The sequence below is a fragment of the Calypte anna genome, chromosome 7 (genome assembly GCF_003957555.1).
Source record: "Calypte anna isolate BGI_N300 chromosome 7, bCalAnn1_v1.p, whole genome shotgun sequence".
NCBI lineage: Eukaryota > Metazoa > Chordata > Aves > Apodiformes > Trochilidae > Calypte > Calypte anna.
This window is the reverse complement of record NC_044253.1, coordinates 15,720,597-15,842,492: the sequence shown is the minus strand read 5'-3', so window position 1 is coordinate 15,842,492 and position 121,896 is coordinate 15,720,597. Positions and strand designations below refer to the sequence as shown.

The window sequence follows — 121,896 nt, the reverse complement described above, 5'->3', positions numbered from 1 at the left end:
TGTTCACAGGGGGCAGGCGGATGAACTGGGGGTTGCCGGGCTCTGAGCTTTGTGTGCGGGGAGGAAGAGAAGGAGGAGGGGGAGCGTGGCGGAGCTGGCTCCCACCCAAGCACTGCAGGACATGGGCGGGCACGGTGCTCCCTGCCTGGCTGCCAGCGCGCAGGCGACGCTGGGGGACCGGAGTCGGGGGGAGGGGGGGAACAGGGCCCGGTGGGACCTCAGACCCCCAGCCCGTCGGCGCACGTCCCCGTGCCCTCCACCGGGCAACTCCCGGGCACTGCCCGGGCACTGGAGCTTGTTGCATCCGGGGGGGCAGGGCTGGGTTTGGTCGTCCCCCCGGAGCGTGCCCTGGGCAGGGGCAACCCCCCTGCAACCCCCCCGGCTGGGTGAACCCCGGGCAGGGGCACCATGACCCGGCTGAGCTGGTGCTTTGCCACCTTGGTTCGCTGGTGGAAGTCCTTGGTGTCCTGCCTCCTGCCCCTCCGCACCGCCCGCCCCCAGGAGGTAAGCCTGCACTGCCGGGCACGGCATTAGGGTTAAGGTCTGCAGGGGGGGTCCGGAATTAAGGCGGGCTTCGGGGTGCAGGGAGAAAGGGGTACGGGCTGGCACTGGCTCTACCTGCTGCAGGCTGTTGGGGGTTAAACTGTACATATGCATGCAGAAGTGCCGGGCATGCCCTTTGTCCCTTCTGGTGTGTGTGTGTGTCCAGCATGGCATTGTGACCGCCCCCCTCCTCCCCCCCCCCACGCTCTCCCCCTGTAACCACCTTCCCCGAGCCCCTGCAGTGCCTGGCTGGAGGGGATCTGCTGGGATTGATCTGCTGGGATCTGGTGAACAGCGTTTCATGTGAAGGGTTCTGCTGGGATACCTGTATCCTTACAGAGTGAGTGAAGAGGCAAAGGGTGTCCCTGTGTTCTTACAGCACCCACAATGGGGGGACTCCTGTACCCATAAAGCATCCAGTATAAGAGATCCCTGTGCCCAGAAAGTGCCCAGTGTGGAGGATCCCTGTGCCTGTAAGCTCCTGGCACTTGCGAGCTCTGTTCCCATAAAGTGCTTTGTCTGTGTGGGATCCCTGTGCCCAAAAATGTGCCTGGCATGAGACCCCCCTGACTTCCAGTACCCGTGATGGGTTATCCCTGTACCCATCATCTCCTGGTGTGTGTGGGATCACTGTGCCAAATGATTGCCCTGCACAGGGGATCCTTGTGCCCACACAATGCCTGACATGAGGGACCTGTCCTGGCCGTGACCGGGAAACTGAGGCAAGGAGAGGGGAGGTTGGTAGAGGGCATGAGACTCCCTCTGTGCCACCCTCATTTGGTTCCTTAACCTTTGGAAAGCTGTCTTGTGCCCGGTGGGGTGACATGAGCCACTCTGGCTGCACCGAGGCAGCGAAGCAGGTGCCAAAGCCACTGTCAGGCAGCGCCTGGGGGAGTGCCACTGCAGGGTGGTGACAGGACAGTATGTGCCAGGGGCAGGGACCCAGAGGAGAGAGGTCCTTGACTGCTTGGGGACCCCAGCGTGTACATGGGACGCAGGACTGTGAGCTACAGGGGTGTGGGCAGATGCTCAGGGTGGGTGGCACTGTTTTGGGGTGGTGGTTGTGTGGTCGTCCCTGTGGATACATCCCGGTGCCCTTGTGTCCATGCTGTAGGTGTCAGAACGACTCAAGGGGTGTGTAACACACGTGTGCTCGTGCATGTGCATGTGTATGTGCATGTGCATGAGTGGGCATATAAGACTGGGATGAAATGCTGCTTCCATGAGTGTTGGTCCACAGCAGCTCTGTGAGGTGTGTGTCCCTGCATGGGTGTGTGACCTTAGCTCATGAGTGGGTGCTGGATATAGTAGGAGTGGGGCTTTACATTGGTATGAACTGTTAGAGGGGTGTCCTCAAGCCCTTCCCGTGCTCAGATGGACATCCATGCACAGAGGTGCCCACCTGCCATGCATGACAATGGTCAGGATATGTACGTGATGTCTGTGTGCGCCCCATGCATCCAAATGCAGTGCAGGCACAGGTCTCCTGGGAGGGGACATGGGGGAACTGGGGACGTGGTGACCACGGAAGGAAGGATGCACAGGACTCCTGCCAAAGCTCGGTCTTTGCATGCCTGCACTTGTGGTACCTGGGGAGGGTGTTTGTGTCCCTGGGCTAAGTGCCCCTGTCTGTAACCTCCCTGCTGAGAGAACGAGCCCTAAATGACGCCGTGGCCACCCGTCCCCCTTGCGTGACCCTTGTCCCTGCCCTTCTGAGGGGCCTGGGCTTGTCAAGGGAGTGAATGGGAGGGGGTGATTTATAGGGAGGGGTGGGGATAGCCCTCTCCTCTGGGGCTTTCATTTGTGAGCAGTAACGAGGCTGATTAATGGGGGCTGTAATGGCGGTGTGTGCATGGACAGGCACTCCCTGCTTGCTCAGTGATGTGAGCAAGATAATCCCCCTCACCCCGTTCCCTCCACCCCTGGGACCTGAGTGGCATGGGGGTGTAGGAGGTGCTGTCCCTATCTGTCGCCTGTCCCTGCTGGCACAGCTCCACACGGGCCAAGTAGGCACGCAGGAGCGATAGGGTAGCAGGTGGTGGGATAGGGTAGAGGACGGTGGGACAGCACAGCACTTTGGGAGAGTCAAAAGCCATCTCAGCGTTTGGGAAGGGCAGCCTTCCCTTTCTTTACCCCCCCTCCCCCTTGCCACCCTCCCCGGCCTCTCTGGGCTGCCAGCTGTATGCAGTGTACAGACGGGAAACTGAGGCACGGGAAGGAGGAGTGCACTACAGTGCCCATGGCCCCAACATGCCTGCGGCCCCTTGCCAGCCGTGGTTCATCCTGCCACAGTGTCCTAGCCTCTGGCGTGTCTCCCCACCCTGACTCACACCCTCATGGTCACGGCCCGCTGAGCACAAGTTTCCAGGATGGATCCAGTCAGCGCTGGCGGTGAGAGGGGGTGAGGGGACAGGACTGTGTTCCGCCCGGCCAAGGCCCCCAGGAGGGGATAGGGCACCCTGTGCCAAATCCATCCTCGTCAGAGCTGTGAGCTGCCAAGCTACTCTCCGTCCCATCTGGAGGTTGTCTCCCCTCGCTGAGGCCCCACAGCTTGGCGCACGGATGTCCGCCGATCCCTCCCTGTATCCCATCCCAGGACCACCCAGGGGACACAGCTGGGGATGGGAGGAGGGGACACCCCCGCCGCAGCACCCGCTGGAGGCCGAAGGAGGGATGGGGGTGAGGTGGGTGGCGGGTGCCCCCCGGCTCAGTTGAAGGAAATGGATACCAAATGTGTATGGGGGTCGAGGGGGAACGGGAAAAGCAGAGCCCCACTGTGGGTCCCCCAAGGTCACAGCCCCTCTGCTGGGGTTGAGGGGTACTGGTCACCGCTGGGTTCACCTCACCTCGGCCGGGGTGCCGGTGGGCGCTGTGAGGGTCGTGTGTGTGTGCGTGTGTGGGGGGAGGTGGCTTTGCCGTCCCCCTTCTCTCTCTGGCTGGAGGGGCGTTGTGGGCCCGGGGCGGGGCGGACGGGCGGAGCGAGGGGGCCTGGGGGGCTCAGCTGGCCGCGGGGCCGCGCCGCGGGCAGCATGACCGGGTTCTGCCTCTCCTGCCTGCTCTGGGTACGGCCCGCAACGGGGGGCACCGGGGGGGAGCGGGACAGCAGCGCGGTGGGGCCCGGCAGTGGAGTGTGGGAGAGGGGCTGGTCCCAGCAGCGGGCGGTGGATGGGGCTGGATTCTGGGGCGGGGGGGCCGGGAGGGATCGGGCCGGGCTGAGTAGGAGCGGAGACAACCGGCGGTGCTGGACCAGCACCGGGTCCGACTCTGGGGGAACTGGGACCGAGTGGAGCCCGACAGGGACGGCCGGACAGCGGGGCGGGTGTGGGGGCACTGGACCGGGAGCAGGGCTGGGAGGAGCCCCAGGGAGCTGGGGAGAGGAGCGGGAGAGCAGCAGAGGTGGGCAGTGGTCTCGGGGGTGCACGAAGGGGGGACCGGGATGGGATGCGGGACAGGAACGCTGGAGTGGTGTGTGTGTGTGTGTGTGTGCGTGCCTATGAAAGGGGTGTGGGGTTGGGGATGGGGAGAATGGGGGTCTGATCCTTCATAACACCCCCACAACACCCATCCAGTGGCACTGGCAAGGGGCCCCTACCATTGCCTGGGTTAAGGCTCTGCAGCCCCACTGGAGAGGAGAGAAACTGGGCAGACTGGGTACATGCAGTTTGTGCTGGGGTTTGGAGATTTATGCCCCCCAACCCACCATCCCCAAGGTGAGCTGTGCCCCAGGGTTCAGTGGGGTGAAAAGTGCTGGGTTGGAACCAGGCCAAAGGGCCAGACTCAGGTGTCTAGTGGCCCCTACCAACCCCCACTTTGCATCTTCAGAAAAAATGGTTGTCCCAGTTCCCCCCCGCTCTGCACCTCTCTGCAGTGCTGGGCAATGAACCCAGGCCTCCCAGCTCCTCCTGATTAATCTGGCATCTCTCCCCAGTGTCTTTTCCAGTCCAGGACACCTGGGTCCCCTTCCAGCCTCCTTGGGTCTGTGTGATGGGCGGGCAATGGCCAGAAATACTCATGACCCTCCTCCCAACCTGCCTGCATTGTGTGTGGGCTGGCTCCTGGAGGTGTATACCCACGGGTGGGTACCTGAATGGCAACACTAAGAGGTCCCCCAGCCCCACAGTGTATCCCCCTAGTAGTTCCTGGTCATGGGGGCAGGGAGGCTAACTGGTATCCTGCCAGTATGGAGCTAGGAGAGGGTTGTTTTGTGGGATGGGCTGATTCCCTGGCCTGCTGGGTGGCACTGGATGGATGGGCAGACTGCCTCCCGTAGCAGCTCCCGGAAGTGTGAGCATAAAGCTAAGCACTGGGTCTTCAGTCCCCCAGCACTGGGATGGAGCTGGCAATGGGACAAGCAGAGGGGACTCTGAGGGGTGGGAACGGGGAGAGCAGCTCTTTCCCTAGCGAGGATAATTACTGTTAATGAAGCAGGCCCATGCTGATGTGTGAGGCCAGGGTAGGGTCGGGGGTATGTGCAAGGGAGATGCATCAGCATCCCTGGGCATCTTGTCCGGGTCCCTGGGAGCAGGGGGTAAGGCCTCTTCCCGGGGCACCCCACAGCAAAGATACTGCTTTGCATATGCAAACAAGCTCATGGCATCGTCAGGCCTTGTTGTCACCCAGCAACTGCAGTATGGGAGCCCCAGGCCTGGGGGAGCTTTTCCCACGGCTACTGGATGGGTGACAACATACTTGTACACATGCATGTACTCTGATCCATGTGTGCCCTGGTCCCTTGCAGGGATGACACAAGCACCACGGACTTCTGAGGGACCAGCGAGTGGTCCTGTGGGAGCAGATACTCAGAGAAGAAGGGCTTGCACCTGCATGTACAGACCCGTGAGAGTGTGCCCACAATTGCACACGGGGACATGGAAATCTGCCCACATGTCTGCTGCTGCTGTGGCATGCATATGCATGCAGAGCACTAACATGTGTGCTGTGTGTAGCACACGCAGCACCCTCACATCCCCAGAGGTGTTTGCACACGCGCGCAGGCACGCAGTGCATGCATGTGGCCCTTTTGCCTACCCACGCGTGCACTGGGGAATCTGAGGCAGGGAGTTTTTGGAGTGGCTTATGTGGTACCCCAACACTTTGTTAACCTGCCCCCCCCAAGCTCTGGCTCAGTGCCCAGGCCAGAGGAGAGAAGGGCATTCAGGAGAGGGGGGGCTGCTGGGCCTCTGCTTAATCTCATTAGTTTTGGCATGAAAAGGCGGATTTACAGGGGCTCACGTCTTCATCTGGCAGAGGGTGGGTGGGCAGGGCTGGCATGCTGCCAGGGGGTGTTCCCCCCCCCAAACAGCTGAGGGGGAGGAGTTGGGGTGTATGCTGGCTGCCCACAGCTGTGCTAGGAGCCCCCCTTGCGCTGCTCTTAGCCCCTGTGTGTGAGTGCACACATGCTCTTGCACATTCACACCCTGCCACCTGCACATGCGTGGATCCATCCTGCATTTACACTTTTGGCATGAACCTCTCCGTTGCCATGAGCTGTGCCAGGCAGGGTGGGCATGGCCACACACACTAGGTGGCACAGCACACCCTATGGAGCCCTGTGGGACATCCCAGCACATGCTGCCTGGCGAGCACCCTGAAACACAACATGATGCTGAGATACCCCTCTGCACGGGTACCCTTCTGGAAGCACCTGCATGTACCCGTGTCTGTGCACATACATACATGTGTATTCACACACACACTGGCAAACATGGTGGAGTATGCACCTGTTTATATATGTGTGCTTGCATGTGTTCGTGCATACACAAATTTGCATAGGTGCACACGAGCACATGCATGCCGTCCTATGTGATTGTGCCTGCACACGCGTGTTCAGTGACACTTGTGCACAGGGACATGTGTGCTCTGGGAACATACGCGCGTGGGGGCGCACAAGTGCACGCCCCTGGGGACGCACGCACACATGCACGCACACACACACACGCACTCTCACTCCGCTGCTGCTCACACACAGTGTGCAGACGTGCAAGCAGCTCCTGCGTGTGCACGGTCTCTACACGGGCGCGTACACGCACATGCGAGAGCGCGCACCCCTCCCGCACCCACCACCAGGGGGCGCCGGAGACTACTTAAAGGGGCCGCGGGGATGGCGGGGGTGGGTGAGTGTGGGGGTGTTCACTGCTTCCCCCTCCCCTCCCCTCCCCTCCCCTCCCTCCCCTCCCCTCCCCTCCCATCTCTCCCCTCCTTCCTCCTATTCCCCCCCTCCCCCCTCTCCCCCCTTCCCCCCTTTCCCCCACCCCTCGCCCCCCGCCCCCCGCCGTCCCATTATCCCTGCCCACCCTTCACACCGTGCCCAGGGCTCCCCGGCCCCGTGTTTTGGGATGTGGGACACACACCTGGGTGGAAGGAGGATGGAGGATGACCCCCTGCCCAGAGGGAAATTGAGGCAGGAAAGGGTTGAGTGCCCAGATCTCTGTGTCACCTCATTCCCACTGATGAAACCTCGTGTCCCTTCAGCCCCAGGACCTGGAAGCCCCCCCGGGACACACCTTCAAGATGACGAGCTTCAAGAAGGTGAAGGCGTGTGGCATCTGCCGGCAGGCCATCACGCGCCAGGGCAGCACCTGCCGAGGTGAGCTGGGGATTCAGGCACATGTGTGCACACATGTGTAAGTCTGTGCCACATGTGTGTGTGCTCACAGCCTCTGCCACGCCTGTTGGGATGCAGGCATTGCCACGGCCCCTTGCACGTGTGCTGTGCTGGCGAGCCCTGTGCGAGGAATGCGGGCGGAAAGACTGCTGGCCATGGGAACAATGTGGCTTCCTGCACCACAGGAAGCAACCCCAAGGGGACACAGGGCTTGGGCGGGGACCCTCATGTCCCCTGGGGGTGGGACATGTGGTTTTGCAGGGTGTTCTGGCCCCTCGTGTCTCTTGGCAATGGGACAGCTTTACAGGGTGTCTTGAGCCTGCATGTGACCTGGAGATGGGATGTGGCTTTGCTGGGATGCCGGGGTGGCATGATGATGCTCTGTGGTGGTGCCCTTTCTAAGTGTGTGACCTTAGCAGTAGCAAAGATACTCTTGCACTGACTCTGCAGATGTACTGTCCTCCGCAGGGGTGTGGGCATGAGTGTGCAACAGCAGCGTGCAGGCAGGTGGGGGCACAGACACTGGCAGCACCCCCACACTGCTGTTGTACACGCTGGTGCAGGTGTGAGGCCTCGTGAGACATGTTGGTGGATGGCCTCACTTCACACTGTTCATCACTGGGGTTTGCATGTGTGCCTGGTGGCACTAGGTGGGAAACGGCTTGTGTGTGTGGATGTGGATGAGTGCTGCATGCATGTGTGTGTAAAAAGCATGGGCACCCAGGTGTATGTGGAGGTGTCCCTGCAGCCTGTGCCTGGTGCCCAAGGTGCTCTGTGATCTGCCGTGTGGGTTGTCACTCCCTGTCCTGCCCTGTATGTAGGGTGCCCACCGCCTACCTGATGGCAGTGCCCCCTTTCCTGCCCCACTAACCATCTCTCCCCTCTCTCCTGCAGGCTGCAAGCTCTCCTGCCACACCAAGTGCCAAGCCAAGGTAAGGCTGGTATCCGGAGGCATGGCTGTCCCTGCCCAGAGGGGCACCGGGACTTGGAGGGGGGATACCATTGTCCATGCCGGCTGACCCCACCGGAAGGGCACCCGGATGGGCTGGTGGCTGTGGGCTGCTCATGGTAGCACTGGTGTCACTGGTTTGTTTCGGGGTGCAGCCCTGCTCAAGGTGAGGCTGTCAAGGGATCTCTGGCCTGGTGCCTGAAGCAGGGTGCCCTGCTTGTGGGTGCCATGCGCTGCTGGCAGCAGGCTGGCAGGCTTAGCACTTCTGCCTGTACCCTGTGCCGCTGGGGGCGGATCTGGCTGGGAGGAAAGAGCTGAGCCGAGGATGCCCGCTGGTGATGTCCGTCTCACCAGTTGCCATGCTGGTGGAGGGGGATCCTGCAGCAACTGAGGATCTCCGGGGAGCTAGAGGTGGGCACAGTGCCCGCTGCTTCGCTGCTGGGGCATGGGAGGTTGCATGTTCCTGAATCCCTGGGGAAGCTCATGTGCCAGGTGGCTCAGGGGCTGGCATCTCGGGCGGGAAGAGGCTGGCGCACCCCAGGCAGGACGCGTAGGCTGGGACGTGCCTGTGCCTGTGCCCGACTGGGCAGGGAAGGAGAGGAAGGGCCCAGGGGGCAATGCCAGGGGCTGGGCACGCGTCGGGCTGTGCATGGTGCTGCAGTGTGGGTGGTGGCGCGGGGCAGGTGCTGGGAGCAGCCCTGGAACCGAGCCCCAGCTGAGGTGTCAGAGGAGTGGGGGCTGTGGGTGCACCGTGGGGACATGCCTGGCACTCTGGGTGCTCAGCGGACGGGGCAGAGGTGGCCAGGAGGCTTGGTGGGGCTGTGCCACCCTGGGGACCTTGTGCCAGCCTAGGACCCTGTGCCACCCCAGTGACCATCTGCATCCTCAGGGACCCCGTGCCACCCTGAGGAACCCTATGCTCTCTTTGGGACTCTCTGCCATCCTAGGACCCTGCCAGCCTTGGGACCATATGCCTAAGACACCTGGGGTCTGAGGCCAGAGGAGGTGGCTTTGGCTTGATACTGGGGTGTCATGAGAGACAAAGGGGGCATGGAGAGACGGGATGCCCGCAGTATGGTAGACAGTGGTGGGGAGTATCTGCCAGTAGTTTCCAAGCAGGAAGGAGTGTCGGGAAGCATGTGTGTGTGTGTGTGTGTCCGTGTGTCCATGCGTGTGCTCCCAGTGGGAATTCTCTGATGTCTGACATGGGATTGTGCACCAATAGAGAGGGATCACACCAGGGTCTCAGCATCTGGGTATCCTGTGCACAGGAACAGCCTCGTGGCTTGCTCCCGTGGCTGGCTGCATTTCATTAGCCCCGTCACCCTTCCCACGCTCGCTGGAAGCTGCAGCCCCCTCAGTGGGGCCAGCTAGCCAAGGGCTGTGCTGCTGGGGGGATGCGTGCATGGGGCCATGGCCAGGGGCCTTCTGCAGAACTCCTTTGGGCCAGCGCCGAGGGAGGGGCTCCTCCGGGCCAGGCAAGCGGCCAGCTGACTCACACGCCGGCTTGTTATTGCAGGGTCTCTGGGGAGAGAGCATGTGGGGAGGGGGCTTGGCACAGAGAAAAAATGGCCTCTTGTCTACCTGAAGCCCCTCACATTTAACCCCTGCCCCCCCAGTAAACTTTGGAGTGGGAAGTTGGTCTCACCCACAAATTCCTGGCAGCTGTACCCCCGGAACTCTTCCTTCTCCTGCTCTGAAGATACTGCTGAGTTCCTGGTGTCCCCCTCTCTGTTGATTTCTGGCCTTGGATGGTGTCCCACCATGCTATTGGCAACATCTTCCCCTCGGTCCCCATCTATACTCCCTTGGGACCTGCTCTGGCACCTTGCTCTACTCTCCCGGCTGCCCCTCAGCACAGTTGGCTCCCAGACAGCCACCTCCTGGCCCAGAGGGGGAACCCCCAGTTAAAAACCACAAATGGAGTGGATATAGCGAGAGGAGGGGGAGAAGAGAGAGATAGGGGTGTGGGTAGAGGCGCTGGTGGGATGTGACTGGTTGTTCTGGAGGTGATGAGTGTGGGATGCCAGGGATTATTGTGGGTGTGATGAGGATATGGAGGAGGCAGGGAGGTTTTGGGGTGCTGGTGAGTGCTGTGTCCTCGAGGAGTCAGTGAGAGGTCAGAACTGTGCCAGGGCAGGCAGGATCTGTGCCTTGGCAGTGACCTGCACCCCTCTAGTTCCCCCATGACTAAGGGACAGTTCATGGGACAGCAGTGGGACCTGTGGCCTGTGGTGGCAGTGATGCTGGCGGGGTGCCCAGTGCCTGTGGGTGGCTCTGGCAGGGGCCAGGGCAGCCACACACACATCAGCTGGGAAGCACAGTGCTGTTCCCATGCCCATGTAAGGCCCTTCTTGAGCCCAGCCCCTCCACCCAGGGATTTTTCCTTGCTTAGCAAACCTCCCTCCCAGGGGGACAGACGGATAGATGGACACTGTTGTGTATCTGACCCCCCCAGCCTGTCCCCTTCCTCTCTTCCCACACTGATACTTCATGACTGAAGAAGGAGGGGGTGTAGCTTCCTTTGAAAAGTAGGGAAACTGAGTCTTGAAACCCTGCCCAAGGCAGTGGGAGGTGCGGGACACAGCATGGTGTGCAGTGCTTTTCATGGCAGTGGTCAGGCATGGGTGAGCCCTTGTCTTGGCACAGACAAGACCTGGTGGTGACACTGCCCTCCAGCTGGGATGGAAGGATGGGCCCAAGGGAGCTCTGGACAGAGGGGTCATGCAGATGTCTCCCAAGTCATGGAGCAAGGGAGGTGCTGGGTCTGTCCGTGTACCCTGTCAGTGTATGTGGGATGCAATCCCTCCAACCAGAACTGGATTTTGCCATGGTGCTGCTTGGAGAGACTTAGAAAAGATGGAGAATGATGCTTCTCCATGTGGCAGAAGCTCTCCCAGTGATGGCAGGTTTGGCTGAGGTTGGGGAGAGCTGTGGTGTTTGGCTGCTGAATTGTCTGGCGATTGCTGGCGGGCAGTTCTGGGAAGCATTGGCTTTGCTAGCCCCCAGGCCTGGCAGGGCTCCAGCCTCTCCTGCTCGTACCATGCCACACTAGGACCCACAGGTCTTGAGGGAGTAGGTGTCCTGGGCTGGGCCGAGCGGAGAAACTGAGGCATGGCACATGGCATGGGGCTGAGGCATCTGGGGGTTGCCTTGTCTCCTGGCATCTCCCCCCAGGGAGCTGACAGCCGGTGCTGGAGCCTGCTGGGCTGTGTGTGTGAGTGCATGTGTGTGCCCGAACATGACTGTACTTGCATGATTGTGTGTGCACACATGTGCATGATGACATATGCACACATGTGTGCATGAACCTGTGGGGCAATGCACGTGCATGCAAAAAACATCCATCTGTGTGCATGAATGTGCTTGTACACACGCGGGTGCTCACAGGCATGTGCTGCCAGCTTGGTGCCATCCATTCCCGCTGGCCTCACTCCAGGTCTGGCTTGTTTTTCAAGTGCCCCCCTGTGATGAGATGCCGGGGGGGAATGCTTTGTCCATCATTAAACCAGGGGCTGGAGCAGGGCCAGGGCTGGTCAGTGAGGCACGTCCTGGCCAGAGCAATCGCTCCCTGTGCCCATGGCACTGATGGGCCCATGGCAAGGGGGGGGATGCAGTGGGACTCGTGCTGGGGTGCACAGTGCTGGCAAAGGGGACATACGTCAGGTGCTGGGGAACCCCTTGCCTTCAAAGCAAGTCAGGGCAAGGAGGGGAAACTGAGCAGGGTGTGGTTTGGACCTTTTCTGAGCAGGCTGGCTTAACTCATGGTGATGAGTACCCCATAGCTGTGCCATGGCTGGGGGCTGCAAGCTGTGCTGCGGTGCCTGTGGCTGTGACAGGCATGGTGGCTGCAAGGAAGGTACATCTGTGTCCCAGCAGCAGTGGGCTTATGCTAGGGGACATGTGGCTGTCTCTGTCCCCGCTCATTTCCCCAGCCACTCTACCCTGCTGCCTCCTCCCTGCACAGCAGAGGGGGTGACGTGCCTGTCACATGGGGAGCTGCCTGTCCTGTCCCTCACCTCGATAACGCATCAGGAGCCACCTCCTCAGTGTTTCGGGACAGCTAATTAGCAACACCCCTGGTCTCCACAACAGCGCAGACAGTGGAGGGGGGAGGAATGCCACAGGAATGTGTCCTTGGCCCTGGCGCAGGCCCAGACAGGGTGCAGGACTGGGGGGCTGCCGGGGGTCAACCCTGCCCCGGTGCCGTGCCAGGTCATGTTTGCGCAGTGGGTCCTGGAGGGAGTTCTGGGCTTTATTTCCTCCCTCTTTCCTTTTTCTCCTTCTTTACGTCACCACCCAAATATTCAGTCTCTCTCAGCTCTGGGGAGGGGGGGGTGGGGGTGTTGGCTTGGCTGCTCTGAGGAGCTGGGGCCCTTCTCTGCACCCTCCGGGTGCTGCTGGGCTGTGGAGAGCAAGCAGGGAAGCAAGGATGCTGAGATTGCCCACATTTGCTGCACTGGTGAGCCCTGGGTGGGGCTGGCCTCAGAGGTGTTAGCTGAGGCAGTGGGGATCACCAGTCTCCCTCCTTGGGGGTTTCCAGGGCTGCATCCAGCCCCCCAGTGCCCTGCAGGAGTGGCAGTCAGGATCCCAGGACAGGGGCTCCTGTGGCAGGTCTCTGCCATGTTTCCCGTTTTTTTAATCCCTCCTCAGACCACTTTGCATCCCCCATGACCACTCCTCCTGGGACCCACTCTGGGAAGGGTGCTGAGTCCCCAGGGACCCCCAGAACCATCTGAAAGGTGGCACCAAACCCAAAACAGCTGAAAGGTTGGACTCAAGAAGGGTCTCTACAGATCCTGCAATGGGACTTCCATCTCCCTGCATGCTTTCACCTCTGGAGGTGATCCCTTTTGGTGCCTGTTCCCTGGGTTCCCCTTTTTCCCCGTGGATACGAGGTGGTGATGCTCAAGGGTGCTTATTTTAGGTCTCAGAGGTGGTGGTTCAGATGGGGGCTGGTTTCCTTGGAGGTGCTGGGGGAACTCTGTGGGATGCAGGGACCACCTGAGACACTTGGCTGACTGCTGAAGCCACTCCCAGCAGTGCTTGGACCCTCACGGCTCTGTGAAGTGGCTGGAGTTCAGGAATATTGTCTCTGGTGTTGTCCTGCAAAGGGGACACGTCATTTCCCTAGAGGACAGCTCCCGTCACCTACCCAGGGACGGGGACGTGCGTTCAGTGCCCTTTGCTCATCCACTTGCTTCCATCCCACTTAGCTGCTGACAGTTTCCCATCTGGCCCCTGCTCTTCCGCTGTTGGTGTTTCCCAAGGCCCAGGAGCTGTCCTGGGGATGCCTCTGGAGGAGCCATGGCTGGGGGGAGCTATGTGAGGATCTGTGCCAAGTCAAGCTGGGGTCCATGTCCCGCTCCTCTGGTGCAGGGCATTCATTGCCCCTCTATCCCAGCTGCAGTATTCCCCCCTTTTGGGATGCTTGGTTTTTGGGGCCTGTGATGTTAGTGGGTCTTGTTTGTGGATGCCAGTACATCCTGGTGGCAGGGTTTTCCCCAGAGCAGTGGTTACTGGGGTCTGGCCCTGTGCCCTTGGGTGCTGGGGAGGGCAGCAGGGCTGATGCTTGTTAGGGAGAGGTGAGAGGAGGTGTCTCCCAAGAATTCTGGGGTCCAGTGCTTTGTCCTTGGCAGCTGGAAGAATCTTCTGGTGCCTATTGGTGCTCCCATACCACAGCACCATCTGGCTTCCAGGGAAACTGAGGCATGGAGCAGAACTCCGGTGGAACTGCTGGAGTGGGGTTGCACTCACAAGGGAGATGCATCTTGTGGGAGTCTTGGAAGAGGGCAGAGGCAGAGCCCATCACCACCAACCACTCCCTGGTGACCTCTGGGAGGGGGTTGTCCCCGGGGTCTTGTCCCATGCCGGCAGAGCCAGCCCTAGCCTTTTGGCTGAGCCTGCAGTGTGAGGACGGAAATGCAAACAGGAACGGGGAGGCGTTGGGCGAGAAAATGTCAACAGCACTGGGCCGGGTGCCTGGCTCACTGCCTCCCCAGCCGGCTTGCTGCTCTGTGGGACACAGTGCTTGGTGGGCTCTCTGCTGCTAGGGGCTTCCCCCCTTCACTCCTGGGTCTCCCAGCACAGAGCACTCACTTGTGCAAGGCTGGGGCTGGGTCACCTCAGGGGTGGCTGGGGAGAACAGGGCTCCATCCATCCATTGCCACAGAGCCCCTGAGGAGGAAGGGAGATAGGAGGAAGGCAAAGGGGATGTTGGACACACCCCAGGTTCGGGACAGGCGAGTGGGGATTGGCATGGCTCTACGTGCCAAGGGACACAACCAGGGCTTTTCCAGCAGATTGGCTTTTATTTTTAATTGGAGGAGTGCGATGGTAATCTTCACATCCCCCCAAAACCAGGAGTGCAGGATACCCAAAGGACATTATTTGGTCCCCTAGTCCTGTGAGCAGAAATAGGGAACCCAGTCATGCCAGGGGGTGCCAGGCAGAAAGGGCCCCAAGCAGGGCCTCACACCCCTGTCCCTGCCACCCCCCCCCCCCGCCAAGGACACAGGGACGCCGGTGGCGTCACGCAAGGTGATAAGGCCCCGACCCCGCTGCGCCCCTCCACCCTCTGTGGCCCATCGGCACGGGGTCCGAGGGGCTTTGCAGGGGGAGGTGGGGAGATGTATTTTTTTGGGGTAGGGGGTGTCCTGCCCACTTGCCAGCACCCGTCGCCCAGGGCCAGCTGCCCGAGCTGGGCTCCCCGTTGCCTTTAAGGGCGTTTTGGGGGGAGGCGAGGGGAGCGGAGCGGGGCTGGACTTGGAGCGCGCCGTGCAGCTGCGGAGAGAGGGAAAAGTAGAAGAAAGAAGGAGAAGGAACGAGAGGAGGGAGGGGAGTGGTGGAAAAAGCCGCTCGGGCCCCCCTTCCTCCCCAGAGCCGGGGCTGGCACCCCGAGCTCCCCAGCCCCCGGCTGCTCCGCGGAGTGGAGGGAAGCAGGGGATCGGTGGGACCCCCCTGCGCCCCTCCATCGCCAGGGTCCCGCTTGCGGGGAGCGAAACCCTTCGGTCTCTCCCCCTCCTTCCCTCCCCTCCCTCCTCCCTCCCTCCTTCCTTCCTTCCTTCTCCAGGCTTGGCCCGGGGAGGGAGGGGGGCTCTGCCTGCAGTCTGCCTTCACGCCTGCCCGCCCGGGCGACGCCGGGCTCCCGCCTGTTCCCCCACCCCCCCCACCCCCGGCTACTCCGGCCGCCCCCGGCCGCCCCGCGCGCCCCCCGGGCCAGGTGAGGCTGCGCTGCCGTCCCTTTCGGATGTAGGCAGGCGAGATCCCGGATGGATTTCGGTAGCGTCATGAACCAGGTACGGGTGGGCGGCGGGGGCACGGGGGTCTCCAGCCCCCTCCCCCCCCGGCCCGGGGAGAGGGGATTGTGCGCTGCGGGAGGTGGCATCTCTTCAGGGGGAGGGGGCTAGTCGTGACATCCGACCAGTGATAGGGTGGTGCGTGGCTGGGGGGTTGCCGCCCCCCCGTGTTGGGGGGTCCCCAGTTCGTCCCCAGGAGTGGTCTCGGGGATCAGGGGAAGCTGGAAGGAGCAATGCAGTGTTCGCAGGGAGGAGAATTTGGGGAGGGGGTGAGGGCCGGCTGGGAGCTATGAGCTGCTCGGAGGGGCCGTGTCCCCCGTACCCACCTCGGCAAGACGACCTGCAGTCTGCCCCGGCTGGGGATACAGAGGAGCTGAGGTTTGCGTCCCCTTCGAAGTGCGTAGGGACCCGTCCCTGGAGACCAAGGACTGCGCGGGAAAGCGGGGTCCTCCACCGGCACCCCGCTCTCGCCCCACGGCCGCGAGGGGGACGATGCCGGGCGGGTGCCTGTCACCCCGGGGTGGGGGACACGGGAGGGACAGCCCCAGTCCAGGAGTCCATGGCAGCCTAGGGGTTAACCCCCCTCTCCGGTGTCGCCGCAGAACCGTCAATGGTTAAACACCGGGTTAATGAGTGGCGAGGAGCCCGGCTGCCCCGGCGGGTGCCAGGCCCCCCCCTACGCTCCCCCCTCTCCCGCCGAGCAGGGACCCCCGGCCCTCCGGCGCCGTCAGGCCCGCAGAGGGTTAAACCCGGCAGGGCAGGTCCCGGCGCAGATGTTTTTGGGCTGTGCTCCTGGGAGAGGAAACGGCCGAGCGAGGCATCAGCCTCTTGGTTTTAAGGGGAAAACAAGAAAAGAAAAGAACTGCTGCGTTCCTGGGGCGCCTGATCTCGCTTGGCATCGTGGTCAGCCCCCGGTGTGGGTGGTGGGGGGCAGCTGACAGGGACAGGGGGTGGCAGTGGCTGAACCCCGGGGTCTTCATGGAATGTGCTGGGGGGTGACATCTGCTGCGAAAAGAGTTTGGGAGTTTGCATCGAAGCAGGCACTCCTTGTCCCTACAGCATGGTGGCACTGGGAGGGCAGTGTGTCCTGCCTGGAGTCTAAAGCCATCCCAGGGGGTGACACCTCTGAGGAAAGTGAGTGGGGTGAAAATTAGCCCCCAGCCCACTCCATCTCTAATGAAACCTCTGTTGGCCGTCCTGCTGGTCCGTTTCAGGAAGGGCAGGGCTTGTGACAACTTGTGGGGCTGCTGCTCCCCCAAAGCAGGGCACTGTACATTGGGGCTGTGACTCTCTTTATTGCCTTCTTTAGGGGTTCCAAGCCAATGGGTCCATTTGCACCCTGACTTGTTTTCAGGGTCTGGTGGAGCAGAGCTGTGCCCTGCCCTGGGATGCTCTTCTGCTTGCTGTGTCAGCATCCCGTGCCTGGCCTCGTGCAGCCCCTCCCTGGGGAACCCTGTCATGGTGCTGGCTGCCCCTAATTACCCAGATGGAGGACATCAGTTTTGGGGGTGCTTCTCAGCAGTTCACTGCAGGATATTTAGCTCTAACTCATGGGGTGGAGACACAGCGCTGATCCCCATCTCCATCTGCTCTTGACTTTCCCCCAAGAGGTGAACCCCTGGGCTTAGTGCTTGGGGGCACAGACTCCCTGGGACAGATGTGGCCCGTTTGGGCACCTTGACCCCTTGAGGTAGTGCACAGCGTCATGGGCACTTCTAGGTGCCACTGATGCCATGGGGCAGCTCAAAGCCTGCATTGGAGTTTCTATGATGGGTCTTGCCTGGTGCTCCACCAGCATGGCTGACCCACGGGGTAGATGAGATCCATGGGGCAGGGACCCACACAGTGCCTATGATAGGGCACAGACAGCCTGTTAATGCGCCCACATGCTGGCCAGTCCTAAGTGAGTGCTCTGAGCAATCCCATGTCAGAATCCATTTGTTGTCCAGTTCCATGTGCGTATCTGTTCGCTCACCAGTCTTATGCTGGAATCCCTGCTCTGGCCAATCCTGCTTGAGAATCACTGCTCTTGACCAATCCTGTATGAGAATCTCTACTCTAACCAATCCCATGTCAGAATCCATGTATCAACCAATCCCCTGTGAGAATTTTTGCACTAATACCACGTAAGAATCCATACACTGACCAATCCTATGTGAGAATCCAGTGGTTGACCAATGCCATGTAAGAACCTGAGCATGAACCAATCCTGCTGTAGCCCCCAGCAGTAAGCTGTATCCCAGCCAGTCCCACTGATGGCTGCTCCCAGCCAGTGTCTGCTGTGGGAGCTGCTCCCATGCCAATCCCTGTAGCTGGTTTGGGGCTGGGGAGGTTGATGAGAAGCCAGGGGGACCACCATGTCCTCCACTGGAACAGGCTGGGTGTAGGGTGATAGATGCCCTCATGCCCTTGGGGCAGGCTGAGGGGCAGTGATCCCCACATTCTCCTTTGGAGCTAGCGGGAGGGGAGGTGGGGCCGTGACCCCCATGTCCTCCTTTGGGGCAGGCTGGTAAGGGGTGTGACCCCATGCCCTTCACTGGGGCAGACTATGGGCACTGTGGTGAAGGGTGTCCCTGCAGTGGGGTGGCAGCACCTATGGGTAGATGCTGGCAGCTGAGCATGGCTCGAGCTGTGGGTCTGGTGCCAGACAGGCTCTGGCCCACAGGGCCAGATCCAGACCTGCTGCCTGCAGATGTTGCCTTTTTAGGCACTGGAGCACAGCACATCCCTGCTTGTGGCCAGCCCTGTGCTGAGCCAGTGTCTGCTGGAGGGGCAGGGCCAACCCCTGTCCTGGGCATGCAGAGGCACCTCTATTCCCCTCCTGACCCCAAAAAACCCGTTTTCTCCACCAGCAGGCCTGGGGATGCTACCTTCTCCCCCTTCCCGTAGTTGGCACTTGTCAGTCCTGGGGCTGATTGCTCAAACCACCCCAGAGCTGCGACCTGCCCTTATTTGGGTTCAAACCAGGGCTATTTTGGTGCTGCTGCCTCCATCACAACCCCTTAGAGCTTCCTCGTGCATTGCCTCCCTTGTCCCATGTCCCCATGCTGGGAACAACCAGGGGCTACTGGGAGCTGTCAGCCTTCCAGCCATGTTGTGGGTCTCCGGGTGCGACTGGTGGCTCCTGGGGCCACTGTGTGGTGGAACAGCTGGTGTCCCATGGTATCTCAGCCTCGATCTGCAGGGCTGGGTACACCTAGTGACCTCTCTCCTGGCCCTGCTGTCTCCTTCCTGGTGGGGATGGTCTATGGGGCAACTCCCTGGGGATGTACCAGGGGATAGAGAGGCAACTGGGTTCATCCCGGCCTGGGGGGTGTCCTGGTATGGTGGTGGCTCTTTCCTGTGCTGAATCCTCCACAGGTACCAGCAGCAGGAGTGATGCAGAAGCAAGGCTGCAGCAAGGACTCAGCCCTGGCACGGGGCACATAGGGGACAGCATGGTGACAGTCCCTGGCCCAGCTGGAGGGTGGGCCGGGGATGCTCAGAGAGAAGCCTGGGAGCGGCAAGACCTCTGTGCCCCTGCATCAGCCCAGCCTGACTCACCCCAGTCCGCCAGCCAAGCCGCTCCCTGGCCCTTCGGCATAGCTGCTGGTTACCAGTGTCTGAGAGGAGGAACCCCAAAAAGAGCAGAGCCCCTGAATGCTGGCTGGGGCAGAGAGGGGCTGCATGGTGCCAGGGTGCTGCCCGATCCCCTGGCCCCCTGTGCCAGGGGGGTGAAACTCTGCATGGCTGGGCAGGGTGGAGCTGGGGCGAGGAGGGAGCGGGTGCAAATGGAAACATGCCGTCCTCCTGCCGGGGACTTGTTGCATAAACATGAGATTTTGCCAGAGCTGTGAGAAATGCAAGGGCAGGAGCAGGCAGCACGTGGTGTGGGCAGGGGGGACCTGACCCCTGTGCAGGGCAGAGGTGTGGAGGGGCAATCTCTGAGTCTGGACCCTATAGTCTTGTGTGGCTGGTAGGACAGAAGGATGCTGCTGGCAGACCCATCAGGAAGGGGGGAACAGGGTTGCTGTAGAGCGGAAATCCTTCCCTGACATCCCCAATTTGGAGTTCCCAAACTGTCCTCTTAAAGTGCCTGATGTGAGGTGCCAGAGGCAGGGCTCCTGCTCTGCCTCACACCACAGCTAAGAGGGGGTTTGGCAGATCTTGGTGGCTGCAGCAGGGTTGGAGGGATTGGTGAGGAGGAAAAGGGCTCTGCAGCCCTTTACTGTCCCTGGGACCTCCCTCTTGCCTGGGGAAGGGTCTTGGGTAGAGCAGAGGGCTGTGGGGTGCGTGGGTAGGTGATGTGCAGCCCCGCTGAGATGTGAATGGCACAAAGCTTAGATGACCTTGCTAGGGAGGAACAGGTCCCCTGGGGGTGATGTGGGACCACATGAGGTTCCCCACAAGGTGGCGTGGGCTGAACTTGTGTCAGAGCCACCCCAGTCTTACCCTGTGGGATGCTGATCCAGCCACCGAGTCATCATCTTCCTTGGCAGCTGCATTTCCAGCCTGCTGAGTGATTTGGGCAGGGGACCCCCTTCCTGAGGGCTGGAAGGAGTAGGATGCATTACTCCTCTCTTTCAGGATCCACATCCCTTCTGAGTAGGGGGCCCACAAGGTTTGTGCCTGCCTGATGCTGACTTGCTGTGTGTGGGGTCCAGGATGCTGGGGGATCCTTTTTGACAGCGCATCTCCGGCTCCAACCACACCAGCTGGGCTTGCTTGTTGGGTCTGTGTGCCTGGCTGAGGGAAGTGGCTCTGGTGTGCCAGGATCCATGCAAGGACCAGAGAGGCTGGTGCTGTGGCTGCTCCTGGCATCGCAAGGGTCAGCACTGGCCCGGATATCAGCTAGCTAGGGAATGTTTATCGGAGCTCCTGGGGAAGAGAAAAACAAAAACCAACACCCAGAGGAAGGGATATGCGTCAGAGATGGGCCTGAATCTCCTACCGACAGCCGGGTGGGCCATGTCACTGGCTGCGGGCCAGCACTTGCCCTCTTCAGCAGCCAGTCTGAGGGGAACCCCTGTGCTTCTCAGTCCACTCTGTGCCCAGTGCTGCACTGACCTAGCCTGCTGCTGAATCACAAGGCCCCTCCATGGAGGTTTGTGTCCTCTCAGCCCTGCTGGCACACTGTGGGCTGGCGCTACAACTTGCAGGGATGCTATAGAAGGAGTAGGACCCGGTGATGCCCCTGGGCACCTCTGTGGCTGCAAGGGTTATTTTGCTGTGGGAGGAGGAGGGAGAGGAAGGGTTTGGGAGGAAGGGAGATGTGAATGGTGGCTGCAGCATGGAGAAGGCTCTAGGGTGTCCCATTACTGGGTATGTGGTGAATGTCTGCGTCCCTCCAACCTCACTCAGTGCTTGTGAAGTGTATGCTGAGGTCCCAGCAGGGATCTGGTGTGCAGGGGCTGGTGCCTGAGTTGCAGCTGTTGGGATTTTATGGAGGAAGGCTCCCATGGGCTCCTTTGCCCTGGGGCAGTGTGGCCAGGGGCTGCCATGGTTTTGCTGACCAGGTGTTTACTTCTGGGCTTGGACATTTTGATGGTATTGAGTTTCTCTAGGTATGGTGACAGCTGACTATGAGTGAGCCATCCCATCACTGCTCTCCAGGGGATGACTGCAGGGTGTGCCCAACACTTTATGAGACATCAGAATGTCCCCACCACTCGTGACCATGGGGCCTTTTTCGCTGAGAAACCAATTTTGCTGATTGGCAAAATCCGGGTCTCGAGGCAGCAGCTCGGGGGATGTGGCTGCTGGGAGGGATGGGGCTGCGACCTGGGGGGCCGGGCGGGCGGGGGGCGGTGGGGGCTGGCGGGGTGGGCGGCAGCCCCGCTGCGCCTCGTTCCTCACATTCCTGGGCAGGGCTGCTGGGCGGCGGGGTCGCGGCGGCGGGGGCCAGGCAGCAGGAATGCAAACACCGTTTGGGGGGAAGAAGAAAGGCCGCTGTGTCTGCTGCAGCAAGACGAAACCCTGACCAGGGGTGTGCAGGTCCCGTCGCCTTTCCTACACCTCCCTGTACCGGGGAATGCAGGGGTCCCTGGGGACTGAGGTGGTCCTGGGGATTGCCGTGGTCCTGTGAGGGGTGGTGCTCTCACCGGTCCCGTGGGGCAGCAGGGATGCTTCTGCACCCCTGGGCCAGGAGCTCCACTTCCTTAGGAAGTGGTCTGTTGCCTAGGGCAGGGTCTTCCCTCTTCTCCTTGAACCTGGGTCATGTTTGAGCCAAACTTGAGAGGGGCAGGAGCTAAGAACAGCATGACATTCCTGCAGCCCTCATAAAACTGCCTTTCTGGGATGAGAGAGTGCCTGGGTTGGTATCTTCTGTGGATGGGAGGAGCTGTGTAGGATGAGCACAAGCCCATATTAGACATCAGAGAATCCGCTAGGGTAGGGAATTAAAACCACGGGCACCCCATTTTTCTCCCTTTCCCAGATGAAGCAGCATTTGTAGCCTGCTAAGCACTGATAACAGGAGGGGAAGGCACAGACCATACCTGTCTGTGGGACCAGCATGTCCCGTGGTGTGGGAGCTGTACCTCTTCCTCCATCACCAGCCTGTGGAACTGGAGCTGGCTGGGGGTCGGGGACCCTTGGTTGAGTATCGCCGTGGGGGAAGCACAGCGGTGTGCGGGGCATGGTGCGGGGTACGGCACGGCCCTCGCCGGCCCCGTCCGCGGCAGCTCGCTGCCGGAGAACATTCCAGGGAGGCTGGCGTGGGGCCAGGGCCGCGGGGCAGGGAAAGGGGCCTTTTATGGAAGCGTTTCTGCATTAGAATAAAATCATAATAATAATGTGCAGGGGAAGGGAGCGGGAGGATGAACCTCTGAAGAAAACAGAGAGGCGGGATGGGAACAAACAAGCTGGCGGCTGGGGAGGGGAAAGGCGCTGGGCATCACTCTGTGGGGGTGGTGATGGGGTACTTTGACTGGGGTGTTTGGGGCAAATCCTGCTTTTATGGCCAAGGGCAGGGTGTCCTTGTCCTGATTTGGTGGGGGACCATCCCCTGAGTGATGTTTGGCACGTGTGCTCGATGCAGGGACAGGGAAGGGGGTGGCTGGATGGGGGTCACTGCTCCCAGGGATATGCAGGGGATTCAGAGAACACAAGGTGTAACGAATCACACCCTCCAGCTACCGGCGGCATCTCCGAGCACACGCAGGGCTACAGTGGCTGTTCCCACTGCCCCCGGCACTGACAAACAAGGCACTGCCGCTCCCACCCTGGCTTGCCGCTGCTTCCCGGCGGACTGTGGTGCACGCAAAACCCAAGGTTAATTGTCAGTAATTGCCGCTGGTAATTAAGGTAACAATAGCCGGGCTGTTCAGCTGGCTGCAGGAGCGCTCACGAGGCTGGGATGGGGTTTGTTCCAGGAGCTACTTTTGGCATCAGGCAGTCGCCTCTTGCGCTGCCATGTCCAGCATGCCCACGTGGAGCTGGGGCTGCCCGGTTCGCCTGTCTGAGGACAAATGGCACCACCACCATGGCCCCGAGCCTGCTCCTGTCACCTGGGAATCCAACCATGGCTTTGGAACGCTGCCTATATGCCTGCACGGGGTGACTGGGCTGTTGGTGTCCCCATCTGCCCCTTGGGCAGGTGCTGAGTTTGCTGGCCTGGGGGGATGCTCTGCAGCCTGGTCCCTTCCCACACCTCATGCTCAGGGTTGGTCTAATCCGGGCCCTTTTTCTGCTTCCTTGCAGGCTGTGACCCCCTGCTCCCCTGCTGCCAACTATGAGCTGGTAAGTGAACCCCGCCGGCACAAGCTGTGGGTGGCAGGAAGGGCTCTAGGGAAGCTGGCTGGTATGAAACCCCCTCTTCTGCATTGGGTGTGGGGCTTTCTCTGCCTGGAGGCTTCAGGGCACCCCTAAAGCCATAGTGGTCCTATGCTGGGAGTAATGTCCCTCCGCTCCTCCATTTTAGTGCTGTGTCCTGCAGTGGTGATGGCTGCAGGTCATCCCATGTCTGAGCAGCACGGGTTGGGGAAGCCCAGCCATCATGAGACTCCTGGAGCCAGCAATTTTTGGGGAAGAGGGGTGTGTCAGTTTCTTGGGGGACGACAGGCAGATGGGACGTGACTGGCCTTGGCTCTGGGGTCCCCTGGCGCCGAAGGTGTCCCCTCCCTGGCTGGAGCTGGGGCGGTTTCTTGCATGCCTGGAGATGGCTCTACCAGATGTGCCTTTGGCTCAGGGCGCCCAAGGCCGTACGTTGTGTCCCTTGTTATTGTCACCCATTTCTTTTGTCCCTCCTGGGGACCTTTAATGAGCAGCTGGGGCAGGGGCTACACAAAGCCCTTCCCACCCACCCTTTTATCTCTTGACACAAGGAAAACAGCTGTGCATCCCATCTCTGGACACTCAGTTGGTGTGGGGATGCTGGGCACCCGTGCTCCCTTGCCATCCTGCTCCAGGCTATGGCAGGGCTCTGAGCATGGCAGGGCACCAGTGAGGAGAGCACTGTGAGCAGGAGCATGCCTGGGGCAGAGCTTTGGGAAGCATGGCATGGCAGTGCCCACCAGGCAGCATCTTGCTGGCAGAACAGCCCCCCTGTCCATTCGCCAGCCTGGCTGTGCCCGTGGCAGTGGGCAGAATGGGCATGTGGTGGTGGAGAGGCTGGCATTGCCAGGGGCTGGGGCGGCCGCCCTTCCTTCTTGCTCCGGACATGTGCCAAGGCTTGCTGGGGCAGGCGCCAGTGAGAGGAGGCCCTGGCGGGGTTTCAGCTCTGGGCTTGGCAGCCTGGCAGTGCTGGGGTGGCCGTGCCTCATGAGGGGCCTTGGGCTGGGCACCCTATAGTTGAGCAGAGGTCTTGCCTGAAAAGTGGGTTTAGGGGATAGTCCTCTGCAAGCACACATGGGAGCCCCAGCAAGGGGATAGGGTGGGAGCAGAGCGTGCTGCCCACCTTGGGGCCCCGGAATGGTTATCTGCCCCAGGTTTAATCTCTGCCTGCACCCCCCACCCCTGCCAGCCTCCTTGGGCACTTATCACTAGCAAAAACGTTGGCTTTGAGCTGGGACCGTTATTGCGGCTTGGGGAGGAAATTGAAAGGAGTTTGCCCCATCCCGTGGAAGTGGCAGCCCTGACCCTGCTGCCAGGACCAGAGCAGTCTGGTCTCAGGGGTTCTGTTGGTCCCAAGACCTCCATGAGCCACCCAGCTGGGTTCCTTTGCCGTGCCACCCACAGGCACCCCAACCAGCTGTCCCCAGATAGAGCAGTCTGCCTCCTGCTCCCTTTATTTGGAATCCAGACATTCTCCTCTGCCCCAGGAAGATAATTCCTGCCCCCCAGCCCCATGTCAAAGCTCTGCATGGACTCCAGTGGCACGTCACCCAATTTGCCCCTTTTTTTGAGTATGTTGGCCCCCTGCTCTGCTCCTGCTGGGGTCCTTCACCAGCTCTGTGGGGCTGGGTTTATCTTGGGGTGCTGTGCCTGTCTGTGGCCTGGGGCCAGGCTGGGTGTGGGACCATGCCGAGCTCACCCCATTATGGCGAGACTTCCTGGCTATGGGATCTGTCCATGCATGATCTGGATGGGATCCCAGAGGTGTGGGGGGCACTGGGTACCCACCATGGAGAGTGCCCAGGGTTTGGCTGAGCTCTTTCCATCCCTGACAGTGGCCCAGTGCAGCGGGTGGCTGCCAGGAGGCAGAATGTCAGCATCCTTGGTACTGGAGCATTGCCCCAGCTCTGTATTTGTGTTTCGAGGGATTCTCAGCCTTTAGGAAGAGCAGACACGTTCTTGGGCAGGGAAGGAAACAGGACCGTGGCGTGTTTCCTAGGAAGAGCTAGAAATAGCCTGGGGGAACTTTTGACCCCAGCCCCTGCTCTGTGTGCTTGTCTCTCTTTCAATCTCTCTCTCCTTCTCTCTTGCTTGACTTTTGCTCACCCTCCCCTTCTTCCTGCCTGACTGCAGCTGTCCCCGGGGGAGAGCATCACGAAGCAGGTAGATGCCTTGGTAAGTACTACCAGCCATGGCAGCTGGTCTCTGTCTTGAGACTTTTCAGAGGGTTGCTTGTGCCTCTTCCATTGCCACAAACACACCCCACAACCAAAATCCATCAGCCTGGGATGTTCGCATGGTCTCTCAATATCCCTGGTAGTCTCCAGCTCCCCCTCCCTGCCAGCCAAGGTGATGACTGCCATGCCAAAAGCCAAGTCAGATGCCAAGGGTTGGTGGCAGAGGTGGTGGTGGAACCCAGCATGGGGGGGGGGGGAAGGATTTTTGCCATAAATCTAGCTTTCCTGTTCCAGAGCTGGGGATATGTTATTTAATCTGTGGACATGAAATTGCTAAGATAGTGTAGACAAATGCACTGCCAAAGTCAACGCGGACGGCTTCCCCCTGCCCGCAGCCAGCTTGCTGGCCTCCCTGTACACCAGGGCTGGGACCCAAGGGATGGAGGCAGACATAAAAGCCTTCCTCACCTGAGAGCTGTCTTTGACCTGTCTGTTTGGTTGTCCAGGACATGTTTCCAACCCCTCTCCAAACTGTCTAAAAAGCATCTGGAGCTAGAAAAATCCATCAGGACAGTCAGGAGCCCACTTTGCCAGCTTTGCTCTCTTGTTTGGGAAGTTTCCTGATATTTCTGCAGCCTTTCTCATGCCTCTGATCACCCTTTCCAAGCAGAGGGGACCTGCAGGTTTTGGATGCTGCCCAGAGCTTTGGGACATGCTGAGCCAGCCTGGGACTGTGAGGTGGATGCTCAGTGGGGCTGGCAGGGGACTCTTCAAATTAATGTGGGTGGGACCAACCTGTCCTGTGCTGGGCTGGACTGGGACATACTGGCTTGGCCAGGGTCTCTGCTCCAGAGGAGACCTTTGCAGGGTCTCTCAGCCCAGCGGTGGGCAGCAGTGTTTAGTAAAGCGAGTGCTGGCTCCTATCAGCTGATCTTGGGCAGTCTTCCCCAGGCAGAGTCAGGGGGTCTCCTGCTGGGGTGGGGGATGCTGGAGAGCCCTGGCCACAGGCACCCACTCCCCTGGCCAGGAGGGTGCTTGGAGCAGAGTCACCATGCCATGGAAATCGATAGACAAGGGTCTTGCCATGGTCAGGGTATGGAGAGAGAGAGAGACTGTCATTCATGCCTTGCTCGTCCTCCTGTGCCTCAGTTTCCCCAGCTGGAAGAGGAGGGTGAGTGCTAGTTTTCCCATGTCAGCTCATCTGATAGGAAGTGCTGCAGTTTGCAAGGCTGCTGTGGCTGGGTGGGGTGGCACGGGCTGATGGGGCTCCCCTGGATGGTGGGTATGGGGACCCCAGACATTTCCTGCTATGAAGGCTATCCCGGCCCAGTCACCAGTGGATCATGCAGGGACAAGTCACCTCTCAGGTTAAGGCTTGCTCCACGCACCTCGACTCTGCTCAGGGAAGATTTTACCTCTCTATGTGATGTTTTAACTTCTTTCCCCCCAGCAATACCAGGGGATTTCTGGGGTGAGCAGAAATTTCGGGCACCCTTGGGGGTAGATTTTCGCTCCTGTCCTTGTTACCTCTGTGTGCTTGAACAGGGCTTCTGCCTCCCAGAGTGTCTTCCAGCAAGGAAGGGAAGCCTGGCGGGCTGCTGAGCCCAGCTCTTGCTCTGCTGGGCAGCCTGACCTTGAAAGGGGAACATGAAGCCGATGGAGGGTGACGCTTGGCTGCCTGCGGGAGCAGCCCTGGGACTGTGCTGGGTGACAGAGTGTGAGAGGCGCTGGGGAAACCTCTCCCACCTTGTCGCCTTCAACTGTGCAAGTGGCGGGATGCTGCAGCCCCAAGGAGGGTGACAGCAGGTCCCACAGTACCAGGAACAAAAGGAGCATCCCAGGAGCTGGCTGTGGGATGCATCTCTTGTTCATGGATCCTTCTGGAGGCTTGGGATGTTCAGCCTGCGTGAGATGAGTCTTTAAATGACTCCTGCTTGTTAGCTAGAGATACTAAAACTAATGAGGTGTGAGTGTGTTTTTTCATAGCGGTTTTTTTTGGAAACCCTGCTTTGTTTTTCGGCTGAGGTCACGAAGTCACCGAGCAAACCGGCTGCAGATGAAATTCTTGAGGCCAGAGAACATGCATAAATAGAAGTTTCCTGCTCTGAGAGCTCAAACATTTCCTCCCAGCATTCGGCTCCGCAGAGCTGGGGCCAAAGCAAACCATCGTGCCTGGCTGGCTCCTCCTGGCAGCTCCGCTGCTGCTCGGGCAGCCAACCTGCCCCTGCTCTGGGCAGGGCCAAAGCCTCTCTGTCCTGCCAAGAGTGTGCCCAGAGCCTGGCTCAGACTGGAGGGACTCATGACATGCCTGAGACTGTCCCACCACCTGCAGTGTTCTCTTCAGAGGTCCTCTGAGACCCTGAGCCAAGGCACTGGCCCTGCACTGCCCGTGGTGGCTGGTCCCAGCCACACGGGGGTTGTGAGAGCTGGGGTTTGCTGGTGGTTGTGGGGGGGGGGGCAGTGGTGCCATGGAGGTGTTTAGTGTCACCACTAAATCTCATCAGTGGGATTTGGAGATAGTGATATTTTGGGGGTGCTACTGTGCACGGCGCAGTGTGGTGGGGATGGGATGCTCCAGCAGCACCATCGCACCTGGCTCTAGCATGAACCCTGTGCTGGCTGTGTGCTGGGTCAGGGCAGTAACTCATTTTCCTCTGATTCTTTAGGATGCCACAAAATCCCCCAGGAGTGTGCAGTCACGCCGCAAAATGTCCAGGTAGATGCCTCAGTTTACCTTTTGTGTGAACATGTCTGTCGTGCCTGAAACCACAACCCTTTCTCAAACACTTTGGTTCTCCAGGAGTGTTGCAGCTGGGAGATGCTCCCCATGGGGAAGACATGGTGGTTATGACCCACCATCCCCAACCTGGGGTCTCCAAGACACATCAGTAGGTCTGGGAGGAGGGGAATGACTGCGGTCAGCCCTCCCGCTGCATCCTCACATGTCACAGCCCATCTTGCTTAACCCCAGGAGCTATGCAGAGTGGGTACATCTCACCGTGTCCCCTCCCCATGCCATGTCCTGACAGTGGTCCCTTCTCTCACCCAGGAGCATGAGCCTGACAGCAGCCATGGAGAACAGCTGTGAGCTGGACCTGGTGTACATCACGGAGCGGATCATTGCCGTCTCCTACCCCAGCACGGCTGAGGAGCAGAGCTTCTGCAGCAACCTCCGCGAGGTGGCCCACATGCTGAAGTCCAAGCATGGGGACAACTATGTGGTGAGGAGCATGGCTGGGTCTAGGATGGGGAAAGGTCTGGAGTGCTTGGGCCCTGGGGATGGGGTGCTGTACGATCTGGGATGATGCATCCTCACCTCCAGCTGGCTCAGCTCTGGGGAGAGGGCCTTTTGCACCAATGTGTGGATTTTTGCCTAACATGAAGCTTTCCAGTCCTTTTTGGACTCTGTGGGAGTTTTTAGCCATTGCATGTGGCAAGGCATTACTGGGATTAATATTTGCTGGGAAACCTCTCATGGGTAGCTTTGGGGAAGTTTTGTGGTGAGGAGGAGGTGAAGGTTGGCAGTGATCCAGGAAGGTGCCCCCTCACTCTGTCTTTCTTCTTCCCTGAAGCTTTTCAACCTCTCTGAGCGGAGACACGATGTCAGCAAACTTCACCCCAAGGTGAGTCACAGCTGTGAGGAGCAGAGGAACTTGGGGCAGGGCTGTTTGGTGCTGGCTCCCTTCTACAATCTGTTTGGCAGGAAAAGCCACCCGTTCTATCCCACTTATCTGGTTGTGGAGAAGAGAGTGGGAAAGCCCAGAGGAAATCACCAGGGCTTATCAGTTAGTTTGTGGGGTCAGCATAAACTCTCCCCCCATCTTCAACCCAAACCTGACTGTTGGGGCCTTTTGGTGACCTCTCTAAGGCATCATCTCCATCCCTGTGACTGTGGTGGTGCCCTGGACAGCTGAGCTGGGTGACCCAGAGAGGGGCTGAGATCTGGCACCCTGGTGGGCCCCATAAGGGCAGGGGTCTGTGCAGTGGACTGCAGTGGTGCCCTAGGCTTTACGTGGCTAGTGACTGTGGAGGTGGTGGAGCCTGGCATGGATGTGACCCCTGGCTGTCCCTGCTTTCCCACCCAGGTGTTGGATTTTGGGTGGCCTGATCTGCATACCCCAGCGCTGGAGAAAATCTGCAGCATTTGCAAAGCCATGGACACGTGGTTGAATGCGGCAGCACACAATGTGGTGGTGTTGCACAACAAGGTGGGCTGGACCATCTCCCTGGGTGCACACTCACAGGAGTTTTGGGACTGCAGGGACGTCACTGAGCAGCCTCAAAGGCTCAGGGATGCAGGGAATGTGGTGGTTTCTGGCTTGGGCTGTGGGTAGGTGTTAGTGTGTGTGTGCATTGATGTATGTCTGTAGGGGTTGGGGTGTGCGTATAGGTCTGTGCATATGTCTATGCATAAGCACTGGACTGTGCTTGACTGTGTGCAGGGTGGCTGTGCCCGGGTGCTTGCAGGCGCTGCTGTCCCCATGACACCCCCCTTTTGCTATGTGCCCATAGGGGAACCGCGGCCGGCTGGGGGTGGTGGTGGCTGCCTACATGCACTACAGCAACATCTCGGCCAGGTGAGAGGGACACATGGTCCTGGGAGGGAGCTGGGACCCACTGTCAATCTCCATCCTGGCAGTGCTGGGGTGCTGTTGCCAATAGTTTCATTTGATCTCATCTGCCCTTTTGTTCCCACAGCGCTGACCAGGCACTGGACAGGTTTGCTATGAAACGTTTCTATGAGGACAAGGTGGTGCCAGTGGGTCAGCCATCCCAGAAGAGGTGGGTCCCAGCATCTTGTGTTCATGGCCAGAGTGGTTGGGTGCAGAGAAGCAAAGGGAGATGCTCTGTTGTGGGCCCTGCCCCTGAATTGCCTGTCTACCCTCCAGGTACATTCATTACTTCAGTGGGCTCCTCTCTGGCAGCATTAAGATGAACAACAAGCCCCTCTTCCTCCACCACGTCATCATGCACGGCATCCCCAACTTTGAGTCGAAAGGTGGTAGGTATCTCCATGCCACCCTTGAGTTCGGCTGCCATGCACACACCACCACACCATGCTGCATGACCAGGCTTTCTTCCCCAGGGATATTTTCCTTGATTTCCTTGGCAATTTGGATTTCCCTTTCCCTCTCTGTGACTGCTCACTGTAGCAGGGCACTCCCCTTTTCCCCCAGAGATGCCTTTGGGAGGTGCCCCCCCCGGGGCAGAGCTCCCGAGGCACTAACACCAGCTGTGGGGTGATGAGCATTTTCCGATGACTTTTTGGAGCGTAGTACCAGATTGGGATGCAGTACCACTCCTGGTGCCAGTACCCAGAAGCTGTCAGTCACTCAGAGACCATTGTCTCACCTCCATCCCAAGCCAAGCATTTGCTCCAGGTCCTACAGGACACAAACTGGGCTAGAGGAGCTTTCTTCCTTTCCCACCCCACCTAGAGCATCCCTTTCTGCTCATCCCAGATGTTGCCCATGGCTGGAGCGCGCCAGCTGGGGTGGGGAGTGGCTGTTTTCCTTGGCTCCCTCCCTGTTTGGATTTCTCCTCTGTGACTAATCCCTGCCCTGGCCCCTCCGCCCTCCCGGCTAACAGCAGCATGCCTTCTCTCCCCGCCTTGATGTCTTCCAGGTTGTCGGCCCTTCCTGAAAATCTACCAGGCCATGCAGCCCGTCTACACCTCGGGGATCTAGTAACTATCTCCTTACCATGGAGCTGGGGGTTTCCCTCCCCTCCAGCGTGGGTGGGCTTGGCAAGTGGGGGGAGATGGAGAGGGTCAAGACCAAGTCCCCAGCGTTCCCAGTGCCCTGTGCTTAGTCTGAGGTCCAGGGAACAAAAAAAAAAAAAAAAAGCTCCCCTTTTCCTCGAGGTGGTCACTGGCTATACTGGGCTATACTGGGCCCTTCTGCTGGGCAGGATGTAGTGACTCGACGTATCAGCAGAGGGAGCCCGGGGCTGCGTAGAGCCTGGGGCTGGGTGTCTCCGGAGGGAGCAGGCACAGTGATGGGGACACCAAGCCTTCCCTAGGGAATGGAGGCGTTTCTCCTCTCCTTGCCCAAAGATCTTCTCCTCCTGTCTGGAATCATCCTAAAAGCTCTGTTTCTTTCCCAAATACTTTCCGCCCATTTTAAGCTCCCCACGGTTTACCCAGATACCATTTTCTGATGCTGCTCCCAGAGCAGGTGCTGGTAAAACAGGAGCTGATTTCTCCAGCCACTTTGTTGTTCTGCTGGGGCCTGGGACCCTCCCTGGAGGGAGCAGAGGCCCTCACCTCAGGGCTGTTCCCAGCTCACCCCCCTGAATCAGGATCTCCCTTCCCTTCAGCCGGGCGTCCCCATTAGCTGAGATTTACTGCCACCCAAGCCTACCCTTTCAGCTTTTAATAGACTGTTTATGGGATTCTGGTAATAAACTCCAGGTTTATCTTGCCTGTGAAATCCAACTCCCTTCTTCCCTCATCCCCTACTGCTGACGCCATCACCCAGAGTCAGCCCCCCTGTGCCCAGAGAGGAGAGGGAGTGCTTCTGCCAGGGAAACTGAGGCAGGGAGGGGACTGTTCTCCAAGACCTCTCCCTCCATGTCCCATTCTCTCTTTGACGCAAGGGAGCAGGGTTGACAGCCTTGGTAGCCCAGCCCCAGCAGCCAGACCCTCCTACCTGGGATTTTCAGTTTCTCCTTCCTGTGTGCCTCTCCCTCAGACTAGATGCCCTTTGGGGTGGGGGATAAGACCCTCCTTGGTTACCTGCAGGGCCAGTTCCATGCTTTGCACCTTTCCTGGATGGGTTTGGGTGGAATCAGCTGGTGGAGGTGGTGCTGGGAGCTCTGAGGGGCCTCTGCACTGCAGCTCATATCCTCCTGCCATCCCTCTCTGCAGCAACGTGCAAGGAGACAGCCAGACAGGCATCTGCATCACCATTGAGCCTGGCTTGCTCCTCAAGGGTGATATTTTGGTAAGGAGCCTTGATTCAACTCCCCATGCGGGGAGCAGCTGGGAGAGAGCGAGGTGGTCCTTGTGCCTTAGGACTGCCTGGTTCCCTCTTGCCCCTCCCCAGGGGCTGACAGATGGGTTTTGCACCCCTCTGCAGCTGAAATGTTACCACAAGAAGTTTCGCAGCCCGACCCGTGATGTGATTTTCCGTGTGCAGTTCCACACGTGCGCTGTGCATGACCTTGACGTTGTCTTTGGCAAGGAGGACCTTGATGAGGCCTTCAGAGGTAACCGCCTCAGCACCTCCCCACCCAAACTTGCTTCTCCTCCCTCCCCTCTGATGCCATTCCTAGCACTGGGACATCTGGGAACTCACCCCAAGTCCACACTGATGAAACAGAGCACACCTGCTCCATTCATGCATCCCATTGGTTGGGACATACTTCCCCGAGGGATATACGGGTATCCCTTACTAGCTCTCATCCTTGTGCTGGCTGGGGTGGGCACCCTGCTCTCAAGGCATGTTTGGGGAGGCTTTCTGGGTGCTTTTGGAGGGATGAATTGAGATGGTCCCTTTGTTCTGCTCTCTCCTTCCCAGATGACCGCTTCCCTGAGTATGGAAAGGTGGAGTTTGTGTTCTCCTACGGCCCTGAGAAGATCCAAGGTATGGATGGCTCACCACTGCAGGGGTTTGGAGCTGGATGCTGACTCCTCTGCTGCTCCACAGCTCTATTCCCTCCTCTCTCCCCATGACTTCCCTCCCCTCTCCCCATGACTTCCCTCCCCTCTCCCCATGACTTCCCTCGCGTCCTATTTGCAGTTCTTTTGTCACCAGTCTGGGATAAGGGGTCCAGGCAGTGATGCCAATCTGGGAATACCCATGGGTGCTCGATCACCTTCTTGTCTCTTCTCCAGGAGGCTGCTTGGGGACAGAGGACCCCCCACCCAAAAAGTCCCAACCTAGACACACTTGCTGTCAGTCCATCTAGAAAATCCCAAAAGCCCCAGCTGGCCTTGTGTACCTTTTTTGTGTACCTTTTGTGTGTCTTGATGTACCACCTCCCATGCCTATCCATTCCTCTCAGTGTCCCAGTTCCTACATGACTCTCTTTGCCTTGTCCTATGCCCTGTTTTCATTGGCTGTGTTTTCCCTCTGTCTCTTCCCTCCATCTCACCACATGGGCTCCACTGTCACACCAGCTGACTGTCCCACCTCTTCCCAGGTATGGAGCACCTGGAGAATGGGCCCAGCGTCTCCGTGGACTACAACACATCTGACCCTCTCATCCGGTGGGATTCCTATGAGAACTTCAACATCCAGCGTGAGGAGAGCGTGGAAGGCACCTGGACTGAGCCTCCCCTGCCCAGCAAGCATTTGGAGAAAGGTTAGAGTCATGGGATGGTCGGTGGCCAAAGTGTTCCCATGGGAATTCTTATTACACTGGAGAAGGGCACACTGCTGGGCAGCAGAACTGGGGGCAGGTGGCTGCTGCTGGAGGAACATGTTCATGGGGTGGAAGAGGAAGATCTTGTGGACTTTCCCTCCTGCCAACAGTACCAGAGAGCTCACATTCTTTTTCTGACACTTTTGCTCCCAAAGCCCAGTTTGAACAGAATAGAATCCAGCCCTTTTTCATACCCCAGAGCTTTCATACCCCAAGTCTTTCAGGAGCAGGACCTAATGGGGCAGCCACTAGGTCTCCCAGCTCCTTGTGGTGGAACATAGCTTTATCTCAGTTTCCTTTGAGGGATGAGGACACCTCACTGCCCCTGGAGGGTCCACACCATGGTTTGAAGGTAGGAAAAGCCCCTTGAGCACCTGTCTGGATATGGCTAGTTGACCACCCTCACCAGTTTGTCAGGAAGAGGCAGTACTTTTGGGCCCCCGACCTGGCAGTGAAGCCACCTGTGGCTGAGCAGATGCCTGAGCTTTCCTGGCCTGATCTGATCAGGCATCCCCAGACTGGGGACAGCTGCAGTCCCCAGTGTCTCTAAAGGTCACTGGCTGCTCTGAGTAGGAGCTGTGAGCAGCCAGGCTTGCTGGGCAGGGTGGGGACTCTGGGTGCCCAGGCCAGCAAGGAGGTCCTTGGCTGTGGTGGGGCCACTCTGGGGCTGTAGCCGGGGCTGCTGCAGGGACCTGGCACTGGCACCTGCCTTGGCACAGGGCGGTATAGGGCAACTCGTGACACATGGGCTCAACTATATGGTGGGGAGTTGGGGGCTGTGGGTTCAGCCTGAAGGGCTGTCCCCACCAGAAGCTCAGACTGTGGCTCTGCCCCTTCCCCGAGGTGCAGGACTGGCTGGCAGCCCCTTCCTGCCTGCAGACCCCTGAGAACCTTGGTGCACCTGTGTTTCCCCTCTCCCATGGAGCACAGCCCCAGCACTCCCAGCCCCACGCAGGGCTGCAGAGGTACCCCAGGGCTCCTCCCTGTCCCCTCCCAGAGGTCTGAGCTACTGTTAGGGCTGTGGAAGTCCCTCCATGTGCCAGCTGGGAGAGTGGTGATGAGGAACAAGGGCACCTTTGCAATCAGTTTTGGGATGAGCTGACACTGCCGGAGAATGAAGCTGGAGGCAGGAGTCTGCCCTCCAACTCGTGTCAGCACAAGCAGCTGCAGGCAGCCCATCTATGGGGGTCTCCCTGTGACCGCCCCGTGGGGCACCTTGAGCAGCAGCGGGAAGAGCCAGAGTTGGGCTTGGGGTTCTCCCATCTTCCTCCTTTTCTGTCAGCACTTTCACTCTTCTCCAGGGGGTGGGGGACCCCGGTGCCCAACTGTGCGAGGGGGGTCCCTGTTTATGGTTGTTCTTGCCTTATTTGGTCAGGGAATTGCACGCCACATTTTTGGCACCACCAGGCGCGAACGAGCGGCGGCTGGGGGCGGGGGGGTAGGGTGGGGGGTGTGAGGCTGGCACAGGGACCCAAGCTGGGGTGGGATCAGCCGCCACTCCTTGTCCCTGACACTGCCTGTCCCCGCGGCTCGGCGGAGGCTCCCCGCAGACTGACACCACAGCCCGGGCTAACGGGATCAGGATCGCCGGCCAACCGGTGGGTCCACCCCCGCACCGCGTCTCTGCCAGCCACAGCCGCCTTTGGTGGGGGTGGATGTCCTTTCTCCGGTGGCTTTGGGTCCGTGTGGGGCACCCATCTGGGTCTGGGGGGTGGCTGACAGGGTGGGGGTAACCCTGTGGGATCCTGAAGGCAGAGGGGCAGGGTGGATGGCTGGGGATCCACCAGGGGGTTGTCCTGATGTTACCCTCACCTTCCCCGTGCTTATCTGTGGGGCTGTGGGGAGAGGGAAGCTGAGTCACAGCAGAGTTATTGGCGGACCAAGTTCTCCCAGGGCAGGGCGCATGAGAGTGGGGTCTGAACTCCTCAATTTTGCCCCTTGGCCAGGAAGGAGTGCAGCTGGGTGTGGGGAAGCAGGGTCTACTCATTGAACCACTCCATGACACAGACTGGCCCCATCAGTGAGCTCACCCTCCCGCCTTACCCAAGTAGTATCCTTGCTGTCCAAGGTGTATGGGCTGCTCCATGGTCCTTGGTGAAAGTGGGGTGTGCTAGGATACCCCTGTGGACCCATCCTACAGCCTGTCATCCATCTTCACATGACATGGGGGCAAGCGAGCAGTGTCCCCAAATGGCTAATGGTTTTGCCAGTTTCCTTCCTCATCCTCTAAGGGGCTTTGTGGTCAGTGCTGGTTGTGTGATGGTTTCCCATTGTGGTCCCCATAGTCATCAGTTGGCTGAGAGTGTTTGGAGGCTGAAGGATGGTAATGGGGTGCTTCTTTCCATGGCTGTTTTTGGGGTTCAGATGTACCCTATCCTGGGTGGATGAAGGATGGTTTGCCAGCACCATGGTGGCTCTTAGGGGGACAAGCTGACTTCAGGGAGGCAGGTGGAGACATGCAGATCTGTGCCACTTCTTGTTTTGCAGCTGTTTGGAGAATCGCTAAAGAGAAAATTCAGGGGTACCTCAGAAGCAGGTGGGCAAAGCTGGGTGGGGAAAATATATGGCCCAGTTTGCTTTTGCTGAGGAAACCAGTGCTGATGGAGAATGAGGTGCTGGGGCTACATGGAGCTTGTGGAGGGATTGTCCCCAGGGTCTGCATGTATGACCAAGATTGGGAAGACACTGGGCTCTGCCACCCTGAAGTGATGGGATACAGTACAGAAGAGCTGAGTATGTGTCCCCTCTATCAGTTGTTCCTTGGACTGGACCCACCAGCTCATTTCTTGGCACCCAGCATCCAGCCTTCCTGTCTGTCTCCTATCCCCATACCTTCCACATCCCTGGCCCTGCCCACCCCCCATTTTTACCTGGTCCTGGCCAAGTCCAACATCTGCAGGAGACTTGTTAAATTCCCATCTGAGTCATGCTTCTGGTGTGGGGCTCGCTTGCAGCTCAGTCCTGTCCAGCAGGGCAGAGCTGGCCAGGGTGGGGAGCAGGATGAGCATCCCACCTCTCCCAGGATGCGTGGCAAAGGCTGGGTAGTCCCAGAGCCTCTCATAATGAGCTGGATGCCCAACCTGCACCTTTCTGTGGGGCAGCTAGATGTGGTTGCTGTCATCCATTGGTCCCCTCAGGAGGGTGGGCAACTCGTGGGGCATATCTTCCCTAGTGGGCTCAAATTCTGCCCCACATGTCAAGGACTGAGGCTGCCCAGGAGGCTGAGTTGGGATGTGCAGAGGAGGGAGCCAAACGGGCCAGGTCAGAGCTGTTAAAGCCATCGATGGAGCTGCTGGCGGGCTGCTGTGCTCCCCCCGTGGCTGGATGCATCGCCTGGCTGGGCTGTGCAGGGAGGGGAGCAAGATCTGAGCTGCTCTTCTTGCCTCCGCCAGCTGACTAAAGCTGAAGGAATCCACTTCCCCCTCCCCATCACGCCCCTCTCTGCCGGCTCTCTGCTCCGGCCTCCACAAGGTAAGGGCTAAGTGGGGTGAGTGTTTTGGGGGGGCAGTGAAGAGCTGGCTGGGATGGATGGGGATCTTCGGGGAGCGTCTCCCCTTTGCTTCTGGTTATTCCCTGTGGGAGGAATGCTGGAGCATCCACAGGCTTGGCTAGACATCTTGGCTGGAGCGTGGCTGCTCCCAGGGCAGGGTCTGTCCTCTGACCTGGTATTTGGGGATGTCATGTGGGGGGGTGATGGGGTTTGGCCCCACTGGGACTGGAAATCAGGCAGGGGTGGAATTCAGGGAGAGAGGGATGAGCTCAGCCACTTCTCTTCCTCCTTTAAACCATCCTTTAAGTCCAAATGTGCCAGATTTTGTGTCTGGGGCTGGGGCTGGGGCTGTTGCGAGGCAGTTGGGCTGGAGCAGGGAGCCATTGACCTGCTCTCCTGTAAGCTGCTTGCAGCTGTACAGCCAGGGCAAAAAATAAAAGGCAGAGAGGCAAGCAAACCTTGGTGGTTTTGGGAGGATGCTGTCTTGGGATGTGCCACTATTTCAGAGCAAGCAGGGCTGTGAGTCAGGGGGCTGGCTGGAAACACTGCTCTCATCCCCTGCCATCATCTGCGGGAGTGGGAAATGCATGATTTTGGGGATTAGGGTGGGGGTAGCCTCATGTTTTGCTGAGTATGTTGGATCACTTGCGGAGCGGAGGCTTGACTAGGGGTTCAAGCAGGGGTACAAACATGGAGGGGGCTCGCTGTCACCTGAACTAGTGAATTGTCAGCACCATCCCAGTGTGAATATAGCATGGGATGGAGCAGTGTGGTCACAGAGGGCTCTGGGATGGACAGGATCCATGCTGTGCCTCCTTGCCACTAGGCAGGGCAGCAGCATGTGTCATCCTCAAACCAGTGCTGGTGGTTTGGTGCAAGCCGGGCAGAGAAAGGGGGTTGTGAAAACAGGTCGATTTTGGCAGAGAAAATGGTTAGTGGCTTGGCTGTGGCAGGTTTCCATTTCTCTTTGACTTCATATTTATTTAAAAACGGAGAAGCTCAAGTCTCCAGCAAAATGTTTGAGTTTGCAGCCTCAGCTGGGTTACAGCATCACGTGTGGCCTGAAAAGACATTTCCACTCCGAATGTGTCACTGTATTTTGGGGACAGGTGTGACGCTGGGCAGGGATGGGGGTCTCAAACTGGAGGGTGTCATCCAACAGGGTGATGCTCCCAATGCGGGGAGGACAGCAGACTGTCCAGCTGTCTGTCCGTCGTGCCTAGGAAACAGTTAACACGTCGCAGCCCTGCCTATGAAGGAAGTAGTTAATATTCATAGCTAGGAGCTGTCTGTCCGGCTGTCCTCCCTCCGGAGACTCCCACCCTTCCCGCACCGCACCTCGCTGGGGTTAATCAGGGCTGGAGCTTAGGTTTGGGCGGCCCCCAGCTGCCTTCCCCTCCCGCTGTCCTGGTCCCTGTGTGGTCCGGGGTGGAGGGGAGCACAACCGCACCTCCTCCTTTCCAACCCACCTCCTGCCTCCGCCGCCTTCCTCTCCTCCATCCTCCCCTCCGGCGCTCCATCTCCTGGGGGTGCTCCGTATCCGAGCTCTTCTGGCACCCTGCTGCTGTCAGGGTGCCCCTCTCGCTGGCCCCTCAGGACACAGTGCTGGGGAGAGAGTAGCTCCCTTGGCGAAAGGGAAAGCAAAGCCGAAGGGACAAACGCCAACTAAAGCCAGCCCCGGGCTGTCGGCTCCTGTCCTGGACAGACATACGGAGCCGGCTGCAGACACCGTTCGAGTTGCCACTACGCCAGGTCCCCCTGGAAGGCTCTGGTGCTAGAAGGAGCAAAGGAAAGGGATTTTGCGACCCGCTCCTTCTCATCACCTGGGATCTTTTCCTCCCCATCCCGTTTGGTAAGTCCTGACTTTGCTTTTCTTTGAGCCGGATGGGATGGGGGGAAGGGCTGGGAAGCGGGTAGGAAATTCATGGCTGTAGTGACCCATGGCTCAGGGGATGGGGTTACTTGTTGCCATCATACAGGATGATACCAGAGATGGGGGACTGAGCTCTTCCCCATGTGACTCAGTGTGTATCCTTCATTCTGTGAGGGGCTCTGGGACACCAGGATCTTCCTTGCTGGCTCCAGAGATATTTCAGGGCTAGGGCTCTTCAGGCTGGCAGGGAGCAGAGGCAATGGGTGTGATGCTGCTGGGGGCAGGATTAGGGCAGACATGGTGGTCCCGCTGCCTTATCCTCTACACTGGTGCAGAGGCCCAGGATTTGTGCTGGTGCATGATGCTGAATGGTGCATCCCACTGGGCCTGAGGTGGGTGGCTGGGACTTGGGGATGCAAGCTGACCCCTCATCCCATTGTCATGCGTGCCTGGACCAGTTTTTCTCCTAGGCTGAGTTTCAGAGTGCTGGGGTGGCAAGAGGAAGGGCATTGCCCCACTGTAGCAGTGAGCCTGACAGCAGGGTAGGACCAGGCTGAACTCGGTGCTTCCCCCAGCCACCTCAGTACAACTGGAACAAACAGAGCTGGAGCAAAGCTGCATCTGGGGCTGAGCCCTGGGCAAACCCAGCCCACGCTGGGATGACACAGCCTGCCAGGCTGGAGCTGCTCTCACCTTCAGGGACCAAATATGACCTTGCTGGGATCTGCACATGCTTTGCAAATGGGCACCTGGGAGTCTGCTGCTTTGGGAATGGCTGCTTCAGCAAAGGCAGCCTGTCCCTCTTTCCCCAAATTGTCTTCAGGGGATTTTATTCAACTTAGATGACAAGTGATGGATGGCTATGTGAGCAAAAGCATGTCCCAAAGGGGTGGGTCTGGAAATGATGGGGAGTAGCAGGATTTGTGGGGATGAGAACATGTTGGGCAATCAAGTATGGAGCAGAGCACCTGTGGGATGAGGCCCTTGCTGATGATGGAGGTATCGCAGCCCCTTCCTTGCTTGCTGTCCTGGTACTGCTCTTGGGGTGGAGGCCACCAGAACTCCCATGTCCCTGCCTGTCCATTGGGTCAAGGGGAGGTGGGATGGGGTGCTGAAGAGCAGCGTTGTGAAATGCATCATACCCCATCCTTACCCCATTTTCGAGATGTTTCTCCCAGCCGTGGGACACTGCCCAGCCCACAGTCTAATTAAAGCCTTCCCTAGCTATTTTTTCACTTGGAGCCACGTGCTTTCATTTATATTTATTTATTCCCTTTTCCTTTCTATTCCCCTGCCCTATTTATCCCAGCCCCCACCCTGGCTCTTGCTGTCTTTGCTGCGACTGGCCAGTACCCATTGCTGCCTTCAGACAGGAGGGCTGGGCAACTGCCCGGATCCAGGCAATGTCTCGCCCTCTCTGGCGTTGACGCTGCCCCTGGACATATTGCTTTTTCCTTTCCCTTTCCATGGGAAGGTATTCCCTCCCTCTCTCCCCCTTTGCCCCCAAATGTGAGCGTTGCTGAGTCAAAACGCTGTCAGTTCCTGGCTACATCGTCTAGATTGAAGGAGCTTTGAGACTCCAGGAGAAGTCGTGGACCTCATCCTCAGCCCTTCTTGTGCTGTATGCCCAGAGAGGACCTTACTGCATGGTCCTGTGGCAGCTTCAAAACATGGGGGGAATCTAGGGCTCAGTCACCTCCTTGGCATACTGCTGGTGGGGATTCAAGAGTGGAAAGTCGGCGAGGAGAGAGCCCTGACCTGGTAGGACACATGCTGGGTGTTACTGCCTCCCTTCACTTTATGGCAAGGAGGATCAGCAGTGTGGGAGCTGCAGGGGAGTGGGCGCAGCGGCATGGGACTGGTTAAGCTGTCCTGAGGTTGGCTTTCGGAAGTGTTTTGCTCACAGATAGGAACGCTCTGATTTCACACTATCGCGCTAGGGCCGTCTTCCGTGCCTGAGTCAGCCGTCTGGCCCCTTGCCAGGGAAGAGTCATTTTTTCCTCCAAAAGAAAGTGTTTAATGCTGCTCGCAGGCCCTTCCAGGAAACCTCGTCGGGGAGCTGGAAAAACAAGAGTCCGCAGCCCAGACAGTGCTGTGAATGCTCTGGTGGTGGGGAGACACGGCTTCGGGGCTGTCCCCATTGTTGTCTTGGTGACTGGAGCCCCTCTGTGCTCCCAAAATCTAGCTGACCCATTTGTAAAAGTTTAAAAGGATGTAGCAGATTGTAGTATTGGGGCTGCTGGGGGTGGTGGGAGTTGGGAGGCTTGGAGCTGGGGTGCAAGGTTGCTGGTGGTGATGCTGCCATGCTGTGGTTTCCCCCCGGCCTCCTGGGGCTTTGCAGTGGATCTGGCTGCTTGCACCAGCCTCAATTTGTGGGTTCAAGGCACTCAGTCTCTTCCTGGGGAGGAGATGCTGCATGTTTGGGGTTAGGCAGAGGCACTGCCTGTGGGGGAGCTTTGAGGCAGCGTCTGTCAGTGAGGAAAGGTTCAGGGCAGATCCACCTGGGCTGAGAGAGAAAAGGGGAAGGAAAGAAAGAAAAGGTGGGAGTCTGTTGGTAGCCAGGGAAGAAAATGTCAAGGATGGGTGGCGGGCTGGATCTGTGCATCATCTGGGAGGAGAGTGGGCAGGGAGGGGGAAGGTGGGACTGTGCTTCAGCTGTCCTTCACTCGTGGGCTGAGAACATCCATCCAGCTGGAAACATGCAGAGCTACAAGGCCAGATCCTGACCACCTCCGCCTGTCCTCTTATGGCCTGTGGTGCATCTCCCCCACCCTCCCTGTTTGCCTTCCCAGTGCCACCCCTTTGAGTCTGACTGAGCCCTGCTGAGTGGTGATGAAATGCCTGCTGACTGTGCGTGGGCAGCCCTGACCCTCACCAGTTATTAAGGGGAATTACCAGTAATGATGCATGGATCTGGGAGGGGGGGATTTCGATGGATCCCAGCGGAGCAGTCAGTGCTTGCAGGGCAGGGCAGGACAGCATGTGGAACGGGGGAGCATGAGGGCACGGGGCTGGGGCGGGTCTGTCTCCGGTGTCTCTGCACGGTGGCGCCCATGAGATTGTGGAGGGTGCTGAGGAGATGGCGATGCTGGTCTTTAAACATTCCGGCGGCTCGGAAGAGATCGAAACCACCGGCTAATGGGACCCATTAGCTCCGTGCAGAGAGCCAGCAATTGATCTGGGGTCTCGTGTTCGTTTCTCCCCCTGCAGAGGTTGGGCATACGCAAGGGCCCCTGGACGGGAGCCTCTACGCTAAAGTGAAGAAGAAAGACTCCCTCCACGGCAGCACTGGTGCTGTCAACGCTGCCCGCCTCCCGCTCTCAGCAGCGCCCAACCACGTCGAGCACACGCTCTCGGTGAGCAGCGACTCAGGCAACTCTACTGCCTCCACCAAGACTGACCGGACTGATGAGCCGGGGGTGCCCGGGGCACCCAGTGGCCAGGCGGTGCTGAGCCCTGAGGAGAAGCGGGAGCTGGATCGTCTCCTTGTCGGCTTTGGCTTGGAGAGTGTGCCCCCCATGCACAACCACGTGCCTGGCCCTGTGCCGGTGCGCCTGCCTGCCATGCCGGGCCGCCATGTGGTGCCAGCTCAGGTGCATGTCAATGGGAACGCTGCTGCGTTGGTGGCTGAGCGGGAGACGGATATCTTGGATGATGAGCTGCCCAACCAGGATGGGCACAGTGTGGGCAGCCTAGGCACGCTCTCCTCCTTGGATGGCACCACCACTGCCAGCGAGGCTGGCTACCAGGAGGCCCCTCAGGTGGGCAGCCTCTCCTCCCTGCCCAATGGCCCCTCGAGCTGCAATGGGGCTGAGAAGCTGCTGAAGGATAGGCTGTATGATGGCGAGTTGCTCTCCAATGGCAGCTACCCCTACAACAACCAGAATGCCCTGATGGGCCACCATCTCCGTGACCCAATGCCTGCCTTGCGGCCTTCAGCATCTGCTCAGGACCAGCTGGCTGGCTACCCACAGCGCCCACCAGGATCCCACGCCCCGGGCTGGCTCCAGCCTCAGCCACTGCCTGGCTCCCAGCCCTACCTGTATGGCTATGATCCCCCTGGTGCCTACCGCTCCCGGTCCTTCCCAGCGGTGGACACAGCCAAGTATGACCCGACTGCAGCACTGCCCCAGGCTCCAGCTCGCAGCACCAGCAGCCGGGAGGCTGTGCAGAGGGGCTTGAATTCCTGGCAGCAGCAAGGAGGCAGCCGGCCACCTTCCCGGCTTCAGGAGGGTGGCATGGAGAGCCAGAGCCCCAGTGTCTCCAGCTGCAGCCCGCAGCCCAGCCCACTGCAGACGGTGCCCCCGCACAGCCACAGCATGCCCGAATTTCCCCGGGCACCCTCCCGACGTGAGATTGAGCAGTCCATCGAAGCGCTCGATGTCCTCATGCTGGATCTCGCACCTGCTGTCCACAAATCTCAGAGTGTGCCTGCCACCTCTTGCCAGGACAAGCCAGCGGGACCCGTGCTCTCCTCCATCTCGGCCCAGCCCATCGCTGGTCTCTATGCCCGGCCAGCTCCACAAGTGGTCCAGCCAAGGTCCTTTGGCACTTCCATAAGCCCCGTGGTCTCCGAGCCCCGGGGCAAAGGCTATTCTCCTGGGGAGTTGAACTATGGGGTGCATGAGTACCGGGAAACCTATTCGCCTTACAGCTACCAGCCAGCACCAGTGCCAGAGCCGAGGAGCTGCAGCCATGCCCCAGCTGGAGCGCCAATGGGCAGCCTCCCACTCAGCACCTCCTACAGCCCAGTGGGGTCTCAGCAGCTCCTCACGTCTTCCCCGCCTTCCCCCACCATCCCGCCACAAACTCAGATGCCCCCCAAGGGACCGGACAGCTATGAAGACCTATCGAGGTCCACAGAAGAGCCCTTGAATCTGGAGGGCCTGGTGGCCCAGAGGGTGGCAGGTAGGACGCTTTGATTCCTTGGGGGGAAGGGGGTGACTGCATGTCCTGAGAAGCTGGAGCCTATGGGGGTGGTGCATGGTGGAGCCAGGGATGGGAGATGCAGCATCTCCTCATCCGTGCTGAACCCAGGGCCTGCCATAGGGGCATGCCAGGCAGGGGGACAGCTTGTGCCCCTCTCCTCCGCTGAAACCTTGCAGCTCGCCGTCTGAAGCAGTGTCTGCCAGAGGTCTGCCCATCTTCACCCCTTTGGGCTGGTCTCTCCCCTGTGGCAGGGCCCCTGGGGTCCTGGGGAGATTTCTCCCTTTCAGGGAGAATATGGCCAAGTTTGGGAAGATGTTTTCAGCTCTGGCTGAGGGTGTTCTGCCTGGACTCCACCTTGGACATGATGCTTTCCTTGCTTGGACTGTAATCTGGTGTAAGGTCCCACTTGTATTTAGTATAGATGGGTTTCTCTCTGATTTCAGTCCCTGCTTCTCCACCAGCATGCTGGACGGTGCTCAGGCCTCCTCCCTGGTGCTTGGACATCTTATTGGGGCAGCTAGGTACAGGCTGACAGTAGCCTTTCTACCTTGGTGGCCCAGCCAGCTTGGCTCTGAGTAGCTTGAAGCTTGGCCTTGGGCTGATGGTCAGAGGAAGGCATTTCCCAGCCCTGCCAGAGGGATTTGGTGTGATGCTTGGCTGGGTGCAGCACTGAGCATTGGTGCTGTGGCTGCTTGAAGGCATTTTCTCTGTGCCTCAGGAGGGAAACCGAGGGGAGACCACATTCTCTGACTCCCTGCCCTCATTTTGGCTCTGGCTTGGGGGCTCTGGGGATCCAGACGGTCCCAGCCCCTGGGGAAAGAGGTGCCATGGCCCTGTGGGAGCTCGGTGCTCTCCCTTCCCACTGCTTCAGCTGTGGTTGTTGAATTGTGGAGTGACGTTTGGGGCTGTGGCCAGGCTGGGGGCCAGCTCATGATGCTTGGGCTTGGCAGCTCTGTTCCTTCCATCTCTGCTCTCAGTCCAGAAACTCGATCGGCATTAGCAGGAGAGAGAAAAGGCTTGGCTGGAAAAATCCAACAGCACCAACCTCCCAGGCACAGGGGCTGAGTCCAGGGTGCAGCATCAGGGTGAAGGACAAATGGGGTGGTAGCAGTGGGGAGGGGATGCGTGGGTGGCAGAGATGTTGGGGCAGTTTGCATCCATCCAAACTTGGTGGTCCAGGCCAGATCCGCAGAGGGACCCAGGGCTTGTGCAAAGGGTTGAAACAAACCCAAGGACACATGGATTCCCAAACCACTCTGTGTATCTGGACCAAATACTATAAGGAAGAGATACTCCCCATCTATGGAGGGAAAAAATGAGGTGGAAAAGAGGAAAGCCCTCAGGAGAGGAGTAACAGTTGTTGCAGTTGGCAGGAAATGGATGTTTGATGGTGTCAAACAAAAAAATCTATCTGCCTTAACCCTGCTGTCAGGTCCTCAAGACTGGGCTGGGGTCACTCATCCCTCTGCAGCCATTGGGCTTCCGGGGGAGGAGAGGCAGCCCTGGGACCATCCCCAGCCTGTGGCCACCTGTCCCCACTGGAGCCTGGCCGTCTGTGCTGAGGCAAGGACAGCATGGGCAAGCGCCTGACCTCTGGCAGGAACAAGGTGTCCCAAAGCCAGTATGAGAGGGAATGGCCGATGGGGACGCTGGGACATGGGTGAGTTTGTTTACATTCCCTACTGCTATAAATTGCCTGTGTGTCCCAGCACAGCCATGAGGAGCATCTCACACCTCCTCCATGCCCAGTGGGAAAGCACTCCTGTTCCTGCTTCCCACTGGTGATGGAAGGGAAGAGGTGGGACAGAGATGCATTGGCATGCCTCCCCAGAGAGAGGAGCTGGTCCTGCCACCCTTCACATTCCCCTCATCTCCTAGCAAGGTATCTGAGGTCATCCTTTCTTGTCCCAGCCCTGTACATCCCATGATGGAGGGAACCTGAACAGTGCCATCGCCAAGGGGATGGTGATGGACCTTTCGCGGTCTTGCACTGGGGCACATGTGGCTGCAACCCATCACTGATTACCCATGTAGATTTAAGTAGTTCCTGGAGCCAGGCAATTTGGGTGAATGGTAAGCAGTTGCAAGCAGGGTCTGAGCTCCCTTGAACCTCAGGTGACCCAAGGCTCATCTGTTGGAGCCCAACTAATATTTTCTCTTGTTTTCTCTCTCTCTGTCTCTTTCCCTAATGTATCTCGTGACATTTGTCCTGTCTACCTTTTTTGCTCCCTATGGGGGACCATGTCTGTCCCTGTCACTTCCCACCCTTCTTGCACCCCCTGTCCTGGTATGCTGGCAGAGTACAACGCCAAGCTCAGGGAACTCAACAAGAGCATCAAAGTCCCCCGTCCTCCTCTGAACCAGCAACGGTCCTTCTCCGGTTTGTTCATTCCTCCTCCCTCCTTCCTTGTCCCCCAGCCTTCCCCACCCATCCTTCTCTTTCCCTCTCCATTCTTCCTTCTCATCCTTCCTTTTTTCATTTTCCCTTCCTCTCTCTCCTCTCTCCTCCCTCCTCCCTCCTTCCCCCTTATCCCTCCTTCCTCTCCTATCCCTGCATGCTGAGTGGTCTGTGTGTTGCATGGATGTGGGATGAAGGGGGGCTCAGGAGGCCCTCCCCATGCAGGTTTGATCTCCTTTCTCATCAGGGTGGTGCTCAGGTCCTCCTCGACCTCCTCTGTTGATGGGGAAGACACCATCCCTGGTTACAGACTCCCCTGCCCAGGCTTGGTTTTGCATTTCATCCAAGGCTGGCATTGCTCTCTGGTGAGGTTTCATTGCTGGGCCAGATCTGGACCCTTGCTCCAGCCCCTCTGAGTTTGCTTTGGCCATGGTTCACCCCGTGGGGAGGCAAAGGCTGGGTTGCAACTCCACAGACCCAAAGGGGACACTTTCTGGCCTGGCAGGCTCTCACCTGCCTCAATACAGGTGTTTCCCAAACGGGTCTGCAGGCAGGGAGCGGGGGGAAAAAGGACCCCTGGCTGTGCTCTTTTTTGGGTGAAACATGGGTGGCCACATTGATGAGGTACCCCAGTGGGAGAGGAGCAGTATATGTATCTGTACTCAGTGCGACAGAGCGAGTTCATCTCTGGTGGAGAGCAGTACAGAGGAATGTCTGCTGCTGTTCCTTATGCAGGGAGGGAGCAAGCGTGCATCTTTCTTTACCTGGATATTGTGTGTCCTTGTCTGGCTTTACTACTGGGTGCTGCATCCTGAGAGGGCCACTGATGCTGCTTTACCCGCTCATATCTACCATGGGGGCATCACCCAGCTCTTGCCTGGCAGGAGCTTAAGCATCTCATGCCCTGAAAGCAGCTACCTCCTGATTTGGCCCAGAAACATGGCTTCCCAGACACAAAACCACCTGGATTGAAATCCTCCTTGATTCCTTCTCCCCTGGGTGTTGTGCTTCTGACCTTCCCCAGCTCTCGAGCTGTGTATAGTCAAAGGGCAGGACTTTGTTGAGAGAGGGTTTCTGCCAGGTTAGGAAGGCAAATGAGCAGCAGAAGGGGTGTCAGTGCCAGAGGTAATGCGAGGCAAGGGTGGGAAGTGAGGTACAGGCTGTTCTCCCTTCCAGTTGTGATGGGGAACCCCAATTCCTGTAGCTGGGCAGGGCATCCTTGGGGAACTGGTGGCAGAGCCATGTCGGCCATGTCTAAGGGAGGCTGTACCTCTGCTGAGGGGGCACAGTGAACAGGGGAAAGGAGAGTTTGTTTTTCAAGTGTAGTTTCCAGCCCATAAATCACCCAGGGGGTCGAGGGAGCTGTGTTCAGAGGCTGGGTTTCCTCCAGGCTTTGCTCCGGGCTGCCTGTTAAGTTTCCCACTGCCAGCTCCCAAACAATGAGTCCCTTTTTTCCCCTCTCCTCCCTCCTCTCCCTGTGGCCCCGGCTGCTTACCACGTCTGGGGAGTTTACCAGCCAAAGCTTGGTGAGCTCCTGGGTGTCCCGATGGGCTAGATCTATCACCCTGCAGCTGGGTGACACCCAGCATGTGATGGAGTGGGGGTCCCATGCTGCAGATGTGCACTGACACCTGGGCTCCAGTGAGCTGCAGACTGTCCCTCCCAAATGAAAACTGCAAATCAAGGCAGGTGTACGTGACTCAAAGAGCCTGGTCTTTGCCTCTCTCTGCAGTGTTCAGTCAATTCAGCTTACTTTGGGGTAGGCCAAGGGAATGCTTGTGGTGATGGATGGTCTCGCAATCTGCAGGACACCCTGCTAAGCAGAGGGGAGGAAAAAAACACAGAGGTTTGCTTTATTTCCCCCCTGCCCTTTCACCATTTTGTTCCTCCTTATTCTTGCAGTTCAGGGCTCCATTCCCTTAAAGTGGGGAGCAGGGAAAAAGATACAGGGCAACCCTATAAAATGCTGCCCCGTGGCCACAGCTTCCCAGAAAACCTCTCTGTCCCCCTGTCCCCACCGTGGGCCTTTTTAATGGCTGTCCCCCGTGGCAGTGAGCACCTGCAGAAGGGATTGGGGAGTTGTGTTTCAAAGCTGTTCTTAGTGGAATTTTCCAGGACGCCTCCGCCGCTGGAGCCAGCCCCGTTGGCTCGCGTCCCCAGCCTCGCAGCGCGGCTGCCTCTCCACCCCCCCGGCTCTCAGAGCCGTGATTTTATTGTTGTTGCCATTCACTGGGCTGATTATTTAGAAATGCACCCAGGCCATTTCCCTCCCTCTCTCCCAGCCCTGTCCTGGGGGCTGAGCTCTGGTGTGGGGTGCCCGAGTGGTGCAGAGGGGAGGTCAGCAGGCGCGAGGCGTTGGTCCCATGCGGAGCCCCAGGGAGCGAGGGGAAGCAGCTGATGGCTGGTTTTCCTCCACCAGCCCGTGGGAAAGGAGTTGGTGTTTGAAAAGTGCATTTCCTGAAGAGTGATGCTGGCCTTTTTCTCTTTTCCTTTTTTCTTTATTTCCACGCCTCCCTCTGCCTCCCCTCCATCTTTCCCTCCCATGTGCTGGGCCAGGGCGAGCATGAGGACTCCTGGGCTCTGTGGGAAAGGTGGAGGGGATGGACCTGTCACCTGTGCTGGTGGGGCTGAGATCGGGGGTCACCCTGCTGCCATGAGGGTCCCAGGGAGAAGCAGGAGTCCTGCGGGGCTCTGAGCTGCATCCAATGATGCTCTAAGCGGTTCTTCTGCACCAAACCCAGCACCATCAGCTCTGAGCCATAATTAACCTCCTCATCAGGATGGATCGGGTGGAGTTTGGGCTCCACTGGGTGCCTCATGGAGGGACTGCACCCCTCATCCCAGTGCCATAGCCTCCCCTGCCCTGCCCTGGCTTTGCTCCTATTCTTGGGCTTTCTCCTAGCCTGTGAGGATTACCATTGGGATCCACCTGGAGCCCAACAGCCTGGAGAAACCCATTCTTCTTCGGTGACTTGCTCCCTTCTTTCCCCAGGGTCTTACTGCTCTTTGGAATTGCCCCAGGGTGTGGGCACCAGTGGCTTGTGGTGCTGGAGTCTAGGAAGGAAGTTTGGGGAGGAGACAGAGAGGAGATGCTGAGCTCTGCTTTTAGGAAGGCTTTGTGCTAGGGGTAGGAAATGAGCAGTGGTTTGTTGGAGTTCCCTGCAACATCTTTCTGTTGGGAGTCCTTCCTCCAGACCCAGTGCTTCTTCTACCTTGGGGACTCACAAAAATGTTTTTTTCCCATTGCTGTGGTTAAAGCTGTATGGGCATGTCAGAGCAGGGATGTTCCTGAACATGGCCACTCCAGTGCTGACCCCTTCCAAGTGTGATGCTGTGAGGAGGTGCCAGTCCTTGCCAGCTTCAAAGGGTGGGGGCAGGCAGTGTCCCCTTCTGGCTGTTGGGGCTTGGCATCCTATGAGCTTGCTGGTCTGCTCATAGGATGTTCATGCCTCTTGCACCCACTGCTAGGGGATGCTGTCCCTGAGCCTAGAATTCTAGGTGCTTGAGACAATCCTAGAATAATTTGTTAAGGTTGGAATATGTCTCTAAGATGATCGGATCCAGGAGAGCTCATGCAGCAAGCCAGCCACTAGCCACAACCCTGCCTTGCATCTTTGCTTGGCCCAGGGCTATCACTGTGGGGTGTATCTGCTCCAGCTCAAAACTGACCATAATGGTCTGGGGGTTAGATGCAGGTGAGTGCTGAAGCATCCATCTCTGCTGGGCAGAACCCCTTCTGAGGCACATGGTCTGAGGGAGACCTCTCAGATCAGCCCCTGTGTGTCTCTTGCTGCTCCCCATCTTAGCTGGTGCCTCCTTACCCATTTCCCACTCTGTGCTTGCACTACAGGAGTACAGTCCCGGGAGAAGCCCCTGGAGGAGAGTGCTGTCCCTGCCCACAAGCAGACCCCCAGTGACAGCCATTATGAGAAGAGCTCACCAGAGCCCAGCTCGCCCCGGAGCCCCACTGTCCTCTCACCTGAGGTTGTCAGCACCATCGCAGCCAACCCTGGAGGAAGGCCCAAAGAGGTGTGTTGGGCCTCAAAGGAGTGCTGGAGTGGCTGGTGGGCTGCAACCACCTCCAGGGAGGGAGGGGACTTCGAGAAGGTTATGGAACTTTCAAAATCTGCAGCATCCTCCTGGAGGGTTGGGGGTCAATGATGCTTTTTGGTGGTGGTGATGATGGTTAGCAGGGAAGAGGTGAAAACCTTCCCTTTGCCCTCTCTACTCGCTTCTTGGGATGTGCTGGACGTGTGTATGCCCAATGTAGGTGTGGGACTGACCCTTTCTCCTGCTCTCTCCCAGCCTCACCTCCACAGCTACAAGGAAGCCTTTGAAGAGATGGAGGGTGCCTCCCCCACTAGCCCACCCTCCAGCGGCGGTGAGATTTCTCCCCCCACCCCAGCTTTCCCTGTCTCGCCACAAACCCCTTACTCCAACTCCTGTAAGTGTTACGACTCTGGGAGGTGGAGGGGCTCGTTGGGTGGCTCTTGGAAAACCAGAAATTTGCCAAGGGTCAGCTCCAAGCTCCAGACACTTAACCACCATGTTAATCACTCTTCCTCTTCATTCTTCTCTCTCCTCTGCATCCCAGCACTCCATTCTTCCATCAGCGTCCCATGCTCAGCACCCTCCTGTTGCCTTTTTCCCCCCCTTTATGCAGTGGGGCATTTCTTGGATGGGATCCCAAGGCAGGATAAGGAGAGAGGCATGGTCCAAAATACAGCATCCTTTCATCCTGTCCTAGTCTTGTATCTCCCCATGTTTTCTACTGGCATGGCAAAGAGGGCAGTGAGGCTGTGATAGCAGGCAAGCTAGGGGGAAGGCAAGGAGTACTTCAGACCAGGAAGAGCACCAGGAAGACCCTTGCAAGTCTGCCACTTCTTGCTTGCTGTTTCTAGGCCAGGAAGGGGATCAGGCTGGGAGCTCCCAGCCCTTTGCATGCAGGCTGTCTCTTCTTCACTGGCACAGCATGTCTTCTTTCTGACTAAATCCAACTGTGCAGTCATGGTGGTTTTGTGTGGACTGGGTTTGTGTGACCATCTTGAGCAATGAACCCCAATGAGCAGCCTTATGTTGGCACAGCACAACTCAGGCTGGACCAGTGCCATGGAGCAGCCAGTCAGCTGGGAAACCAATCAAAAGGACAACAGCCTCCCCTCTACTCCCTCAGATCACTTTTGTAGGCTGGATGCTGAGGCATGCTATAGTGTTGGGGCTGGTTGGGCTTGGCTCAGACCCCTCTGATGCCATGTCTTGGTCAAACTGGGGCCACTTGCCCTCTGTAGCTCAGCCTGTAGGGCTGGAGGCTGCTAACTCCTAAGTTGTTGCTGTTCCTCCCCTGCAATCCACTGGCTTTTGAGCCCTCCCTTATGGGATGCAGTGGCTGGGTTCTGGGAGCATCCCTGGGGCATTTGGCAGCTTGGAAATGGCCCTGTTGTTCCAGGGACCAGAGAACTTGGCCCCAGGGCAGCAGCTCCTTGGCAGCAGGACAGTGCCTCGATTTTGGGGGATGAGTCACTTGCAGAGGTGACAGGAACAGGCTGGGGACGTGGCTCAGAGGCAGTGCTTCTTATCCAAAGCCAGCTGGGGAGGCCTGGGAAGTTTGAAGCTGCAGCTTTCAGGCTTTGCCTAAGTGTCCCCCCGAGGGAAATGCAGGAGAGATTCCTCTTCATGGGGAGACTGCGGGCCCAGGGGAATTTCTGGCCCTGGGAGGACCTCAAGGTTTGTCAGACAACAGAGATGTGAGCTAGCATCGCAGTTTGTGGCAGACCAGATTGGGAAAAATGAACGCCTACCAGGGAAGACCCTGCCCTCTCGGTTTCCCAGGGACTCAGCTGCTCCAGCCACAGGCTGCCAGGGCACCTGGCCTCAGGATGAGGGTCTGGCTTTCCTCTGGACCACTCACCACCCACCACCTCCCAGCCTCACCGTAGGTCCCGTGTCACCAGCTGGGGATGCTCATGCTGATGAAGGACCTCTGGTCCCTCATCCTGGAGATGTGGAAGAGGGAGACCTCTGGGAGATGCAGCATCAGGGAGGTGCAGCATCAGAGAGATGGGTCAAACATGGGGCAGGAGTGGAGAGGAGGTGCAGCATGGCCTGGGGAGGTTCACCCTGCCCTGTGAAGCCCTACCCTGTGAAACCCTGCCACCCTGCACTGCTGGTGCATCCATACCATAGCCATATATACATATGCAGGTCCTCCTGGTATGTATGTATGGGCACAGGGGTGCAGACCTCGTGTGCTTTGCTGACCCTCAGGAAACATTTTCTGTGTGAACATACTCACCCATCTGTTGAGCTGGTCTGGAAGGTGGGGGTGGGTTTTGGTAGTCCCACTGCCCCTTCTGTGGGTGCGATGAGCTGCTCTGGGGCAGCCTGGTGGGGAGGTGGGGATCTGCAGAGGTGGGATTAAGCTTTGACAGTGCTGGGATGGGGGGCGGATGCACAGGGGCAATGAAAGAGGCTTCATGCCTATGGTGAGAGCATTCCCTTGTAGAGGTGCTGCTGGGGTTTAGCCTTGCCCTAGTGAGATTTGCCCCCTTTCTCTGTTCTACCAGTCCTGCCATGGGACAGACTGCTCTTTCCCAGGCACCTCCTGCCCTGTGTGCATTCCCAAATTGAGAGGTTGCCCTTCTTTGGGGTGCTGCTTCACACAAGGGCTCTTCCTAGCAGCCTCTGATTGCAGCTGGTGGTGGTGATGGTTTATGGGGGCTCTGGGCCCCTGGGCAGCAACAGCTTCAGCCTTCCGAAGCTTCCCCTCCCACCCCTCTTGATTTATACTCTTGTGTTCCCTGTGCCAACAGTGCGTTCTCCCCCTGGCCTGGCCAAGACTCCACTCTCAGCACTGGGGCTGAAACCCCACAATCCGGCTGAGATCCTGCTGCATCCAGTGGGAGGTGAGAGTGGGCATGGGGGTTGTTGGTTCTTTTAGGGGGGAGGTGTCCATGAGGGTAGTCCTGGAAGGCTCCCCTGGCTGGAGAAGGCTCTTCTGCCTCCCTTTTGGGGCCAGGTAGCCCTGGGGACCTTGTCACCTCCCATGCAGATTCTGGGACTGTGTGAGGGTGGCAGACGTGTGCTGAGGGGCTCAGCCCAGCAGGGGCTCTGGTGGTGGAGGCTGGAAATCCCTGGGGTCTTGCCTCCTCCCTAGCCCCTTACTCCTCCCTCCCTTTCCCCCTCCCCTTTACCTCTTCTCCCCAGCACAGCTGGAAAACGTTTGTTCTCCAGGAGCCAAGCCTGTCAGCCAGAACAGTATCCAGAGCTCTCTCCATCCTGGAGAGAGGTCTCTGGGTGAAAAGGCCTCACTGTCCTGGGGAACATGTACCAGAGCAGTCTGCCAAGCCAGACCTTGCTGCTCCCTAGCATTCAACACCCCTTCCTGGGTCATTTCAGGACTGAGTGTAACCTCCTCAAAACCCAGCTGTGCCTGGGGGGCTCAGCTTGGCTGACCCCACCCAATAAGATCCTTCTTGCTCTGCCCCTAAGGGTGAGCTGATGCTTTTTTGCTGGAGCAGCCCTTTATGGTGTCTCCCCTCTGTTCCCTCCTCCCCACCTGAAACCACCTCCTTGGGGTTTGGACATCATATCTGGGATGCCCAGGTAGGCCCTGGGAGTGGTCCAGTTTGGGGTCCAGCATCAGGGATGTGTGAGGCTCTCCTTTGTGCTCTTTGGGCCTCTCTCTGGGTAAGACAAAGCCGCTTAACTCAGATTTCTCTTTCTTTCTGTCTTGCACCTCCCTTGCTCCTCTCCCTGCTCCTATTGCTCCCCTGTCCCTCCATCTTTCAGAGCTAGAAGGGGAGGCAGGTGGTGCCTCTGAAGAAGGTAAGAAAACCTTTTCTTTGTCTCTCTCTTCCCTGCATATCCCTGCTGCTGACATCCTTGCTCAGAGCAGTCTCTGGCTGTCTGCGCCAGCAGCTTTCCCTTGCCCTGGTCCCCAGGGATGTAGGAGCCTGGGTCTTGCTGGTGCTGCTCCTTTTGAGGCAGGGAACATTGTGCCTTGTATTGTGGCAGGGTTCCCCTATGTGCAAATTGGATCTGAAGTCTGTCACGTCGGGTGGCGATCATCCATGGGAGCTGAGTTCTTTGTTGGTACATGGCATCCTTACTGGTGGCATGCCAGGGATGCTGGCACACTGCAGCCACCTTCAGATGAGTCTGATGGGGGGCTGGGAGCAGAAGCTCTGGTTTTGAGCTCCTGCCCTCTCCTTCTGGCTTCGCCACTGCTGTTTGGAGCAAAAATAAACCAAAGTGCAGCACAAAAGGTCACCAAGCACAGAGGCCACCACCACATCCTACACCAGCCAGCTGGTTCCCTAAATTCCCCTGCACCTCTGCCATCCCTGGGCTGTGCCTCTCCTAGGATGCTGAGAACTCAGCTGAGCTTGGAGGTGGCTTTGCTGATTTTGGGGACACTTTTTACAAGGGGACTGGCACATCTTCCAAGGGGTGGAGGCTTTGGGAGGAGCTGTAATTCCCCAGAGTCCTGCCTGCTATCTAACAGTTGTTTGGCAGTTTTGCTTTCTTCTTTAATGAAACTATGGGCCCCCAGGACTGGGATGGGGAGCTATGTGTTCAGGATGTGTTTTAGGGAGAGGTTGTCTCTTTTTAGTGAGTTTGTGACACTTTCTGTGGCCCCAGGAGCCGTCAGCATTTCTGCCCTGGAGTTCCTCAAAACCTGAATGTTGTGTAATGCTGGAGAAAGTTTTTACTTGACAAAGATGTTCTGCTTCCACAGCTGATTTTTCAGCTGTGCCTGAAGTCTGGTGAGCCTGTGCTGCCTGGGCTGAGTGGCCACTGCCAGCCTCTTGCCCTGCTTTTGTTTTTCTTCTTGGATAATATGATCATTATTTGAGGGTAAGACAGTCTGCAGTCCTGAGCAGGGATGTGTGTTCTGGCTTAACCAAAGTTTGATTTAACACCCTCTGCACCCTCTGAGGAACCTTTAAAACAGTTGCAGTGCTGGGGTTTCTGTCTGCAGCACAGTCCTGCTCAGATTCCGAATTCTCGAGCAACTGCCCACCCCTTGGTGACTCAGGGCCTTTCTATTCTCCCACTGTCTTCCTGTCTCTGGAGCCTCTTCCAGCTTTTCCAAGAGCACAATAGGAGGCAATATCTGATTTTTTCAACCTAAAAAATCCTGTCTGAAACTTTCCATTTATTATTTTTTCTTCCTGTCGTTTTTTTCCCATGTTGAACCAAACGACTCAAACATGTGCCCAGGGTCACACAGCTTGCTGTGGCACACTTTGCTAGCACGTGAACTCCCTGGTGGGCTGTCCCCCCTCCCTGAACTCCTGGCTCCTGCCTTGTTTCAGCCCCCACCTTTGCAGGAGGGGCTGGCATTTTTGCAGCCGTTTGGTCTTAACCTCTGGCAGGCTGACTCATATGTACTGTCTGGCTAATTTTAGTCTGGAGTGGGGAGCTGGAGGAGAAAAGTGAGTAGCTGCAAAATTAATTTAATTACCTAAGCGGGGGATGAGTTTTTTGCAGCTGCCCTGGGCGTCCCCCTGGGCAGTGCATTCACTGTCCCTGTCACTTGTGTCAGAATCCATGTGTCTTGCCTTGGATGCTGGTACCCATCCTGTGTTGAGGTCCTTGGTCAGGTTTTGGCTCAGAACTTTCCTGGGGTGGTTGAGGAAGGCTGGGGCAGGGAGGTCAGCCTGAGGGATGGACAGCTTCTCCCCTGTCTTCAGGTGGACAGGGCACAGAGGCACTGGTGAGGAAGGAGGGTACCCGAGAGTCTTTTTCCTTGCAACACCCTGATCAGGCACCGAATGTGGGGTTGTGCATTGGTGCTGCTGACTGTGAGTGGGCCTGCTTGCCGGTGGGCTGAGCTGGAGCCCAGCTGTTATGACTAATAATAATAATGTTTGTCATGCTAATTACTACTGCAGAGCTGCCTCGGGCATGGCTGACCTAGAGCCGGGGGACCTGCAAGGTTGCTGGGCCCTTAGCATTTGACGCCAGCGTGTCTCGTTTAGGATGCTGTTCCCCAGCACAGAGGCAGTTGGCGGGAACGTGCCAGCCGAGGTGTGACACGGCTGCAGCTGCACGGGGGGGACAGGTCTGAAGCTGCAGCCCCTTCATCTGGCACGGCTTGTGGCATTCAGGCATTGGAATGGGCTGCCCACTGAAGTAGTGGATTCTCCGTCCCTGGAGATATTTAATAAGAGACTGGATGTGGCACTTAGTGCCATAGTCTAGCAACCGCAACGGTGGTTCAAGGGTTGGACTCGATGATCTCTGAGGTCCCTTCCAACCCAGCCAATTCTATGATTCTATGATTCTATGGTGCTGGGAGCTGTGGGGACTGTCACAGCGATAGGCACCAGCCAGAATGGAACAGGAGGCAGAGGAAAAAGTGAGGAGGGAGGGCTCGGTCTGATGGCTGCTGTGGCTGGTGACAACCAGCCCTGCCCACTACTCCTGGCACGGGACAGCTCGGCTGCTCCACAGGAAAATTGCTTTTCTTGGTCATGCTCATGGGCTCTGGTTTTAAGCTGGGCTGGGAGCGAGAGTGTTGGATACTGCAGTGGAAACAGTTGGATGTGCTTTCTGTTCTGCTCCTGAAGACAGCTGGCAGAGGTGGGCTGTGTGGGGCAGGGACCGATGGGCATCGTCATCTACCCTGCATGAGTCAGCGCAGGCTGGGCAGAGTCACTACCTCTATTTTTGGGGCTGAGGATGAGCAGGGAGCACGACGTGTGCTGTGTGGCATCTTGGGCGGGGAGGGACACTGACTCAGAGCAGGGTGGAGGGGCTGTGGCCCTGGCTTGGGAGAGGAGCGTGGTCCCACATGCTCTGGTTCCCTTGGAGAAAGGGGTGGGCACAGCCCCCCTCCCTGTGCCCTGGCTGGGATCTTCAGCATTCATTGCATCAACCTGAACACCCACATGAGCCAGAAGGGTTTTTGCACAGTCACTGGGGAGAGAAGGATGGGGGGAAATGTGCAGCTGGCTCCTTCACTGGCTGAAACAAGGATACTGGGAGGGCCATAGCCCCCTTCCCCATGGGCTCATCCATTTCCCCTTCTCTTTTGCTGCAGAGCCCAGGAGCTATGTCGAGTCAGTGGCTCGCACGGCCACAACAGGCAGGGGAGGGACCCTGCCTGCCACCCAGCCTGAGGGACGAGAGGTGCCTGCCAGGAATGGCACCTTTGCCAACTCCTTCACTGCTCCCAGCCCCATCTCCACCAGCAGTCCCATTCACAGTGTTGACGGGTAAGGCAGTGGGTGTAGGTCCCTGCCCCTGCCCTGGTTGGGCCAGGGCTGAACCTTGCCTGGTGTGCACAGGCTTGGCCTTAGTTTAAAATTGCCTTTGCAAGGGCCCCCATATTCCCATGCAGAATTTGGGGGTCCTGGCTAATCATGTGGCTCACTGCCCTCAGTGTACAAAGCTGGGTCACTGGTGGTCACTGGTTCTGGGCAGCATCTCACTGGGAACCTGGCCTCTGGGGGTGGAGGAAGGGGTCTGTGCTAACCTCTAGCCCTGGGTTGGGCTGAGTGTTGGTGTGCTGTGGTGTGATGGAGCCATTGTCCCTGTCCTCTCCCCACCCTGCCCATGGCACGTCCTGCAACAGCTTGCCTGGCAAGGCTGGCAGGGAGGAATGAACTGGGCATTTTGCTGGAGGAGGAGCTGGAAAAAGTCTCCATCTCCCAGAAAGTCATATTTTGAGAGGGAATTAGAATGAATTGGGCAACTAAAGCTGCCTCCAGTTGCTTTCATGCAGCTGACAGGACCCATCCCACCATTGCTTCTGAGCAACTGAGCAGCTGGCTGGTGCCATGTCTCAGTTTCCCTGAGCACCAGTCACAGGAGGGTGCCAGCTAACAGCAGGAATGAAGGATGGACCTCAGTCCTCCTTCTCTTCTCTCCTCAGGGCCTCTCTCCACAGCTACCCATCAGAGGGCAGCTCCCACAGCACGGTTACACCTCCCCACAACGCGTCAGAGCCTGTCTACCAGTCACCTGTTGGCTCACAGATGCCCTCTGCTCACAGCAGCTACCAAAACTCATCTCCATCGTCCTTTGCAATGGTCCAGGGTGGGGTCCCGAGCTCAATATACACCAGCCCCGACTATCCTGATGGCCGAGCCTGCCTCCAGCCAGATCCCCAAGCTCGGCCACAGCCACAGGTCAATATGGTGGGAGTCCAAGTCCTGCCAGGTAGCCCTCGCACCCTGCACCGGACAGTGGCTACCAACACGCCCCCCAGCCCCGGCTTTGGGCGCAGAGCTGTCAACGCCAGCATGAGCGGTGCTCCTGGCAGCCCTGGGCTGGCCCGGCATGCTGTGGTGACCCATGGCAACCTGGTGGTCCCACCAGGGAGTCCCAGCCTGGCCAGACATCAAGCCATGGTGGCTGTCCCCCCAGGAAGCCCCCTGTACGGCTACCCCAGCCCGGAGGAGAGACACCAGACGCTGTCTCGTCAGAGCAGCTCCTCTGGCTACCAACCTCCCTCCACACCGTCCTTCCCTGTCTCTCCGGCATACTACCCCGGCACCAGCACGCCGCACTCCTCCTCTCCGGACTCAGCTGCCTACCAGCAGGGCAGCCCCACGCCGCAGCCCGCGCTGCCTGAGAAGCGGCGGATATCGGCCGGGGATCGCTCCAACAGCCTGCCCAACTATGCCACCATCAACGGCAAGGCGTCCTCGCCCCTCTCCAGTGGCATGTCCAGCCCTAGTGGTGGGAGCACCGTCACCTTCTCCCACACTCTGCCGGACTTCTCCAAGTTCTCCATGCCAGGTAAGAGATGCGCTCAGAGGTCCTCACGTCTCCCTGCCCTGCCCAGGGCTCTCCCTTCCTCCTCCTTGCTGGCCAGCGGGGAAGGGGTTTGCATCTGTGTCCTGATTTATCCCTCCTGTCCATCCGCAATCCAGCGGCACTGCCGGGGCTTGGGCCATTTCCTGCACTTTCTGGTGATTCCAAACAGGAAACGCGACTCGGCATTACTGGGATAAACAGCATCCAGAGTTGTGTACAGGGAGATCAAAGCACCCGGAGGCAGCCTGTCTCTGCCGTGGGGATGCGCTGACCTCCCAGCCCTGTTCCTGGCCTCTTCCTTTCAAATGGCATGCTGTGCCCTGGGTGCTGCCACGCCTGGAACCGCTTTCCATGTCTCTTGTTATGGGACACCTCGGTGACGTCAAGATTGGACTGATAGGATGAGGGGAATAAAGCTGTGGGGTAGTGGTGGCTCCGACTGCCAGGCCAGTTTCAGTGCTGAGCAGGCAGCCCTTTGTGGGCACGTTGGCGCCTACCCTGGCCCCATGACACTCTGTGGCTGGGGCAATCTCCCAGTGGGGAAGTGCAAGCAATAAAACTCCATAACAGCAAGTGGGCTGGGGAGGGAGCGAGCCCCTCGCCTCTCTGAAGGTGACCAGATTGCAGAGGGCTGATAACGTCTCCAGCAGAGATGCTATCTGGCCTGCCGGGTTGTTTGCTCAGTTGTTTTTGGAAAGCAGGTGGCTGGAAAATTTTCCTGAGCAAAATGATGGCTTCATGGCTGGAGAACTGGCTCCCACCGGGGCTGTATCACTGATGGGTGCCAAACAAGGCAAGGTTGGGCTGGGGCCTGCATTTCTGAGGGCAGGTTGACCTGTCCAGTTCCTCTTCATGGAGCAACCAAATTGTGAACATCAGAGAGCACTGAAAGTCTCAGAGCATCTCCCCATCACCTCCTGGGCTATCTCTTTTCTCCAGCAGTTTCCATATCACCTGGCCCTTTTAAATTATGAATTTCCATTCTGTCTGCCCGTGTGGCAAGGAGGCTCATCCCACACACAGTCCTCCAAGGGCTCTTGTCTCTGGGTTTAGCTTTAGATGCCTAACAGCCCCCTAAGTTTCAGGTGATGATTATCATCCTACCTGGGTATTGAGAACTGGATTGAGGTTAGGCAATATGTTGGGGCTGCGAAGAGGTGGAGGTGTTAATGCTTTAGCTGGATTTACTAAAAACTCTTGTGGAGTTTTAGATGCATCTTCTTCTAACTTTTTTTGTATTCTTCTCCTTCCTTCCTTGCAGACATCAGCCCTGAGACTCGTGCCAATGTCAAGTTTGTTCAGGACACTTCCAAATACTGGTACAAACCAGACATCTCCAGGGAGCAGGGTGGGTATATGGCATGGGGCAAAGTTCCTGGTCAAGTGAGCTCATGTTGGGAGTATAGGGGGTTCTGGGATCACAGGGTTTAGCAAGGATTTTCCTTAGGGGCTGGATTAGGAGTGATGGTGGATTGCACATGCTCAAACTAGGGCAGAGAGAGGCTAAAGCCTAGTTCAGCTGCAGGCCTGCATGTTGTGGGCTCCCTTGATGGAGGAGCACTGGTCCCCACAGTGTGCAGTGGATCTATGGAGTGCAAAGCACCCAGATCTTGAGAGAGCTCGAGAGTCTTGCAGACATGGCTAAAATAAGAGGGTAAAACAAGGAGAGGTCAAGGTGCCTTCAGGGCCAAGGTCCTAGCATTTGGCCCCTGATCTCTGCCTGGGACGCCCCATCCTACACCTGCAGGTTTTGGAGGTCTACTTGAATTTCACTGTGCCATCTCTGAGGTCTGCTGTTCTCTCCTACAGCCATTGCACTGCTGAAGGACAGGGAGCCAGGAGCTTTCATCATCCGAGACAGCCACTCCTTCCGGGGAGCCTACGGCCTCGCCATGAAAGTCGCTTCTCCGCCTCCCACGGTCATGCAGCAGAACAAGAAAGGTATTGTGTGCCCTTCTCCATCCCACGCTGAGATACTTTGCATCTTTCATCCAGGGCAAGCAGGCAGCTGGGTCTGCCGAACCAGTTGTGCTCTTGGGTATGTGCTGATGTGGCAGGATCTCTCCTTCCCAGGGCACTGGACACCACTGGCACTGAGTGCTGAACTGCAGAAGGCTCAGGGGCATCTGCTTTTTGGGCATTGGCATAGCAAAACAGGCACAGCCTTCCCAGCCCACCAGCACCACAGGAGAGCCTGGCTCGGGGCTTTGCAAGGGCCCCTTTGCAGAGGGTGTGCAAAGTGGCAGGGACCCCTCTCTCGAGCTGGGGCACTGGTTTCCACTTAGGACTGGGAGGAGGAGCGGGGTGGCTCTGATGTAAAGCATCTTGTCTCTTCCCAGGAGACATCACCAATGAGCTGGTGAGGCACTTCCTTATCGAGACCAGCCCACGGGGTGTGAAACTAAAAGGATGTCCCAACGAGCCCAATTTTGGTGAGTGCCCCCAGTGTGCTTCCCACATGCAGGTTTGGGTTGGAAGAGCTTTGCCTTTGTTTCACTATCAAAGTGGACTATATGGAAAAGCCCCCACCTCTGTTACTGCCTCTTGTCCCCGCATAACTGACTCCTCTGGGCATTTGGAGCCTCTGGGGTCATGCACACTCACATGTGCATTCGAATGTGCACCTATGCGCAGGAGCACATATGCACCTTCCTGCACACGTGTAGGACAAATGATGCTGCTGCTGACGGGGTGGTGGGTAAGGGGGTCCCTTATTCCAGTTATACCCCGGCTAATGTGCTCTGAGGTGCTGCACAAGGACCTCTGCCCCATTCATTGTTCCCGAGCTGGCCCTGGCATCTCTGCCTCCTCCCTGAGCCCTCTGTTGGCATGGTGGTTTCAGCAAGTGCCATGAGTGGCATTAGGACCACAGTGAAGAAACCCACCCAAAAGCCTGTTCAATCTCCACCTGGTGTAACAATGGCCTAACATTGGGAATATACATGTCCCCTGCCCTGCACTGACCATCTCACCTCTCTCCCCAGGCTGCCTCTCCGCTCTGGTGTACCAGCACTCCATCATGCCTTTGGCCCTGCCGTGCAAACTGGTCATTCCTGACCGAGGTAAGAGCTAGGACCAGAAGGGAATGCATCTACCCCTACAGCCTGCCTGGGACAGGGTAGGTTGCCAAGCAGGGAGCAGCAGTAACACTCCATCTCTTCTAGATCCCATGGAGGAAAAGAAAGATACTGTGTCATCCACCAACTCAGCCACAGACCTCCTTAAACAGGGTGCAGGTGAGTAGAGAGGGGCTGCCTTGGGATGAGTGTGGCCTGGGGCAGTGGCTCACCCTGCTCACCCTGTGCCTGCTGTCTTCTGTTCCAGCCTGCAATGTCCTTTTCATCAATTCGGTGGAGATGGAGTCGCTGACGGGCCCCCAGGCCATTGCAAAAGCTGTTGGTGAGACGCTGGTGGCTGACCCCACACCAACTGCTACCATTGTCCACTTCAAAGTCTCTGCACAAGGCATCACCTTAACGGACAACCAGAGGAAGTAAGATCCCCTGTGGCCATGTATCTGGCTTCCCAAAGCCAGCAGGGCTGTGATCCAGGGAGTCTGTTGGTGAAGGACATCCCTGGGGTGGTGTGAGCCTTGTTGTGAGCAAGGCTGGGCTTTGTCTTTGACTCATAAAGCATCTTAGGGAGAGGTATGGGAATGTCCTCTGTGATGGTGGGGCTGGGCTGTGATGGGGCAGACTCTGGGGCTTCCTGGCCCTGATGATCCCTGTCTTGTGTTTCAGATTGTTCTTCCGACGCCACTACCCCCTCAACACTGTCACCTTCTGTGACCTGGACCCACAGGAACGAAAGTGAGTGCCCTGACCCAGGGGAAGCACATATCCCCTGCCTTTTCCCCTCACCTAGGCTCATGGGCTGCTTAGAGCAGGGTCTTTGCTTGCTCTGTCCCTTTTGCTCCCACAAAGGGCTGGGATGAAAGGTCCCCTTGGATATTGTGGGGCAACACCATCTTCTCCTGGTGAATTCTTGTTATCTCCAAGCATCTTCATGATAGGGGAGAGGCATGTCAGGCTTTTTCCTGTAGAGCCAAGCCTGTACAAAGCCAGGCTGGCCCTCCAGCATTGATGTGGTGATCTCCATCATGGCCCTGTCTCTTTGTGGGGTGCAGATGGCACCATCCCTTACATCTTTTCCCCTTGCAGGTGGACTAAAACTGATGGCAGTGGCCCAGCCAAGTAAGTACTTTCTGTGACCGATTCCTCCTAGCTGCTGTTGGGGTCACTCCTCCTTGTATGGAAGCATTGGCTGAGAGATGCCCTATGTAGGGCAGTGTGAACTGGACTCAGCTCCTCATTGCAGGAGCATGAGATCATAATCCTGGGCACTCAGTAAGCATCTTTCACCCCCAAATTCCTGGTGAGAGCAGGCATAACCCTTACTGAACTGGTCTTAGTGGAAACTGTCCCAGTGGAGTCAGCGGGAGCCACCTCATGGAGCACAGCCTGGGGTTATGCTGATGGCGTGTGAGCCACCGGCTGGCTCTTCCCTTTCCTCCTGTCCTGACCCACAGGAGTGCAGAGCTGCCAGCTGAGCCCATTTCCAGGGGCCAATTCCCACTAATTTTAGCCATTGTGTTAGCGCAGGGTTTTTTATTAGGATGTCCAGCTGCTGGGATATTTCCCCTCTCTAATTAGAAATGCTATGGCCTAGGCCTGTCTCACATTCTGTTCCCCCATATTTATAACTTGAGTTTGCATGTTAGAATTAAAAAAAAAAAAAAAAAAAGGGAGGGGGTACACATTTTATTTGTCAGGGGAGAGACAGACAGGAATAGCTACATGGTCTCACTCAGCTCTTTGTGTCCCCACATAGCCTTCTTCTCATGGAGGGTCTATATTCCAAGGCAATGCTGTGTTCATCTGGAAGGTCTCTTCTAAGGGAGGGTGGCAAGAGATGAGGGGTTTGGCCAAGAGATGATAGAAATGCAGTGCTGGCCTTCAGAGAAACTGGAGCAAAGAGAAGAGTAGATGAGTCTTTATGCAGGCTGGTTTGGGATATCTCCCTCTGTGTTGTGTGAGGTGGATGGTAAAGAAGGGAAAGACAATGCTGGAATGGAGTGGTGGGGTTCCTTGGGTTAAGCAATACTGGCAAACCTCACTGGGACTCTTGCCTTCTTCCCACCCAGACTCTTCGGCTTCGTGGCCAGGAAGCAAGGGAGCACCACAGACAACATCTGCCACCTCTTTGCCGAGCTGGACCCAGACCAGCCAGCTGCAGCCATTGTCAACTTTGTCTCCAAGGTCATGCTTGGCTCAGGCCAGAAAAGATGAGCCAGCACTTGCGGGTGATCCTTGAATTTTGGAGAAGGACTTGGAGCTGATCCGAGAAGGAGTGTGAGGAAGTGCATTGTGGGAGAGGGAAGTGAATCGGGGGGGAAAGGGTTGGAATTTTGGAGGAAAACAGCAAACAACAAAAAAACCCCAACCAAGCACCTAAAAACTGAACACAAGCCAAACACACACATAGAGAGGAACCAAAACCACGCACCTACATATGAAAGCCCCAAACTTACGCCAGACAGGATGCATTCCCAGTGAAGGGAAGGTGACCAAAATGAAGGCAGCAGCATGAAGTGTGTTCCCAGCTTTTGGTATGATGGTCCTGAGTGGTGACATCCGCTCGGGATGGCATGTGGGACCATGACTGGTGTTTCCCATCTGGAAAAAAAGTGAGAACTGGCAAAACTCATGGAAGAAGCTCCATCCCAGCAGCTCCTTCAGTGAACTTCTACTACATGTTTGATACAGCCTGAAGAAGATAATGTGGGCTGAGTCTGCAGGACACCTGAGGAGATGCCCTCGGAAACCTTCCCTTGCCTGGCTGTAGCAGACAGTCCTCACTGGCCCCCATGCTTCTAAAACCTGCCGGCTGTCTGGTGACCTGGGGGTGTTGGTCGTGAGCCCTCCCCAGGAAGTTCAGCCATGGGCTGATCTCTGTTGCTGACCCTTGGTTCATCGGTTGTTTCGGGTGAGCTGCTGTGAGTCCACCTGGAGAGGGTGTCATGGCATTTTCTCACCTCCCCAGGGGTGCTTCTGCCCTCCAGCCCATGGGGAAGTGTGGGGGGCTCCTGCTGCCCTGTGCTTGGGAAGGCAGACACTCCCTGGGAGTTTCCTGGGAGAATGCAGAAAGTTGCATCTTCTCTTGTCTTCCCCTTTTCCCTCCCATCACTAGTCCTCTTTGACAATTTTATCCTACAGCCTGTTACATGTTCTCTTAACACACACACAAAAACCAAAACAGACAAGATAGAAAAACATTGTAATAATAATAATAATAATTATAATAATAGCGGATGCTGGCACAGGTGGGTTCCCTGTGCAAAGCAGCAGACCCGTGGCTACCCCTGTCTCGCTCTCTGGAGACACGCAAGCGGTTTTTGAATTGCATGGACGTTCAAGTTGCACGAAAGGCAAATGACTACAAGTAACTCAGGCGCTTTTTTCTCCATTTAGTTTGGAGGCCACGTTAAAGAAAAAGAGGGGAAAAAAAACCACCAAGAAACCAAAAAAATCCCAATGAGACTAGAAAAGGACCTGCAATCGCTGGGCAACCTTGGTTTGGTGGGGAGGTGGTCCTCTGAGAGCCACTCTGCTCGGCATGCACGTACCCCCCAAACTAGCTAGCTGGAGGCTCACATCTCCCCAAATGCACCATAGTTTTGCAGTGGCTTTGGTGCTATTTTTTCTCTTTGCTTCAGGGGGTAAGGAGGGCCAGCTCTGGGGCCAGAGGGGCAAAGGGTCCCCGTGCCACAAAGGCAAGGGGAGATGGTAGCTGTGGGGGCAGCATACAGAGGTCCCAGCCCTCCAGTACCAGGGGAGGCAGAGGAAGCTTTGGTCACATATGCAGGTTTGTGGGGGTAAAATGGTCATTGCTGAGCCCTCTGCTGCAAATATCTTTCTGAGAGCCTTCTGGGAGAAGTTTTCAGTGTAAAGTGGCCCAGATAGTTTATTTGGGGCAAAATTTAGAAACAATGCTGCAGCTGCCCCTGCCCCCTCCTTGAACAGCTCACCTCCCTTGGACCGCCTTTGCCTTGATAACTATAATATATATATATATATATATACGAGCTATACTGATGAAATACTGTAAGCTAACAAAATTTTCAGGAGGAAAAAAAGGTTGAATTTACACTCTGAAAATATTTATTTTTTGCCATAGTGCTTTCTGCGCATCGTATCTCCCTCATTATATCAGCCCTGCCCACCTCCCCTCTTCCCGTGCCCCAGGGAAACACCTGCACGTTAAAAGAAAATCCAGAGCAACGAAAAATATGGATGGGGAAGAGGCGCGGGGGTCCCCCTGTGTTGGGGTGGCGTGCATGTGACCAGTGTGTGTGTGTGTGTGGGGGGGGGGGGGGGTGGGGGAGAGAGCGAGCGAGTGGTGTGGGTGCCTGGAGGCTGAACTCATGTACTGAAGTGAGCAAGAAAGGATTCAGAGCGAGGAGCTGGTTGTGAGATGGCGGTGGGATGGAGAGTTCTGGGGAGGGGTGTGGGGGGCTTTCCTGCCCCCCCAGTCCCCAGCTCCCCAGCTGCAGAGACCTTTTCATTTTTTATTTTTCCAAAAAATGATTCCCTCCTTCTGCGAAATTCAAGCGAGATGAGAGATGATCTCACCCGTAATCTTCTCTATCGTTCAACGATTAGAGAAGACACCGTGTTTATAGATATATAAAGATATATTTTTGAAAGTCTCTATTTTTCAGACTTGGTTTTCTCACTGCTAAGAAAAGAGATGATAATAATGTAATTTTATTTTAATCTGCTGCCTTGGAAACTGGTGCTTGAAACTCCCATTCCTCTTTTTCTCCCCATACAAACCAAGCAGATGTAAGCACCCCAGAGATGTCGCGCAGAAGCTGACCCCAGCAGATACCTGCCAATAGCATCACAGCTGCTTTGGGCCCTGGGCCGCTCACGGCTTACCCACTAACCCACTAGCTGAAGGTTTAGACCATATCCAAATCTTGAACACTAACAAAGTTGTCCAATTATTATATTATTGTTTTTAACACAAAGCTTAATCACTTTCCAATGATGTAGCTGGGTGTTTGTCAGCTCTCTTTAAAGGCACTTTTTTTCCCCTTTTATCTTCTAAGTTACATTTTTAGGTGTGACCCTTTCTGTCCCCAGTAGACTGTCAGCTGATGTTGAGGATCACCCAGCTCCTGGGGCTGGCAGGGACCCAGTGTTGATATTTTTTTTCCTTACAAAGGGACAGAAAAGACTCTTTGTTTTTTTTCCTTTGGTTTTTAAATGCAGTCATGGTATTTGAGATTCAAGCTTGCGCGAGTTAAGCCCAGCATATGTTTTGTTGTAATCACACTGCCATTGTCAGCAGCTGGATGATATCTCTCTCTCTCTCTCACACGAACACACACACACATCCCTCCTTCCTGCACAAAGAACTGCATATATTCTTGCCAAAGATACCCTTAAAAACGCACTTTTCCCCTCGTATATGTTTTGTTTTTCTTTTTTTTTTTTTGCGTGTGTAAATTTATTGTACGTGCCTTTTTGGTGTCAGTTTATTCTTTGGAGAAGCCCCTTCCCACCCGTCCTCCCTTTGCTGTCCATGCTGCTGTCTATTGGGAAATGCTCCCTGGGGAGGTTGTTTGCTGCCTGTTCCAAATGGTAGCACCTGCAACATACAATTTATGGGATTTCTGTTCAATGAGGCTGCCTTTGGCTCTGCTCCCCCAGGAGGTTTTCTGGGGATGATTTGTGTCATAATCTGCTGATGGGATGCACTCATCATCTTTGCCAGCCCCCTGTTGTCAGTGGAGATGGGGGCTTGTGGATTTAATCAGATAAATTAAATAAAATTTGGGGTTGTTCTGGATGCAAAATTTGCTGTCTGCCTCCTGGACAAACCACACGTGGAAAACAAACTAGGTAGGGATAAAAACCCAACCCAGCCTCCGGGCATCAGTTTCCTAGCGAGTTCAACCGCCTGAACCGAATAGCAAAGTAAATCCCCACCCAGCAGGTTGGGTGGGTAAAGAAACCAGTTGCCCCAAAAACCCCAGACAGCAGCGTCAACAAAAGGCAACCTTTCCCGTTGGAGCAGGCAGGAGGATCAGACAGCAAAGGAGCCCGCAGGGGCTTGTTTCACTTCGTTCGTTTGTTTTGCAAATTGTGAGGTTGGTTTGGGGTTGCTCATTTTTTTTTTCTTTTCCTTAAAAAGAGGGGGGAAAAAAAAAAGGAAGCAACCCAACATTTCTGTTGGCGGATTCTGTGCCGCCGTGTTATGCGTGGGGGTTTTTTTTGGTTGTTGTCTCTGTTACTTTGGAAGCGTTACAGATTTATTTGCTAATCAGTGTTAATGAACAGTTTCAAACTTTTAGACTTGCCCATTTCTGTGTATTTATATAGATGGAAAAAAAAACGTTATATTTTGTATCTTTGTGCCCATAATGTTGTTGCGCGTGTAAGGATGACTTCGGTCACACCATGTCTCTGTGTGAATGTGACTCCGCTGTTGTCTTCCCGTTGTACAGATGTTGGATTCTATGCAGTTCATTGTATGGCTTTATAAAGTGGTAAAAACAAAAAAATCAGTTATATAAAATATACTGTTGCTTGGAATGCCAGCTTGGTGTCTGGATTGCTGGAAATGTATCTTGAAATTTAAGGGAGCGCAGGAATAAATGCTCTGTTCTTTTTGCACAGGAGAAAAAAAACCAACCCTAAACCCCAGCGGGTGCTGTGTTTTCTCTGGGCTGTCATTCCTTCTGTTCCTCGACGGCAGATTGGGGCCCCCGGACAGACGCCGGGCGGTGGGCGTGGGAAGCAGGAGGGGTTGTGCTGCTGCTTGTCAGCCTCTAGCCTCAGCTTGTGTTCACCAGATGCTGGCTAACCAGGCAGCCCCCAAACTTCCTACATGGCTTCAGCTCCAGCTCAGGCTTTTGTTTACCAGGAGGCATTTCCCTGGCTTGCTCTGCAGGCGCTGTGTGCTCTTCAAATCCTGCTGCTTTCCCCCAAGTTTCCTTTAGGTACTGCCTGTCCAGCCCTGGACATTCTCTTTGAGTCTGTCTTGCATATGGAATTAGGTTGGAATGATGATGGTATGGGGTCTTTTGCATTAGTGACGGTCTGCTGCCATTAGACCCCACTCCTTGTCCCTTTCAGAGCCATCCTGCTCCCCTGTGCCCAGCAAAGCTCCTCCCAAAGTCTCATGCCTGGCTTTTCCAGCATTTGCTGAGCAATTCCCAGCATCTGTCAGAGCCCTCAGCCCTCGGCTCTCTGGCTCTGCTCCTTCCCCTCCTCGCTGAGTTGGTGGCCAAGACCCAGCCCCCGGGATGGACTGAGTTTAATTATACAAGAAATATCAGCCAGAGCAGAGGCAGTTTCTCTGGCGCCAGAACTGCTGCAGCTCAGAGGCTCAGAGCTTCTCCTGGGACCCGGCAGCACTAAAAATACCTCCTGCCTTTCTCTAAAATAGCTGCAGGGCTAGGAGCAGATTGAGGGGGCTGCTTGTGTGGGGACCCCGTGCTGTGAGGCTTGTGCTGGGATGTAAAGGCAAAAGGGGTAAAGAAAGAAAGGGAGGAGATGAGATGGTTTCTGACCCTCCCCCCAAAGTATCAGTGGGACTGTGGGCGGGCACCCAAGTGAAGGGTCCTCTGAGCCAGGCTGCACCATGGTACCTCAGGAGGTACCTGGCATCTGCTAGCTTTGGCCTCAGCTGTCCCCTACCTACCCACCAGAAAGATGGGACCTGCAGCCTCCTCTCCCAGTTTGACATGGTAGGGATAGTATTGTCCTGCCATCTGCTCTTGGTTTTGCTCCTTCCCTGGTTCTAGCTGGAATGATCACCCTGGGAGGTGCCAGCCATTTGCTTGCTCCTAATGCTTATGAGTGGCTGGGGTGGCTGGGGTGGCTGGTGCTGTGTCCCCTAGGCAGGAAGGAGAGGCTGTGAGTGCCTGGCGAGGTGGAACGGACAGACAATTTGTTGTGAGCCATAAACTGCTGTGCATTTCTGACCCCCCGCCCCTTTTCTGCAGTTAATTCCCCATTTCCTTTCCAAAATTCCTATGGAGCTTCTGGTTTGTGTTTTTCCTCGACATTTGCTTATCTGCCACTTGCTTCCCGTCACTGGCTCTCACAGTTCAGGCTTTCCAGGGTCTTCCTTTTTGCAGCTTGCTGCTGTCTCCAGGCCAGGCTGGTGGCTCTGGTGTGACCATAATTAAAGACAGGTCCCACCAGCTCTGTAACAGGACACCTTGCCTCCATTGCCTCTCCCCCTGCCTACAGAGTCCCCACTTCCAGGTGCTCAAATGATCCATTTTTTTCTAATTTCAGCCCCTGCTCTGGAGACTCAAGGCCACCCATGGAGTGTTTTTTGCAGAGCTGTGAAAGCTGCTGAAGTTTCTTTCTCCTCTCTGTTTTCTGCTCCAGGTGGGCATGGTTGGACAAAGAAGCACCAGAAAACCCTGGGTTGGGGCTGGGACACCAGGTGTTTACTGAGAGCAAATATTCTTAGCTGGGCTCTGTAACAAATGTACTCGGAACTCCAAGCAACCTTTATGTAACAGATTTTAAAAACAGCAAGCCCAGGCCTGGGACTCACAAAGTTACTGGGTTGTGGGGTGCTGCTAGAAGATAAAAGCTGGCTCGAAAACCATGCCTTGAGTCCAGGGGTGAGACCCAGCATGAAGAGGGTTCCAGGAAGAAACCTGGCTGGTAGGTCTGGTCCTCCCATCATTTTCCATGGACTAAGCTAGAAATAGCCCTCAGATCTAGAGTGCAACTGCGGTCATGGTGGCAGAGATGGGTCACTCCCATCTTCCTTTGCTTTTTCTCTTTTCCAGGCTTCTCAGAGGTACTGGGGTCCCATCAGAAGTTCTCACCTACACCCTATTCAGCAAAATGTGTCCTCTGTCCTACTGCAACCACTGCTGTCAGACCAACCCAGCCTTGTCCTCTCTCCCAGTCTGAGCCTGCCTTCACCCCATTGCCACACAAGAGAGGGATTTGTCCACGTGGAGCTGGGCCTGACTGGTTCTGCATCACTGTGTGCCAAGCATTCCCAGACCAGTCCAGGTTCTGCAGAGTTATGGCCAGGAAGGGAACTGGGACCTGAAGTGAACCTGAACAACAATATCTGTGTGTTGAGGTCACTTGTGTGCCAGGTTTGATCAATCACCTCTCCGGGCTGGGCGGTGTGCTGGGCAGAGTGCACAAAATACCACACGTGGATGAAGGTGGGCAACATAAGCTTTCACATGTGGGAACAGCAGTGCTTCCCTGCAGGCTCCAAATGCTGCCATGGTGCACAGAATGCTGCTGCTGAGTTACCTCATCCCTGAGCTGCTTGGACATTGCTATGCAATGGTGACACCCTGAGCCATTGGTGGAAGCACAAGGGCCCCTTGCCCAAGTGCCTGGGACTCCTGTCAACACGCAGACTGAGGCAGTGCAGCACCAAACTGGGAACTTTAAAGAAGAAAAGATGGGTCAGTCAGCCTCCCTCACCCCTGTAGCCCACCTGGAGCTCTCTGTATTCCCCTGGGCCAGACCCTCAACCCTTCCCTTGGAAGGGACCAAGTTGTAAGGGACACAATGTTTGACTCCTGCCTTCCAACCCAGCAGGTCCTGGGGAAGCTCAGGTCACCCGGTGGTGACAAAAGCCACCCCAAAAATGGCTCTTGAGGCTTCAACATCATGTCAGGGGGATGCTACTGCTTGGAAAAGGGCATGAATGTGCAGCCTGTAGTGCAGGAGTTACTCACTCTCCATGGGAGTGGTGGACAGGAAAAGGAAACAGAAGGGGATTTGGGTTAAATAGTGAATAGAGAGGGACATTGTGATACTCTAAAATGGTTTACCTGAAGAAGGAGTGGAGTGGAAATGCTGGAGGTATGTGAAGGCAGGGAGGAGAGGCTGGGCGTGCCCCTCTTCAGAGCAGAGTGATGCATAGGAGGTCCCTGTTTTCCCTTGGAGAAGGGCTATGAGTATGAATGGGCTGTCCTGCCTTGTGAGGTTCTGGCTCCATCTACAGGGTTATGCCTCCAAGTGATGGAGGCCTAGGACTGATGCACACCCAAAGCAGACTGGGCAGGGGGTGATGCTTCCTCTTCTGCAGCCAGTTTCTCCTGTGGCTCCTCTCCCACATCACATCTCTGAGTTGTGCTCTGGCTGCTTGGCAATGGATGGACGAGCTCAGTCAGGCTTGCATATCCCTGTGAAAAAGCGGTGGGATGCAGGACTGGAGTGCAGTAGGGGGACCTGAGCTGGATGCAGAGTGATCCCAGCACTGCTTGTCCCAGACTCACGTGCTCTGCATGGCCTCTGCCAGGGCCTGGCTGCCTTTAGCACAAGAACAGCCCCAAGATGCTCCTGTGCAGGCCTTCAGCGCCAGCAGCTCTTTCTGCCCCCATGACTGTACCATGCAGGCTTGGGTCCCATGGGACCTAAATCAGGGAGCAGCCTCAATCAAAAGCCCAGGTGAATAAAAGCAGAGTGAGCCACATCTCTTCTCTCTGGTTAGTTGAGGCTCACCATGTCACTGCTCTTTCTTGGATGACCCATCCACCAGCAATTTAAGGCAGGTGTGAAGTAGTGACAAGGGTCCAGACTGTCCCAACATGATACGGTCAGGCTAAAGAAAGCAATGTGAGTTAGAGAAGGGATGTGAAGCACCTTGTCCTCAACCTGTGTGCCCTAATGCAGGACAAGGGGGCTCTTCTAATATCCTCAGTGGTCTTTCATTTCCCACCTTGTTCATGCTTTGACATGTGTCTGCTTCAACAACAACATATATGGCCTCCAGCTGGCTGTACCCACATGTCCTTGTGGTGGGATAACCTGACTGGAACTGGCTGCTGCATCCCCACATCTTGATGGTCTCAAAGTGATTCACAGTCTCCTACCTCTTGGCTGCCACCCCATGTTTTCACTGTCCCATTCACCTCCAGTGAAAACCAAGCCTTCCCCACAAGCCACCCTGTGCTTCGGGCATCAGTATGTCCTGATGGCAACTGTCCCAGCAGAAAATTCCCAGTCAATGGCAGGGAGGAAAGTGTTTGGCCCCCATGGGGCTCATTCTTTTGGACTTTAGGCTTCCTGCTCTCCATGTCTCTGACTGCCATACTGAAGGTACAGAAGGATTTGTCTCTGTCCCAGTGATACTGGGACAGTGGTGTGAGCTGTGTCCTTTCTGGTGGCTTTCTGGTGGTGACAATGGGTATACAGCTCAGCTTTCCTATCTGAGTCAGGATAATATACATGTGAAATTTGAAATGGTGTCAAGAGAGCTGTGACAGTCTTCTGAGAGGGCAAGTGTGAGATACCCACATTATATTCACATGAGTGTGCATTAATATAGAAATATAATAGAAATCCCCTTCTGATCTCTTTCCTCTCACACCTCCTTAAATCCAAGCTTCAGTGCTAACCACTATGTATCTCCACCCTCTTAGGAAGGAAGGAAGGAAGGAAGGAAGGAAGGAAGGAAGGAAGGAAGGAAGGAAGGAAGGAAGGAAGGAAGGAAGGAAGGAAGGAAGGAAGGAAGGAGGAAGAAGGAAGGAAGGAAGGGAGGAAGGAAGGGAGGAAGGAAGGGAGGAAGGAGGGAGGAAGGAAGGGAGGAAGGAAGGAGGGAAGGAGGAGGAAGGAAGGAAGGAAGGAAGGAAGGAAGGAAGGAAGGAAGGAAGGAAGGAAGGAAGGAAGGAAGGAAGGAAGGAAGGAAGGAAGGAAGGAAGGAAGGAAGGAAGGAAGGAAGGAAGGAAGGAAGGAAGGGAGGAAGGAAGGGAGGAAGGAAGGGAGGAAGGAAGGAAGGAAGGAAGGAAGGAAGGAAGGAAGGAAGGAAGGAAGGAAGGAAGGAAGGAAGGAAGGAAGGAAGGAAGGAAGGAAGGAAGGAAGGAAGGAAGGAAAAAGGAAAAAGGAAAAAAGGAAAAAAGGAAAAAAGGAAAAAGAGAGAGAAAGAAAAGAAGGGAGGAATGCAATATTTGCAGGCTCATTGTTTTAACAACTGGATAGAACAAGCCACCAGTGAGTTTGTGGTGTGACTGTGCAGAGCTCCCTTGCCAGATGAGCTGGACTCTAATGAAAACCGCATGTGGGAGAGGAGGTTGCTTGAATCAAAGCAGAGTGCAGCAGCAGCAACACTGGCCCTGGTGTAGCAGAGCACTGCTGGGATGTGCTGCAGTCCCTCAAGAGGACCAAGGAAGAGAGGGGAAGAGCTGAAGCACCTCACTGTCTTGTCTGCCTGTGGATGAGTGTGTCATTCTATGTGAGAATGATCTGTTTTAACAGGAGATGCTTTTCAAACACCTTTGACTCTACTGAGATCTCAGTTTTTCCGGTGATGCCAGGTATCTCTGCTGAGCCACCCTTGCCTGTTCTTCCAGCTGGGAGATTAGCAGGGAGAAACCACTCATCCACCAGCCTTGGGGTAATCTTGAAAGCCTTCTACTCATGTGGCATCCCCCTCCTTCCTTCCCTGTGCTGGAATTTTGCAAGTGCACTAGGATGAGAAGAGCAAAAACCAGGGGTGGTAGTTGATGGTTGTAGTGACATCCACTACATATAGTGGATATATGTCTTTTCCCTTTGAGATGGTTTGGATTGAGCCAGTATCCCAGGACAACATTACAGGTCTGGTCCCTCTAGGGCTTTACTGTGGTGTTCAGATGACCTCTGGGAGATTACACCATGGTTTATGTGCATGGAGAAGTTTCCAGAATGACTTTGCCATCATCTGCTGCCTTAGGAACATTCAGGTTTCTTGGACACTTATGCCCATGATCATCCCAGCTGAAATCTCTCCTTCCACTTACACTAGAAAGTCAGGTTCATTCCCACCAGCTTTTCCTTATGCTCCTTAGTCCCCCATGGACTCCTGTGCTCACTCAAAACGTGAAGGAAAAAGGGGGTCCCTGCTGACAATTTGTCTTAACACTGTGTTCAGATACCTTTTCATGCATGTCCCCAGATCTTGTTTCTGGCACGCTGGGAAAGACACTTCTGTTGCTCCTGAGATAGATGGTGCTTGGGGGCCACTGGGATCGTCTGCAGTTGAAAGGAGAGAGAAGTTGTTTGTGGAGGCAGAAGTCTCCCTTGGAGCACCGGAAAGGTTTGTAGGACATGCCTGGGACATGTGGAACAGCCAAGCTGACATTTTGGCAAAGTGCCACTCAGTAATACGTGAGGAGAAGCAGGAACCCACGCCAAAGTCCTATTTAAAGCAGCCCCCCTTGAACTCTTTGATATGGATAGCTCTGGGGATAGGGTTTCGCACATCTTTATAGCTCACACTTCCATGTGAGAGAAAACTCAGCCTTGCTCAGGCAGGCTGCTATCTGCCTGGGCTTGCTGGGCTGTGAGCAGTGCCTGCCTTTCATTCCCAAGGGCGCCCAACTCCAGGTTCAGCCCAGCGCAAAGGGAGACCCGAGCTACTATCCAGTGGGGAGGAACTGCTTCTCTGTGATCTCTCCCACGGCCTGGTGTTCATTCCCGGCTTTCCTCCACTGGAAAACATGGAGACACCTCCCTTGTGGACACTTCAGAAACTGCTGCACGAGAGGGAGTCACCATGGACCTAACCATATCCCACCGGTCTCACAAGCCCCCTCTCAGGGCAGCATTTTGCTGGCCCATCTCTGCTCTCGCCCTCAACCTCGTTGTCCTGGTTTGACAGGACCAGATACACACCGCCTGCACTCTCACAGCCCCGGTTCCGCCCGAGCCCCGCCGGTACCGGGGGGACAGCGGGGCCTGTGGCGAGGGGAGGGAGGGTCAGGTGACCCGGATGGACCAATCACAGCGCTCATGACCAGGGCTCTTAGCACAAAATGGCGCCGTAGAGAGCCCTCCTCTGGGCTTTGGGCTTTATTTATCATTGCTCCTGCTGCTTCTGCATCTCGTTTCCTCACCGAATAATGTTGCTCATTGAGACAGTCACCTCCTGCCTTCCCAAGCAGCACTGCCTCGGCTGCTCTAAGGCTGCTGTGTCTGTCACTGGGACCCTGGGCTGGGACACTCCTATCTGCTGCCGAGTCCAGGTTGGGTCGGTGAGCAACCAACTGAGGAATGTGGGTCCCATGTTTACATATTTGCATAGACTTGTAATTCACCATCATTATTATTTCATTAAACCTACAATAGTATTTCCCCCCGCCTTGAAGTCTCTCGCCTTTACTCCTCCGTTTGTCTTTCCCTGGGAGGATAGTGGGGGAATAACATCTCTCACCTGGTTATTGGCAGCGATGCTCATTTTGACCAAGCCATCAGCTCTTGGGGAACACCTCCAGTGGAGATGATGAAGGTTTGGTAGTGCCAGTCCCAAGCTGGTTGTCTGAGCTCTTGTGCCTGCTTCCCGACGGCCCCCAAGATTACTCTCCCACCTGTTTCTCCCTTGTGGTTTCTCCAGGTCTTTAATAACCCAGAGGAAAATCGCTTGCATACGTGAGATGCTCTGCTCTGTCTGGCTGCTGGCACTGTGGGCTGTCACCACTAGAGGTCGGCCAGTCCCTACTGATGGGACCGCTGAAAGCAGAAGGGAGCAGCAGGTCGAAGGCGGCTCCAAATGGCTTGGCTGATGGAGTCGTGTGTATGTGTGACAGACACTATTGAAATTTCTTTCGGCCCTGGCTTAGCTTTCCAGGCTTGGTGCTTCACCTCTTATAGATCAATGTATTTGACAAGCTAGAAAAAAACTCAGGTCTTTAAGGGTAGGGAGAGTGTTGGAAGAGCAAGAGTGCCAGCTTTTCCTGAAAAAAAAAAAAAAAAAAAAAAAAAGCTTTGAGCAGACAGCTGGTGCCATTAGAACTCTCTGTGGCAGCCTCAGAGGCAGCCCCAGCCCTTAGAAAGCTGGAGAATCACCCTTGGCCTCAGGGAGAGGCCTCTCTGCACAGGTTGCATTCCCCCGTTGCTCAGTACCTGCAGACACTAAGGAGCTGGTCATGCCTTCAGGACACTTCACAGAGTGTGAAAGTTTACAACCAACCACAAGGTCTGAGTCCCACCCCCTGTCAGTGCAATTAGGATTAGGCTTTCAGAGCAGGGGAACAACCAGAGACTTTAATGAAGATCCAGCTCCTGATTTCATCAGTTCTGGCCATCTGTAGAGCATGGGAAGAAGCTGACCCGATGTACCTGAAGAAGGCAGGTTGTAATTAAACTGCATGTATTATTGGGATATTATCCTTCAATTCAGTAGAAATATGAACAACAGGTGACAGTTTGGTAGTGAATGTTGCATTAACTGGATAGTGAATGACTGAAGCTTTGGTGTATCAGCTGCTCCCCCTGAAGCCACCATTTGTGCAGCTCTCCTGTGGCTGGCTTGTGTGAACCCAGATCTTCTTCTTGGTGCTCTGTCCAAATAACACCAGACAGGACCAAGACAGCTGCCCTGCTCTGAAGGAGCCAGAGATTAAAGCACACCAAGGCAGAAAACACTGGCAATATTGCAAGTGGTTTCTTGGGACAGGACCCTGCCACCTCCAACCTGGCTGGAGCTGGGCTACTGGCCATGCCATAGGTAGCCCAGACCCACATTGCTCTGCTTATTTGGACATGTCAATAATCTTTCTCACTAGTTTTTAAAATTCACCTGTCCCCTTTCTGGAACATGATTTCTAAATGTCTGCACAAGGGCTTTCTTGTACTGTCTGCCCACAGTTAGACTCAGCTTAGAGAAGTCTGGGTTTACTTCTGTTTCTTCACATGTTGCTTGTTTGCTTGTATGCCTGAGGTAGTATCTATTAGAGTAATTGGTTTCTTGATTGCCATGCTGGTTGCTACATACACTCAGTGTCAATGAACCATGGTACCATGAAGAGTCCATCAGGTGATGGTCTGTCACTATGTTTTCAGGTCTTGGGAAGTTGTTTGAAGGGAGGTGTAGTTCCCTCATTTACCTGTCTAAGTTTTAGGTCACTGCAAGAGTAAAGGATGTGCCTGAGTTCCCTGGGTAGCAGCCAGACCTGATTCTGTCCAGATGCTCTCTAAATGGCTTTCAGAGGTGTGTCCTTTAGGAGAACAGCTTGGTACTTAACACCCAGTTTGGTGCATGGCTCAGACAGGCTGCTCCCTGTGTTTCCAGTGTTTCCAAGAACTCGGTGATCCAGCAACTACCTCAAGTTGCCAGACCTTCAGTCCTGCCAAGCATTCTCCAAGGAGAAGGTGATGACAGAGTTCACTTCATGAAAGGGGAGAAGCAAGCCTACCTCCAAGCAATGTCCCTGCCAGCTGTGGAGTATTGGGTGAAAGAAACCCAAAAGCACTGGAAAATCAGACCTGTGCACTGGTCATGACTGTCCCAGCAGCAGGGGGAACTTCACTGGATGGAAGTCAGCCTTCTGCTCTTAGACTCTACTCTTAACTTCAAAAGGGGCTGAGCCTTAGCTGGTTTGAACTCAGTATCTCAGTTCTTCCATTTGTTACTTAAAGCAGGCCAATTTTTGTAATTTTTGGAAACTCATTTCATGTAATCATAACGCTACAGTTCAAGAAAAAAATACTTTAAATAAATACCAGCGTGTTTTGTGACACAAAAGCCAGATACAGTGTATGGAAAATATAAACTTCTTCCATCTGGAAATGTCTTGGGATTATCTACTTTTTCTTGTAACTCATTTTCTGCATGTCTCTGCTTCTAGGGTGATTTACTGCAAACATCTCTGTGTTCTCTTTATTGATTTGTAAGAAATCCTTTTACAATGAAGTCATATTTTCCATGCAGAAAAAAAAAGTCAGATAGAAGATGAAGAATATTATTGTAACAGGAAAATGGTTAGGACAAAGAAAGCTTATAATTTTGTAAACAGAGGTTGGGAGGAGGCTTTTGGGATTGAGTTTCTGGGCAGCAAGTCAGAGGGTTTTTCTTTTCTTATTTTGAAGACTCTACTGGCAATGTCTACAACCAAGACGGAAATAAATATAAACAATTCTCTCCTCCAACATGGTTTTGATAGCTCAATTAGCAGAATTGAGATTTTGATGAAGGATGTGCCAAGGGACTTTGGATGTCATGGAGAAGTGTTACAGACTTGAGAGAGGTCTTGTCTCACCACTCCCAGTTTGCCAGAGAGGACTTAGCTAGATGCTGTCTTCTACTGCTGAATGTTTAAGTGACCAAAGCCAAAGGATTTCATGCCACCCATGAGATTGTGTCACCCATGCTGGGAGAAAAGATGAGGTGGGGAGACCACTTTCCAACTAAAAAGAAAGTTTATGAGTTAAAACCCATTTGAAAAAAAAAAAAAAAGGCAAGAATCTCTTTCCCCTCCCATTAGTCACAGTGAGTAACTGGGAGAAGGGGGTGATGGTTGTTGAAAGGAATGACATTTGGCTAAGAAAAAGAGTTTATGGTATTTGTAATCACTCAGTGAAGCAGGTGATTACTGTTGTTTTGCTTGCTTGAACCATTCTTCCCTTTTGGATAATCCAGTATTTTTTTGTAGAACAATCAGAAAAAGTATGCAGGAAATTGTGAAATTTTTTTCTGCTATTTTTGTCAATTTCTACAATTGCCAGCGATTACCATTTTTGTTTCTAAACATTGCCACTCTGTCGGGATAGCTTACTTGGAAGGTATGTGTGGAATGGCTCCTCCTGAGGGAACCATTCTGGGTTGTCTGTGAATCCTCAGCTCCAACATGTTTTGGCAACAAAGAATAGGAGAGTGATTGAAACTAGCAAGCAACTTCTGGGCAGCTCCATGCAGCTCACCTGGAATTGATTTTCCAGGGATCCATCTTCATCTGATGCAAATCAGCACAGCTCTGTGGTCTTTGCTGGTTGGGTATTTTCCAGAAATCTTGTATCTGGCAAAAGGTTTGCATGTCAGATGATCTTTCTGTCCCAAAGCCCTGCATATACCACCTGAGGCATTGTCCTCCAGGAGTGCTGGAGATGCTCATGAGCATCCATTTCATGGTTCTGTGCCAGTGGAGGAGACAGCTAGTTGCCTGGAAGATTTTATTTGTGTGCAGAAAAATTCTGCTTTGGCAGAAATTAATTTCTGGGGCACATGGCCCTTCTAGGTTCAGTGCCAGTGACACATTTGGAGATGCTGATCTGGGGTCTTGTGAGCTCTACATAACATGAAAGAGAAAGACCTTACAGGAGGACCACCTGAGCACTGAGACCCCATCAAGGTCTTTGGGCATTGCATTAATATAGTGGCAAAGTCAAGGATTGGGTGAAACTTTCCAGGGTCCTCAAGGGGTGAGGATTCAAACCACTCACACCAAAGGAATTGGGATTTCTTGAACTCTTCATCTGATTGCATGGTTGAGCCCAAGTGGGAGCCCTTATAAAACCAAATGAGCACAGACCATTTATTCTGGATACAGCAGGCTTCAGGCAGGTTAAGGAACAGGGTGCTCTTTAGAGTCAAGTAGAGTAATGTGCCTGCAAGGGGAAGAAAGAGTGTTCAAGTCACTGAAGAAAATCTTGTCTCCATCACTCCCTTCAGCATTTCTGGAGGCCACACTATAAATTAAGGAGGAATCATATGGTTGGTTGATGCTGGCTGGACACCAGCTGCTCATCAAATCTGCTCTATCATACCTCAGCTGGACAGGGGAGACAAAATATGACAAAAGTCTCATGGGCTGAGATAAGAACAGGGGGGGATCAGTCACCAGTTACTACCACAGGCAAACCAAACTGAAATAGGAAAATTAATTATTACCATCAAAATCAGAGTAGGGTAATGAGAAATAAAACCCATTTTTAAACCCCCCCACTCCCCTTCCCTTCTTCCTAGGCTCAATTTCACTCCTGATTTCTCTACTTCCTCCCACCCAGCAGCACAGGGAGACAGGGCATGGGGGTTGTGGTCAGTTCATCATTCATCTCTGCTGCTCCTTCCTTCTCAGCAGGAGGACTCCTCACACTCTTCCCCTACTCCAGCATGGGGTCCCTTCCATGGGAGACAGTCCTCAACAAGCTTCTACAATGTCAGTCCTTCCCATGGGCTGGAGTTCTTCACAAACTTCACCCCAGAGAGTCAAAAGTCCTGCCAGTAAAACTGCTCCAGCATGGGCTCCTTTTCCCATGGGTCCACAGAGTCTGCTAGGAGTTCCTCCAGTGTGGCCTTCCTGCAGGGTCACAGCTTCCTTCACTCATCCACCTGCTCCAGTGTGGGGTCCTCCACAGGATGCTTGATAAAGGATAAGTTGGACATTATGAGGACCTCTTTGCTATCAGACCCCATCCCATCCCCACAAAGGACAAAGTGTAACCTGCTGATCCCCAGAGTGAGGCACCTTGGACAAATAGCACCCAGGAAACTGGCAATACTATGGTTGGGAAAAATCTTCCAGGAACTGATGCTTTTAAAGGAAAAAAAAGCCAACCAAAACTCTACAGGTTGCAGGAGGAAAGCAGAGAAGTCCCTTCAGCTGTTGAAATTGCCTTGTCAGCATTCGTGAGTGGTTGGCTGGCTTGCTGGCTCTGACAAAAATTGATGGGGACCATGTGGCAGTTGACATGGGAGAGGGTGGGAGGGTGCCAAGTTTTCCTATGTATGTGTGTGTGTATATAAATGTGAGTGTGTATTTATTATCCCATCTATTCAGCAGTTGCCTGTGTGACTTGTGCCAGCAAGCTGTGGAGATGTGGCCTTTCCCTGGAATGAGGAATGCGTCAAGGAAAGTGCGGTTACATATACTTATGAGCATATGGAGGCCCTGGAGTCATGCCACACAGTTTGCCTCTAATTGAAATGGGCTGGCTAACCTCTTATTGTGGCCACCAGGAGCAACCCTTGGGGAGAGATGGCAGAGGGGGAGGGGAACGCAGTGCATGGGCACAGTACATCTTCCAAAGCATGACTGGGAGAAGAAAACACCTCCCCTTTCTCCTCTACCTCTTGTAGGATGGAGAGAGGAAGGTCCAGGGATACAGTGGATAGAGAGGCAGAAAGGGAAAGCTGTACACAAAGGGTCAAGCATGGATTGGAGCCTGCCCTAGAGTAAGGTCCTTTGCACCTGGATTAGATCTGTGTTTACGGAGACCATGCCTGGCCACTTCCCACAAAGATGAAATGATGAGCAGAAACGTGAGCAGAAAGAGATAGAAAAAGGTTCCTAATGGGAAGGGAAGGGACAGGAAGTGAACAAACAGGAGGCAACTTGCAGAAGCAACTTGGGTAGTTCCTGAAAAGGAATGGCATGGGAGAAGAAGAGGAACAGAAACACTTGGGTTTTTCCATGGGCAAAAGGCAGTCACAGAGACAGATAACTTCTGATTGCTCCTGTACCGACAAATTTCTGGGGTATGTTCATGTACAACCAAATGCTGACTGTCCTCTTTGTGCCCACACAATCTCTGAAGTAAGCTTGGAAGTATAAAGTCCGCTTCTAGTATGGGCTCAAAGCCATCCTGGTGCATCATGAACAGGTTGCATAAGCAGGGCCTAGGCTAAGGGAATTCAACTCCTGAGTGGGTAGAAGAGTGCTTGTTTTTTCTTCCAGGTAGACTTTCTTCAGATGCCACCACAACTAAGCATCTCTGTCTCTTCAGTTCTTTTCTAAATCAGGCTCTCTGCTGCCTGCTCCTTCCCACAGGTGCCCACACAGATCATAAGTGCTCAGACATGTCCAGACTGAGGTGCTTCAGTGGCTGTTAAAAAGGTAATTTACTTTGTTTCTTGCATGTATTTAGAGAGATATGGAGTTTTTGCATCACAGGTCCTTAGGCTATATTGATGGTGTGAATTCGTGCAGTATAGACAGATAGAGAGAAATACTTCTGGGTATTTCAACCCAGAGATTTCTGGATTGCCCTGGAACTAGCGTCACACTCTGTTCAGCTTTTTCCCAGCTATGGGATGGAGTATCCCTTGGACAGGTATTACCATTACCATCTCCTGCCTGCAGACTCCTGAAGCTGTCTTGCTTCTCAGCCCTCAGAGAGATTCAGTCTACATCTTTTGGCCACGTGGACATTTTGGTCTTCCAGAAAGCTGGCTGCACTGGGGAAACTTCCAACTGCAGGTAGTACGCTGGTCACAGTGAAATACAGCTCATGTCACCCCTACTTCTTAATGTCCTAGTTTGAGCCAGGATAGAACCAATTTTCTTTTAATTGATATAACACATCTGCTGTTCGTTTTAATTGCTGGCCCAGTGTTAAACTGTTACACAACCAGTCTGTGAGTATAAATAACTGTGTTGAGGGGTGAATTACCAGCATCTATGTTTCTTTTCTGATCTCATGTGTTAATTTCAGAAGAATTTGAACTGTACATTAGGAACAACTGTGGGAAAACATGGAGGGAAGGACTATAAGCACCCTCGTGATCCTTTGCTTCAAATTGGAGAGCTGTGATGAATACCTCAGTCCAGCTAAGCCTTTCCAGGTTCAAAGCACCTACAAAACCAAATTCAGAATTTTTTTTTTCTTTAGAAATGGAGTAGAAATAGTAATCTAAAATTGTTCTGGATTATTCACACACATAACATGTAAAGAAGCAAAGAAAGATGGAATAGTTCTTTAGAAACAAAACTCACAGGAACATAGGGAATAAACAGAGGGAATTCCCAGCAATAAAATGGTGTGCCACTGTTATTTAGGGAAACTGGAGTTTTAAAAATACATTTTCAGAAAAAAAATGTTCACAACATGACATCAAGAATATACTGTTCTTGTATTGTCAGTTTCTCTAATGGGGAGAATAATAAAATACCCCCCATGTTGTTAATTGTTTGGTTGTAAAGAGAAATGATATGCAATATGCTTTTCTATCTTATTTATAGTTCTTGTAATGAGCTGAATGAGTATTTTCCTTGAGTTGCTCTAGGAATTGCTTCCTGAAAAAGAATAACATCTGATTTTGATGTATAACATTGTTAAAATATTTTAATGAAGGCTCAAAGGGTTTTCTAAAAACATACACAGGCTGATCCTTTCATCATCAGACACTCAAGATGTGCCCAAAATGCCACAGGATACGTCACTGCCAATGGTGTGAATCTGTATGGTACCTAAAACCCGTGTTTCTTGTGCTGTTGAGTCTTGGGTAGATCCCTAACTTTCTGCTTATGCATATCAGCATGTTAAGTCAGGTTTGACAGTGCCTTTGAATAGGAATAAACTTGTAAATATCATTACAAATATGTATGTTAGGAGGCAACTGAAGACTCTTACATGGCTATAACCATCCTAATTGAAACTCTATGTCCCAGAGATCTAAAAGATGAGAGAGACCAGCTGGACGATGGGGTGAGTAGGAAGGGGGGGGGGTGACAGAGGATGGATGACCAATAAATATAATAGGAAATGTGCAGTTCCCAGTTGGCCAGGGACATTAACCACAATTTGCTGACTGTTCATAGCTAACTCTACACTACACTTTATCACCACAACAGACATTGCCAGTTTTGTCATGGAAATCTTTAGATGATACAAAACTAAGGAATGGAAGAAAGAAAATATCTCCATCCCTCCCTTTCTTTCTGCACATTTGTGCTAGGTCCAGAAGGAGATAATGGAAGAAGAAGCTTTTTGTACTTGACATAGCTGGGTTAGGAAGTCCAGGATAAAGTTGCAAAGGTGGCATTCCAGACATTAATACACAAGGGGTATCAGGTGTGTGAATAAGGTGGGATGAGGTGATCAAGTCTTCCACTGTGTATGGCCACATGCTAACTCTGGTGGGTCCCTTTCTGGCTCTGTGAAAACTGGGGAAACCTGTCCTCCAAGCCAATGATGTGATCAGTGGAAAGAGGGGTGCTGAGAAGGGGAGAGAGAGAATTTTGGCTGTTCTAAAAATAGTGAGAGCTGTGTTTGGCATCAGTGCTCTGGCACCTCCCAGAGAATGTAGTGCCAGATGATACCATGAGAGTTGTCCTTAGTGCTCCTGTGCTGGCACCAGCTTCAGTTATTAACTTCATACTGATCCTTGGGTGCTAGGGTCTGCAGCTTTTGCTCACCTTTCTCTGTTTCCTTTCTCACCACACAGAGCACCATTTATACTAGTAAGCATTTGCTGGTGCCAGGATGGCATGGGAATTCTGCAAATAATGGTCTGCAGCACCAATTTTGAGAAAAGCCCTTTTCAGCTTTGTTTAGATTTTTCTTTTTTAAACAGCACTTTTTGTTCCAAATGAAATTGAGCTGAATGTGTAAGTACACATTTCAAGACATATAGATTCCTTTACATTAGAACTTGTGGGATGAAAAGCAAACAAAGTTTAAACTCAAAAAATGAGATGAGTGTGCCTGTGCATAATACTTTTGGGGGTTTAAGGATTGTGCAGATTTTTCCCCTGCTGCCCTCTGAACATCAGCTCCACAAGCCTTACCTGCTTATGACTTTCTATGTCCTGTACTGCCACATCATTTGGGCGCGCTTGATCCTTCTCTGTCCTGACCTGACCAGGCAGATCCATTGCATGATAAAGGGGACAAGGGTACCCACTTATTCAAAACCTGGACCCTAAATATGTTCTAAATCATTGTGTGAACAGGAAAACCAAGGAAGCATTTGTTTCTCATGTGACTTGAAGGTGAGCACCTCTGTGGATTCTCTGAAGCCTTGTAAAGGGTTGAGCTCATGCAGCAGTGGATGTTTTTATTAGACTTATACTTTTTTTTTTCTTTCCACTTGGCCAATAATTTTCATGAAAATCATAGAAAGTTCCTATTTTGGAGACTTATACTCTTCTGTTTTATTTTATTAAAACTGACCTGTGGGTTAAAAAGCTATTAGGAAGGACCCAGACAAATGCATTGGCAGACTAAAAGACGCTGTGATCTCACATGCCTGGTTTCCTAAGTAAACCTGTCTAAAAGCCCCAGGGATCATTAGTATATCATCTGTTACTTCCATCAGCAATTTTTGAATGCAGAACTGTGATTTCTCCCAGAGCAGATGGGACCTGGCATCTCCTTAGAAAGATTTCTTTGTAGTGACCTATGCAATATTAGTTCATCCCAATGGAAACAGTGAACAGGAAAAGCAGCTTTATTTTCCACATGTCCAGCTCCTTTAAACGAAATGATATAGTCAGCTAAGGTGGCTTGCAGAGGCAGCCTACATGAAAACTGGTGCCTATAGCTGTAGCTAGCAACAGCTCCTATGGCTTTGTGATATCTCAACAGCCACAAGAGGTTTCTTTGACTGTTGTGACACCAGTAAACCAGCCCTCTGGCTCTCTCTTGTGTTGAGATTTCTCCATCAGACGTACTTCGGAGCTCTTCGGATTTCTCTGTGGAAAAAGTCTCTACAGAAGTAGTTCAACAAGTGGTGAAGGTATTGGTGGCTAACAGGTGACTCCATAGGGAATTTTCAATATTTTAGATGCAACTCCAACAAAAAACATCTCTAACATCTCTGAGATGTGCTAGGTTGCATTAGCATCTCTTAATCTCTCTATAAGCAGAGGATTCACATGGCTCCAGTCTAAAGTAGGCAGCTTTTCATTGATCTCAACAGGAACCAGAGTAGCCCCTGTCACATAAAACACGCAGGAGGCCCAGTGCTGACAAAAAATGAAAATGGAAATATTTCCAATGACTTTTGCTGAGGTCTGAGTTGTTTTGCGGTTTCTGATTTCCTGATTTTTTTTTTGTCCCTGCCTGATGATCACATCACATAGCAAAGCCAAATCTTCAGCCCTCTGGCCTGACACTTCTCTTCACCTCTTGTTTCTTCATAGGCAGATTGACTCAGTTCCCAGCCAAAGCACACCCTAGTCCAAGCTTGCTCAGGGAGGGCATTCTGCCAGAAACTTCCCCTAGGAGTTTTAAGAAACAAACAAATGAAGCAGCCCTCACAACATCCCAATGACAAACAAACAAACAAACAAACCAGCACACACACCCTGTGTTCCTGAAATGGCATCTGACCCTGCTCTCCAGAGCCTTGGGCAGGAGATAAACACTGAGAACTTCTGTCAGGGTAAATGCTTAGAGCAAATTGAAAATACTGACTTCTTCTCTGAGGAAGCAAGATGAAAACTCTAGCAAAAGCTGTTTGGTGGGTTCAGTTCCTCTAAAATAGAACAGGGTCAGGATGTTGTTCCTACAGCTGTCACTTCCTATTGGACCAGTGCCTGTTTCCTTCACCTCCTTCTCTATGAGCGAGGTGAAAGCCATTTCTCCAGTAGTGTTGGTTCTCTCTTGGAGACCTCTCTCTCCACCACTTCAGGTGGTATTGATGGGTAATGTGTCCCAGAGAACATTTGGATCAAGTAAGCTGACTCTCCGAAGGATACAGGTTGTTGAAGGATGGAGAAGAGAGAGTGAAGAGTAAACCTCACCAGGTATCCAGTGCTAATAAGGTTGTTTCCTGCAGAGGAAGATGCCCTTGGAGAACACCTCTTGCAAGCACTTCTCTGATATGCCCAGTCATCTTTTTCACAGCAGAGTGCATTGGGAGGCACATACATCACACATTGTTTTATGAAGTCCAAAAGGCTTTTTCTTGCTCAAAGAGATGGGAAAGGCTTCTCCTCTTTATGGAAGGGTTAGCATAGTTGTAATGCATCTATCTTTCCCTGGTGATGTAGGAGGTGCTAATGTCTGCCCATGGTTTTGTCTATCCCAATGTTAGCCTGAGCCTGGAAGGGAAGTTTAACTTTATTGCAAGCCCTTTTAGGAAAGAATTCCAGTTAATTTATTCCCATGGGGGTCAGCTTGCAGAAAAGCCACTTGCCTCTAAAAGGCCTGTATGTTACAGAGTTCTGATGCAGGTTAATGAAGCCACTGTGCAAATTAAAGCAGGTGGCCTTTACTGATGTAACATGCACAGGTGAAGCCATGGTTATGGCTAGCACACCTTGTGTGTTCCATTTTATTTCATGACGGACATGAGATAGTTAATTACATAAGAAAAAATAATGAGCTCTATTCCAGGTGGCAGCTGAAGGGCTGATACGAACACAGACATGTTATGCCTTAGTTTCAGTTATTTTCATTGTGGAAAACACAGCACCCATAGAAGGTAGCAGATTTCTTCTGCCTTATCTGAATGGAGGGGCCCTATTGCAGGTGTTACTGGAGTGCTTGGAGATTATGCTGAGATGAAACTGATTTTGTGAGTTATTCCAGTGCAGACTCAATGCTCTGCTGAAATCAGTTCTCTCTCTTGCTGACCTCCCTTGATGCAGAAGCCCTTCTGCCAGGTCCCTAAGTGTACTCAGAGGCATCAATTGCCCTGACTGAGCTCACCTGGGTTCCCCACTCACATTCTCTGCCCATGCCCTAGGAGCAGCCCAGGGTATTTAGTCCTTTCTGAGGTATGCTATAGGTTTTCCTGGCTGCAGCCTTGCCTCTGCTCCTGTCTCCTGGACAGACCTTGAACCTATGCTACAGGTAACTTATCTCTTTGTTCTAGTTTGAGCCAAGATAGACCCAATTTACTTTCTAGTGATTTTACTTTTCACTTAAGTCTCTTCTAAGCAACTACAGTCCCTGAAATAAGCAGCACATTTTTCAGGCAGTTCTGCTTCTAGGACTGATTATGCTTATTGTTTTTTTTCAAAGCTCTGTAGTTTAGTTTCCAACCTGTAAGTCTCCTTCCCTTATTCTCTTTCCCTTTCTGAGAAGGGAGAGAGGTTAATGGAGAGCATCTGTAATTTGTTTAATTGCTGGCCCGGCTTTAAACTTTGATACTCCTATATATGTCCCTCTGGTCTGGGTGGTAGCTTGTCTCCAGACTGTCTTTGGCCTTGTATCTTTCTGATCCTGATTAGGCTCTTTGCATAAACCCTGGGCAGGTTAATTTTTTGCCTCATCTGGAGTTGTTGTTGAATGCCCGTAAGCTGCCTGTAGTCCAAATCCCAGGCAGAGTCCAGAGGACAAACTTCTCTGAGGACAGCTCTTGTCACTGTATACCTTCTTGGGGTAGAAATTCCTTCAGCTATTTTTACAAAGTCCCTTCATTCTGAACTTTGCAATAAACAAAGACTAATCCTGTTAAATTATTATTATTATTTTTTTTAATTTTTGTTTGTCATTTTGTGGAGTTGGTCCCTTTTATTTTCTACACAAAATTCTTTTCTGGGCATATTTGGACATTTCCTGTGTTGGAATGGGATTTTCTGTAATATTTTCGATAAAGATCTCGATATCTCTGTATATAGGCTTTGTACTGACAATGCAATTATATTCTACTGGGGCTGCCTTGGGACAAGAGGTCCCTAGTGGAGTCTGTGCTTGGTAGCTGGACAAAATCTGTGAGTCCAGCTCCTCCAGAAAATGTTGGGCTAGTGTTTACCAGGGACAGGATCTTGTCTCATGTTTCTCCTGTGATGCTGATAACCCTCCCTGCTTTTGCAGCATGTGTAGTCTGGGGCACAGGATAGGGCATTGGTCTTGGACTCATGCTGTTGTGTGTTGGGGTGAAAGAGCCTGGAGTCCCTGGTCTGACTGGGGTTGCTAACTCTCTTTCTACTTTAGGTGAACTCAGGGCACTGGGCAAGGCTGAAAGCAGGGATATGAGGTAGAAAGATGAGTGGCTTACATTGGGAAACAGAAAAAGAAAGTGAGCACTGCAACAGAAATACTCTGCAGGGATGGATGGAAGGCATGGGGATAAATTAAAAGAATGAGGGAGTGAATGGACAGATGGGCAATGTGGAAAGAGCTGATCACTATCACCTAGAAATCCTACCCCACTGTAGACCCCCTGCTCCTCCCCCAAACCATGTTCCTTCCAGACTTTGAGTCTCAGCCGATGTTGCCCTTTTAGGGGCAGGCAGGAGATAAGCAGATGTGGAACACGCAGTGGATTTTATAATAACATGGTGGTTATAGACAATTGCCTAATGAGGACCAGATGGTCAGTTTTATTTTAAGTTGCCCTTTAACAACATTCCCATCTAAGCTGTGTTTTTTAAGTAATAGGTTTTTAATGCAATGCCCATAAGATCTTACAACACATCGGGTTTTAATCATGCCGACCTATTTAAATGGCAGTGTATGTCTTCAGCACTCCTTCTGTGTTTTTTATGGTGTTTAATTCCTTCCCACCACTGTTCCTCACTCCAAACCTCAAATGGGCTATGTCAAAGGGACTGTTCCTTTCAGCACTGGATGTTGCCCCTGCTGAACTCATCTGTGCTGTTCCAGACTGAGACCAAGGACAGAACTCCTTCTAGGAGAGAAGAGGCATCTTCTCCCTCCCTGCTGAGGTCAGGGTGAAGCTCTGCTTCACAAAACAAAAGCTCTGATTATAAATGCTGCTCTTGGATGGGGAAGGCAGGGAGTGGTGTGATTAGTCGTGCAAAGATACTGTTATGGAGCCAAGCAAGCAGTTGCTTTGGAATGATGCCTCTAAGTCCCCTGGGCAGCACCATGTGGCCATGCTGCAGAGGATGTCTGAGAGCCTGGACACACAGTGGACATTTTGATGGTGTTAAGCCATGAGGAATCTCCAAGAAAATATGCAACCTCCTCAATGTATTTTCACTTCAGGAGGAGGGGAAAGGTATCAGCACAGGATGTCAACAGATCATTTGCACTTCTTAGGTGGGGACACAGAGATGAGCTGTGTGTGCCCAGTGTGTGAGAACAGAGAGACCCAGGTTTCTTTCTTCTCTAGCCCCTGTCTACTAAGCTAGGTCCTGGACAGCACAGGTATCTCTGGGACCTGTATTACAGTAACACCATGTCCTGTTGGACAGACTGTCCTGGTCAGGGCATGGCTTACTCATCTGGGCAGGGAGAGGATGGATGGAGAAAGAACAGGGAAACATGGCTTGATGACAAACCTAGGTGGGCAGAGCTGGACCAGACCGCAGCTCCCGGCTTCCTGTCTCAGTGTGAGGCCTGTAGGTTTCTGTTCTTTACCATTATAATCTGCGTCAGCCCTCCAGCCAGCCAAGTCCGCCATGGTCTTCCTAATAGAGACCAACATGATTTTGTTTCCCCTTGCTGGTGCTAAGCACCCTAATGAAAAAACACCCTGCTGCTGTAAGAAACCAGTTTGCAGCCAGGCTGTCAGGACTCAAATTCTTAATTTTTTTTCTTTTCTGACCAGGCAGTCTGTAATATCTGTGGGGTCCTTTCCTGCCTGTCCCACTCTTGCAGACATTAGCAAACAGCAAACATTGGACAAAAAAATGCATGACTTTCACCTCACGCCCATCCCAGGATTTCATTTTTCCTGTTGATGTCAGAGGCTCTGTGAAATTGCAGGCAAGTTCAGGCTCTGCATTCCTTCTTGGTGTCTTGGTTGCTCTTTGGTGGAGTTTATACTGAGACCGTGACTGTGTTGGTCAAATGACATCAGCGTATTTCAAAAGGTTATTGGTTTTCTGTTTGGTTTGGGTTTTTTTCAGGGCATTTTGAATGTTTACCCAGTCACCTTCCAGCAGCTGCGAACTCAGACTCTTTCCACTCATCAGTGGGTGGGGATGGCACATGGTGAATGACACTGAGGTTTGGGGAGCCTTTGCAGTCTTTCCTGTATTTGAAGTAGTTGACTCAAAGTCAACTCCAGCAAAATATATTTTCTCCTTGCACCAGAGTCAAGCCTCTTTCCATGGCTGTTCTTGGGTAACTGAGAACTCTTGTAGATAGACACTGGGAGGCACCAGGAAGCTCACATTAGGTATGAAACTGAAGTAGCAGAGAGGGGGCTGTAAGAGGTTACTGACTGAGGAGTTTAAGTCCAAATGTGACCTTGGTCATGCTAAACAAGTGTGGCTCAGGTGGACACCATCCTTAAGGCAGGCCAGAATGCCTGAAACATTCTTGCAAAATGAGGGAGTCTGTAAGAAACCCAGTGGTGATAATCTCAGCGTTGTCTGGACCTGAGTGTTGCCACTTCAGGAGCAAATAGGATTCAGAGGGCTTTGCTGGGAAAATGGAATCATTCACATGACAGTTTTTTTTGTTTGTTTGTTTGTTTTTTGTTTTTTGTTTTTTTTTTTTTGGTTTTTTGGTTTTTTTGTTTTGTTTTTTTTTTGTTTTTTGTTTTTTTGGGGGGTTTTTTGGGGTTTTTTTTTTGGGGTTTTTTTGGTTTTTTTGTTTGTTTTGTTGTGTTTTGTTTTTTCCTCCTCCTACTATGATGTAGGATTGCACCATCTTTTCCTTGTGGGAAGAGAGGGGAACTGGCTTCCCATCGGAAAGATTGAGACCATCAGACACAGCCCTAAGGTACAAGCCAAATAAATCGGTCTGTAAGGGACATTACTATGAACTGCTCCTAAGGGCTAGGTCAGAAACCTTAGTGGATAGTCTTAAATCCCCTTGTTCAGGAACTTGCACTAGAAGAGCAGATTTTCATCCTGAGCTTTGGAATGCATATGATTTTGCTCTGCTGGAGATGACTGTCCCTCAAAGACTGAGGCCACCCAGCTGTAGCCACCAGCTGCTGCCAGGCTTTTTCCAAGGAGGCATAGCTGGCCCTTTCTGTCCTCAGTGAGAAGGAACAACCCTAGCAGGGTGGTTGGGATGTTCTAGGTGAAGTCTTGCAAGCTATGACTGCCTTGGCACTGAGTTAAAGGCCTGCCTGCCTGTGGCTGCTGGCAAGCTTCTGCTAGCTGTTTTGCTGCAGCAAAGCTGCCTTGTGTTCCTATGGGTGGCCCAGAGTCGTCTCCAAAGCCAACAGTGTCAGCTCAGAGCAGTGCAGCACCTTGGATGCTGAGGAGAGCATGGTTTGGTTTTGGCTGACTTCATACTAACTCTCACTCTTCTTTGATCATGACTGTGACTCTCAGGCAACCCAGCCTTAGAGCCTGGAAAGTAGGAAGTGGTGGTGCAGCTGTCTGTGGATTGGTATGGCCCTATGGTCATCAGGATCCCTGATAAAAGCTGTATCCTCTCTCTGGATGCTGCTTTTCTCAAATCTGGCAGAAGTTTCCTGTCATTTTTTTATTCCCTTTGAGCAAGCTCAGTGGAAAGGGCCTACAGGTACCAGAGTTGCTAAGGCAGAGGACAGATGGAGAGAGTGTGACATGCAGACAGTGAGATTGCATAAGCCTGCTCACTTAGGGAACCATGTTAAAAACGAAAGGCACTTCATAAAATAGGAGACACTTCGAAGGTGAGGTTTGTAGGCAGCCTGGCAGCCATCTGGATCCTTGATTGCTTGGTTTCAGAAATACAAAGTAAAGTTTTCAGCAAACAATAGACTGTGAGTCCTTGCCACCCACCCTGCTGTTTATCCTGACAACAGGGGTGTGGAAACTTTCCCTTTCTGTTATTGTTTCAGTGGAAACTCTTTGCCCTCTTCAACCTCCACACAAAAGCTTTTTCTTTTCCTAGCCAAGGCTTTTCCACTCTGCAGCTTGACTCGACTGGATCTTGACTGGATGGAACCTTTCTGCCTTGCCTCAGCCTTGGGCTGAGCCACTTGAGGGCAGCTTGAATAACTTCCCATACAATGATTTTTTTTATTTTGTTGTTTTGCAGTTTGGGTGCGCCCTGGTGCTACTACTGCTTCCCATACTGTGACGCATTCTACTTCCTTCTTAGAGGTTGTTCTGCCCTGTCTTGGAAGGGGACAGGGCAGGGCAGGATGGTGGGTGCTTGACCACTTCTAGAGCTCTGCCTCATAGATGTCTCCCTTTGGTTTCTCAGAAGGCATAGGCTCCTGCTAAAACTTGTCTCATGGCTGAGGTTCTTCAAAAAATACCTGATGCCACATGTAGATACTCTGATAGCTAGTTAGACTTGAACTCCCTCAGTCACATTTCCTTGTAAGAGTCAGATTCAGCTCAAGATAAACACTCCCAAATGTCAGTGTCTAGATATGACATGGAAGCTTGCTGAAAGTAACCAACTGGGTTAAACATTACCTGTGACAGAGCAAACATGCATGATACCACTGATGTTTCCTAGGAAGTCAAGGTGGCATGAGGTGGCAGATGAAACAGGCAAGTCCTGACTGTGGTCAGTGGCTGCATGGCACAAGGTGTGCATTGTTCTCTGAGATTCCTGTGCAACACTCCTATAGGCTTTGAGGTGATGTGCTCTGTGTCCAAGCAGAACAAAGCTGTGGAGATTTTTGTTTACTCCATGGCCAGAGGAACACATGGGATGCTCTGGTTCCCACCTCAATGATTGTTCAAGTGGTTTGGCTGGTGCAGGCAATCATGACAGCTGGGGCTGTGTCTGCATTGCCTGCAGGACAGAGAGTGGACACCAGAAAGATTTGGGAACATGGTGGCTTGAAACATGGTGAAGTGTAGATGTGAGTTTTTGTCATGTCACCTGAGGGGGCTTGCAGGTACACTGCAACATGTCTGTATTTGTAACCTCAAGCCTATCTATGGTTGTGCATCAGCTGATGCCTGTTATGTGACCCTAGGGATGGAGTGAGCTTAGGAGATGCAGCTAACAAATACTTAGTGCATAAGGAAGGCTGGAGTTTGTACTGACAATCTTGGCAGGTTCTTGAGACAGGTTTTGACTATACATGTATAAACAGGAAGAAGCAAAATCTTTTGGCTTCAGAACTGGACTGGGGAGGCTCTGAAGAGCTGGGTTGTGTTCTTGGTCTTGCTGTTCTTCCTTTTTCATCAATGATACTTCTTTCTAAACCATGCATTGCCTCAGTTTCCCCTGGCTAATTCTCACATTCAAATTGCAACCATATTGATAACCTCCCTCACAAGTGCTGTGCTGCATCTCACTGGCATTCAGACTAGATGGTCTTTGTCCTTATCTCACAATATAATTTAGAAGGAAATGGGCAGCACCTTATTCTCAGAAGTACTTCTGGATCTATTTCAGGCATACCTGAAAGCCATTCCCAAGCACTTGCAGACCACTGCACATGGCAAGGGCTAGCTGCCTGTCTCTCATTGCTCCTCATATGATCTGGGACTTGACTGACCTTTTATGCTTTCTGTGTCTTTGCTGAGATCCTACAGGGTACTAGATGACTGTAAGATCACAAGGACATTGATAGGAAACCTTGCTGTGGGTCTGGAGAGTGACAGCCTCAGTCTTGAATGTGGCTTATGTCTCTAGATGGAGACAGGCACAGTTTTGATCAGTCAGATCAGAATCTGATGTCTCTGAGAGACTCCCATGCTTGGAGTAAAGGTCAACATTAATTTTATTCAACCTAATAATACTTCTGCAAGTTCAGCAGAGTGGCAGCATATAAACACTGGTTCAGAAACATTTGGAGCTGTGCAAGAAAAGAGGAAACTAATGAGATGTCAGGCATCAGCAGAGGGATCATCCTGGGAGCCAGGAAGGAATTAGCCCCATCCATTGCTCCTTTCAGCCACACAAAATTGGCCAGGTGCACTATGGCAGTTTATTGCTTTCCTCCCAGTCATTAGGTTTTGGCTGCCATCAAAGAAAGGATAGCAGCATGCTGGTTGGGGATGGAAATCTCAATTTCTGTGAGTAAAAGCATCAGTATTTCATTGAATAAGAAAGTATTTAGGCCAGAAAAGCTTTTGAAAGCTTTTACCTTAGTGAATTTGCTTTTCCCAGGAAAGGTCAGTCTGAGGGGAATATCCATTTCCACCCCATCACTTTCCACCTGCTTTGCGTCTGGATGAATGTAGAGCATAGGGACAATCAATCCCAAACCTCAAACCAATCCTAGCTAGCCACCTTTGGTATGAAATTGATCCCTTCTGGCTCCTGATGGGGGATGTATAGATAGAGTTAAATTCAACTGGCAAAAATACCGATGCTTTGAAATATCTCTATCGTAGTCTGTGCTTATGTTGTGGGCTCAGTTTTATGATAAGTTCAGGGCAAAAGGGAAACTAGTGACTAGTTTCCCATTCCACTTTTCTCACTTTCTTTGGCTGTCTGAACTTTTTGGAGTTTGTTTGTTTGTTTTCACTGTTCTGTGAATCAGATGCAGACTGAATCTGGTGTGACTGTGTAGGAACTGATAGAATTACTCCCAGGCTAAACGTTTATTTCTTTAGTCTTATGTGAAGAAAGCAGTTCATGTGTCCCTAAATCAAAGCAGTGTATCTCTTTCTCATATATTAGCAGGAATATGGGCTTGGAGGGAAATATGAAGATATGGTTCAGTATGATTCAGTGGCTTGTCCCCTGTGCATAAAATGGAAGATTTCCCCAATGTTTTAGGTAAAACTGACTACTTCAGGCCTGAAAAGGACTGGGACATAGCTCTGAAAAAGGCTGCATAGCTGCTTAGTGCTGGGGGACAGAGCACTTCTAGGCAGTCTTGCCCAGAGAGAGAGCCAAGCCTCAAAGACTGTCAGCCACACACTGTTGAAAAAGCACAGATCCAGTATGGATGCTAGCATTGTGCCATGGGAGGATGGAGGAAATGCAAGTGTATATAGGAAGATGGAGGATAAAAAACAAAGGAGGATTTTAAAGCAAGAACTCAGGTGACTGAGCAAAGGTGGAAGTTTATCACACACAGAAACTCAGAATTTTGGCAGAGCTATTATGCTCAGGCTTCCTAAGAGGAAGAGAGTAAATTCCTAGTTGCTGAATTAGAGATTAGGACTCAAGAATTTGATATAAGCTGGCTCAATTGTAAGAAGTGTTTTCAACAGCAAGACTGAAAACCAAGTATAATTCCAACAGCTAGACTGTGCCAAGGACAAGAGGACCGCACAAACCAGCATTGTGCTGCTTCTATCACTCTCTGCCCTTACTGATTTCATTTTAGGTCCAACGCAGAATAGCCCAGGAGCTTGGTTTTCCATCAATTTCAACAGGTGACTGTTGTGATCTCCCAACGTCTATGAATGAGGAAATGCATACTACCTATAGATAAGACAGTGGTAGACTTTGAGGGCTCACCTGAGCTCAGGTGGTCAGGCCATTTCATCATCCCTGCAGATGTAATGGGCATTTGGTAGAGGGGTGTAAATATTTTAATTTCTTGCCCATTGTGAAGGAAATGTGCTTGATTTAAAGGGGAAACATGGGTGCGCATTTTGCAAAGTGACATTTGAGACTCTATTTTATCATGTCACTAAGAACTGAACGTGATTTGCCAGTCCAGCTTTGTCTGTGGCATTCCATTATAGACACTTGTCAAAGCAAATATAAGGGGAAGGTAAGATATTCCAAGTGAGAATTCAGCAAGGACAGCAATGTGGCAGTTGTGAATTGAATGGCACCAGAATTTTTGCAGTGAGGACAATACAACTGTTCCTATAAAAACCCAGGATCTGTGTCTTTGCTGCATCCCCTGGCCAGCTGCCGCTAATGAATCATCCAGCTCCTGGATTGCTCCCATGAAGGAGACAGAAAATGGATCCAATCCAGAGAGATCTTGGGAGTTCGTTGCAATGTGATAACCCTGTTTACTACTTTAAGAGCTCCAGAAATTCAGGATGTACTGGCAGAACATCTGCTTCTTGCAGGATCTTGCCAGCCACTCTTTGGAGATACTAGTTCTGTGCTTCATTTGTCCATTTGAGATGCCTTGTAAAGGGCACATTATTATATTCTTAGGAAGATTAAATGTGTCTCGAAAAAAAGAAAAAAATATCTGTCAAAGTTTATTGATCAGAACTGAAAAACCTTCCCAAGCCCATGTAACAAGCTACTGGTGCACATTTTCTGCAGGAAATAGATATGGAGAGGAGGTGAATGGGGATAAAAATAACCCTGGGGTTAACAATAAGTAGATAATGTTGATGCTCTGGTAATGAGTGAAAATCTGGGTTGAAGTCACGGTTTTGCAGATGACCACACCGCTATACTGGGCAGTTCTCTGCAAGATATCTCTGCACAATGGGCTGGGGAAAATGCCTTTCAGGGGCCTTGGGTCTAGCTTCAGGTTACTGCTTTGCTGCAGACATCCTGAAAGTCCTCCAGCTCCTCTTCCTGTATGGATACAAAAATGGGCTGGGAAATGGACTTGAGTCCTGCAGCCAAATGGTACAGTATGTGCTTGTGCAGCTGAGCTCTTTTCCTTCCAGGGAAGAGGGGCTGTATCTAGCCTTCCTCCTGGGAAGCACTGAATCACAGAATAGTAGGGCTTGTCAGGGACTTCTGCAGATCATCTAGACCAAACCTTCCTGCTAAAGCAGGTTTATCTTAAAGCAGGTTGCACAGGATTGTGTCCAGATGGATTTTGAATACTCCTGATCTACAGCTAACATAATCTGAGTGGGTATCAATGCTCTGAGCTGTATTTTATGGGATTACCTCTGTAGTCTCTGATCTGCTTCAGCTAGTCCTGGGTCTAGCAACCAGAGGTACCATCTAGGAGCTTGCTCTGGCCTCATATAGTATTGGCTAGCTGCCTCCACATTGCTGTTGTGGTGGAAACCCTTTCCTAAGTTCCCAGCATTTAATTTGTGACTAGGAGTTGAGAAGTACAGGCAGAACCATGTCTGGGGGCCATTCTGAGGATGGTCTTCTGAGCTGTGTTACACACTGCAGCTGTGCAGTGACCAGAGAGACACTTCAACCTGCTCCCATGGAGAGTTTGGTTCAGAAGCAGAGCTGGCACCAGAAAAAGAGCTGCCTATGTGCTGTCAAACTGCTCTTAGCCATTGCTTGTTCCCCAGGGACTGTGGGGATATGTTGTGCTGACAAAAGGAGGAAAGCTGCAGAAGAGGCATCATTCCTAAGCAGCAGAGCTGCTGAGGAAGGCCCTGAAAGAACAGGGAGGTTGTGATGTTATGGTGGTAGGGAATGGGAAAGGCAAGTGCTATTTGGACAGGGCTTGACACCAGCCTGGTGTCCTCCAGGCCCCAAGCCAGAGGGGATGCCATGCTCTACCAGTATTGTCTTGTCTCCTCACCCTTCTGCCGATGGCTGAGGTCCTGTGTTCTCCCAAGCCACCAAAGATCTGGACTCCTGGTCAGCTGCAGTGCCAACCCAAAGCCTGTGGGCAGTTTTTCTCTGTTGGGGAGCTGATGGCTGGAGGCAGGGCTCCCACAAGCAAGTTTCACAAAACCCAGGGTGACATGGCTTGTGCTCCTCCCTCCACTGCTGCCTGGGAATGGGATGCTGGAAGCTGTGGGGCTCTGTGGCCATTTTGGGGAGCTAACATATTATTTAAGGTCAGCCCCGGTGCCATTTGGAGAGGAGCTCATATTTCCTTAACTGAAACAGTGAGTTCTGAGTGTAATTACAGGATTAAAAGCATGTTCTGGAGCTGAACATATGATTCATAAGCAAAGGTTACACTTTCAGTCTGTTTACAGGGTGCTTTTGGCTCTGCTTAACTCTTCCCTTGCTGAAGGCAAATGGTGATTGTGTTGCTCTTGTTACGGTGCTAATGCATGATGGGGAGCTGGAGCAGAGTTGTCATCCCCAGTAGGGACAGATTAAGGAGCTGCTGAATGTGTTCATTCTACATATGGGGGAAGTGACTATTCTGATTTTGTGTCTTTACCTGTCATAACTTCTTGGCTAATGTAAAAGCCAAAGCAGTAGCCCCAGCAGGAAGTTCCCAAAGAGACTAAGTTTTAGCTGATGTTCACTTCTGAAAGTTGAAAATCTCTATGGCATTCCTCAGTTCTTCCCAAAGCCTTTCTTTGTGGTGGCCCCTGAGCAGTGAGGCTGGAAAGATAATTATGAAGATGAAGCTTGACTTGTGGCAGATAAATCAAACTGTGGAGAATTTTCTCTGACAATTCTGTTGAATCCACCAGCCTGGGTTGAAGCCAAACCCTATAATGCAGAAAGGCAGCCACAAATGAATGCAGAACAACAGTTCTAGGAATCTAACTTCATTGTCATGAGTATCTCTCTTCACTGACTGCATAGAGACCCAAAGATCTCATGGCTATGGAGAGAAAACAACCAGAATATCTTGGTTTTTTTGAGTGTATAACGTGTGCAATGATTAAATGAGACATCAGGAGTAGGCCATCTGAATATGGGCCCAGTCTTGCTCCGAAGACTTAAAAGGATGGAAAAATCTGTTGCAGTCCCGATGAAGTTTTTCCAAAAGTGATGGTACAATATTCAAAATTTGTATTTTATTTCCAGAAAGGTGTTAGATTTAATTTCCTGCTTTTGGCTCTGTGGATGACTATCCCACTTTGCTGCTTACCATAGCACTTTTAAAGAGCTCTGGTGGATTCAGGGCTACCTACAGCCTATATCACTGCTGCTTTAGATGGAGCTGTACTTGTTGAAGACCTCTGGGTTACATTCTTCCAAGTAGGTACACAAACTAGAACAGACATTGTTCTTTTTGTCTAGTTTGTAATGTGCTCTTTTCAGCTGCTATGAAATACCAAAACAACTCAAGTATTTTGCTGCAGGTCCAAGGCTGCAAGTTCAAATTTTTTTCATGCTTATGGCAAAGGCTTCTGAGTAAAAAGCTACGTTGTTGGTCTGACTGGGTGGGTCAGAAGTGCTGGGGATGATGTGTCCCATATGAAACAGGGCATGCATGGTGTGGAGTGCTCTATGGACACAGAATTGAACACAAAGTGATTATAAATCAAATAAGCAAAGAAAGTCTGACTAGAAATATTATCTACAGTGTACAAGTGGAAATGGCATTTATTTACGTTCACCCAAGTAGTTTGTAGCCCAATGAGGAAAGGACCTATTAACCCCCCATCTTGTGTCCCCAGAATCAGGTAACCTGTGATCCAGGACTGTAGCCCATGGTGTATGTGGAGATATAATGAAATATTCCTGCAGCAAAGTCCTGGCCAGGCAGGCTGGGCACCAGATTGCAAACAAAGAGCAGTTATGCCATCTTCATCCCAGAGCAGTTGTTGGAAGATGAACTTGTTAGTTCTACATCATGCTTCTGGAGCTGCCTATAGCCTCAGGGAAGACACATCCCTGACTTTTCTCTTGCTTCCTCTGCAGTCTTTAGGGAAGGGGAGCATATTGTGATTTTGTGTGTAAGCAATAGCCCAAGAATGAAAAAGGAGAAGAGGGATGCAGGGAATTCATGTGATCACTGGGCCAAATTGATGTCATGCTCCAAATGTGAGAACTTTTGTGTGGAGTCAATGCCTAGAGCAGTTTATGGGCTGTTTAATGTGGGTTATTTTCTTTTTGTCCTTATAAATGAAAAGGATTTATGGAGCTGGGAAGCCTTGATATTTTTATTCAAGATAAAAAGCATTGTCAACAAGAGAGATAAGGGGTTGTACCTCATTCACTTTCTCTGTTTTGATTGTTTAAGGTTGACTAAGACACAGTGCAAAAGTTGGATGCAGGCCCCAGTATCCAGATCCCATGTGGGTCTACCATCCTGGGGCTGTGTTGTGGGAGCAGACCCAGGTTAGGTCTGGTAGAGTTTATTAGGAAAATGACAGCATCAAGCTGCACCTGCCTGCTTTTTGAACACCTGGCCGGGAATACAAAAGTTTCTCAAGAATTTGGGTTTCCATTCTTGGCTTAAGCTGTGGCATTGCTCAGTTATTTTCATTGTCTTGGAAAGTCTCCAACCATCTAGTCACCCATTTATTTTGTTTCTCGAGTACCAGTGTTCCTAGTAACATAGAGCACCAGGTGGTAGAATTAGATTTCTAGGGGATGATCAAGCAGAGGAGATGAGAATCTCTGTCATTTGTATGCAGGGGCAACATTTTCATTACCACAGGTTTTAGTGATGTGTCCATCTGGCTCAGCCCTTTGTCTGCTAATAAGCAGCTGACCTGTGACAGTTGATTGCACATGGAAGTAGGTTTTCACAGGGCTGCATGTATATATCTGTGCACATATCTATGAACAAAAGGAAAGGCAAACTGAAGAAAAGTAAAAGCTGTTCTTCCAGAGACGGTGACTATGCAGATGGCATAGGGTTTAAGGTGAATGTCCATCTGAATGCACATTTCTAGTGCACTGGTGTGGTTAGAAGAGCGGACACAATCCTGTGAGTAGCAGAAGCATGAAAAAACTCTTCTGATGTTATATGAAATAAAAATGAAATTAGGAGAGTGCTGTGCTTGCAAACTCAATGTCGGGGGATCAGAAATACCTGGAAACAGGCTTCCTGTGCAACATTCATTTGAACATGGTAGCATATGTTTTTAATTTGTGTGTTCTTTTTGAGGTCCCTGGATGATGTGATGCACACTGGGCACTGGTGTATGTCTGGTGCTCACCCTCACTTGAGTTCAGCTGTAGAGTGAGTGCTTGGCATTGCACTAACTCAGCATCTCAATCTTTTAAAGGGATTGTTAGGAACCAAAGAAAACACATGATGACCATTGGTGAAAGCTCTGCTTGGTGCTTTGCCATCCAGAGGACCATGCATTTCAATTCCAATTGAACCTCTCTTACTCCTTGACTTTGACAACCCAGTAGCATGCAGGGCCAATATGTTCCTTTTTTGCAAGTACAGATGAAATCGTATTTTTAGTGATGTGGGAAGAAATTTTGTAGAGGATGTAGGAATCGGGACTCCCTGGGTTTCTACTTTTGAGAAAGGAAGCTGAATACTTGGAAGGTGGAAGAAACTGCAGCTTCCTTGGTGTCTACCAGCAAGCATGGCACAGAGGTGCAGAATGATTATTTCTTGGATATTAGGGAGAGCCTCTTCTATTCCACAGGGACAAGCTCCAGTATCACTTTAGTCTTTCTGTCAGGGACATTTTGGAAGCCTACTCTGCTTGTGGGTTCCTGGTATGCTGGGGAATTCGCAGGCCCCCGGGTGGGGCAATTGCTGTGATTGCAGGAAGGGAGAGAAGAAGGATCCTGTGGCTCAGCTGCTAGTCTGGGTCTTGGGAGCTGTGGGTTTATTTCCTGGCTCTGCCACTGGCTCCCAGCAGGCAAGGCTTGGAGGGACACTTTCTCTAACTCTGTTCCCCAACTGCTCATTGCATGGTATCATGTTATTTTAAAACCCCAACATGGCTGCAGTAAAATGCCTCAGATTACATGACAGCCCACAGTTTTGCTTGTGTCTTCAGTGGGCAATTTGCAAGGGGACAGGCCCCAACCAAATCCCTGAAGTCACTGGCCCACCCTACATCGGAGTCTGGATCCTGTAGCTTTCATGCAATTGAAAATTAGGTGCTGCAGCGATCGAGTCAGCGATCTCTGATGATGCTTTTGTGGTGAAACTTCCCTCTTTGCCCAGAGTTTGCATAAAGCCTGCTCAGTACTTTACTCTCATTTAATACCACAAAGTATAGCTTAAGTTGGACTTCATGAGGTTTAGTCCTCATTGGGATGGGGTACACAAGGTCTGGGCTGGTGAGATTAGGGTTCCTCATATAAGCATCAGAGAGACAGGTAGTTTGGGCATTCTTGTTTGTAATCATCAATCTGGAGGAGACACTGAGGAACCTGATTAATTCCCTTTCCCACTCCTGTCTTTTTTTGCCTGGTGCTATTTAAACCCCCCCAAATGAATAACATCCCACATCAATGAGCTTACAGTCTTGAGAGATACAATAGGTGGATATGTAGAGACGAACAGCAAGGCACAAGGCCGTGTAATGTCTAGGTTTTGTGAAATCTTTGTGAACATCCCAGTCTTGGAGAAATTTAGGGAAGGATTTGTCAGGGCTGCTGGTACAGCCAGATCTGGATCACAACACTTTTCCTTGGGAATGCTTTGAGCAAAAGTGTAAAGCCAGACTGTGAGTACCAACATTTAAAAAAAAAAAATAAATTCTAAACGAGCTGGAGAAGCTGTGGAAGAATTGACAAGATCACCAAACTGCATGACAGATGGCTGGGTAGAGAGATGACAGAAAGCTGTGTTGTGAACAAAAGACAACTTCTTCAGGAGGTGCTGAGGGTCCAGAAGAAAAAAATGAGGTTGAAGAAAGGAGTGGTATAAACATCTGTCTTGGTGGCACATCCAAGCTTTGTCCAATAAAAACTATCATCTGCTGACACATGGATATTTCTGCACCTGTAGACCTTAAGTGGGACCAGGAGCACTTTGCAGCTGACACTTGGACACCTCATGGCTCTGATACTTCAATGTGTTGGATGTGGCCCCATAAATGTGGGAGAATGATGGGGTAGGGAGGATGCTATGCCTTTCAAACAAACACCCCAAAAACCTGGTCCTACTACACTGCATCATAAAGAAGCTGATAGGTCTGAAGGTGAGTAAAGAACTAACAAAACTTTATCCCAATGTACAGAATCAGAAAGCAAGTCTTCTGCCATTACATTTTCTGGAGAAATTCTCCCTTTTTCAGGGAACCACCATCATTTGAGCTATTTTGAGACTGGACTGGATGGAGCTCTAGGAAATATACAGTAAGAAGCTGCCCCAAGATTGGCAGGGAAAAATGCCAGCTGGTCAAAGTCTTTTTAGTAGTGTTGCTGCTTGTATGAATGTTTATATTTCCTTGCCAGCCCTGTATGTGGACAATTAAGAAAAGGCTTGGCTGAGATGTGGGCTATCATTATTGGTCTAGACACTGGATTGGCTCCACATCATAAAAAATCCTGAAGATGGAGAGAGCTATATGAGGCAGTCATTTGCAAACTGTACAGAGCATTCTGCAAATCTATAAATATGACTGATGAGATAAAAGAAGGAAGCAGCCCTTGTGCATCCATGGCCAATGGCCTCACTGAGTGGTCGCATGTCACTCACTGGGAGACCTCTCAGCTGCTCCAGTCTCAATACATTTGCTTCCACGGAAAAAGAAAAAAACTACAGCAGTAGCTCAATTTTCTCCTCTGGCTTTGTTTTGAAAGGTTGTTGAGTCTCACTGACTTCTGTTGCTGTCAAGTGGTGCTTAACACTCCCAAAAAGCTTCTAGCAAAATTGCTGGAGCCTTGGCAAATGTTAAGACTGTTAGGTCTGACCACTGGAAAGGGGGTTGGGTCTTACCTCTGTGAACCCAACATCTAACTACACAAGGTGGAGGAAAATTGGAAAGGGAGGCTGAAGGGAAGTGACTCATCAGAAGCCACTCAACCATGTCAAAGCACTGCTGGGGTCTGGGAGACAGATCTGAGATAAATGGGAACCTGATCTTTTCTCCCCCACTTGGCCTCCTCCTTGGCTTTGGGGAGAGAGTTGTGTTAACACTCAATGGTGAAATTCATGGTTCAGGGGATTGTTTTTAATTTCCTATTTCCACTGCATTGGTTAGTGAAACTTCCACATGGAGAAAGGTCCAAAATTTGCCTGGGGTGAATGATGTCAGCCTGATCTCATTTTTGCTCATTCATTCATACTGGTTATCTCTGTCTTCAGTCTTAACTCGGTCAAGTAATTGCATGCACTTTCCTTTGGGGCTCAGGAGTTCTGCCATCAGCCTTTCCAGCAACCCCCTCATGTTCTCATTGTTATTTGTACTAACAAAGAGGGAGCAGAAATAAACAAGGGCAGTCTGAGGCTCATGACAACTGCTTTCTCCTTGCCACTCTCTCTCCAGGCCCTGTACTTTGTTCAGATCACTTTGTTCCATGGAGAGTGCTTTTGCAGTGCTGCTCACCTACCCTCTTAAACGAGAGTCCAGGAAATGTCCTTGGTGGAAGGCTCCATTAATGCTCAGATGATGTATCTTAGCTATTTGCTTCATTAACCTACCCTGCAAATGGTGTTTGAAGTCACCAGGTTATCTGAGAAAATGTTTTGCCTTATGCCTTATGTCTAGCCTCATTCCATACCATTGTAAAACCACTGGAGTAGAGATCCCCTGTATAGATAAGTTTATGATAGATAGAGATGTGTATGTGTAGATCCAAGCTCTGCCACACTCGTAGTACAAACAGCCTTTCCCCACTTCCCAGTCCCATCAGGTGACAGATTTCATACCTGTGTCTCGAGTTCCTTTAACAGGGATGGTCAGAAGCAGGGAGAAGATTTTGTAAGAGAAATAAGCAGACTAGAACTCTTCAGCTGGGAAATGGAGACAGAGGATTTTATAGATAACAGTAAAGGTGAAGGAAAAAGGGAAAATAGAAAGGAAGCAAACACAACCCTCCAAAAACCTCCCCCCCCAAACCCTTTCTAAAAGTAAACCACAGGAGACTATGAAGGCTATAAATTGGCATGGGTTCAAAAAACAACTGGATAAATAAAGGGCTTTTGAACACAAAACTATTGTGTTCGATCACTGGAGGGTGGGAGAGTGCTCCAGGGAAGCATCACTCTGCATTTCCCTGGCCCTTATATTCTTTCCTGGGCACCTGCTGCTGCCTAATTTCAAAGAGAAGATACTGAGCTCTTTGGACTGATTGGATCTGGCTGTACTCACGTGCTATTGAAATGAGCACAGTCCCAACCATGAGGTGAGTGCTGAGGGTCTGGCCCAAAGTGTGGTCTGCAAGGTAGCTTGGAGCAAAGCTGAGAAATCAGATCTTGCTTGCTTAAAATCAAAACCAGGCTTAGAAAGCACTCCCTTAGCAGGAGCACCGTTCTCCAGGAAAGTTTCCAAAACCAACTCCTGGCCTTGGAGAATAACATGGCAAAACACCAATAAATAAATAGATAAAGAAGTAAATGCAAAACCTGTGTAGAAAGCTCCCTGAACAAATGGCAAAAATATTTCCAGTTTTCAGGCCACCTGCTTGTCATCTATCACTTAGGAAAAATGAGTGTTCTTTAAATATTTATATGGGGAAAACAGACCCACCCTCCTGGGTTTGCATGGTGATTTATGCTGTGGTGTTTTCAAGGTCATCCATTGCCTAAATCCCCTTTCTGTCTAAGGCCTTCATCCTCCAAGGAACCCGATCTCCATGATCATCTAGATTAGAAGGGGTAGGGCCTGTTTCCATATGTGTCTCAGTGCTGGCATCTGAATTTCAAATGAATTTGCTGATTCCTCAGTCTGTTCTCAGACACCAGCATTCTCCTTTGGCTGCTCCAAGGAAGGTTTTTATAGGAAGGGTTTTCAGTTGAGGGGCTTTCAGTGACAGTATTCTTAAAGACACATCTTGGAGTCACATTTCAGGCTTTTACAGCAGGCTCATAAACTCTCCCTGAGGGATGGAACTTGATCAGTTCAAGTTGTAGTCCTCTTCCATGAGGAAAGGGAGGAACTATGTTTAAAGGAGTCTTGCCACACTAAGGAACCAGGAACAAGATAAAATCAGTATTTGCATCCACTGGTATTTTGCTGGCTTGTTTGTTGACCCAAAATTGAGATTATATAGAGGTATATGGAGGTATATGATGCTCGTTATGGGAAAGCTTGGGATCAATGAAAAGATAATAGATTGTTTAGATTGGAAGGATTCATTGCTTTTCAAGAATGAAGAAAGGCTGCATAGACTGATCTCTGGAGATGCTGATTTCCCTGTCTGTGGACAGAGCTTGGGCTGCCAGGTAGAACATAATTCTACTGTGGCTGATGGCAGGTCTCCAGAGTACTACCATGATCGGGACCTAGAAAGAAGGTCTAAGAGGCTTTCGTTTTTCTTGTCCTCAGCATCTACTGGAACATCTGTATGTTCTACCTTCTCTAGCATGCACAGGCTGTTCACAGACCAGACCAAGCTTTATCTTGGAACTCTCAGCAAGTGGGGTGAAAAGCATGATCAAATTCAACTGAACATTTAATACCCACTGTTGCTTGTAGGATTTGAGGTTGACATGCCAACTAAGACCAAAGGGAAACCCTGTTTCAGGCAGCACTTAACAATCTTGATTAGAAACCCCCCAAATGCTGTATCAGAAGTTACCTTGTTTCCTTCACTCAAGTGGAAAATAAAATGGAAGGAGATTCCCCAGGGTTTCTCTTCCCCCTGCCTCCTTTCTTCCCCTCATTAGGCAAAAATCTGCCTTGTCAGTACTTTTTCTGAGCACCCTAATGAGAGATAAAACATACCTGTCAGCAGCCCTCTCAACACAGGTTTCTGGGTTTGCTTGTATGAGGAAAAAACCTACACCACCACGACAGGCTTATTAACTCTTTTTGAACTGACTAATGCATCAGGTTGCAATGAGATGCAAAGCAAGGGAACCTGCACACCACACCCCAAGGAGCTGACTTGGCACAAGGGGAGCAGAGCAACATGGTGGCACCAAGAGCAGCTGGGAACTAGGTAGCTCTGGAAATGCTCCACTGCAGCTATGGTTGCTTTTGTCTTCAGCATGCAGGTGGGGCCTGAGCAGGGGTGTATTTCCATACTCTTCCCAGTGCAATTTTTTGTGGATGAGAGGGAAGGATCTTCCTCTGAGCTCTGCCCATCAACTCTGCACCTCTGCATCTTCCATCAGAAGGCACACCATGAGCGTGGTGGAGTGAGAGTGTGCTTTCTGTTTTATTTTGTTCTCTGTATTATTTTTTCCTTTACAAAATTCAGCTTTAGAAAAATTGGCTTATTTAGCTAAGACCTCTAGAGCTTCCAGCTGAAGCTGGCAAAATGGAAGGAATTTCTTTGTTCTCAGTATTGCTTGGCGTTAGCAACAGAGCTGAAGCAAGTTGAGAGCACACAAAGGGAAATGCTGTTCTTGCAGGTTCTGTACCTGCTTGTGGTGACCACAGAAATAGAACTGACTTGGTCTTCTAGGCTACCAGTGTATCTGCTGCCATGAAATCCCCCACATAAAACCTAAAGCCAAAATTGAATCCTGTTCTGTATTTTCTGAAATGAATGTATGTCCTTGACTACCTGGCTACTTGTACACCCTTCACTGTTGTGGCACCGTTATATCCACACCAGATTGCCTGTTTCTTTTGTTGGTTCCATCCTGGATTCGTGATAGCAACCGTCCACTCTGCCTTCAAAGTTGCAGGTGTGTAAGAAGAGAAAGGAACGATAGTCAGGTGTGAAAAGTGCTGTGTGAGGGAGCTGAATCAGCAAAAGTCAAATGGAACTGATCTTATTCAAGGTTTGGAATTGCGAAGGCTAGCATCCTGTGGGAGCATGAGCTGTAGGCATCAGGCACTGCAAAATCAGTCTCATCTCCCTGCTCCAGGTTAGGAGGACACAGATGCTGTTGCTATTCCTCTGAAATGTACTTTGCTCTGAGAAATCTGTAAATAAAAGTATGGTCTGTTGCAGCTGAACTTAAGAGAGCTGAAATGGGATAAGATCATGGTTGTGTTGTCTGCCTTCTAGGACTCTGAAGCTTCAGTCAGAGTAGCAAAACTGTTACTACATTCTGTCTTTGTCTTTATGTATATGTGGAATGTAGCAGAAGTCAAAGAAAATATAAAAATTCAGAAGCTTTCTTCACATTTTTTTTTCACGTCTTCTCCACCAAGTATGCACCTAGAAAGACTTTTCCTGAATTATGTAATATGGGAAGGAAGTCTAAACTGAGAACTCATGTTGGGCTCTAAATCATGCGCATATTTTCCCATTGATGCCTCTGGTATAGCATTATCCTTCATTATGAACACAACCATCAGGGGCAGTCCTTATTTTCTTCTACACCAAATCTTTCTCTTTGATTTCCTCACTTGATTGAGTTTCAGCTTTTAAAATGGATGCATGGAGCACAACACTGATTCAGTCAGACCAACATGGAACTGAGCATGTCCTAGAAAACCCACCTCAGAATGAGGATGAATTTCCTTAAACTGAGCTCTGCCCTGGCAGAGCCAGCTGGCACTGAACACTGCTTCTGCACAGAACTGCAGTCATGGTGGCAGTGTCACTTGAGGAAGCTGGTATCCATCCCTCCAGAGCAACATCAGCAAAGACAGACTGACTGGTTCCTCAGTGCACCACACCAGCCTCAGGTCAGTGTGTAAGTGCATGACCTGAATTGTCCTCTAGTAGATGCTGAGCTCTTTCTACTTGCTGAGGGAGGTGCCTGAAGATATATTATGACTGAGCACCGGTGTTAGACAGAACAGTCCTCTCAGGAGGTGAAGTGCCTGTCCATGTCTTGGTGAAGTTGTGTGCTTTCAAGGCAACCAGGATGCACTGGAAAACCTGAGCCAGGGAAAGAGTCAAGTTTCAGGAGACTGGAAAAAATCAAGGCTTGGAAAGTGCTAACACTGAGTTTGAGATCACAACACTGAGTCCTTCTTGAGGACAGAAGGAAAGTAGCCCATGAGATAGACCTTTCACACTGATGTGAGGATCTCTGGCAATGGCAAAGAGGCACAGCATAAGGTGAGCAGGCAGGTGGATATCTTTGCCCCATAACACTCCTATTACACAGCAGAGACAGGAGCATGGACATTGGAGACAGGTCCCTGGTGTGCCTCAATGAACCTCACTCTGCTGACTTCCTGGGCTCCCTGGTTTGTTTTCTTTCCAGTTTGGGACTTGGCTGAGATTGTGCTTGGACTGTGAACGGTTCCAGATGTTTCCAGCCCTTGAGGGAACAGAGGCAGGCTGTAATTGGTGTGCAAGCAAGCCCCATGCAAGGGGCATGTAAAACATTACCTATCCCTTGGCCAATGCCTCCTGACTGGAGGCCTGCCATTCACCAATGGCAAAGGAGAAGGAAAACATCACAGACTGGTGGAATAGATTCTTTTATTGCCCTGTCCCTTGGCAAAATGGCCAGTGTACTGAATGGAATCTGAACGGAAAGCAGGAGAATGCAATAGGAAGAAGCAATGAGAATGCAGTCCAGCCCAAAAGTATTAAAAACCTGAGGGAAAACATTGCTTCTCTAACTGATGCCAAGTTTATTTCAGTAGGTGGCAACCTGGTGAAGTACATTCCTTTATAGGGGAGGAATTAGAGAGGACAGGACCTTAAATTCCTCCTGTTTGCTCAAGAACTCCATCAAGCACCTCCTCCTTCTTCCCCCTCCTGCTGGTCCAATTTTAAGGAGATTTTAATTTGAGCCCAAAGTGCTGGAACATAGACAGGAAACGGCTTATAATTTGCAAAAGTGTATATAGTTTCATGGAAAAGTAACATATATACTGAAACCTATGCCTTTCTAATTCTTCCCAGCAGCCATCTCTTCTGGCCTTGGGACAATGAAGCCTCTGTGTTCAGGTCTGTTTTCGGTCGAAACAGTCCATGACTGCTCTTTTGTGACCAAATAGAATGCGAGAGTGAGCCGGCCAGAGCACTCGGTGCCTTAATTACTTTGGGCCATGTGGCTGCCTCTGCTGCTGCAAGTGGCAGAGCACATGCAGCTGAGGAGCATCGTTTCATCTATGGGGAGACCTGAAAAAAAAACAGAGAAGGGAAATTCAGGCATCTGTCAGAAATCAGAGGCAAGGTTCCCATCAGCTTGGATAGGACCAGGACTGCAACCATTGTGCCAGGATGGATGGATGCGTGCTTGCATTCACTGTGACAATGTCCTCTGAGTTAGAAATGCGTTTGGCTTTGGCTGCTAAGAAAATTTTGAGTCCCAAAGGCTCTTCTGTCCAGCCTTTGCATTTGCCCTAGAATTTTTGCAGGCACAAAGACGGGCTAAGCAGACAATGGCTTGCTTGACTGGCAAGCACAAATGCGAGCTTTTGCATGTACAAAGGATTGTTTGTGCAAGCAAAAAAATTCATGCAAAATGAGCATGTGGCCATGACAGGAGGGTCTTCAGGCTGAAGAGGTCCTATCCAAACCCATCATCAGTTTGACTGAGGAAATGAGGGCAAAGTTTTGAGGTACGTAAGTTGGCTTTGGAGTAACAGAGAGGTCTTTTGCCTTGAGTGACCAGGAGACACATTAGCTCTTGGACAGTGGGGGCTGCAGGGAGCTGACAGTGCTGCTGTTTGGATGGGGACATTTAAAAGAAACTATCTATATAGGAGTGAGACATACCATTTGAATATGGGCCACATTGCATCTTGCTTAAACACTGATGGCCCAATACTGTTGGGTAAGCATTAGCCTGGGACCAGATTCTCAGACAGTATAGATGTGCAATTGTGCATGCAAAATGCATGTCTAATCACTCAACTAATTGCTGTGAAGCTATCAGAATTGAGTAGACAAGGTCTGGTTGGGCCATATTCTGTTGGTCAGGATTGAAAGAGACTGGGCTGTTTTTCAGGGCTGTGGTGTTCTTTGGCTTGCCAAAGACACTTGCCTGGAAACCCTTTCAAATCCCCTTTTCCAAATGAGTGTTCCAAAGTCCAAACTCAAATGTATGGTCCTTGAGACACTATGTAACCCTTGGGGTTACATAGAAAGTTACATAGAAAGTGCCCTTGGGCAAAAAACTTCATGTTTTCCTTCTTTTGACAATTGAGGGAAGTTATGCCTAACTATCCTTGTCAATTAGGCAGAGCCTAAATCTAGGTGGAATCTCATGTTTTCTGTTTGGAAGGGATCTACTTCATTCAATTTCCAACCCTCTTTTGAGGATTGTAAGGTGAGGCTAGTATGGCCCCCATTTAGCTACCCATGTTTTTAAGCTGCTCTCTGTGGCCACAGCCACCTCTGAGGCCACTCAGGCACCATCATAATAATCTCATGCCTATTTGATGCCCTGTGCAAGTCATATGGAGGATACGTGGTGTTTGCAGATGACATTTTGTGGGTGAGCATTCACCCTTTCTCACCTTGGCTCTAGGGGAAGGTGGTGATCAGATTCTATGGCTTTCCTTGGAAGTGCTTTTCCACCTAACCATTACTAGAGCATCACCAAGGTGTGAGCCCCAATTTAGAAATTTAAAGCATACATTAAGAACAATGTGCCCTATGAAATGTTTAAGGTCAGCTGCCTTTGACTTTAATGAGGTATACAGAGCTGGAGCAGCAGTACTGAACCTCCTTATGGACCTTGAGAAAAACACTTGCTAATTACCTGCAAGAAGAAAGGCTAGGGCCTGGCTTTTGAAATGCAAAACGAGAGGCTATGCAAAAAAACCACAGGATTTAAATCAAAAGGAAAGTCAGATCTCTGTGGTTTGAGGGACACTTTTCTCTGCTTGGATTGTCTGGGCTGCTCCTTGTTGGGATGAGAGGCTTTGTTTGGCCTGGGCTGCAACCAGAGCACCTGCTTAAGGGATAAGTTGCATAGAGAAATAATTAGGGATAAGCAGCTAGCTGTGTGTGAAAGAGATGAATAGGGCACCTATGAACCTGTTGTGAATTAAACAGCTCCACGCTCTCTGCAGAACTGAAAAATCTCAGGATGCTTTTCTTGTAGCACCCAAATGGTAGCTTCTTCCTGACTTTCACAGTAGCTCCAGGCATTGTATCCCTGCAGAAACCCCAGTGCTTTTGCCTGAGCAAGCAAAAACTATCTTCTCTGTTTCTCCTGAATTGACTTTTGCATTGCTGGGGATTGCTGTGAGAGAGAAGCAAGAGAACCTATAGGATGTTGAAGTTCCTGGCCTCAGGGATATGCTGCCATGTTCTGCAGATGCACCTCTGTATGACAGCACTACCACAGGAGTCTCTTTCAAGTGCAACTGTTTTGCAGGGAACATCATCCATCTTTCCAAGACTTGTCATAAAGGCAAAGTGTGAGTTGAAAAGGAGCCACACAGGCCTTTCAGCACATGCTAAGATCCAGAGGTTCTGCAGCTGGGAGGGAAGGAAGGTGCCATATGTTTGGTTTTGCTGATATGCAGGAGGAAAAGCAATGGGACCTAATGAATCTGGTCTATTTTCAAGTCAACCTATCCTTTCAGCTGGGAAAAAGGTTTGTTCAGTTGTTCTCTGGACATGAGACCTGCCAACTCATGATTTGTGTCTGATTCCAGAATTTAGAAGCCTTGGAATCCCTAGGTACAGCTATGTCATTTCTAGTTACTATAATATGGTTCAGATCTCCAAAGAAGCCAAATAGGCCCCAGTTCTCTGCAAAATTCAGCTTACGTTTCTGCTGAAGTGAAGTCCAGGGGCAATCAGTGCATTTGCAAATGTCTGTTACAATGAAAGAGAAAAACTGGATCAAATTCTAGCTCTGGAAAGCCACAAAATAGGGTTTTCTGGTTATTATTTCATTAGCCTGCCTGCCTCTCAGAAATAAATCTGAAATGGTACAAAATTTCACAATAAATAGCTCACTGACTTCTGTGGGACTTTTGCTAAAGTCCCCAAGTGCAGTCAGATGCTGGCATTTGCTGGCAAGGAACATGGATTCTTTTTGATGCTCTAGTGACGTGTAGCTGATCACAGAGACGTTGGATGCCTAAACAAGTGTCCTTGAAAACAATGGCAAAATGGCTTTGGTCCTCTCAGAGTGAGGAGCTAGAGGCTTGGAAAGTGCAATTTTACCTCTTTTAATAGTTAGAAAATGGAAAAACGTATCAATTCTCTTGAGTCTAAAGCTACAGTTTGTCTATTTCCTCATCCATCTCAAATCACTTAATACTTGTGATTCAACAGGAAAAGCCAAGTTATTTCAATGAATATACATGCCAAGGAGACATTGTTTAAGCTCTCTAGATTTCTGTAGGAGAATTTCAACCTTCTCTAGCAGCAAGAGCTGAATCAAGAGGCTAGACATCAGCTTCTTGAAGACTTGTCCCGTGTTTTATATACAAATAAGGAGGTCTTCTGGTACTTTCCTAATGTAGTGTAATTAGCCATATCTATAGGGCCATTTAATTCAAATATTAAATGATGTAACTCTCCCCACTGCTCACCAGAATAAAATAAATAGGCTTTTTTAGTAGTCCTTGCCTTGGCCACATTCCACCATTGTTTGTTTTATTAACTGCCCTGTGCTCACCTGTTGTCAGGAAAAGCAGTAGAAACAGTTGCATTAGTGTTCTATGTATTAACTCCCCCATGAGAGCTAGGCTATTCTTGTATGATGGATGCTGATAATTTTATGGAGTGGGTATGACTTGATGCCCTGCCATGTGAGAGATCTGGATTCTGCAATGCAATAGGTCCCCTCCCATCCTTGTGCTATTGCAGATATCCAGGATGTGAAATTCACAATATTTACTTGACATCCAACAGAGGGTCTGTGGACCTGCAGGGAGTGAAGTTCCTTACTGTCTTTAAGGTCATTCAGAAGTTGGAGGAAGGGCTTTTATTTTTGTTTCTGAACACAAAACACAATCAGGATATAGAACAATATTTGTAAGTCAAGATGGAAAGGCATGGGGGTTGACTAATAGCTGTGTTCCTCATTCCTCTGTCTAACAATTTATGGATGTTTCCAGGAGGCTGCAGTTTTGAGATTCATGTGATCTTTGTAAGACAGGGGTCTCTGCTTCCACTTTCTGAGAAAGAGAACAAACTTCTAAATTCTGCAATGAGAAAGAAAAAAAGTTAATGACAAAAAGCACCCAAAGTCTGATAAACAAATGAAACCTCATTTTGCATTCTTGTAAAGTCTAGTGATGTCCAAGACAACCCTGGGATTTTTTGACCCTCTTGCTGTAGGAAAGCCCATCTTGTGGTGCTCCAACACTTATTTCTGTGAACACTGCAAGAACTGAAAAGTCAGACCAGCCTTGGTCTAATCTCAGTGCTTGAAGCTGGTACAAATGTCTTTCCATATCGGAGACGCAATGAACTGAAGTGACCTTTACTGTCCCCTGAATCTCAGGTCCTCTGGCCATGGCGACACTTACAGCCTACACGTGTCTTGGGCAGGCTTAGCTGTTTTTGCTAAACAGGTCTGAGAGCACTACAAATGGTCTGGAGGCGATGAGAAGCCAGGAAACACCTGCGACCTCAGGGTCAGATCGTGCTTTGCCTCTTTTCACCCCTTCTCCCTAGAACTGGCAGGGCAAGAAGCAATCACCCTCCTCTCCCCAACCTGTGAATTGGGCAGTCGGCTGCAGAGGGTGCTCTTGCTCTGCCTGAAAACAAAAGGTTTGCGCATCTCCTGTCCCACGTCCTCCTCCTTTGAAATGTACGCAAACAAGTGAGTCTGCTGCGACCTGAACTCTGCAGTGGAACCGAGGAATCGACGTCGAAGAGCCATTTCGAAACATCCCCCTCCCCTGCTTGGCCAGGGGAGGGTGGGGGTTACGGCTGAACTCCGAAGGGTTGCGTGGACGTGGAGTAGAGCCAGGCAGCGAGGGCGAGAGGCTGCTTGTTGTAATCTGCACCGGAGAGAAATGCTGTCAGCAGCGGTGGCGGACAAAAGGAGAGCTGCCTAACCCTCACTTCTGTCCTGGGACAGAAGGAATGTGCTGGGAGACCTTGATCTGGCAGTTCAGACTCGGGTCTCCCCAAGTTCTGCTGTGATTATATTGCTGCTGTATCCTGGGGAGGTTCATCATGCTGTTCTACAGGAAAAATGGGCTGTTTCTTAATGAAACTTGGGCCAGGGTATTTATTAAACAGCCTGGGGGTTCCTCAGCGTTTCTAGCTGCTGGGGGGGAGGTGGTATCTGTGTCTTGCTGCTGTTTGCCTGGTGGGACAGCTGCTGTCACTTCCCGAGGCTGGAGCTGGGACTTGTGTCAGTGCAGGCTCTGCTGCACTGCGCTATGTCTCTTTAAGAGAAGGAAGTACAGAAAGTCTTGCCCACAGGGAGTCATCTTGTCCTGCAAATGTTCAAGGCCAGGCTGGATGGGTCTTTGAGCAACCTTGCCTGATGGGGGGTGTCCTTGTCCACGCAGGGGGGTTGGCACTAGGTGACCTGTAAGGTTCCTCCCAACTCAAACCATTCTGTGATTGTGATTCTATGGTGTTTGCTTCAAGGAGCGCTGCAGAAGCCAATAACCCAACTGGTGGTGAATTTTGCTGCTCCCTTAATGATGTCTGTGTTTCAGTCACCAGAAAGCCATGCAGCTTTCCAGTCAGGCAAGGCAATGTGTACAGAAAGTGTTTACTCGATACACTGCTCACATCTGGGACATCTTGGTGCATGGCATCTCTTTTACACAAATACACCTCAAAGGTTTCAGAGAAAATGGAATATTTTGAGGCACCAAAAACAGATGGGAGGGATCCTGAGAGGCAGTTCAGGACACTGACCTTCCCAAGACAACAGCAACTCAACTGAAACCTGTCTTTGCCTGAACTCCCAGATCAAATCCCTCAGTGATGGAGATTTCACAAACTTTCCAGGCCATCTGTTCTAGAATTTCATTCTTCTTACTTTGGTGGTAGTATCTAGGTTGCATTTCTCATTCCTCATGACTCTTGGCTTATCAGTCACCAAAGATAAAGATGATTTTTTCTCCTCCTTCATGTGAGTTTGCACAATAATTAGTAAATAATAAACGAGTGCTGTGTTTTGCTTGTTGTATGTATATGTAGTGACGGGGGCAATATGGTGAGGTGCTGAGAATCTCTGGGAGTTGCGGAGGCTCAACCTTTCTTGTAAAGGTGCGTCACAAAGATTCAAGTTGGTTTGGGGCAGTCATGTTTGATAACAGCACAGGATGAAATTATATGTGGAATTAGTTTCACAATACTTTATCCTAAGCTTTGAACACATGAACTTTTCTAGTTTTTTAGGCTCATGATATACTCAAAGGTGAAGGACTAGTGGCTCTAGAGGGTCTGTTTCTCCCTTCTAAAATAAGTGTTTAGGTTAGGTGGTAGTGGGAGAAAAATGAAGTCACTTGCCATCTCTTTTCTGAAGGTTTTGGAAACTGTCTCATTGCAGAGGTAGTAAAACACTGCTAGTTTGCTATAGGCAACATCTAATCTCCACCCCCTCTATCCTCTTGTGAAATGAAAAATACAATCACCAAGGTTTCAAAGGTTTCAGGTAACTCGTGTGATGGAACAGGATCCCTGCTTCTGGTTGTTTATCTGTTTAACAATACAGACTTGCAAAATTCATATGGCTACCTATACACTAATGTCAGGCTATCCAGACAGTCAGAAACTACCAGTAGTCTAAAACAGTCAGAGATATTATTAGCTTGTGGAACAGAATTTACTTGCTTAAGAAATTCACAAATAAATCCCCCATACTGAACACTTCTGAGAATACTGGAGGCTTGGTCATGACCATTTGCTAAGAGCAAAAGCCGCAGTCACCAAGTAAATCTCGTGTGCATCGTTTGAACTTCTATTACATGTAGCTAGCCCTTGAAAGCAAGCTGCTTTCTGCCATCCCCTGAAGACTTGTGGTCATGGAACATTTATCCATTTTTCTACATGATTTCAAAATGCATTATTATTTACTTTGATGAACACTCAACATGAGTACTATGTTTATGAAATTACAATATCAAAGTAGAGATGTAATAAAGCTATTAATCTTCTCATCTGTTCTCTCTGTCCACTGGATGAATCATTAATTATCACAGCTATATGAATAGTTTAGTTTGGAATGTTTTCGAAAATGGGACCAGTGTTGTTTTTTCCCTCCTGGGAGACTAATATAAGGCCAAGTCATTAAGTCTAAGGATGTTTGTTTTAGATCTTTTACCAGGAGGCACACTATGTTGGTTCTCATTAATCCATTTTGTAAGTGGGACAGATAAAAATATTGCATGCAGAGAAGGGGATTCTTAGGAAGGCAAACATTATGCCTTTGAATCTTCCACTAGTCCATTGCATCCTCTCAACTTGGTTTCATTTGAAGAAATAAGGAACTGGAAAACCAACAGAACCTCTTTTCTCCTCCAAAATTTTCCTTGTCAGCTGTGATGAGCTGGCAATTTCAATTTGCATTTATTTCTATGTGTTTACATCCTGGTGCAGAGATTATGGCAAAATATTCTTTTATATCCCTTTATATTGCAGAAAACAAAGTTATTTTCTTGCCAAGTCAGATGCACATTTTTGGCAGAAACAGTCACACCTACCTTCTCTCAGCAACTTGCAGTCCATCATGTGAGCTGTAGCCAGTAACCTACACAGGGCAAACACCTCCTTTGTAGTGTCAAATTTTATATACCAAAGTCTTCAGCTAAAATGTCTTAATTTAACACCCTGATAAAGGTTCTGAAATACAAAATTCCCCTGGATATCTACCCCAGTAGTAGCTCAGCCCTGTTTAGTGTGTCTTCTAAAAACAAGTGGGTCTCTGGACTGCCTATGCATAAAATTAAGACTTTTTGATGGCATTTTTGATGGATGGATGGGTGGTTGCATAAGATCTCACATTATAGGGGGAATGCTGTTTAAGGATGTCATGACACAAAGACATTTATTGTATCTGTTCATCTAGAAGAGTTGGTGATGAGAGAGATCTGGGGAACCAAGACAGAATTTGTCCTCTCTAGTTTGGGGGAGGATCAGAGTTTTTTATAAACTTGACTTAGCTTTGATTTCAGTCAAGGAGATTTCATGTATTTAAAGACATCCCACAAATTTCTCAGTCTGTAGGAAGGAGAAGATTATGGGAACGTGTCTTATGCTATTCTAGGTCTTTTCCTTGACGCCCTCTGCTCCCTAGGTCTGTAGAAGCACCATATCAAAATTGGGACTTCTTCCACATTCCTGTCACCACATTGCCAGTTCTGGCCAATGACAGATGCTTTTTCACAAAGCAAAATGATTTCCAGATGAGCTGGTCACTGGGAAGTCAGAAGGGCTTTGAAGAATTGAAGAGAGGTGACTACTCTTGCAACACAAAGTACTTTAAGTACTTTGAACTTGAATATTGAAAAGCAAATAGAAGGGAGGTGGGAAAGGGCTGTACAAGTTTACCTGCTTTCTTATCTCTTCAAAGCTACTGTAACCTTTCTAGCAAGGGGAAGAATTTGGTATACCTTGTGTTTCTAGCTCAAGGTTTCTTGTTTTTTGAGCTACTTGTGTCTCAGTCAACAATTTTCTCCCTGCAGCTTTCCAAAAGTAAAGATCCCCCATGAGCTCCAAACCCCTCGAAGGAAGCATGCAGTAGATGTCAATGTTTCTGAAGTTATTCACCCTCTGCCAAAGCACACCCAGGGCTGGGGCAGCAGAACTGTAGCAGTAAAATCCAGCAAGCTCAGTAAACAAAAGCAACACAGAGTCAGTGTCTTTTACTAAGTCCTCTGGTGCAGGAATAGGTGAAAGATCAGTAGAAGTTGAACAGGTTCACTTCTCTCCCATGGGAAACATTTGAATAAATCTTCTTAGTCTGGATTGCTAAAGATCCTCCTCAGTGTGTGTGTTTGCATTGGTGGGAAGGAGCTGGAAATGTGACAGAACAGGCATGGGCTTAAATTGTAGGTGGACCAACTTGCAAAATAAGATAGTCAGAAGAATGTTTTGGTTTTTTTCCCTGTAGAAAGTTCTGAATTCTGCCTCATCCATCTTGTCCCAGCTGCAATTTCCATGAAATGCTTCCTCAGCCATCTCTGTAGCTGGCCTCCAAACCATGGTGTTTTTATGTCTACCACAGCCATGTGAAAGAAGGATGAGTCCTGCAGTTCAGAAAACCTGCCCAAGCTTTTTTGGGCCTAAGGAAAAGTGATGAAGAAAAGCAGCTGGAGGAAGCATGGCTGTTCTTAAAGGAGCAAGGGGGAATGAAGTGTTGGCCATGGGTTTGTTATCTGCTGAGAAAATTTTCTCACTTGTCAGACAAGTCTCCTACAGGCAGATTCCTGCCTGCTTCCAGCTCTCTTTAAACACAGTATCTTTTCTTCAAGGTGTGAAGTCTCTTTCTCCCTCTCTCTGGTAATACCCTTATGATCCTTGCATGTAGTGGGCCTACTTGGTCTATTTTGCTCAGGTTTCATGCTCCTTCTCTTAGCAGCCTGTTTCTGTTTCTGTGACTGAAAAGAAGCAAACCAAGCAGGAATTTTTCCCCTCTCCCTATTATCCTGAGAGTTCACCATTTTGCTGTGGGCTGGGCACAAGGATAATAAATAAATTAAAGGATATTTAGCAAGAAGGTATTTCTTTTGCTGAAGGACCTCCATCTCTCTGGATGCAGAAATCTCTTTGCTGAGTGGAGAGCTGCTGCCCAGTGGAATGTGTCAGCTGCTTACCAGGTCACGGGCTCGTTACACAGCCATTGGAGAAGCATTGGAGAAGCAAGCTGAGGCTGTGGCATGAGTGCTACCATATGCTTAGCGTTAAGCCAGTGAGAAATTCCACTGAAGTCAAGGGGGTTTTTGCACATGCTTAAGAGCTTTACTGGATTGGGGCCTATGGAGGGAAGAATGGACTGTTCATCCATCAGATGGGATTGGACCAAGAATCTTGCACCCCTCCTCTTGCCAAATCCTGAAGGATGCCTCTGATTCACAAGTGATAGGAGTGAACTGGGTCACTGAGAAGAAGGGAATTTGGCTGACCAACTGGCCATAAGCTCCCTGCTTGGGCACTGCTGTGAAAAAAAGTGACTCTCTTACAGCCACATGGGTGCTGTCTATAGGGATTTTGTCTCTGTGTATTTCTTTTGGTGCAGCTATCCAAACTCAGGTAACTCATGTGATGGAACAGGATCGCTGCTGCTGGTTGTTTATCTGTCATTATGGATGAAAAGCCATCAAATCACAATTAAGAACAATATTTGCAGAGTCAGCAGCTATGTTCCCTGACCTGTTACAGTTGCAGAGCAACAACATTACAGAAGGCAAAGATTAACCACAAAGATTGTTGAAAAGAAAATAAAAAAAGAGGCTGGATTTGTCAGATCAAAAAGAATAAACTTGATGATGCTTGGAGATTAAATTGTCTCAGGATGATATATGTAGCCATAAAAGTCTATAGGAAAAAGCTGAAACTCAGCTGCTGAGGAACTGGCAGCAGCCTGAGGACACTGTGTGGTCTTGACTGAGCAAGGCAAGAGGTGGAGAAGGGGCATTCACAGCCCTGAAGATGAGCTCCCATTCTCCTCTCTCAGCCAAACCAGTAAAGTACAGTAATGGGAAAACTGATTCCAATAGGAAAACTGCTTCATGCTTTTTACTCCTTTTTGAGTCCAAATCCTCATGTGGTATGTTTTGATTTCAGTGACACTCTGGTGCCTAGAGAACAGGCTCACTGATTATCTTCTGGGTGCTTTGCGAAACTTCTAAATTCTATAAGGCAAACCTTGTTTTCCCTTCCAGAGGTCAGTTAGAGAGAGAGAGATATTAATCCTAACAGCAACATTTCATCTAGTATCCTAAACCAGGAAGGTCTAGGGTCAAAGCTAGCAAATGAGGTTGGAAGAAATAAGCTCTCAGACAGTGTGTTCTTCCCTGAACAGATTATGAAGGTTTTGGAAACTGTCTCATTGCAGAGGTAGTAAAACACTGCTAGTTTGCTATAGGCAACATCTAATCTTCACCCCCTCTATCCTCTTGTGAAATGAAAAATACAATCACCAAGGTTTCAAATAACT

The 121,896-nt window shown here is 52.1% G+C and overlaps 1 protein-coding gene across 6 annotated transcripts; it reads left to right on the top strand.

Annotated features, from left to right (window-relative positions):
- Window positions 1-373: 373 nt before the first annotated feature.
- Window positions 374-68,856, top strand: TNS1 (tensin 1). 6 transcript variants are annotated; one of them, XM_030454206.1, is made up of 34 exons: window positions 374-504; window positions 7,015-7,129; window positions 8,042-8,079; window positions 23,075-23,113; window positions 25,280-25,321; window positions 27,990-28,039; window positions 28,373-28,544; window positions 28,896-28,946; window positions 29,409-29,531; window positions 29,836-29,900; window positions 30,022-30,105; window positions 30,213-30,325; window positions 30,949-31,009; window positions 32,192-32,267; window positions 32,403-32,532; window positions 32,844-32,909; window positions 33,469-33,630; window positions 42,264-43,961; window positions 46,282-46,362; window positions 50,231-50,409; window positions 50,686-50,824; window positions 53,190-53,282; window positions 54,169-54,204; window positions 57,428-57,602; window positions 58,262-59,130; window positions 60,410-60,496; window positions 60,958-61,089; window positions 61,488-61,580; window positions 62,133-62,210; window positions 62,313-62,384; window positions 62,473-62,641; window positions 62,889-62,957; window positions 63,309-63,341; window positions 64,292-68,856. In XM_030454206.1, the coding sequence occupies exons 1-34, from the start codon at window positions 409-411 to the stop codon at window positions 64,434-64,436; spliced, it is 5,631 nt and encodes a 1,876-aa protein (XP_030310066.1). In that variant the 5' UTR covers window positions 374-408; the 3' UTR covers window positions 64,437-68,856. The 6 variants fall into 6 exon arrangements, with proteins under 6 accessions (XP_030310066.1, XP_030310068.1, XP_030310069.1 ...); XM_030454208.1 differs by lacking the exon at window positions 46,282-46,362; XM_030454209.1 differs by lacking the exon at window positions 46,282-46,362 and having other exon boundaries at window positions 375-504; window positions 50,686-50,761.
- The last annotated feature ends 53,040 nt before the right edge of the window (window positions 68,857-121,896 follow it).

Excerpts from the sequence above, each read along its gene's own strand:
- TNS1 (XM_030454206.1), top strand. The coding sequence starts at position 409 with ATGACCCGGCTGAGCTGGTGCTTTGCCACCTTGGTTCGCTGGTGGAAG. Across the intron at positions 29,532-29,835 it reads TGGTGGTGTTGCACAACAAG|GGGAACCGCGGCCGGCTGGG; the intron begins GTGGGCTGGACC and ends ATGTGCCCATAG. Across the intron at positions 31,010-32,191 it reads GTCTACACCTCGGGGATCTA|CAACGTGCAAGGAGACAGCC; the intron begins GTAACTATCTCC and ends CCCTCTCTGCAG.